Source organism: Triticum aestivum, chromosome 3A (assembly GCF_018294505.1).
Source record: "Triticum aestivum cultivar Chinese Spring chromosome 3A, IWGSC CS RefSeq v2.1, whole genome shotgun sequence".
NCBI classification, from domain to species: Eukaryota; Viridiplantae; Streptophyta; class Magnoliopsida; order Poales; family Poaceae; genus Triticum; species Triticum aestivum.
In genome coordinates this window covers 327,973,680-328,117,858 of record NC_057800.1, presented here as the reverse complement: position 1 = coordinate 328,117,858, position 144,179 = coordinate 327,973,680, and the positions used below count along the sequence as shown (strand labels likewise).

The following is a 144,179-nucleotide window of genomic DNA, read 5'->3' as shown; positions in this document are numbered from 1 at the left end:
TTTCTTGTGGGTTTGACTTGACAAGGCAAAATCAATAAAGAGTAAGGAAAAGAGTAAGGAAGGTGATGATGGTGGTCCTCTGCAGCAACGTAAACGGAGCATCTGTACCGATTCTCCTTGTACTGATAATGCATTACAAGGTCCAAGTCTCCGCTCCCCTACTCCACCATCCAAGGTGCTTGCTCTAACTTGGCAGTGTGATATCTGGTTGCATGTTGCATATGGTGTCTAGCTTGTATTGCTCCTAATTAGTGTAAACTGCATCTGCTTAACTTTCACATGATACGTGTGAATATGACACGCTTTCCTGTTTTTGGTACATACTATATCTGTCTATCACACCATGTTCTTACATGAAACTACTCTTCTTGTGTATCCTGCATCAGTCACTTATGATGGGACACCTTTAAGTTGGCAGTGTGATATTGGTTTGCGTCTTGAATATGATTTCTAGCATGTATTGCTTCTAGTTTGATGAACGCCACCTATGACGAGATAGTTTTAACTTGGCAGAGTGATATTGATTGCACCTTTCATATGGTGTCTAGTTTGCAGTGCTTCTAATTTGTTGATGTGCCTTCTGCTTAGTTACCACATCATAGGTGTGAATATGTCAAGCCGTCCATTTTTTCGTACATATTCCATCCTTGTATCATGACTTTGTCTTTCATCAGAGTAGTGTTCCTCAGTATCATGCATGAATGAGTTCTGCAGAGCAAATTATATTCCTTTTTCTTGTCGTTTGACCTCACAATGAAAAATCAATAAAGCTGAAGGAAATTGGCAAGGCATTGGATGATGGTGGTCCTTCCGAGCAATTGAACTGGAGGTTCTCTACAGATTCTACTCCGCCATCCTCCCAACAAGATTTGCAAGACAACGCAAGGCTAGACAGTCAACGTAGTTGTGTAGATGATGAGCACATCTCCCCTACTCCACCATCACAGGTGCTTGCTCTAACTTGGCACTATTATATGTGGTTGCATGTTGCGTATGATGTCTAGCTTGTATTGCTTCTAACTTTGTTGAATTGCATCTGCTTACTTTACACATAATGCCTGTGAATATGACATATGTTCCTGTTTCTAGAACATACTATATCTAATCACACGTTGTTCTTACATCAGACTACTGTTCTTGCATATCCCGCATCAGTCACTTATGATAAGGCACCTTTAAGTCGCCACTGTGATATTGGTTGTGTCTTGCATATGATTTCTAGCATGTACTACTTCTAATTTGTTGAAACGCCATACAGTTTGAACTTGGTAGAGTGATATTGGTTGCATCTTTCATATGGTGTCTAGCTTGCAGTGCTTGTTGAAATGCCTTCTGCTTAGTTACCACATCATAGGTGTGAATATGTCACGCATCCTGTTTTTCATACATATTCCATCCTCGCATCATGTGTTTGCCTTTCATCCGAGTAGTGTTCGCCAGTATCATGCATGAATGAGTTCTGAAGAGCGAATTTTATTCCTTTTTCTTATTGGTTTGACTTCACAATGCAAAATCATTACAGCTGAAGGAAATTAGTCCGACAGTGGCTGATGGTGGTCCTTCGGAGCAACTCAAACAGGGGGTCTCTACAGATTCTTCTCCGCCATCCTCCCAACAAGATTCGCAATACAACACAAGGCTGGACAGTCAACATAGCTATGTAGATGATGAGCACATCTCCCCTACTTCACCATCACAGGTGCTTGCTCTAACTTGGCACTATTATATGTGGTTGCATGTTGCGTATGATGTCTAGCTTGTATTGCTTCTAACTTTGTTGAATTGCATCTGCTTACTTTACACATAATGCATGTGAATATGACACGTGCTCTTGTTTCTAGAACGTATGTGTACATGATGAGCACATCTCCCCTACTCCACCATCACAGGTGCTTGCTCTAACTTGGAACTGTTATATGTGGTTGCGTTTTCCGTATGATGTCTAGTTTGTATTGCTTCTGATTATGTTGAATTGCATCTGCGTAGCTTACAACTTATACCTGCAATGATCACTTACCCATAAGACACATTTAACTTGGGACTGTGATGTAGGTTGCATCTTGCATTGTCTTCTAGCTTGTACTACTTCTAATTTCTTGAAATGGCACTTACGACAAGACACTTTTTACATGATAGAGTGATATTGGTTGCATGTTCATATGGTGCCTAGCTTTCATTTCTTCTAATTTTGTTGAAATGCCTTCCACTTACTGTTTTTTCATACATATTCCATCCTCCTATCATACGTGTGAATATGAAACGCTGTCTTTTTTTGTATATATTCCATCCTCCTATCCTGTGCTTGCCTTACATCAAAGTAATGTTCGTCTATATCATGCATCAACCAGTTATGCAGAGCTAATTTTATTCATCTTCTTGTGGTTTTGACTTCATAAGGCAATATCAGAAAATAGGAAGGAAAAGAGTAAGTTAGGGGATGTTGGTGGTCCTCCGCACCGACGCAAATAGAGACTCTCTAGATTAGCCACCGCTACTGCTAATGAAGTTGAAGTTCCAAGTCTACATGATGAGTTCATTGTTGGGGAACGTAGTAATTTCAAAATTTTCCTACGCACATGCAAGATCATGGTGATGCATAACAACGAGAGGGGAGAGTGTTGTCTATGTACCCTCGTAGACCGGCAACGGAAGCATTGACACAACATAGAGGAAGTAGTCGTACGTCTTCCCGATCCGACCGATCCAAGTACCGAACGTACGGCACCTCCGAGTTCTGCACACGTTCAACTCGGTGACGTCCCTCGAGCTCTGATCCAGCAAAGTGTTGAGGGAGAGTTTCGTCAGCACGACGGCTTGATGACGGTGATGATGTTCTACCTACGCAGGGCTTCGCCTAAGCACCGCTACGATATGACCGAGGTGGAATATGGTGGAAGGGGGCACCGCACACGGCTAAGGAACGATCACGAAGATCAACTTGTGTGTTATGGGGTGCCCCCTTGCCCCCGTATATAAAGGAGGGAGAGGGGGAGGTGCGGCCGGCCCAAGGGGTGCGCCTGGAGGAGTCCTACTCCCACCGGGAGTAGGACTCCCCCCTCTTGCCTTGTTGGAGAAGGAAGGGGGAAGGGAGAAAGAGGAAAGGGCCCCCCCTTCCTTGTCCTATTTGGACTAGGGGGAGGGGGGCGCGGCCTGCCCTGGCCGGCCCTCCTCTTCTCCCTTAGGGCCCATATAGGCCCAATAACCCCCGGGGGGTTCCGGTAACCCCCCGGTACTCCGGTAAACTCCCGATTTCACCCGGAACATTTCCGATATCCAAATATAGGCTTCCAATATATCAATCTTTATGTCTCGACCATTTTGAGACTCCTCGTCATGTCCGTGATCACATCCGGGACACCGAACAACCTTCGGTACATCAAAACGCAAAAACCCTAATTACGATCGTCACCGAACTTTAAGCATGCGGACCCTACGGGTTCGAGAACTATGTAGGCATGACCGAGACATGTCTCCGGTCAATAACCAATAGCGGAACCTGGATGCTCATATTGGCTCCTACAAATTCTACGAAGATCTTATCGGTCAGACCGCATAACAATATACGTTGTTCCCTTTGTCATTGGTATGTTACTTGCCCGAGATTCGATCGTCGGTATCTCAATACCTAGTTCAATCTCGTTACCGGCAAGTCTCTTTACTCGTTCCGTAATACATCATCCCGCAACTAACTTATTAGTTGCAATGCTTGCAAGGCTTGAGTGATGTGCATTACCGAGAGGGCCCAGAGATACCTCTCCGACAATCGGAGTGACAAATCCTAATCTTGAAATACGCCAACCCAACAAATACCTTCGGAGACACCTGTAGAGCACCTTTATAATCACCCATTTACGTTGTGATGTTTGGTAGCACACAAAGTGTTCCTCCGGTAAACGGGAGTTGCATAATCTCATAGTCAAAGGAACATGTATAAGTTATGAAGAAAGCAATAGCAACAAACTAAACGATCAAGTGCTAAGCTAACGGAATGGTTCAAGTCAATCACATCATTCTCCTAATGATGTGATCCTGTTAATCAAATGACAACTCATGTCTATGGTTAGAAAACATAACCATCTTCGATCAACGAGCTAGTCAAGTAGAGGCATACTAGTGACACGCTGTTTGTCTATGTATTCACACATGTATTATGTTTCCGGTTAATACAGTTCTAGCATGAATAATAAACATTTATCATGATATAAGGAAATAAATAATAACTTTATTATTGCCTCTAGGGCATATTTCCTTCAGTCTCCCACTTGCACTAGAGTCAATAATCTAGATTACACAGTAATGATTCTAACACCCATGGAGCCTTGGTGCTGATCATATTTTGCTTGTGGAAGAGGCTTAGTCAGCGGTGTCTGCAACATTCAGATCCGTATGTATCTTGCAAATTTCCATGTCTCCCACTTGGACTAAATCTCGAATGGAATTGAAGCATCTCTTGATGTGCTTGGTTCTCTTGTGAAATTTGGATTCCTTTGCCAAGGCAATTGCACCAGTATTGTCACAAAAGATTTTCATTGGACCCGATGCACTAGGTATGACACCTAGATCAGATATGAACTCCTTCATCCAGACTCCTTCATTTGCTGCTCCCGAAGCAGCTATGTACTCCGCTTCACATGTAGATCCCGCCACGACGCTTTGTTTAGAACTGCACCAACTGACAGCTCCACCGTTTAATGTAAACACGTATCCAGTTTGCGATTTAGAATCGTCCGGATCAGTGTCAAAGCTTGCATCAACGTAACCATTTACGATGAGCTCTTTGTTACCTCCATATACGAGAAACATATCCTTAGTTCTTTTCAGGTACTTCATGATGTTCTTGACCGCTGTCCAGTGATCCACTCCGGGATTACTTTGGGACCTCCCTGCTAGACTTATAGCAAGGCACACATCAGGTCTGGTACACAGGATTGCATACATGATAGAGCCTATGGCTGAAGCATAGGGAACATCTTTCATTTTCTCTCTATCTTCTGTGGTGGTCGGACATTGAGTCTTACTCGACTTCACACCTTGTAACACAGGCAAGAACGCTTTATTTGCTTGATCCATTTTGAACTTCTTCAAAACTTTGTCAAGGTATGTGCTTTGTGAAAGTCCAATTAAGTGTCTTGATCTATCTCTATAGATCTTAATGCCCAATATGTAAGCAGCTTCACCGAGGTCTTTCATTGAAAAACTCTTATTCAAGTATCCCTTTATGCTATCCAGAAATTCTATATCATTTCCAATCAATAATATGTCTTCCACATATAATATCAGAAATACTACAGAGCTCCCACTCACTTTCTTGTAAATACAGGCTTCTCCAAAAGTTTGTATAAAACCAAATGCTTTGATCACACTATCAAAGCATTTATTCCAACTCCGAGAGGCTTGCACCAGTCCATAAATGGATCGCTGGAGCTTGCATACTTTGTTAGCTCCCTTTGGATCGACAAAACCTTCTGGTTGCATCATATACAACTCTTCTTCTAGAAATCCATTCAGGAATGCAGTTTTGACATCCATTTGCCAAATTTCATAATCATAAAATGCGGCAATTGCTAACCTGATTCGGACAGACTTAAGCATCGCTATGGGTGAGAAGGTCTCATCGTAGTCAATCCCTTGAACTTGTCGAAAACCTTTCGCAACAAGTCGAGCTTTGTAGACAGTAACATTACCGTCAGCGTCAGTCTTCTTCTTGAAGATCCATTTATTCTCAATTGCCTGCCAATCAACGGGCAAGTCAACCAAGTCCACACTTTGTTCTCATACATGGATCCCATCTCAGATTTCATGGCTTCTAGCCATTTTGCGGAATCTGGGCTCACCATCGCTTCTTCATAGTTCGTAGGTTCATCATGATCTAGTAGCATGACTTCCAGAACAGGATTACCATACCACTCTGGTGCGGATCTTACTCTGGTTGATCTACGAGGTTCGGTAGTAACTTGATCTGAAGTTTCATGATCATTATCATTATCTTCCTCACTAATTGGTGTAGGTGTCACAGAAACTGGTTTCTCTGATGTACTACTTTCCATAAGGGAGCAGGTACAGTTACCTCATCAAGTTCTACTTTCTTCCCACTCACTTCTTTCGAGAGAAACTCCTTCTCTAGAAAAACTCTGAATTTAGCAACAAAAGTCTTGCCTTCAGATCTGTGATAGAAGGTGTACCCAACAGTCTCCTTTGGGTATCCTATGAAGACACATTTCTCTGATTTGGGTTCGAGCTTATCAGGTTGAAGCTTTTTCACATAAGCATCGCAGCCCCAAACTTTCAAAAACGACAACTTTGGTTTCTTGCCAAACCACAGTTCATAAGGCGTCGTCTCAACGGATTCCGATGGTGCCCTATATAACGTGAATGCAGCCGTCTCTAAAGCATAACCCCAAAACGATAGCGGTAAATCAGTAAGAGACATCGTAGATCGCACCATATCTAATAAAGTACGATTACGAGGTTCGGACACACCATTACGTTGTGGTGTTCCGGGTGGCGTGAGTTGCGAAACTATTCCGCATTGTTTCAAATGTAGACCAAACTCGTAACTCAAATATTCTCCTCCATGATCAGATCGTAGAAACTTTATTTTCTTGTTACGATGATTTTCAACTTCACTTTGAAATTCTTTGAACTTTTCAAATGTTTCAGACTTATGTTTCATTAAGGAGATATACCCATATCTGCTTAAATCATCTGTGAAGGTGAGAAAATAACGATATCCGCCACGAGCCTCAACATTCATTGGACCACATACATCTGTATGTATGATTTCCAATAAATCCGTTGCTCTCTCCATAGTATCGGAGAACGGCGTTTTAGTCATCTTACCCATGAGGCACGGTTTGCAAATACCAAGTGATTCATAATCAAGTGATTCCAAAAGTCCATCAGTATGGAGTTTCTTCATGTGCTTTACACTGATATGACCTAAACGGCAGTGCCACAAATAAGTTGCACTATCATTATCAACTCTGCATCTTTTGATTTCAACATTATGAATATGTGTATCACTACTATCGAGATTCATCAAAAATAGACCACTCTTCAAGGGTGCATGACCATAAAAGATATTACTCATATAAATAGAACAACCATTATTCTCTGATTTAAATGAATAACCGTCTCGCATCAAACAAGATCCAGATATAATGTTCATGCTCAACGCTGGCACCAAATAACAATTATTTAGGTCTAATATTAATCCCGAAGGTAGATGTAGAGGTAGCATGCCGACCGCGATCACATCGACTTTGGAACCATTTCCCACGCGCATCGTCACCTCGTCCTTAGCCAATCTTTGGCTAATCCGTAGCCCCTATTTCGAGTTGCAAATGTTAGCAACAGAACCAGTATCAAATCCCCAGGTGCTACTGCGAGCATTAGTAAGGTACACATCAATAACATGTATATCACATATACCTTTGTTCACTTTGCCATCCTTCTTATCCGCCAAATACTTGGGGCAGTTCCGTTTCCAGTGACCAGTCTGCTTGAAGTAGAAGCACTCAGTCTCAGGCTTAGGTCCAGACTTGGGTTTCTTCTCCTGAGCGGCAACTTGTTTGCTGTTCTTCTTGAAGTTCCCCTTCTTTTTCCCTTTGCCCTTTTTCTTGAAACCGGTGGTCTTATTGACCATCAACACTTGATGCTCCTTCTTGATTTCTACCTCCGCGGCTTTTAGCATCGCGAAGAGCTCAGGAATAGTCTTATTCATCCCTTGCATATGATAGTTCATCACAAAGCTTTTGTAGCTTGGTGGCAGTGATTGAAGAACTCTGTCAATGACAGTATCAACAGGAAGATTAACCCCCAGTTGAGTCAAGTGATTATGATACCCAGACATTTTGAGTATATGTTCACTGACAGAACTATTCTCCTCCATCTTGCAGCTATAGAACTTATTGGAGACTTCATATCTCTCAATATGGGCATTTGCTTGAAATATTAGCTTCAACTCCTGGAACATCTCATATGCTCCATGACGTTCTAAACATCGTTGAAGACCCGGTTCTAAGCCATAAAGCATGGCACACTGAACTATCGAGTAGTCATCAGCTTTGCTCTGCCAGACGTTCATAACATCTGGTGTTGCTCCTGCAGCAGGCTTGGCACTTAGCGGTGCTTCCAGGACATAATTCTTCTGTGCAGCAATGAGGATAATCCTCAAGTTACGGACCCAGTCCGTGTAATTGCTACCATCATCTTTCAACTTTGCTTTCTCAAGGAACGCATTAAAATTCAACGGAACAACAGCACGAGCCATCTATCTACAATCAAACATAGACAAGCAAGATACTATCAGGTACTAAGTTCATGATAAATTTAAGTTCAATTAATCATATTACTTAAGAACTCCCACTTAGAAAGATATCCCTCTAATCCTCTAAGTGATCACGTGATCCAAATCAACTAAACCATGTCCGATCATCACGTGAGATGGAGTAGTGTCAATGGTGAACATCACTATGTTGATCATATCTACTATATGATTCACGCTCGACCTTTCGATCTCCATGTTCCGAGGCCATATCTGTTATATGCTAGGCTCGTCAAGTTTAACCTGAGTATTCTGCATGTGCAACTGTTTTGCACCCGTTATATTTGAACATAGAGCCTATCACACCCGATCATCATGTGGTGTCTCAGCATGCAGAACTTTCGCAACGGTGCATATTGCTACATCTTGAGCTTGCGTTGGTTTTCCCCGAAGAGGAAGGGATGATGCAGCAGAGTAGCGTAAGTATTTCCCTCAGTTTTTTAGAACCAAGGTATCAATCCAGTAGGAGGCCACGCTCAAGTCCCTCGTACCTGCACAAAATGATAGCTACTCGCAACCAACGCGATTAGGGGTTGTCAATCCCTTCAGGGTCACTTACGAGAGTGAGATCTGATAGATATAATATTTTTGGTATTTTTGATATAAAGATGCAAAGTAAAAAGTAAAGGCAAAGTAAAAAAGCAAAACAATATTAAAGTGATGGAGATTGATATGATGAGAATAGAGCGGGGGCCATAGGTTTCACTAGTGGCTTCTCTCAAGAGCATAAGTATTCTATGGTGGGTGAACAAATTATTGTTGAGCAATTGACAGAATTGAGCATAATTATGAGAATATCTAGGCATGATCATGTATATAGGCATCACGTCCATGATAAGTAGACCGAAACGATTCTGCATCTGCTACTATTACTCCACTCATCGACCGCTATCCAGCATGCATCTAGAGTATTAAGTTAAAAATAGAGTAACGCCTTAAGCAAGATGACATGATGTAGGGAGATAAATTCATGCAATATGAAATAAACCCCATCTTGTTATCCTCGATGGCAACGATGCAATACGTGCCTTGCTGCCCCTTCTGTCACTAGGAAAGGACACCGCAAGATCGAACCCAAAGCTAAGCACTTCTCCCATGGCAAGAACTACCAATCTAGTTGGCCAAACCAAACGGATAATTCGAAGAGACTTGCAAAGATAACCAATCATGCATAAAAAAATCTAGAGAAGATTCAAATATTATTCATAGATAGACTTGATCATAAACCCACAATTCATCGATCTCAACAAACACACCGCAAAAAGAAGATTACATCGAATAGATCTCCACAAGAGAGGGGGAGAACTTTGTATTGAGATTCAAAGAGAGAGAAGAAGCCATCTAGCTACTAACTATGGACCCAAAGGTCTGAGGTAAACTACTTACACTTCATCGGAGGGGCTAGGATGATGTAGAAGCCCTCCGTGATGACGGCCCTCTTCCGGCGGAGCTTCGGAACAGGCCCCAAGTTGGGATCTCATGGATACAGAAAGTTGCGGCGGTGGAATTAGGTTTTTGGCTCTTGTTCTGATCGTTTGGGGGTACATAGGTATATATTGGAGGAAGGAGTACGTCTGTCGAGCACCGAGGGGCCCACGAGGCAGGGGGCGCCCTAGGGGGCGCCCCCACCCTCGTGACCTCCTCTTTGATCCCTTGCAATAGGGTCCAAGTCTCCTGGATCACGTTCGGTGAGAAAATCACGTTCCCAAAGATTTTATTCCGTTTGATATTCTGTTTCTCCGAAACACTGAAATAGGCAAAAAACAGCAATTCTGGGCTGGGCCTCCGGTTAATAGGTTAGTCCCAAAAACAATATAAAAGTAGAAAATAAAGCCCAATATAGTCCAAAACAATAGATAATATAGCATGGAGCAATCAAAAATTATAGATACGTTGGAGACGTATCAGGCATCCCCAAGCTTAATTCCTGCTCGTCCTCGAGTAGGTAAATGATAAAAAAGAGAATTTTTGATGCGGGGTGCTACTTGGCATAATTTCAATGCAAATCTTCTTAATTGGGGTATGAATATTCAGATTAGAAAGATTCAAGACCAAAGTTTATATTGACATAAAAATAATAATACTTCAAGCATACTAACAAAGCAATTATGTCTTCTCAAAATAACATGGCCAAAGAAAGTTATCCCTACAAAATCATATAGTCTGGCTATGCTCCTTCTTCCCCACACAAAGTATTTAAATCATGCACAACACCGATGACAAGCCAAGTAATTGTTTCATACTCTAACTTTTTCAATCTTCACGCAATACATGAGCGTGAGCCATGGATATAGCACTATGGGATGAATAGAATGGTGGTTGTGGAGAAGACAAAAAGGAGAAGATAGTCTCACATCAACTAGGCATATCAACGGGCTATGGAGATGCCCATCAATAGATATCAATGTGAGTGAGTAGGGATTGCCATGCAACGGATGCACTAGAGCTATAAATGTATGAAAGCTCAACAAAAGAAACTAGTGGGTGTGCATCCAACTTGCCTGCTCACGAAGACCTAGGGAAATTTGAGGAAGCCCATCATTGGAATATACAAGCCAAGTTCTATAATGTATAATTCCCACTAGTATATGAAAGTGATAACATATGAGACTCTCTATATGAAGAACATGGTGCTACTTTGAAGCAAAATATATGAGACTCGCTATATCATGGTGCTACTTTGAAGCAAAAGTGTGGAAAAAGGATACTAGCATTGCCCCTTTTTTGGGACTTTTTTTCTTTGGCCTTTCTCTCTTTTTTTTGGGGGGGGGGGGACAATGCTCTATTGAATGATGATCATCACACTTCTATTTATTTACAACTCAATGATTACAATTCGATACTAAAACAAAGTATGACTCTATATGGATGCCTCCGGCGGTGTACTAGGATATGCAATGAATCAAGAGTGACAAGTATGAAAAATTATGAACGGTGGCAATATGACAATAATGAATGTGTCATGATGAACTAGATGATGGAAAGTTGCATGGCAATATATCTCGGAATGGCTATGGAAATGCCATAATAGGTAGGTATGGTGGCTGTTTTGAGGAAGGTGTATGGTAGGTGTATGATACCGGCGAAAGTTGCACGGTATTAGAGAGGCTAGCAAGGGTGGAAGGGTGAGAGTGCGTATGATCCATGGACTCAACATTAGTCATAAAGAACTCATATACTTATTGCAAAAATCTAGAAGTTATCAAAGCAAAGTACTACGCGCATGCTCCTAGGGGGATAGATTGGTAGGAAAAGACCATCGCTCGTCCCCGACCGCCACTCATAAGGAAGACAATCAATAAATAAATCATGCTCCGACTTCATCACATAACAGTTCACTATACATGCATGCTACGAGAATCACAAACTTCAACACAAGTATTCTTTAAATTCACAACTACTCAACTAGCATGACTTTAATATTATCACCTCCATATTTCAAAACAATTATCATGCTTCAATCTTTTCTTAGTATTCAAAACACTCAAAACAATTATCATGCTTCAATCTTTTCTTAGTATTCAAAACACTCACAAATCTTGAATACCAAGCATATTATTATTAAGCAAATTACCATGCTATTAAGAGACTCTCAAAATAATTTAAGTGAAGCATGAGAGATCAATAGTTTCTTTAAAACAAATCCACCACCGTGCTCTAAAATATTTAAGTGAAGCACATAGATTAAAATTATAACGCTCAAAAGATATAAGTGAAGCACATAGAGCAAAACTACTTAGCTCAAAAGATATAAGTGAAGCACATAGAGTATTCTATCAAATTTTAATTCATTTATGGCTCTCTCAAAAGGTGTGTACAGCAAGGATGATTGTGGCATACTAACAAACAAAGACACAAATAATACAAGACCCTCCAAGCAAAACACATATCATGTTGGTGAACAAAAATATAGCTCCAAGTAAATTACCGATGGAAGTGGACGAAAGAGGGGATGCCTTCCGGGGCATCCCCAAGCTTTGACTTTTGGTGTCCTTAGATTATCTTGGGGATTCCATGGGCATACCCAAGCTTAGGCTCTTGCCACTCCTTGTTCCATAATCCATCACAAGAATTCACCCAAAACTTGAAAACTTCACAACACAAAACTTAAAGAAGAAAACTCGTGAGCTCCGTTAGCGAAAGAAAACAAAAGACCACTTCAAGGTACTGTAATGAACTCATTCTTTATTTATATTGGTGTTAAACCTACTGTATTCCAACTTCTCTGTGGATTATAAACAATTTTACTAACCATAGATTCATCAAAATAAGCAAACAACACACGAAAAACAGAATCTGTCAAAAACAGAACAGTCTGTAGTAATCTGTAGCTAGCGCAAGATCTGGAACCCCAAAAATTATAAAATAAATTTCTGGACGTGAGGAATTTATCTATTAATCATCTGAAAAAATAATTAACTAAATATCACTCTTCACATAAAAATGACAGCAGTTCTCATGAGCGCTAAAGTTTCTGTTTTTTACAGCAAGTTCAACAAGACTTTCCCGAAGTCTTCCCAACGGTTCTACTTGGCACAAACACTAATTAAACACAAAAAACACAACCAAAACAGAGGATAGATAATTTATTTATTACTAAACAGGAGCAAAAAGCAAGGAATAAAAATAAAATTGGTTTGCCTCCCAACAAGCGCTATCGTTTAACGCCCCTAGCTAGGCATAACAAGCAAGGATAGATCTAGGTATCGCCATCTTTGGTAGGCAATCCATAAGTGGCTCTCATGATAGTTTCATATGGTAATTTTATTTTCTTTCTTGGAAAGTGTTCCATTCCCTTTTTTAATGGAAATTGAAATCTAATATTCCCTTCCTTCATATCAATACTCGCACCAACCGTTCTAAGGAAAGGTCTACCAAGAATAATAGGGCAAGAAGGATTGCAATCTATATCAAGAACAATGAAATCTATGGGCACATAATTCCTATTTGCAACAATAAGAACATCATTAATCCTTACCATATGTTTCTTCATAGTGGAATCCGCAAGATGCAAGTTTAGAGAGCAATCATCAAAATTACGGAAATCTAGTAAATCACACAAAGTCTTGGGAATAGTAGAGACACTAGCACCCAAATCACACAAAGCATAAAACTCATGATCTTTAATTTTAATTTTAATAGTTGGTTCCCACTCATCATAGAGTTTTCTAGGGATAGAAACTTTCAACTCAAGTTTTTCTTCATAAGATTGCATCAAGGCATCAACAATATGTTCGGTAAAGGCTTTATTTCGATTATAAGCATGTGGAGAATTTAGCACGGATTGCAACAAGGAAATAAAATCAATCAAAGAGAAACTTTCATAATTAAATTCCTTGAAATCCAATATAGTGGGTTTAGCAACATCTAGGTTTTTATTTCTTTCAATCCCACTTTCATCAATTTCATCATTAAGATCTAAATACTCCGAATTTTTAGAACGCCTTCTAGGTAAAGGAAGATCATATTCAGTTTCATCAAGATTCATATTGAAAAACAAAGATTTAATAGGAGACACATCAATAACTTTTAGATCTTCATCTTGATTATCATAGGAATTGGAAGAACATGCTTTAATAAAGGCATCTTTGGAAGCACGCATCCTAGCGGTTCTTTCTTTACACTCATCAATTGAAATTCTCATGGCTTTAAGAGACTCATTAGTATCATGCTTAGGTGGAATAGATCTAAGTTTCAAAGCATCAACATCAAGAGCAATTCTATCAACGTTCCTAGCCAAATCATCAATCTTAAGCAATTTTTCTTCAATCGTAGCATTAAAATTCTTTTGCGAAGAAATAAATTCTTTAATATTAGATTCAAAATCAGAGGGCATCTTATTATAATTTCCATAAGAGTTGTTGTAGGAATTCCCATAATTATTAGAAGGATTACTAGGATATGGCCTAGGATTAAAATTCCCTCTATAAGCGTTGTTACCAAAATTATTCCTGCCAACAAAATTCACATCCATAGATTCATTGTTATTCTCAATCAAAGTGGACAAAGGCATATCATTAGGATCAGAAGAAGCACTCTTAGTAGCAGATAATTTCATAAGTTCATCCATCTTTCCACTCAACACATTAATTTCTTCTATCGCATGCACTTTTTTATTAGATGATCTTTCAGTGTGCCATTGAGAATAATTAACCATAATATTATCTAGGAATTTAGTAGCATCTCCTAAAGTGATTTCCATAAAAGTGCCTCCCGCGGCCGAATCTAAAAGATTTCTAGAAGCAAAATTCAATCCGGCATAAAAATTCTGTATAATCATCCATAAATTCAAACCATGAGTAGGGCAATTACGTATCATTAATTTCATTCTCTCCCAAGCTTGTGCAACATGTTCATGATCAAGTTGTTTAAAGTTCATAATATCGTTTCTAAGAGAGATGATCTTAGCGGGAGGAAAATACTTAGAGATAAAAGCATCTTTGCACTTGTTCCATGAATCAATACTATTTTTAGGCAAAGATGAAAACCAAGCTTTAGCACGATCTCTAAGCGAAAAAGGAAATAGCTTCAATTTAACGACATCATTATCGGCATCTTTTTTCTTTTGCATATCACATAAATCAACGAAGCTATTCAGATGAGTAGCGGCATCTTCACTAGGAAGGCCGGCGAATTGATCTTTCATAACAAGATTCAACAAAGAAGTATTAATTTCACAAGATTCAGCATCGGTAAGAGGAGCAATCGGAGTGCTAAGGAAATCATTATTATTGGTATTGGTGAAGTCACACAATTTAGTATTATCTTGAGCCATCGCGACAAACAAGCAATCTAACACACGAGCAAACAAGAGCAAACGGGAAAAAGAGGCAAAAGTAGAGGGAGGATAGAGAGAGGGAGGGCGAATAAAACGACAAGGGTGAAGTGGGGGAGAGGAAAACGAGAGGCAAATGGCAAATAATGTAATGCGAGAGATAGAGATTGTGATGGGTACTTGGTATGTTGACTTTTGCGTAGACTCCCCGACAACGGTGCCAGAAATCCTTCTTGCTACGTCTTGAGCTTGTGTTGGTTTTCCCTGAAGAGGAAGGGATGATGCAGCAGAGTAGCGTAAGTATTTCCCTCAGTTTTTGAGAACCAAGGTATCAATCCAGTAGGAGGCCACGCTCAAGTCCCTCGTACCTGCACAAAATGATAGCTACTCGCAACCAACGCGATTAGGGGTTGTCAATCCCTTCACGGTCACTTACGAGAATGAGATCTGATAGATATAATATTTTTGGTATTTTTGATATAAAGATGCAAAGTAAAAAGTAAAGGCAAAGTAAAAAGCAAAACAATATTAAAGTGATGGATATTGATATGATGAGAATAGACCCGGGGGCCATAGTTTCACTAGTGGCTTTTCTCAAGAGCATAAATATTCTACGGTGGGTGAACAAATTACTATTGAGCAATTGACAGAATTGAGCATAATTATGAGAATATCTAGGCATGATCATGTATATAGGCATCACGTCCGTGACAAGTAGACCGAAACGATTCTGCATCTGCTACTATTAGTCCACTCATCGACCGCTATCCAACATGCATCTAGAGTATTAAGTTAAAAACAGAGTAACGCCTTAAGCAAGATGACATGATGTAGAGAGATAAATTCATGCAATATGAAATAAACCCCATCTTGTTATCCTCGATGGCAACGATGCAATACGTGCCTTGCTGCCCCTTCTGTCACTAGGAAAGGACACCGCAAGATCAAACCCAAAGCTAAGCACTTCTCCCATGGCAAGAACTACCAATCTAGTTGGCCAAACCAAACGGATAATTCGAAGAGACTTGCAAAGATAACCAATCATGCATAAAAGATTTCAGAGAAGATTCAAATATTATTCATAGATAGACTTGATCATAAACCCACAATTCATCGATCTCAACAAACACACCGCAAAAAGAAGATTACATCAAATAGATCTCCACAAGAGAGGGGGAGAACTTTGTATTGAGATTCAAAGAGAGAGAAGAAGCCATCTAGCTACTAACTATGGACCCGAAGGTCTGAGGTAAACTACTCACACTTCATTGGAGGGGCTAGGATGATGTAGAAGCCCTCCGTGATGACGGCCCTCTTCCGGCGGAGCTTCGGAACAGGCCCCAAGATGGGATCTCGTGGATACAGAAAGTTGCGGCGGTGGAATTAGGTTTTTGGCTCCTGTTCTGATCGTTTGGGGGTACGTAGGTATATATAGGAGGAAGGAGTACGTCGGTGGAGCACCGAGGGGCCCACGAGGCAGGGGGCACGCCCTAGGGGGGCGCCTCCACCCTCGTGACCTCCTCTTTGATCCCTTGCAGTAGGGTCCAAGTCTCCTGGATCACGTTCGGTGAGAAAATCACGTTCCCGAAGATTTTATTCCGTTTGGACTCTGTTTGATATTCTGTTTCTCCAAAACACTGAAATAGGCAAAAAACAGCAATTCTGGGTTGGGCCTCCGGTTAATAGGTTAGTCCCAAAAATAATATAAAAGTAGAAAATAAAGCCCAATATAGTCCAAAATAATAGATAATATAACATGGAGCAATCAAAAATTATAGATACGTTGGAGACGTATCACATACTCAGGGAGAACACTTGTAGTTTGATAATTTAGTGAGGGATCATCTTATAATGCTACCGTCAACCAAAGCAAGATAAGATGCATAAAAGATAAACATCACATGTAATCAATATAAGTGATATGATATGGCCATCATCATATTGTACTTGTGATCTCCATCTCTGAAGTATCGTCATGATCACCATCGTCACCGGCACGACACCTTGATCTCCATCGTAGCATTGTTGTCGTCCCGCCAATCTTATCTTTCACGACTATCGCTACCGCTTAGTGATAAAGTAAAGCATTACAGCGCGATTGCATTGCATACAATAAAGCGACAACCATATGGCTCCTGCCAGTTGCCGATAACTCGGTTACAAAACATGATCATCTCATACAATAAAATTTAGCATCATGTCTTGACCATATCACATCACAACATGCCCTGCAAAAACAAGTTAGACGTCCTCTACTTTGTTGTTGCAAGTTTTATGTGGCTGCTACGGGCTTAGCAAGAACCGTTCTTACCTACGCATCAAAACCACAACGATAGTTTGTCAAGTTGGTGCTGTTTTAACCTTCGCAAGGATCGGGCGTAGCCACACTCGATTCAACTAAAGTTGGAGAAACTGACACCCGCCAGCCACCTGTGTGCAAAGCACATCGGTAGAACCAGTCTCGCGTAAGCGTACGCGTAATGTCGGTCCGGGCCGCTTCATCCAACAATACCGCCGAACCAAAGTATGACATGCTGGTAAGCAGTATGACTTATATCGCCCACAACTCACTTGCGTTCTACTCATGCATAACATCAACGCATAAAACCTAGGCTCGGATGCCACTGTTGGGGAACGTAGTAATTTCAAAATTTTCCTACGCACATGCAAGATCATGGTGATGCATAGCAACAAGAGGGGCGAGTGTTGTCTACGTACCCTCATAGACCGGCAACGGAAGCGTTGACACAACGTAGAGGAAGTAGTCGTACGTCTTCCCGATCCGACCGATCCAAGTACCGAACATACGACACCTTCGAGTTCTGCACACGTTCAACTCGGTGATGTCCCTCGAGCTCCGATCCAGCAAAGTGTTGAGGGAGAGTTTCGTCAGCATGACGGCGTGATGATGGTGATGATGTTCTACCAACGCAGGGCTTCGCCTAAGCACCGCTACGATATGACCGAGGTGGAATATGGTGGAAGGGGGCACCGCACACGGCTAAGGAACGATCACGAAGATCAACTTGTGTGTTATGGGGTGCCCCCTTGCCCCCGTATATAAAGGAGGGAGAGGGGGAGGTGCGGCCGGCCCAAGGGGTGCGCCTGGAGGAGTCCTACTCCCACTGGGAGTAGGACTCCCCCCTCTTGCCTTGTTGGAGAAGGAAGGGGGAAGGGAGAAAGAGGAAAGGGGGACGCCCCCCCCCCTTCCTTGTCCTATTCGGACTAGGGGGAGGGGGCATGCGGCCTACCCTGGCCAGTCCTCCTCTTCTCCCTTAGGGCCCATGTAGGCCCAATAACCCCCGGGGGGGTTCCGGTAACCCCCCCGGTACTCCGGTAAAATCCTGATTTCACCCGGAACATTTTCGATATCCAAATATAGGCTTCCAATATATCAATCTTTATGTCTCGAACATTTCGAGACTCCCCGTCATGTCCGTGATCACATCCGGGACACCAAACAACCTTCGGTAGATCAAAACACAAAAACCCTAATTACGATCGTCATCGATCTTTAAGCGTGCGGACCCTACGGGTTCGAGAACTATGTAGACATGACCGAGACACGTCTCCGGTCAATAACCAATAGCGGAACCTGGATGCTCATATTGGCTCCTACATATTCTACGAAGATCTTTATCGGTCAGACCGCATAACAATATACGTTGTTCCCTTTGTCATCGGTATGTTACTTGCCCGAGATTCGATCGTCGGTATCTCAATACCTAGTTCAATCTCGTTACCGTTAAGTCTCTTTACTCATTCCGTAATACATCATCCCACAACTAACTTATTAGTTACAATGCTTGCAAGGCTTGAGTGATGTGCATTACCGAGAGGGCCCAGAGATACCTCTCCGACAATCGGAGTGACAAATCCTAATCTCGAAATACGCCAACCCAACAAATACGTTCGGAGACACCTGTAGAGCACCTTTATAATCACCCAGTTACGTTGTGACATTTGGTAGCACACAAAGTGTTCCTCCGATAAATGGGAGTTGCATAATCTGATAGTCAAAGGAACATGTATGAATTATGAAGAAAGCAATAGCAACAAACTAAACGATCAAGTGCTAAGCTAACGGAATGGGTCAAGTCAATCACATCATTCTCCTAATGATGTGATCCCGTTAATCAAATGACAACTCATGTCTATGGTTAGGAAACATAACCATCTTCGATCAACGAGCTAGTCAAGTAGAGGCATACTAGTGACACTTTGTTTGTCTATGTATTCACACATGTATTATGTTTCCGGTTAATACAATTCTAGCATGAATAATAAACATTTATCATGATATAAGGAAATAAAAAATAACTTTATTATTGCCTCTAGGGCATATTTCCTTCATTCATCTCCTGTACTCCACCATCGCAGGTGCTTGCTCTAAGTTGATAGTGTGATAATTGGTTTCATGTTGCATATGTTGTCTAGCCTGTATTTCTTCTTTTGATTAAATTGCACATGCTGAGTTTATACGTTATACATGTTCATATGACATGGCGTTCTGTGTCTAGAATAAACTGTATCTATCTATCATACCATGTTCTTACATCAAAGTACTATTGTTGTGTGCCCGCATCAGTCACTCGTGATTGGATGCTTTTAACATGGCAGTTTGATAGTGGTTGCATCTTGCATTGATTTCTATGTTGTACTGCTTCTATTTTTTTTGAATTGACACTTATGACAAGACACTTTTAACTTGGCAGAGTAATATTGGTTGCATCTTTCACATGGTGTCTAGTTTGCGTTACTTCTATTTTCTTGAAAATCCTTCTGCTTAGTTTACACATCATAGATGTGAATATGTCATGTCGTCCTGTTTTTCTTACATATTCCATCCTCATACGGTTGTCTTACATCAAATTATTGCTTGTCTGTATCATGCATCAATGAGTTCTGAAGAGTGATTTTATTCTTTTGTGTTGTGGGTACGACTTGACATGGCAAAGTCAAAGAAGGGCAAGGAAAATAATATAGTAGGGAGTGGTGTTACTCATCGGGTGAAACGGAAAAGGATTTGCCGTCCAGATTCTGCTGGTACTTATAGTGCAGTAGAAGGTCCAAGTCCACCGGCTAAATCTACAAACACAGTATCACCTGCTCCACCAGCTGTAGCATCCGCTTCAACTGTACCAGCATCTCAACGAGTTACTCGTTCGTTTGCTCTGAAACTGGCCAGTTCCCAAGCTGCCTTCACACCTAACACTACTTCCGAAGCACTGCTGACACAACGGGACTTGGCAAGATCAGATGAACCTCATGAGCATCAACACCAAGATGGTACCTAACCGAGTCTAGTTGTAGTTGCATGCTCCTTTGTATGTACTCTGACAGTTTGATGTACACTAACACTTTCCATATTCTTTGTTGAACTAGCACCACGGCGCAAGCGGAAACAGACATCAGGGATAATGCTTGTCAGATTAACAAAATCTAAAGGAGGAAGAATGGAGATCCATTTTGAGGCAGGTTTAAAAAGGCCACTTGATGCTACAGAGTCAGCCAAGTTAGTATTAGAGGCAGCCGTTGCCGTTAGGTGTCATGCACGTATCCTCCCAACGTGGATCCAGTATGGGAATGAAAAAGACAATACCCAGTTTAACACCTTCCTTGACCATTTATCCGTAAGTAATGTTATTCATCGCAATTAGAAATATTGTCTTGCTCTGTCCCATAATTTCTAGCTTCCTCCTAATAAGACTCACATTCTTTTTTCAACATATGAGGTTCAAGTTGGATCCGAAAGATGATGCAACTAAATAAGCATGCACTCATGTTTTTCAGTCTGCTCTGTGACAGTATCGGTGCCACCTTAGAAAATCTCACTTTAAGGCAAGGCTAACAATGAAATCGCCCAAACATCTCCAGTGGAATATATAACAGATGAAGACAGGACAACCCTCGTTAAACACTGGTCTGATCCAAAGTATCAGGTAGCCTATATGTAGTTGATCAGACCACATATTGAACTTGTATTTATGTATGTGCCTTACAAGTGTATCTTATTCTAGGCTAATTGTTTGAATAACAAGACCAACCGTTCTAAAGTGAAATTCTAACAGACAACAGGATCTCGTAGCTATATTGCACACTGCGAGGCTCTTGTAAATAGCTGCTACTTCCTTCTTTTTTCTGTGCCATATTATCGTATCTATATTGACTTGTTCCAAATACATAGGAAAGCCTGTGCGGACCAAAAAGAGCCTGAACCGAATGCAGCGCAAATCTTCAAGGATTGCCACACTAGCAAGATGAAGGGCATGAGCACACCAGTTCAAGCCGCTGTTGTAAGTCCTAACTCCTCCTGCCTTTGAACTGATTGGTACTGTGATGTGTTCATTTAACTACTTGGTTTGCAACCAATGTGAGTTACTCTGTTCACTTATATACACAGTTGTCTTAACGTATCATTTCACCTTACATGGTTTAAAAGAGATGAAGGATATTGTTTTGGTCTTGATCTGTAATCTAGTTGTTATATTCACGTGCGCACACAATGATAAAATAGTCTGTTTGTTTTATATCTGTTTGCCCATGATATGAATGATGTCATACTATGTTCATCATACTTTAAACCATGTATCTTTATCCTTAGATGTCAACGGATGTGAGGAAATAGACAATACAATAGGCATGCTACATGGACATATGTCCCGAAAGTGATTTTATTATGTAGTTGGCACTACAATACATGCTAATGTATTACAGTAGTTCACCAAAATAAGTTATGTATAAATGTGCAACCTACTTTGTTTGTTTTTGTCTCATTATTAACTTATCCAGTACACTAATCTACAAGTTCAAACTTTCAGGAAGCTATGGAACAAATGATTGAACAGCCACAACCACCTGAAGGTGACGAGGCTACCACAGGCACAATGTCACCTCTTGTTGTAGTGCGTCAGTATCTCTCCACTAACAGTGCAAAAAGCACCTTCCTGCGTAATTCTGGGTTGGTTGTCAAGGTAACCTCGTCCAAATCGCCTACTGAACAAAATCTTCCTACTAGACAAAGTGATATATCTGTGCTCCAGACACAAGTCCAATCCCTAATGGACGTTGTTTTGGAAACAAGAATAGTGGTTGATAAATGTCGTCAAGATATGAATGGTTTTGAAACCAGACTATCAGACATTCGCTTCATTGTTCAAGAGCAATGGCGGAAAAAGGTGAAGATCGGGCTGCTCCATCAGATTCTACAGCCTGAAACATTAGCACTGAGGTTAAATGATCTGTGCTTCTATACATCTGATGGTGCTTTTATCTGTAAGGACTATAAACTTTATGCCAACAGGCCTTTTGTTGTATGGTTGGAATTTATTTTGTTGTGATACAACATTTATGATGCTGCCAAAGGCTGCAGTAATTACGACATTATTTTTGTATAGTGTAGGTTTATCTTAGTAATGTATTCGGCCGAAAGCTTCATAGGAGCCCAACATGCCAACATTCGTTGGGCCCATTCCAATTGGGCTAAAAACGATTATGGGCCGAAATTTACATGTAGCCCGCTGAAATATTTGGGCCTAAATCAGCATAAGCTTTCATATTTTTCTGGTAGGCATGTGCCCATAGTGGGCCTTTAACAGGCCTAAACATAATTTGGGCCCTCGGTAACAATAGGTCGTTTACATGTGTAAATATCTCGAGCCCATAAAAAACATGGGCCTTTAATAGACCGAAAGTGAGATTGGGCCTGATTGTGCCAAATAACCCACTGGTCTTAGCAGGCCGAAATGGTGGCCCATTTATGATGCGGATCTTTCACAGGCTGAAATTCGGACAGGCCGTAAATGCACCGACCTAATACATGAGCCTTTAACAGGCCGGAAGTTCGGTCGGGCTAGATTATCATCATTTTTATATGGGCTGTTAATGGGCCCGATGTGACGTTGGACCACATATGGCCCATGGATTTCGTCCGACGTTAACAGGCCGAAAATCGCAACAGGCCGAAAGTGGCCCAAATCTATAGTGGGCCTCTAACAGGCCGAATGTCAGACATGGCCGAATATGACCCAAATCCTTCACGGTCGTTTATGGGCCGAAAGTTTCAATGACCTATAAATGGGCCCAAATGAAGCAGGACCTTTAATAGGCGGGAAATACACCAGGCCATAATTCGGCCCATATACTTAGCAGACTGTTAATGGGCCAGAAGTGACCATGGGCTGCGATGATGACAAGTTTAGGACAGACCGTTAACGGGCCGATTTGACACTAGCCATACAGGCCTTAACTGAGAATGTTGGGCCTTTAGCTGGGCCGGCCCATTATGGTATGCAAAATCTTATGGGCCTTTAGCTGGGCTGGCCCATTATGGTCCGCTAAATCTTGTGGGCCTTTAGCTGGGCCGGCCCATTATGGTCTGCAAAATCTTATGGGCCTTTAGCTGGGCCGGCCTATTATGGTCCGCTAAATCTTGTGGGCCTTTAGTTGGGCCGGCCCATTTAAACTTTATGGGCCACTTTTGGGCCCGTCCATGTGTCAACATATCATGGGCCCATCTCAACCGTTGGATGAGTAACACATGTGCCAATGCGGAGCTGACGCGTGGTTTCGTCGGCCAACGAGAATGTTACATGTGGAAAATCGGCATTGGTGGTGGCTGTTAGCGGGTTATCGGATCCAAAACCGGACCCGATAGCTTAACGGCGTCCCGTTATGGAGGATGCCACGTGTCGGTCACCCTTGACGAAAGCACTTCTATGACGCGTGATTTATCGTCATGGAAGTGGACACTTCCGTGATGATAGTTTTGGTAATGACATGGAACACTTCTACGACAGCACAAGTATGACTATCTTCATTCTGTCATAAATTTGTCATGGATGTACATGCATGACAGAAAACGTGACCTACTGTGACAAACACGTATCATCACAGAAGTGTATTTTTTTTGTAGTGATACAAGAAACCAAAGGATTCAGAAGAACCAACATGCAGCTCAGAGAGACCAAGGCCAAGCCAAAGAAGCAAGATATCGCCAAGAGAAGGGCCTCCTTTGCCGGACAGGCGAGCCCGGCAAGGGACAAGGCCACCCCCAGAAGCAGACGACCAAGGCACCTCGGCAGGGCCCTGCTGAGGCTCGTGGAGGCAAAGCCGCCTCACCAACCACTCCAGCACGACCCACGTCATCCATCAGTGCGGTGTCAAGCCGCAAGATGATTAAGTGGCAGCCATTAGCCACATGGCAGCCATTTCCTACAGAAGAAACCCTCAGGTGACACCCGTCCTGCGACATGTCAAGAGAACAGGTGTGGAGCTGGCAAGACAGCCCGACAAGCCTTGCCGGGTAACCAGCGATGTGACACTTAGCGATGCATTTAACGCGCCTTGTCAGCCCGCAGAGTTAGGTATGATAGCACTGTTTGCTATCATATCAATGCATAATGACTACTTTGCCATTGTGGTGACCCCTTAATCTATAAAAGGAGGCCCGTGGCAACCGTAGAAAGGGTTGGAAAGTTGATGAACCCACACCCCCATACGCGCGTAGTCGCTGCTGCCCTTAGGTGACCCCTGCCGGGCAAGTGTACTATGCACCACCATCTCCATTCCACCATCAATCCACCAAAGCAGGAGTAGGGTTTTACACCTCACGGCGGCCCGAACCTGGGTAAGTTGCTTGTGCGTTCTCTGTCATGCTGTCGTGCGCTGGTCTGCTCGTTGTGCAATGCAACGTCCCCCTGCCGAACCAGCAAGGGCCTCCTAGTCCCATAGGTGGTCGTGGATATCCCGTGACAGTTGTCATTTGATGAACGAGATCACATCATTAAAGAATGATGTGATGGACAAGACCCATATGTTAGCTTAGCATAATGATTGTTAAGTTTTATTGCTATTGCTTTCTTCATGACTTATACATATTCCTCTGACTATGAGATTACGGAACTCCCGACTACCGGAGGAACACCTTGTGTGCTATCAAACGTGACAACGTAACTGGGTGATTATAAAGATGCTCTATAGGTGTCTCCAAAGGTGTTTGTTGGGTTGGCATAGATCAAGATTAGGATTTGTCACTCCGAGTATTAGAGAGGTATCTCTGGGCCCTCTCGGTAATGCACATCACTATAAGCCTTGCAAGCAAAGTGATTAATGAGTTAGTTTCGAGATGATACATTACAGAACGAGTAAAGAGACTTGCCGGTAACGAGATTGAACTAGGTATGATGATACCGACGATCGAACCTCGGGCAAGTAACATACCGATGACAAAGGGAATAACGTATGTTGTTATTGCGGTTTGACCGATAAAGATCTTCATAGAATATGTAGGAACCAATATGAGCATCCAGGTTCCGCCATTGGTCATTGACTAGAGATGTGTCTCAGTCATGTTTACATAGTTCTCGAACCCGTAGGGTCCGCACGCTTAACGTTTGATGACGATTTGTATTATGAGTTATGTGTTTTAGTGACCGAAGTTTGTTAGGAGTCCCGGATGATATCATGGACATGACGAGGAGTCTCAAAATGGTCGAGAGGTAAAGATTCATATATTGGAAGGTAGTATTCGGACATCGGAATGGTTTCGAGTGGTTCGGCTATTTTACCGGAGTACGAAGGGGTTACCAGAACCCCCCGGGGAAGTATTGGGCCTACATGGGCCTTAGGGGAGAGAGAGGGAAGCCCGTGAGGGGTGACGCACGCCCCCCTCCAAGGGAGTCCGAATAGGACAAGGAGGAGGGGGCGCGGCCCCCCTTTCCCTCTCCCTCTCCTTCCTTTTCCCCTCTGGTAAGAAAGGAAGATGAGGGGGGGGGGGGGATCCTACTAGGAGTGGAGTCCTAGTAGGACTCCCCCCATGGCGTGCCCCTCCTGGCCGATCGCCTCCTCCTCCCCTCCTTTATATACGGGGGCAGGGGCACCCCATAGCACACAAATTGTTCTCTTAGCCGTGCGCGGTGCCCCCTCCATAGTTTACTCCTCGGGTCATAGCGTCGTAGTGCTTAGGCGAAGCCCTGCGCGGATCACGTCCCATCACCGTCACCACGCCGTCGTGCCGATGAAACTCTCCCTCAACCCTCTATTGGATAAAGAATTCGAGGGACGTCATCGAGCTGAACGTGTGCTGAACTCGGAGGTGTTGTACGTTTGGTACTTGATCGGTTGGATCGCGAGGACGTTCGACTACATCAAGCGCGTTAACCTACCGCTTCTGCTTTCGGTCTACGAGGGTACGTGGACACACTCTCCTCCTCTCGTTGCTATGTATATCCTAGATAGATCTTGCGTGATCGTAGGAATTTTTTTGAAATTGTATGTTATGTTCCCCAACAGTTTATCCAAGACGGTAGTTCGGAACATGAAACATGATCCCTATCAATTGATCTGGGTGAATAACACAAACTTCTGATTATTAGTGCATACTCAAATTTAAAAGTATAATAGGAAGAAATAACATTATTCATTGTCACTAATGATTTCACATCCTAAATAGATTTTATGCCATGCAACTTGACATCATCGGTCAAACATAGTACATGCTAAATACATCATTTATTACTTTTTAGGCATCTGGATAGTGGAGATTGCTCGAATATGTCAAACTATTGTTTTTATATTAGTGGACATTCTAAAAAATTTACAAGCTTACTAATAGGCATGACAAGAGTAATGCAAACTTTTTTGCAAAGAAATGCAGCAACATAATCTTTTCGTATTTCAAAGAAAGCTAGATTTCATCAGCTTGAAAGTGGACGGCGTTTCTAGATCGAAGCTGAACATGAAAGCTTTCATCGATATCGCTCTGCTCCAAGTCTTTTGTTCTACTCCGAGTTGTAGAAGGACGACTCGCTCTACTCCAAGTCCTAGACGAATCAGTTTTTCACATGAAAAATATTAAAATCAGAGGTGTTTTTGTAAGAACTAAAGGACCAAGGATCGGTGGTCAAGCAGGCTCATAGTTGTGCATAGGGGCGCGGCTGCACCGCCACTGCTGCAAGCTCTATATTTCCTTTTCTTCAAGACCAAATCTTTCCTTTCTTTGAATTCAATTCCATTTGCTTCCTAGTTACCTATCTACTGTTTGATTCTTTTCTTTTGCTTTCAGCAGCCGGATTCAATCTATTTCCTTCTTCAAGACCTGAAATCCCTCTTTCCTTTCTTGGATTCAATTTCATTTGCTTCCTTATTTGCCTATCCACTCTTTCCTTTTTTCTCTCTGTCACACAGACTTGAAATCCCTCTTTCCATCCTTATTTCCCCCTCTTTTCCTTACTTATCGGGACAACTTATTTCCTTCCTTATTGGTTCCCGAAACTGCTCCTTGATACCTAGGAAACTCGAAGACCTTCTTAAATTACGAAGTTTGGGTTGAAAGAAGCAATGTGGGACCATTTGAAACCTGAATGAACCTTCTCTTATACCATAGAGAGAGGTAACCTAGTTGGTAGCATCAAAAGTTGTAAGACATGAGGTTGTGCTTTATTTATTAGGTAAAGTTTTGATACGAAAACTGTTGGTACCTGGCAAAATACATCCAATATGTGTGATTGTAATATAATGGTTGGGATCTCGAGACAATTGAATGGGTGAGATACCAGTATGCATAGTCGTCGTGTGCTCCTAGGAGTATTTTAGAGCATATGCAGTTAAGCCACCTTGTCGTCTCAATAAATTACTCGCTCTGTTCCGAATTACTTGTCTTAGATTTGTCTAGGTAGGAGGTATTTAGCACTAAAATGAGTCTAGATACATCCGTATCTAGACAAATTCAAGACAAGTAATTCGGAACGGAGAGAGTACAAATTAATGACATGAATGCATGTGTCCTTTATACCAATTTTTCCTCTCTCCCATTTGCTTCGTGCTAGTAGGTAACTGAGTGCAAATATTATGTGATCGGTGATATGCTATATTCCCCACAAAAAATAATAATATGCTAATATTTATTAATTTAAAAATAGAATCAAATCTCCCTCCGTCTCGAATTGCCTGTCTAGACAGTCTATGAAGCAGTAGTTTCTAGTTTCCCATAGGAGCTGCGGCCGAAAAGTGCTGGCCAGCCTGCATCCCAGTCATCCGTTTTCTCGCCAGTCGATCCCCTTCGTCCATCCACTGGCGCTTCTTCCAATTCCCCTCTTCCTTCCAATCCCACCCGCCTCGAGTCGCCCGCTCGAGATCCGCCCCGCCGTACTGCGACATGCTGATGCTGGGCCGCCGCTCGTCTTCCGACTCTCCTCGTCCTGGCCGCGATTGAGTCAGGCAGACCAGCGCCGACAAACGAGCGGATCCGAGGGAGTCCGACGAGGATGGAGGCGGTGGGCGGCGCCGCGGAGGAGCGGTGGGCGTCGCTTTGCAACTGCGTGGTCAACTTCCTGCTGGAGGAGAAGTACCACCTCACGGCGCTCGAGCTGCTACAGGAGCTGCAGGAGGACGGCCGCCACGCGCAGGCGCTCCGCCTCCGCTCATTCTTCTCCGACCCCGCCTTCTTTCCCCCCGACCTGGTCGCTCGCGCCTCCTCCTCACCGCCGGGTACCACCATTTGCCCGTTCCTGTTCTGTCCGAGCTCCCGGTTCTTTTCCCCACCCGACGGAAGATCACGCAGTGTGTCTCTGACTCGCGTGCCTCCGCTGCTCGCTGGCTGGATCTCGCGGGTGTTTTGTAGTAATTGCGACCTTGCCTTCTCTGACAGGCCCCCCTTCTCTATGATCGGGTTTGAGATGAACTTACTTCCTTGTTCTTGCGCGGTGTTAAATTTATCCTGTAGCTCTGTTATGCAATGTACCTCCGCAATCAATTGGCATTCTTTGCAAGGAATATTATCTGCAGTGGCGTATTATATAGTAGTACCAATAAACTTTTTAGTGAAAAAGAAACTATAGAACAAAACATTCAGTACATTGGTAATTTTTTGAGATGGTGGAAGTAAAGTGCCCGCTTTCTCTCTCACCTGCATGCCTTGATACTGACATGTCACTTGTGTTGAACAACAACACATGTATTGGGTTAGATCTCGTTACACCCAGACGTTACTTCTGTATGTGTCACAATAAGGTCTGAGGAATGCGATGGATGAGTAAAGTGAAGTAGTTACTTGTCTAGACTCTTAGTGTATTATAATATTTCCTCTGATACCAAATGTTTGTCCCTTTAGAATCTGTGCCAGGAAAAACATTTTCACGTTTGACTACCAATATAGAACAATCACCAACACCGGCAGCATCATATTGGGATCCATCATAAAAATATACTTTTATCATATGTAGACAGTGTACTCACCTTTATGTGAAACAATGTATTTGTAGAAATTGATGGTCAAAATATCACCTTTGAGATTGTCTCAGTGTCTGAAAGGATTTACATTGGATTCAGAGGGAATCCAGTTTAATCCATTGGCTCATTTTTTGTGATACTTATCCAGGCACATATAATTGCAAGATACCAGCTGTATTAGCAGGTCTGTGTGATGAATCATGTCTGTTCTTTTTTACAGGTGCTGATCCACAGAGTTTGCTAGAAGAGAAAATTGCAGCAGAAGAAAAGTTGGCACTCACTGAGTATGATCTCCGACTAGCCAAGGAAGACCTTACTTGCTTGAAGCTTGAGTTGCAAAAGCAACAAGAATCATCTCCTGATAATACAATTGGTTCGTCTCTTTGGAAATGATAGATTTGCTTGCTATTGCTTTTGATGTTGTAGCATTTGTCGGTCTCCATGATGCCACATTGCATGTGTCGTCAGCTGGAGATATCTATGAATTTATATAAGAACGTGATAATGCTATAAAGAGATGAAAAAAATATCCTAGTGATGGCAGGTTATTCAAGATTCCAAGAAAGCACAAACATCTTTAATTCCTTGTTGGATGAAAACTATAGTTTAGATAAAACGAGAACAATTACATACAATGAAAATAAAAGGCAGATCTTAATATATGAAACTCATGCTTTTGAGTATTCAAGAAAAAAAAGGCAGATCCGCAAAACTTAATAAGCATTCCGCCTGGGCTGTACTGGAGGCGTCCGTAGGAGCTTTGATAATACAGATTTTGCTAAACTGTAATAATTGATTATGTGTTGTCTTTTTTCAATGTCCACACAACCTCGCTTGAGACCTGTTAATTTGATTAAACGAAAAATGCAACACTTTCTTCTTGAAGAGCAGGTAGGTGATCTGCTGGTGCCAGTGACTCTCGTTAGATTGTATTGGCATCATCTATTGCATTTTGGCTATTCCAAAGTGAGCCATTGTATTCGCTAGGAACTGTTGTAACATACATATAGAATAACAAAGGGAAAGTCCTAGTGATAGCGTGCATCAAACCCATATCTATTATGAGATATAAGACTAAAACATAGAACCAATTCTCACCTCTTGATGTGACATGGGCATTGGACCAGGACATATACCTGCTTTAAAGTGCAAGTTTGACTTTTGCTAGTAACCATGTGCTGGTAAATGTACACAGGCTTGCCCACTGGTTCTCCTGTCAAAATCCTTGCATGGTGTTCCACCAATTAGATAGCTTATATTCACTCATTTCATTTTCGTTTATTATTTGAACTCCACGAGAAGGTAGATTATTTCCGTGACATATAAGCTTTGGTGCTTTCACGTTTCACTTTGATGCTGTAGAGCAAACAATTTAACTTCTTTTGGACTATGTAAATAGTACTGCTGACAGGGCCTCTTTCAGATGCTTCTGCACATGAAGGATTCAACCAACAGGACCAACGAGATGTCAAAATTTCAGCATTAGGCCCTCTGAAAGATAATGAACGGAAAGATCTGAACTGTGCTGTAAAGGAATACCTGCTTTTGGCTGGGTATCGACTTGCAGCCATGACTTTCATTGAGGAGGTCTGCATTATCTGTGTCTCAGCGTTTATCTTCATGCTGTAACTTCCTCAGTTTTTAATTTGTGTTTTCAGTTATTTTTAAAATTCATGGAGAATGGTATTTAATGTTACACAACTACTTATGATCTATTTGTCATGGCAAGGTTGATGATGCTAAACTGTCATAATGCTTATTAGCTTGCTGTGAGAGAATGAGAGATTCTTCATTGCTATCCAAACAGGGAAAACAGAAAATTTTAAAGTATATATGAATGATGTCACTTATTGTTAGAAATCAACTAAAAGTGGAAACTGATGCAAATCCACTGGAGTTGCATTTGCATGCTGCCATTACATGTAGTCAATGCACTTTAGACGTGCATATTTCATTGGATTTCTTATAATATATTAATCTTAGAAGTTATCCATGCAAAGTAATTATTTACTTTCTCGTAGATGATCATATCCTTTTCCTATCTTCTTTACTTTGGAATGTAAAGTCTGTTTATGATTTGCTCAGTCATCATTTGCAGGTTCTTGATCAGGATCTTGATGTTTGGACTAACAGTTCAGCTTGTGTGCCTGATGCCCTTCGTCGTTATTACTACCAGTATCTTTCATCTACCACTGAGGCGGCTGAGGTAATCATGTATATCAAGTTGCTAAGTAACCCTATAAAATGTTGCTAATCTTGTACTATTAGCTGTGCAAGTGTGCATGTGTAATGCACGCGGCAACACCTGTCTATTTTCTCTGAAGGAAGTCATCATCAAGAAAGTTTGTTCCGAGATACAAATTTTCACATTAGTAATCTAAGGCAACACCTGTCAATTAGACCATCTCCACTCGTCCCCCAACAGGCCCCCCAAGCCCCTTTTCTATCGCCGGTGTGAAAAAATCAGCCCAGTTGCGCCCCCAGAAGCCCATTTTTGCCAGTTAGGGCCGAATTTGGCGCCGGCGGACCTAGGCCGAACCCGGCGCGCTGGCGGGCACCCGGGGGAAATGGTTTTGGCGCGAAATCATGTGGACCCGCCGAGTCAGCGACAGGGCGCCTTCATCGTCCTCATTGCTTCCGTTTCCCGCGGGAATCAATGCGAAGGCTGCCGCCGGTCAGCCTTCCATTGATTCCTCATGGACGGCATGGTGAAGGCGCATCGACGCGTGTCCCGCCCCCTCCCGCCACGCGTACACACGGTTGCCGCCCGCCCGCCGCTCGCCCGCCGCTATAAAAGCCGTCCCTTCCTTGCCGGAGCACGCGCGGCAGGAGCTGAGGTACGCCCCCGACAGCCACATGCTGTGGACGGCGTACTTTGACCGCCGCCACGCCGACCAGCTGTCTGCCACGAACGGCGACGAACCGCGCGGGCGCCTCAACTCCAAGGGGCGGCGCCAATGATGAGGCGTCCCCGGGCGGACCCTCGAAGCCGTCCTCGAGTACATCGAGGGTGGCAACTCGCTGCGGCTGGAGTACCCGACGCCTCTCTCCTCTCGCCGCCACGGCAGCTCCTGGACGCCGAGGCGAATGGAGACGTCGTCGTCGTCCTCGTCGGCCTCCCGCTCCTTCGGGTCACCGGCGCTCCTCCCCGTCAAGTCGGAGCCGCGGGAGACGCCGCTCAGGCGGCGCACCCGAGGTGGCGCCCTCATCATCAACGAGGGCGGCCGTGGCCCTTCTCCCTCCTCCCGCCTCGTCAAGCCGAAGGCCGAGCCGGCGCTCCTTCCCGTGAAGGAGTACGAGGCCATGGCCGCCGACGAGGAGACCGGCCTCCCATGGGCGCGGGACGACTATGTCCGGCAGGAGATGGAGCGCCAGCGCCGCACCCTCGAGGATATCGTCGCGCCCTCAAGGAGATCATCGCCTGGCGCTGCGGCCGCGAGGAGGGCGTCGTCGTCATCCACAACGACAGCGACGACGAGACGCCCGAGCCGTCCAACCCCATCCGCCACGACGACCCAGGGCAGAGGTGCAACAAGGACGGCGGCGATGACGACGGCGGTGACTACACCAACTTCTACAGGCTCCTTGGCATGTAGAAGGCTCGGGCGGCGGCGGGCGGCATAGTTTTTTTATGTTTTATTATGTCTTCTTTAAGTATGTACAAATATGAATGAAAACCATCGAATATTAGCCGAATTCGTGTCTTCTTCGTCTAATTTTAGCTGAATTTTAGTTCAAATAACGGCGTCTAGGGGCCGACCTGGGGCCGTGATTGGGAACCCGCCCCACGCCGATTTTATCGCCGGTTGGCCCCCAGGCGGCGCTATTTCAAGCCCCTAGGGGGCCGAACGGCTGGAGATGCTCTTAGCCCTATACCGCTCACTTTACGGCAATAATGTATGAAACTAGAGAAAATAAAGACTAATTAAAGTTGTATACCAAATCCAACTATACTTTTTAGGAATTTTAGATTTGTAGTTGTATAACTAGTACAATACAACTCTAATGTTATACCATTTTGCATCTAGCTGTGCATTTATGTGGGATTTTTGGCGAGTTATGTTCTAAATACAAATTATAAACTTTCATAAGCAGCTTAATTAAGTAGAAAAACCATAAAAGAATAAAATGATACTCTTTTAAGTACAGATAAATAAATAGAATCGTGTATTCACAAGTGATGGCGACACTGATGATTATCCAAAAGGGCATCCTGGTGCATGTAGCTCCCACTTGCGCAGGGTCGAGGGAAGGGTCCGACCACTTTGGGTCTTTTGTACGTAGCCTTTCCCTGCATTTCTGCAAGAGGCTGTTTCCAGGACTCGAACCCATGACCTCATGGTCACAAGGCAACAGCTTTAGCGTTGCGCCAAGGGTCAACTTTGAATCTTTATCTTTTTATTTTCATGATGGATGAGGTCACAAGGGATATACGGGATATACAAGGAGATATTCCATGGTGTATGCTCTTTGCAGATGATGAAGTGCTTGTTGGCGATAGTCAGACGAGGGTTAATAGAAAGTTAGAGCCGTGGAGACAGACTTTGGAATCGAAAGGTTTTAAGCTCAGTAAAACTAAGGCCTCCTTTGGTTTGTAGGATTTTTGTAGGAATTCTATAGGATAGGATTTGCAAAGGAAAAATTCCTTTAAAGCCCTTTGGTTTGTAGGAATGGATTCCTATTCCTATGTAGGATAGGAATCAATCCTTCACGTTTTGGAGGAAAAAAACATTAGCCTAGACTCAATGGAAAAAATCCTATCCTATGCACCAAATGACATCTCTTTCTCTATAGGAATTGACATGCATGTCATCTCACTTCCTATGATTTTCCTATTCCTATAAAATTCCTATCCTATGAACCAAAGAAGGCCTAAGACTGGGTACATGAGGTGTGTTTTCAGTACTACTAGGCACGAGGAGGAGGTTAGAGCATTTCTAGCAGATCCCGCAACCCGTTGTCCCATATAAATTGTTTATGATATCCCTAGGACGCCGGGCGCGCAGTCAGAACAGATCCGCCATATTGATACTGCAAATTTAAACATACTAGTTCGCGCTAAAACATCTCGCCGGAGTTCATCACACGCATATCATAGCATAGGGGAGTTCATCACACGCATAGCATAGGGGAGTTTTTAATAATACAAACCGAAATGAAAACACTATCATAGATCTACTCATTGTCGGAGTCGCTGTCGTCGCCGTAGTCGTTGTCACCGCCGTCGCGGGGCGGGGGCTCGTTGCTGTGGAGGGTGTTGTAGATGAACATGCTGGAGAGGGTCGCCGCGAGCTGGTACTCCTCCAGGAGCGCCGGCAGGTGCGAGCCGCAGCTGCATCTTCAGTTGCGACAGCCTGCTTCGCCTCAAACCACGCGGTCTCTGCCACCCTACGGCGCTGGAGGGCTGGATCGAAGAGGTTGCCGAAGCACCGGAAGCTCGCCCACGCCTGCGAGCAGGCGCTTCGGGACTTCGCACTGCGGGTGCGCGCCGGCTCCCTCTGCCTGCCCGACACGGGAGGGTGGAGGGAGGGTGGAGGCCGGAGCCGCCGGCCTCGTCGTCGTTGCGGCGCTTGCGGCTTCGGCCGCCATGGCCCCCGAACCCCCCGCGGCACCCGAAGCCGCCGCGGTCGCCAAACCCGCTGCCGCCGCCATGCCCCGCACCGACGGACGCCATCGCCACCAAGATCTTGTGGAAAACTAGCCGCAAAACGCTGCCGGAACGGGCTTGATTTCTCGCCGGAGTAGATGATATGCGGCGGAGGGGTAGAGGAAATGGTGGATGGATACCCTAAATCGCCCGGACGCCGACTTATATACCGGATTGGAGGGCGGTTTACGGGCCTCCCGTATAGTTTTTACTGGCCGGGCCTTTTTTGGGGGATCTGCTCGGGCCGATTTTTTGGGCCATCTCGTATAACGGCCCGAAAAGCGTAGTTCGCCGCGCTTTTATGGGATCTGCTAGAGATGCTCTTAGCCTTGATGGGCAGAAGGTACCTCAGAAGGACAACTTTTGATATTTGGGGTCAATGTTGTAGAAGGATGGTGAAAGTCGTGAGAGGAGTCGGGGTAGAGCGACAATCACCTTGTGCTGATGTCGCGAGGGGAGTCGTTGAGAGTGACCAGCGCAGCCTGCGGAAGACGCTGGGAGGGGATGGCGTCACAGGCGGACGAGCACCAAGCACCGAAAGACGACGCATGTGTGAGACAGGATCAGTGTAGGGAACACCGTCAAGAGTTAGCGTGCAGCAAGAAAGATGCATACCCGATGAAAGCATTGTTTTTTTAATTGATCTTGGTCACGTCGTCAACCGCCGGGCATGTTGGCGGAAGGCACGAGCGTGTTGGAGAAGGTAGGAGGGTCTGGCGGAAGGCAGCAACACCCGGGTGGAAGATAGAGCCGAGCAGCTGAGTGTATGAGGGAGACCTATAGGCGGGCGTGCTCCAGTGGGCAACTAGCTTGGTGTAACACCCACGATGTGGCTATATCTCCCACGTGTCGAGGCACGACTTAGAGGCATAACCGCATGGTGGTTTATTCGCAAGAGGGGTAATCTTCACACAATCCCATGTACTGAGGCTAACAATCGCCACTTCACACAAATAACAAGTTAAATATACAAACCCTGCAATCAAATAGATTGTCCCAAGGGCGCCATATTCTAGGAGCCCAAGTTATGCTATTGAAAATTCATTCCTCTAGCAGTTCCGGTTTGAGCATTCCGTTCCCTTTTTCAAACTCCACTTCTTTTCATATAGCAATCCCTGATCAAAGAGAGAACAATATCCATTTCAAAACATTTCTAACAGATTCCTTAGTTCGGACCGACCATCCAGAGTACAATCAAGGTCCAACTACGGAACCAAAATAAAGGAAGACAACCCCAAATGTAGATCCCCGATCGTCCCAACTGGCTCCACTACTGATCATCCGGAAAAGACACAAAAACCACGACTAAAATCTTCATCGAGCTCCCACTTGAGCTGGGTTGCGTCACCTGCACTGGTATCATCGGCACCTGCAACTGTTTGGAAATATCCGTGAGTCACGAGGACTCAGCAACCCACGAGATCAAGACTATTTAAGCTTATGGGTAGGAAAATGTAGTAAGGTGGAGTTGCAGCAAGCGCTAAGCATATATGGTGGCTAACATACGCAAATAAGAGCGAGAAGAGAAGCAACGTAACGGTCGAGAAGTTAGAAGTGATCAAGAAGTGATCCTGATACTACTTACGCACAACCATAACACAAGAACCATGTTCACTTCTCGGACTCCGCCAAAAAGAGACCATCACGGCTACACACGCGGTTGATGCATTTTAATTAAGTCAGATCACAAGCTCTCACGGTCAACGAAGGATATTCCTTCTCCCGGGAAGACCCGTCGGAATCCCGGTTACAAGACATTTCGACAATGCTAAAACAAGACCAGCAAGACCGCCCAATGTGCTGACAATCCCGATAGGAGCTGCACATATCTCGTTCTCAGGGCAACACCGGATGAGCACTCCGTACAACTAAAACCAGCCCTCAAGTTTCCCCGAGGTGGCGCTGCGAAGGACTCTAGTTCGGACAAACACTTAGAGAAGCACTGGCCCGGGGGGTTAAAATAAAGATGACCCTCGGGAGCGCGACTCCCAAGGGAAAAGTATAGGTGATGGTGAGGCAAATGGTAAAACCAAGGTTGGGCCTTGTTGGCGGAGTTTTATTCAAAGTGAACTTCAAGGGGTTCTCATAACACCCAACCGCGTAAGGAATGCAAAATCAAGGAATATAAGTATGACGGAAACTAAGGCGGCAAGAGTGGAACAAAACACCAGTCATAAGGCCGAGCCTTCCACCCTTTACCAAGTATATATATGCATTAATTAAACGATATTTGTAATTTCCCAACGTTCTCACCTTGTCGATAGATCCGAACGAGTTCGATCGGCTCCAGCGCTCCATCTTCCGCCCGCTTTTCATTTTTCGCAAAAAATTGAGCAGCGGTGGGATTCGATCCTTGCACCTGCTGCGCGCATTCTGCTACCAATAACCAGCCCAGCTAACTCTTTCATGTGGTTAAAAATATGTTACACTCGCTTTTATCGTATTACTACTCCTTTGCATCTACAACCAAAAAACTAGAAAATAAATTTGATGTGTGTGGGGGGTGCCTTTGGACGCAGACCTCTGAGTCTCTCGTAACTAAGCTCCGGCCCATTAACCTGCTCACTTAATTTTTTTTTGTTGTCTTACCCTCTAATTTTATGCTTTTAAATAGCCTGTTGGTTACAGTAGGCAGTTGTATATATAGTATTAAAAGTGCTATTGTCTCTCTTCATTGTGGTAGTATGTCTCGTTGTCTTGCTCCCATTTCTACCTTGTCCGAGAAATATAAATAATGGGCTGGAAAATTAAGAGGATTAAAATGGGAGCACACAATCCTTGCTTCCATTATGGTAGCATGTTTCTCTCCATTTAAAGACCAGAGCACACAACCAATACATGTCATCGGGCTCCTGAACTTGATAACTTAGGTACAGAAACCACGATAACTTTGCCCTCATGGATAAAAGTTGTTGAAAACCTATCACCGATAACTTCTTTGTAAATAGCATGATAATATACACTCCCGGACTTGATAACTTAGGAATAAACACCACGATAACTTTCACCCGTGAAAATAACTTGTTGAAAACATACTCCGATAACATCTGTGTAAATACATGGTAATATAGGCTCCCGAACCTGATAACTTAGGTACAAACACCATGATAATTTTGACCCAGGAAAAAAGTTGTTGAAAAAACACTCTGATAACTTTTTTGTGTGTAAATAGCATGATAATATCGGCTACCGGTCCTGATAATTTGGGTACAAACACCACGATAACTTTGATCCCATGAAAAAAATTGTTGAAAACATACAACCGATAACTTCTTTGTGAATAGCATGATAATATACACTCTCGGAATTGATAATTAAGGTATAAACACTATGATAACTTTGACCCGTAGAAAAAAAGTTATTGAAAACATACTTCGGTAACATCTGTGTAAGTAACATGGTAATATAGAAGTGATTTCGAGGGTATGGTCATCTTGCCTGCAAAGTTCTCAGAGTTGTCGAAAGCTTGATCCTCGATAGCGTACTCAACAGGTTCCTCATTTCACGAACTCATCTCCCGGCTCTACCCAAGGCAAGAACATAAGCAATGGAACAAACAATCAATCACGGTGCAATGCACAAACAACATGATGCAAGACATGGCATGATATGCAGGATATGACGTGCAATGCATATGCGAACTCAGGAAGGGAATGAATAATCAAGGCATCAACTTGGCAAACCAAGTAGGCCGCTGGAAAGATGAGGTGATTTCGATCGAAATCGATATGAGGATCACCAGAAACGGATGCACGGTTTGCAAATGGCAAGCAAAACAAGAATAACGCAAATCTGCGATTAACAACACGATGACACTTAGAATGCAACAAGAAACTAAGCTACTGCACTCCAACATAGTAACAAAGCATATGGTAGTGATGTACAAAAGATGCTTGACAAAACATGAACACTGAGCTACGGCTAAAACACACTAAAACAGGTTCAAACAAGCATGGCAAAAGTGCAAAAGATATCAGCTTCACAGACTTAGTGAAATACTAACATGTCAAAAACAACATCAGGAAGCACTGTTTAGAGCTAGCAAACAACATGCTATAGGAATATATCATAGCAAACAAAGGCATGGCATGATTATACTAAAAGCATAGAACAAAAGTCCCTTACTGAACATGAGCCAAAAAGGCACAGAAGATATGATGACACCCATGTAAACATAGCAAGTTTTATTAACAGTTTCAGACTTAGAAGAAAAACAAGCATGACATAAACAGATTTATGATAGCTACTTTGCAAGCTCATGCCACTCACCACAAAGCATTACATGACAACATAAGCATACCAATAACAAGAAGACATGTTCATGAAGCTAAACATGGCAAGAGCAAGTTCCTAGGGTACATGCATCACTAGCAACAACCATGGCAAAATTGATTAACATGTTAACAATCTGTCAGGAACATTTTATAGCAAAAGTAGAGCAAAAAAAGACATGCTAGGGCACTCCATAATTGCAAACAGGGGCATGAATGGATAGAGCATAACCACATGTTCAAAACATCCTTAGTGAAGTATCCCAAAATAAGCATGGATCTCAATGTAGCATCAAGTTTACATGACATCAAAATAACAGCAGGAAAAAGACAACAAAATCCTAAGTCCCTGAAAACAGCAACATCATGGAGCCCAGTTTGCATGCTTGTGCTAGTCACCGCATAGCTCACAAAAATACATGACTTGCACCCATGTAAAGATGGCATGATGTAGTTCAAAACACATGTAGACCTTATGCTCATGTGATGCACACATCAAAAGCAACAAAAATGACAAATCACCATGTTCTGATAAGCACCAGCAGTTAACATTTTATAGCACTCTTGCAACAATGAAAAATGCATCATAATGGACAGTAACATGCATGGAAATGCTGCTAACATGAAGAGCTCAACGAGACGAACATTTTGACATATCATATGCATGATTCGGAGCATCGAGCAACAAGATGTGGCATGATGAAGTAGGCATGAAAATGTCACAGATTCGGGACTTCGAGAAAATTTGGACCTCCGAAAGTCAACGGGACGAGGTGGATTCGGGACGGAGCGAATCGGGACGGGGCGCCGTGTTTGGTTTGTCGACGTGGTGGATCTGGTCCATCTTCCATGGATCCGGCCGGCGAGGGTTCCGACGACTCCAGCGAGGGCGCGGAAGCCGAGGTGGTCTCGGGGACGGGCGAGGTCGACGGCGACGGAGGAGAAGACGCAGCGGCCGGCGGGGTCAGGCACGGGACGGCGGGGCTCTCGACGACGACGAGGCTCCATGGCGGCGACGAGGCGGAGATGGTCTGCGGCGGGGTCGCCGGAGCATGCGGGTGGAGGAACGGCGCGGTCGGATGCGGTGTAGGGGACGGCGGCGGAGGCGAAGCCGGTGGCGGGGCGGCGCGCGGTGACGAACGGGCGGCGGAGGATGCGCGTGGGCGGCGGCGCAGCGGATTCCTGTAACGCCCATGATGCGGTTATATCTCCCACGTGTCGGAGCACGACTTAGAGGCATAACTGCATTGTAGGCATGTCGCAAGAGGGGTAATCTGTACACATCCCATATACTGAATAAGTAAGAGGTACAGAGTTGGCTTACAATCACCACTTCACGCAATACATGAATATAACATTACATCATCCAGATACAATCAAGGTCCGACTACAGAACCAAAATAAAAGAAGACTACCCCTGATGCTATAGATCCTCGACCGTCCCAACTGGGCTCCACTACTGATCAACTGGAAAACGAAACAACACAAAGAACGAGGTCTTCATCGAGCTCCTCCTTGAGCTCGGTTGCGTCACCTGCACGATATCATCGGCACTTGCAAACTGGTTTTGGAAGTATCTGTGAGTCACGGGGACTCAGCAATCTCACACCCTCGCGATCAAGACTATTTAAGTTTATGGGTAGGGAAAAGATATGAGGTGGAGTTGCAGCAAGCACTAGCATATATGGTGGCTAACTTACGAAAAGAGAGCGAGAAGAGAAGGCAAGGCACGCTCGTGAACTAGAAGTGATCAAGAAGTGATCCTGAAACTACTTACGTTCAAACATAACTCCAAAACACCGTGTTCACTTCCCGGACTTCGCCGGAAAGAGACTATCACGGCTACACACGCGGTTGATGCATTTTAATTAAGATAAGTTTCAGGTTTTCTACAACCGGACATTAACAAATTCCCATCTGCCCATAACCGCGGGCACGGCTTTCAAAAGTTCAAATCCCTGCAGGGGTGTCCCACTTAGACCATCACAAGCTCTCACGGTCAACGAAGGATATTCCTTCTCCCAGGAAGACCCGATCAGACTCGGAATCCCGGTTACAAGACATTTCGACAATGGTAAAACAAGACCAGCAAAGCCACCCAGATGTGCCGACAAATCCCGATAGGAGCTGCACATATCTCGTTCTCAGGGCACACCGGATGAGCCAGACGTCGGGTTGGCATAGACCCTGGTTGCCCAGGGGGCGCCGGACATCGCTCAGGTTGGACCAACACTTAGAGAAGCACTGGCCGGGGGGGGGGTTAAAATAAAGATGACCCTGAGTCTGCAGAACCCAAGGGAAAAAAGGCTAGGTGGCAAATGGTAAAACCAAGTTGGGCCTTGCTGGAGGAGTTTTATTCAAGGCGAACTGTCAAGGGGTTCCCATTATAACCCAACCGCGTAAGGAACGCAAAATCAAGGAACATAACACCGGTATGACGGAAACTAGGGCGGTAAGAGTGGAACAAAACACCAGGCATAAGGCCGAGCCTTCCACCCTTTACCAAGTATATAGATGCATTAATTAAATAAGAGATATTGTGATATCCCAACAAATACATGTTCCAACATGGAACAAACTCCAATCTTCACCTGCAACTAACAACGCTATAAGAGGGGCTGAGCAAAGCGGTAACATAGCCAAACAACGGTTTGCTAGGACAAGGTGGGTTAGAGGCTTGACATGGCAATATGGGAGGCATGATAAAGCATGTGGTAGGTATCGCGGCAAAGGCAAAGCAAAAGAGCGAGCAACTACCAAGCAAAGATAGAAGTGATTTCGAGGGTATGGTCATCTTGCCTGAGATCCCGCAAGGAAGAAGAACGAGTCCATGAAGAAGACAAACGGTCGTAGTCGAACGGATCCTCACAAACGCAACGTTATCGGAACCAACCCGAAGAAGCAACACCGGAAAGAAGCAAACAACAAAGTAAACAACCAACACATAAACATGGCATGATGCACAACCAAGTATGATGCATGTCCGGTTTAAATATGCAAGGCATGGCAAAGGGCACAAACAAAACTACAAGTTAAGTGGAGCTCAATATGCAACGAGTTGCATATTGACGGAACACCACATTCAAGTTATTTAGTTCGATCTCGTTTATGTACCCAACAATATTAAATGTTGTTAAACATGGCAAGAGGTGAAACATGAGTAGAAAACATCGTTAGGCATTTTAAATGAGGCCGGAAACAACAACAATAACAATTCCGGAAAATCCTTATATGCATTTAGCAAATTAAAGCAAACAACAATCTAACCATTTTAAATGTTGTTATCATGATGCGGATGACGTTGCAAGTTTTATGCAATTTTTTATTAAAAGTTGACAAGAGCATTAAGAAGCATTTGTCACCGTGGTGGAAAGAAAAAGGGGCCACGGCAACGAATCCGAAATGATGCCATGGCAACATAACGGTTCCGGTAGCTCATGGAAATACCGGTGCAAAAGGAAAAGTGACGGGAGCATGCAAAAGATGGTGGGTTGATCCCGGATTCCGGGTTCCCACGGATGGACGGCATGGCAACGAGGAGGACCGAGCAAGTGACAACTCGGACACGGTGCAAACATAGGGTGCAACTCATACATCGCAAGCATTCATCCACGGGCGTCGTCTCGATGGTTATACCTTCGAGGCGTGCGTTATCGGAGGGGTTCAAGTTCGATGCGGTGTAGGGGAAGTAGACGTTCTCGGGACGTTCGGTAGTGGAAGTAGGGGTACATGATGACGGTAGAGGTACTCGTGATCTTGGCGGTGGTAGTCGTTCACGTTCTTAGTTGCACAATTTTCCGTAGATGTTCGGGATCACGGCGAGGGACTTGACGTCCACGGAGGCTTCGAGGGTCGACGGTAGTTGTTTCGAAGATGTTCGAGCCATCGGTAGCGGGACACGTTTTGAAGGGGAAGTAGAGGTTCATGTTTCGTAGTCGTTTGGGGTAGCCGATAGTTGTACACAGTCGTTGTTGGACTTGACGGATCCGATGCCTCCGGACGTAGTGGTACATGTTCGTTTTTCGGAGAGGTACATGGCGTTCTTCGGTCATAGGTACTTGACGTTTTGCTACCCGGGTCTTCGGCGACGGTCGTTGTACACATGACGTTGGGGTACTTGTCGGTCCGGTCTTGACGGAGTAGATGTACACGTTGTCGGGGCTTGTCGCATCACCGGGTGTAGTCGTACACGTTCGGAGCGGAACTTGGCGTGTTTGTGTACTTGGCAGTCTTTGACTTCACGAAGATGCAACAGAACGACGACGGTAAATGCAGTGAGACCCCGGGTCTACCGAGGCTTGGGATGAACCAAATGAAGCAGCGCCACGTCTAGGTCTTGGCGGTCAACGGAGAGGGCCGGTCATGCCTCGGTCTTGCGGGCAGCGAGGGAAGGAGCAGGGGCTCGCTGGGACTTGGCGCAGGCTGCATCCCGCAATGAAGCAGAGAGGAGACGAACGGCGCTGCGGGGTCGAAGCAAAGGACGTAGTCAACGCAGCCGGGACGAGCAGTGAGGTAGAAGAAGCAGAACTCCGGCGACGAGGTGCAGCAGCGGAGCTTTGAGCTCGGCCAGAGGAGGCTAGGCGGAGGCGCGGCGGCGGCTTGAAGGTCGAGGTCGCCGGCGGGGGCCTGGTGGAGCTCGGCGGCGACGTCGCAGGCCGGCGCGGCAGAGGCATGAGAGGGCGGCGTCGGGCGTGCAGGTGGCTGTGGCCGGACGGCATCGCCATGGGAACGGAGGAGGCGCGAGCGAGGAGACAAGGACGGCGCTCCTGCTCGGGGTCCTGGGCGCGCGAGGCTGCAGCAGAGGATGGAGGAAGAGCGATGGCTGCGCGGGGGAGAAAGAAGGGCTCGAAGGAAGGGGAGGGGATCGAGAGGGAGAAAAAGGTCACGGACGAGAGGAGGGGTCGAGCACGGTGCCTCCTCTCCTGGCGGCGCGAGGGAGGGATCGAGAGGGAGAGGAGATGGGCTCTCTCCCTGCGCTAGGGTTAGCTGTAGGTGGGCTGAGGCTGCTGACAGGTTAGGTGGGCCTTAGGGCAATTGGGCCGCTTGGCTGGGATGGGCTCTCTCTCTCTCCCTCTAACTCTTCTCATTAACAGAAGAAAGAAAAGAAAGAGAGGAAAGAAAAAAAGGAGAGAAGAAAATGGAAGAACAAAGAATCTGGGCACAGGGATTATTTTCACGGACTCGTAAAAGTGTGCACGGTCCACGAAAAATAGGAGAGGCAAGATTGGAAGATGTCATTCAAACTCATTTGAATTTAGTTCAAATGGGTTTGAACTAGGGCTTGGTTATAGAAGTGTCCAAAAATGTAGAGAAATTAGGTGGAGCTCCAGAAAATGACGAAAGGACATGTGGCAAAGTTAGAGGCCAATAGTTGAAATAACAAAAGGCATTGGGATTTTTGCAAGTGTGTTATGGTGAATTTCAAATTAAAGAAAATATTGAATATAGCTCCCTACTATCGGGAGGATATGTTTTAAAGAGAAACCACCATGTGAATTCCCTCGATTTAAATAGATCGAAAGATCTATGCAATTTATTTAGTTGAGTAGAGATGCAAAGATTGATGACATGATGGCATGATGACATGATGCAATGATGAATGCAACAAACCAACAACTCACAAGACGAAACCTGGAAAACATGGAAGGCGTCTGAAGCTCCGGTAATAGAGGCAAAGGTGTCCCGTCTTTCGATGAGATGGTGGATTTCGCTTTGGTGGAAGTCGACTTTGACGATCCGACTACGAACGTGCGAGGACGTCGCGCCTTAGCAATCGCTAAACCAACTCCGAGAGGTTATTGTCCACGCCGGAGCACGATCAACCTGACCACGAGGGTCTGTTTCCTGCGAGCAAACGAAGAACAAGCAAGAAACTAAGATTGCAATCTGGATATTGCGAATATAAGATGAAAGCTTTATTGATCAAGGTGGGGTTCTGTGACGCCTTTGTCTGGTCGTTGAACACAAACGAAGTACGCGAAGTTGCAGCTATGGCGAACTTTTAATCTAAACAAAACCCAAAGTCTAAACGATGCCCTAAGGGCTGTATATATGGAGGAAGAGGGGGGAATTTCGTGGCCCTTGGTGGAGGGGTCCGAAATCAACCCTATCCCTTGTTTCCCCACACATACGGACTCTAAAAATAGCCTATACTTATGTATTTCGAAATTACATGGGCCTGGCCCAATAATAAGGTGACGCAGCACCTAAAATAGCCTCGGGACGAAATTTATGAAGTGGCATCTTGTATATTTCGTCCAAGGCTTCATGCACCCATTATGGTGGCTTCAAAGTCCTGAAATCATCACTTGTAACTCCGTTCTTGTTCCCCTTGCGCATGCCATCATCTCCATGCTTGTTCTTGCTGATAAGGACATGACTACCTTGGATATGACCAAAAATATTGCATATATGCATATTTGTAAGGTGATTTCTAGTGCAAACTATTCAATAATCTATTTATGTTATCCAGAACAAAAATACTTCACACACTTTTGTGTTTTGTCTAATTGCAGGTGTATGGGACATTTGTACAATCCACATATGAAGATAAGGAAGAAAGAGATGTTTATTTGCTGTCCAAAAAGTTCTCTCACGTCACTTTTGGCCCAAGAGAAGATAGAGTCCAAGTCTCTCACGTTCTGGATTCAGATTCGGACTGCACAGACACACCTGACTCAAAACGCACACAAGTTTTTCATACGGACTCCGAATTGGGTGATTCTTTTTTTGTTGGAAACTAGATTTCGTGCACTTTCCAACCCAATTGGAATCACCTTCAAATTCGTCCGGAGCGTTGAGTTGTGGACGAAACAATCTGATGCTGTAGCAGAATCCGAGTCAAACTACAAGTCCAAAGGTGTTACATCACCTCCACTTGGGCCCATTGGCCTTGTACGACCTAGATTTAGTTTTAGGCTGCCTTGGGACGTCCTCCCACCTCCTTGGCCGCCACCCCTTGCTCCTATATAAGTAGATCCATCTAGTAGCTTTTCCTTGGAATTTGTTATACATTCTGATCATGAATCTTTGAAACATATTAAAAGTCAAGCTAAACTGAATCGTAGACATGCTAAATGGGTTGAATTCATTGAGACTTTCCCTTATGTCATTAAACACAAGAAGGGAAAAGAAAATGTTATTGCTGATGCATTGTCTCGTCGCTATACTATGCTTTCACAACTTGACTTCAAAATATTTGGTTTAGAGACCATCAAAGATCAATATGTGCATGATGCTGATTTTAAAGATGTAATGCATAATTGTAAAGAAGGAAGAATGTGGAACAAGTTTGTTGTTAACGATGGATTTGTGTTTCGTGCTAACAAGCTATGCATTCCAGCTAGCTCCGTTCGTCTTTTGTTGTTGCAGGAGGCGCATGGAGGAGGATTAATGGGACACTTTGGCGTGAAGAAGATGGAGGACGTACTTGCTACACATTTCTTTTGGCCAAAGATGAGACGGGATGTTGAGCGTTTTATTGCTCGCTGCACTACATGTCAAAAAGCTAAGTCACGACTCAATCCTCATGGTTTATATATGCCTTTGCCTGTACCTAGTGTTCCTTGGGAGGTTATATCTATGGACTTTGTTTTAGGTTTACCTCGAACAAAGAAGGGGAGGGATAGCATATTTGTTGTCGTGGATAGATTCTCGAAAATGGCACACTTTATACCATGTCATAAAAGCGATGATGCTGTTAATGTTGCTGATTTGTTCTTTTGTGAAATTATTCGTTTGCATGGTGTGCCAAATACTATTGTTTCAGATCGTGATACTAAATTTCTTAGCCACTTTTGGAGATGTTTATGGGCTAAGTTGGGGACTAAACTGCTTTTTAGTACTACTTGTCACCCCCAAACTGATGGACAAACTGAAGTAGTCAATAGAACGTTGTCTACTATGCTTAGGGCTGTTTTGAAGAATAATAAGAAAATGTGGGAGGAATGCTTGCCTCATATTGAATTTGCTTATAATCGTTCATTGCATTCTACTACTAAGATGTGCCCTTTTGAAGTTGTGTATGGTTTCCTACCTCGTGCACCTATTGATTTGTTGCCTCTTCCATCTTCGGAGAAGGTTAATTTTGATGCTAAACAACGTGCTGAATTGATTTTAAAATTGCATGAGTTAACTAAGGAAAACATTGAGCGTATGAATGCTAAATATAAACTTGCTGGAGATAAGGGTAGAAAACATGTTGTGTTTGCACCTGGAGATCTTGTTTGGTTACATTTGCGTAAGGATAGATTTCCTGATTTGCGCAAATCAAAGCTAATGCCACGTGCTGATGGTCCCTTTAAGGTGTTAGAGAAAATAAATGATAATGCATATAAACTTGAGCTGCCTGCAGATTTTGGGGTTAGTCCCACTTTTAACATTGCAGATTTGAAGCCTTATTTGGGTGAGGAAGATGAACTTCCGTCGAGGACGACTTCATTTCAAGAAGGGGAGGATGATGAGGACATCAATACAATTGTTACACCCACAGCCCCTGCTGCTATACATACTGGACCAATTACTAGAGCCCGTGCACGCCAGCTAAATTACCAGGTACTTTCGTTTCTTGGTAATGATTCTAATGTTCATGAGAATATGATGCTGCCTAAATTGGATACATTTGTTTTGCTTACAAATGAAGGGCCTAGCTTGGAGAAGGATGAACATTGGAGCAAGAACAAGCATGGAGATGATGGCATGCGCAAGGGGAACAAGAACGGAGTTACAAGTGATGATTTCAGGACTTTGAAGCCACCATAATGGGTGCATGAAGCCTTGGACGAAATATACAAGATGCCACTTCATAAATTTCGTCCCGAGGCTATTTTAGGTGCTGCGTCACCTTATTATTGGGCCAGGCCCATGTAATTTCGAAATACATAAGTATAGGCTATTTTTAGAGTCCGTATGTGTGGGGAAACAAGAGATAGGGTTGATTTCGGACCCCTCCACCAAGGGCCACGAAATTCCCCCCCTCTTCCTCCATATATACAACCCTTAGGGCATCGTTTAGACTTTGGGTTTTGTTTAGATTAAAAGTTCGCCATAGCTGCAACTTCGCGTACTTCGTTTGTGTTCAACGACCAGACAAAGGCGTCACAGAACCCCATCTTGATCAATAAAGCTTTCATCTTATATTCGCACTATCCAGATTGCAATCTTAGTTTCTTGCTTGTTCTTCGTTTGCTCGCAGGAAACAGACCCTCGTGGTCAGGTTGATCGTGCTCCGGCGTGGTCAATAACCTCTCGGAGTTGGTTTAGCGATTGCTAAGGCGCGACGTCCTCGCACGTTCGTAGTCGGATCGTCAAAGTCGACTTCCACCAAAGCGAAATCCACCATCTCATCGAAAGACGGGACACCTTTGCCTCTATCAGTGTAACAATGCTATTGATGTCCTCATCATCCTCCCCTTCTTGAAATGAAGTCGTCCTCGACGGAAACTCATCTTCCTCACCCAAATAAGGCTTCAAATCTGCAATGTTAAAAGTGGGACTAACCCCAAAATCTGCAGGCAACTCAAGTTTATATGCATTATCATTTATTTTCTCTAACACCTTAAAGGGACCATCAGCACGTGGCATTAGCTTTGATTTGCGCAAATCAGGAAATCTATCCTTATGCAAACGTAACCAAACAAGATCTCCAGGTGCAAACACAACATGTTTTCTACCCTTATCTCCAGCAAGTTTATATTTAGCATTCATATGCTCAATGTTTTCCTTAGTTAACTCATGCATTTTTAAAATCAATTCAGCACGTTGTTTAGCATCAAAATTAACCTTCTCCGAAGTGGAAGAGGCAACAAATCAATAGGTGCATGAGGTAGGAAACCATACACAACTTCAAAAGGGCACATCTTAGTAGTAGAATGCAATGAACGATTATAAGCAAATTCAATATGAGGCAAGCATTCCTCCCACATTTTCTTATTATTCTTCAAAACAGCCCTAAGCATAGTAGACAATGTTCTATTGACTACTTCAGTTTGTCCATCAGTTTGGGGGTGACAAGTAGTACTAAAAAGCAGTTTAGTCCCCAACTTAGCCCATAAACATCTCCAAAAGTGGCTAAGAAATTTAGTATCACGATCTAAAACAATAGTATTTGGCACACCATGCAAGCGAATAATTTCACGAAAGAACAAATCAGCAACATTAACAGCATCATCGCTTTTATGACATGGTATAAAGTGTGCCATTTTCGAGAATCTATCCACGACAACAAATATGCTATCCCTCCCCTTCTTTGTTCGAGGTAAACCTAAAACAAAGTCCATAGATATATCCTCCCAAGGAACACTAGGTACAGGCAAAGGCATATATAAACCATGAGGATTGAGTCGTGAGTTAGCTTTTTGACATGTAGTGCAGCGAGCAATAAAACGCTCAACATCCCGTCTCATCTTTGGCCAAAAGAAATGTGTAGCAAGTACGTCCTCCGTCTTCTTCACGCCAAAGTGTCCCATTAATCCTCCTCCATGCGCCTCCTGCAACAACAAAAGACGAACGGAGCTAGCTGGAATGCATAGCTTGTTAGCACGAAACACAAATCCATCGTTAACGACAAACTTGTTCCACAGTCTTCCTTCTTTACAATTCTGCATTACATCTTTAAAATAAGCATCATGCACATATTGATCTTTGATGGTCTCTAAACCAAATATTTTGAAGTCAAGTTGTGAAAGCATAGTATAGCGACGAGACAATGCATCAGCAATAACATTTTCTTTTCCCTTCTTGTGTTTAATGACATAAGGGAAAGTCTCAATGAATTCAACCCATTTAGCATGTCTACGATTCAGTTTAGCTTGACTTTTAATATGTTTCAAAGATTCATGATCAGAATGTATAACAAATTCTTTGGGCCATAAATAATGTTGCCATGTTTCTAAAGTCCGAACAAGAGCATATAATTCTTTATCATAAGTAGAATAATTCAGACTAGGCCCACTCAATTTTTCAGAAAAGTATGCAACAGGTTTGCCATCTTGTAATAACACACCTCCTAATCCAATTCCACTAGCATCACATTCAAGCTCAAAAGTCTTATTAAAATCAGGAAGTTGGAGTAAAGGAGCATGTGTCAACTTATCTTTCAATACCGTGAAGGCTTCTTCCTGTGCGGTACCCCAAACAAAAGGCGCGAGCCTAGAACACTAGTGAAGTCACGTCGTAGCACAACCAGCATCAATGAAGGATACAAAGTAGCTCTGGACAGCAAGATATAAGTGAAGATCACAACGGCAGTAAAGATAATGATGTGAAACAATAGCCAAGCTGTTTTACTGAACAGTGCACAAAACAGATTCCAATCCGAATTCAGGTACGAGATGATTCTAGATAGATCCAATTTTTTTTCTTCTCTTTTTTTTTCTCACGCTTTTTTTTTCTTTTTCTTCTCCCTCTTTTTCTTTTTTTTTCTTTCCTTTTTTCTCTCTTTTTTTCTTTATCTTCTTTTTCTCCCTCTTTCCAAGACAAACTAGATAAGATGCAGATTCGATCAGGCGAAGATGTGAGTGACCTCAACTATGATTATGACAATAAACAGTGCGTAGCACGTGGTAGAAATTGGTGGATGGGATGGTGGACAACGGCTGGGATAATGATGCAGCGGCTGCGTGACTAATGTGAACAGAACTCGAAACTCTAAAGGAACTAGACACTAAGACCAGCAACTCGACACGACGATGCAACCGATAATTCAATAATGCAAACAATGAAAAGAAAATTGCAAAGGCTCAGACTGGCTTGGACCAAGGATGAATAGATCTAACTCTTTTTTGTGGCTTTTTCTTGGACAATAGGTAAGAAAATAAATCTAATCTAGGAAAACTAGAAATTCTCACCGAGCAACCTGAAAACTGATACCACTTAATAGAGGCAAAGGTGTCCCGTCTTTCGATGAGATGGTGGATTTCGCTTTGGTGGAAGTCGACTTTGACGATCCGACTACGAACGTGCGAGGACGTCGCGCCTTAGCAATCGCTAAACCAACTCCGAGAGGTTATTGTCCACGCCGGAGCACGATCAACCTGACCACGAGGGTCTGTTTCCTGCGAGCAAACGAAGAACAAGCAAGAAACTAAGATTGCAATCTGGATATTGCGAATATAAGATGAAAGCTTTATTGATCAAGGTGGGGTTCTGTGACGCCTTTGTCTGGTCGTTGAACACAAACGAAGTACGCGAAGTTGCAGCTATGGCGAACTTTTAATCTAAACAAAACCCAAAGTCTAAACGATGCCCTAAGGGCTGTATATATGGAGGAAGAGGGGGGAATTTCTTGGCCCTTGGTGGAGGGGTCCGAAATCAACCCTATCTCTTGTTTCCCCACACATACGGACTCTAAAAATAGCCTATACTTATGTATTTCGAAATTACATGGGCCTGGCCCAATAATAAGGTGACGCAGCACCTAAAATAGCCTCGGGACGAAATTTATGAAGTGGCATCTTGTATATTTCGTCCAAGGCTTCATGCACCCATTATGGTGGCTTCAAAGTCCTGAAATCATCACTTGTAACTCCGTTCTTGTTCCCCTTGCGCATGCCATCATCTCCATGCTTGTTCTTGCTCCAATGTTCATCCTTCTCCAAGCTAGGCCCTTCATTTGTAAGCAAAACAAATGTATCCAATTTAGGCAGCATCATATTCTCATGAACATTAAAATCATTACCAAGAAACGAAAGTACCTGGTAATTTAGTTGGCGTGCACGAGCTCTAGTAATTGGTCCAGTATGTATAGCAGCAGGGGCTGTGGTTGTAACAATTGTATTGATGTCCTCATCATCCTCCCCTTCTTGAAATGAAGTCGTCTTCGACGGAAGTTCATCTTCCTCACCAAAATAAGGCTTCAAATCTGCAATGTTAAAAGTGGGACTAACCCCAAAATCTGCAGGCAACTCAAGTTTATATGTATTATCATTTATTTTCTCTAACACCTTAAAGGGACCATCAGCACGTGGCATTAACTTTGATTTGCGCAAATCAGGAAATCTATCCTTACGCAAATGTAACCAAACAAGATCTCCAGGTGCAAACACAACATGTTTTCTACCCTTATCTCCAGCAAGTTTATATTTAGCATTCATGCGCTCAATGTTTTCCTTAGTTAACTCATGCACTTTGAAAATCAATTCAGCACGTTGTTTAGCATCAAAATTAACCTTCTCCGAAGATGGAAGAGGCAACAAATCAATAGGTGCATGAGGTAGGAAACCATACACAACTTCAAAAGGGCACATCTTAGTAGTAGAATGCAATGAATGATTATAAGCAAATTCAATATGAGGCAAGCATTCCTCCCACATTTTCTTATTATTCTTCAAAACAGCCCTAAGCATAGTAGACAACGTTCTATTGACTACTTCAGTTTGTCCATCAGTTTGGGGGTGACAAGTAGTACTAAAAAGCAGTTTAGTCCCCAACTTAGCCCATAAACATCTCCAAAAGTGGCTAAGAAATTTAGTATCACGATCTGAAACAATAGTATTTGGCACACCATGCAAGCGAATAATTTCACGAAAGAACAAATCAGCAACATTAACAGCATCATCGCTTTTATGATATGGTATAAAGTGTGCCATTTTCGAGAATCTATCCACGACAACAAATATGCTATCCCTCCCCTTCTTTGTTCGAGGTAAACCTAAAACAAAGTCCATAGATATATCCTCCCAAGGAACACTAGGTACAGGCAAAGGCATATATAAACCATGAGGATTGAGTCGTGACTTAGCTTTTTGACATGTAGTGCATCGAGCAATAAAACGCTCAACATCCCGTCTCATCTTTGGCCAAAAGAAATGTGTAGCAAGTACGTCCTCCGTCTTCTTCACGCCAAAGTGTCCCATTAATCCTCCTCCATGCGCCTCCTGCAACAACAAAAGACGAACGGAGCTAGCTGGAATGCATAGCTTGTTAGCACGAAACACAAATCCATCGTTAACGACAAACTTGTTCCACAGTCTTCCTTCTTTACAATTCTGCATTACATCTTTAAAATAAGCATCATGCACATATTGATCTTTGATGGTCTCTAAACCAAATATTTTGAAGTCAAGTTGTGAAAGCATAGTATAGCGACGAGACAATGCATCAGCAATAACATTTTCTTTTCCCTTCTTGTGTTTAATGACATAAGGGAAAGTCTCAATGAATTCAACCCATTTAGCATGTCTACGATTCAGTTTAGCTTGACTTTTAATATGTTTCAAAGATTCATGATCAGAATGTATAACAAATTCTTTGGGCCATAAATAATGTTGCCATGTTTCTAAAGTCCGAACAAGAGCATATAATTCTTTATCATAAGTAGAATAATTCAGACTAGGCCCACTCAATTTTTCAGAAAAGTATGCAACAGGTTTGCCATCTTGTAATAACACACCTCCTAATCCAATTCCACTAGCATCACATTCAAGCTCAAAAGTCTTATTAAAATCAGGAAGTTGGAGTAAAGGAGCATGTGTCAACTTATCTTTCAATACCGTGAAGGCTTCTTCCTGTGCGGTACCCCAAAGAAAAGGCACATCTTTCTTTGTAAGCTCATTGAGAGGTGCAGCAATGGTGCTGAAATCTCTCACAAAACGCCTATAGAATCCAGCGAGGCCAAGAAAACTCCTCACTTGTGTGACCGTTTTGGGCTGCGGCCAACTTTCAATAGCTTCAATCTTGGCTTTATCAACTTCAATTCCCTGTGGAGTAACAACATAGCCAAGAAAAGATACTCGGTCGGTGCAAAAGGTGCACTTCCCAAGGTTACCAAACAAACGTGCATCACGTAGAGCAATAAAAACAGCACGTAAATGTTCCAAATGTTCCTCCAAAGATCTGCTATAAATCAATATGTCATCAAAGTAAACTACCACAAATCGTCCAATGAAAGCACGTAAAACTTCGTTCATTAATCTCATGAAAGTACTAGGTGCATTAGTTAACCCAAAAGGCATGACTAACCACTCACATAATCCAAACTTAGTTTTAAATGTTGTTTTCCATTCACCTCCCAATTTCATACGAATTTGATGGTAGCCACTACGCAAATCAACTTTGGAGAATATTGTAGAGCCACTCAATTCATCAAGCATATCATCTAGCCTAGGAATAGGATGACGATAACGAATAGTAATATTATTAATGCCTCTACAATCAACACACATACGTGATGTACCATCCTTTTTCGGCACTAGAATAATAGGAACAGCACAAGGACTAAGGGATTCGCGTATATAACCTTTGTCGAGAAGCTCTTGTACTTGACGCATAATCTCCTTCGTCTCCTCTGGATTGGTACGGTATTGATAGAGGCAAAGGTGTCCCGTCTTTCGATGAGATGATGGATATCGCTTTGGTGGAAGTCGACTTTCACGATCCGACTACGAACGTGCGAGGACGTCGCGCCTTAGCAATCGCTAAACCAACTCCGAGAGGTTATTGACCACGCCGGAGCACGATCAACCTGACCACGAGGGTCTGTTTCCTGCGAGCAAACGAAGAACAAGCAAGAAACTAAGATTGCAATCTGGATATTGCGAATATAAGATGAAAGCTTTATTGATCAAGGTGGGGTTCTGTGACGCCTTTGTCTGGTCGTTGAACACAAACGAAGTACGCGAAGTTGCAGCTATGGCGAACTTTTAATCTAAACAAAACCCAAAGTCTAAACGATGCCCTAAGGGCTGTATATATGGAGGAAGAGGGGGGGAATTTCGTGGCCCTTGGTGGAGGGGTCCGAAATCAACCCTATCTCTTGTTTCCCCACACATACTGACTCTAAAAATAGCCTATACTTATGTATTTCGAAATTACATGGGCCTGGCCCAATAATAAGGTGACGCAGCACCTAAAATAGCCTCGGGACGAAATTTATGAAGTGGCATCTTGTATATTTCGTCCAAGGCTTCATGCACCCATTATGGTGGCTTCAAAGTCCTGAAATCATCACTTGTAACTCCGTTCTTGTTCCCCTTGCGCATGCCATCATCTCCATGCTTGTTCTTGCTCCAATGTTCATCCTTCTCCAAGCTAGGCCCTTCATTTGTAAGCAAAACAAATGTATCCAATTTAGGCAGCATCATATTCTCATGAACATTAGAATCATTACCAAGAAACGAAAGTACCTGGTAATTTAGCTGGCGTGCACGGGCTCTAGTAATTGGTCCAGTATGTATAGCAGCAGGGGCTGTGGGTGTAACAATTGTATTGATGTCCTCATCATCCGGTCTTGGGGCGTCACAATCCCGGCGAGGTCCGGCAAGGTAGCGCGGGCGGCGGCCGGCGGGAGAGGGCGCGCGCGGGCTGCGCGGCGGCGGTGCAGGCCCGGTTCGGCCCACGAGTGGGCTCGCGATGGGCTCCGGCGGGTCTGGTGGGGTGGGAGGAGAGAGAGAGAGTGAGGTGGCGGCTCCTGGTTGGCTAGAAGCGGCAGCGGGGATGACGTGTCATGCTCGGATTGGCCGAAGGGGCGTGGCGACTGGACATGTCCGGTGGTGGGAGGTTTTGTCCGGCGGCGCGAGGAGCGGGGCTAGGGTTTCGTCTGCGTGAAATTCGGAGGGGATCACATATTTATAGGTAGATGGAGGTAGGAGTGTCCAAATGAGGTGCGGTTTTCGCCCACACGATCGTGATCCAACGACGGAGAACATGGAGGTGGTTTAGATGGGTTATTGGGCTGTTTTGGAGGGGTGTTGGGCTGCAACACAAAGAGGCTTTTGCGGTTACCTGGCTAATCGTTGGGGCATCAAACGGCCTCCAAATAGAACGAAATTTGACAGGCGGTTTACCAATGGTGTACCAAGGCCACTTGACAAATCTCGGCCCATTCCGAGAACGTTTTTCTCCCACTCATGAAAAGAGACAAGAGGGGTGCGCCGGGTGCATGTGGGAGTGTCGGATTGCGAAACGGACAACGGGGAAAATGCTCGGATGCATGAGACGAACACGAATGCAAATGCGATGCACATGATGACATGATATGAAATGCATAACATGAACAAAATGCAAAACGAAGACAAAAACCCAACCACGAAGGGCATCTCATAACATAAAGTCGAAAATGGCAAGAGTCGGAGTTACAAATATGAAAAGTTGTATCCGGGGCGTTACACTTGGTGAGTTGACCTATGGGCGTGGAGGGGAGCGGCGGCAGCCAGAGGAGAGGTGCTGCAGGCAGTTGCGAGTTCCTGGGCGAAGTGGCCGGTGTCCTAGGGGAAGCTGGACAAGAGAAGCTCGAGGCAGTGGCTGCCTGTTGGGGAGTCAGGGGAGACGACTTTCACATGGAGTAAACGATCCGATCGACGAAGAGATCAAATTGAAGGAGAGATAAAAAAAAGTCTGATCGAGGACGACAGATTGAGATTGAGCGTGGAGTTGCGGCATGTGGGAGGAGAGCTAAACCCATGCCGTTTCTAAAGATTTGGGGCCCCGGGGCGAAATCTAATTTGGGACCCTAAAATTTGTATAGTTCATATGACATATCGGTTTCATAGCTTGAGATTAAAATGGAAAGGATCGCTCACATGCATGTGTGGTTGCTACTTGCCAGAGTCGATCTAATTAATTAGGTTATATTTGTATCCATCCTCATTATTTCTAATTATCTGATATGAACTGGTTAGTGTTGGTAGTCTTTTCCAGTAGAAACGGGATTAGCTAGCCTAGTTGAAAAAATCGATTAATAAAGAACAGTTCATTATTATAGCAACAAGAATAATGTGATGATTGAACAAAATCCCAATCCACGTTTTTTTTCCTGATCTACAACTCGAAGATAAGTAAAGTTCGTGCAACAAATCAAATCAGATCAGATCGACTTACCCTTTCTTGTTCTTGTCCTCACTATCGCTGCTGCATATGGCCGTCTCCTCCTTGCTCTCGTCTTCGCCCTAGCCCACCTCCTTCATGCACTTCCCGGCTTCCTTCTCCTTTCCGCCTCCCAACACCGGACTCGCTCGGCGTTGATGACATAGACAGGCTGTGCGGGATCAGCAACGCCATCCTGCCCGGCTCGCCGCCAAGCACTTCCATGATGACGGCACCGGCACGATCAGTTACGACTTACGATAAAAAACTCAAAAAGGCAGACGGTGATCAGCAGAACAGGTAGGCAACGTGCGATTGAGCGAAGGCATTTTCTTTTGAGCAATAGAGAAGGCATCTGAATTCGATCGGTTCTCAATAGATTATTTTGGGCCTTCTCTTTCCTCCCTCTCCCTCGTTAAAAAGGAAACCTTCTCTTTCCCTGATTAAAAATGGAAACTGCACATATATTACAGGCTGCCTAATACCTATTGATGTGGGCCCCCCAAATTTTGGGGGCTCTGTGCCCCCACCTCAGCCCTCCTCCTCATCAACGGGGCTGCCTAAGCCTAGGCTCTAAGACCATGTTATGGATGTAACTTGATTGTATTGCGGCTAGGAGACTCCATTCTACTACCGGGTGTAGCTACACCCATTTCTCATAGACTATCATGTGGTAGTATATACTCTACTTTATTATTTTTAGTATGTTCATATATTATGTGTTTTTTGAGTATGTACTCAAGCATTTCATGCCGGGGTATATAGTAGTAGAGAAATAATTGGGTATGATAAGTTCTATGGATATATGTCCATGCAAATATGTGGGCACGAAACCTATTGTTTTTTTGGTATATAGTCGCAAATACATTATCTAAAATTCCACAAGGAAAGGTATGAGTCATAGAAATCAATAAAAGGAAGCGTATTGATTTAGATAATTTAAAATGTGTCTTGCTATTTCATACATGGAAAGTCTGGAACGCAAAAAAAGAAACAAATCAGAAGATGTACTAACGGGTTGGACCCGATCAAGGTGCCCAGGCACCTAGGTGCCCCAGTTAATTTACCCCAGGCTCCTTGCCTTTTCACCACTAGATTGCATTTAGATGTGTGCTATTGTAACGGGTATGTTTGTTAACGGGTTATTCCATTGTAAATTGCTGATCAAAATAATTATGACATAATTGCTAATTTAATGCCATGAATATGGCCCTACGCATTATGAATGGCAAGATTGCTTTCGTGGGCAATAGGAAAGTACCATGCATGACAACATTCAATGTAGATAGACGTAATAAGAGAGAGAATTAATTCGTCGTGATTAATTGCCTATTAATTCTTGTCATGTTTTATAGAAACTCGTTAGGAATACTGAAAAACTATCTGTAAATAGGAGGGTATGCATGTTCCACATTTTGATTGAATTACCAACACGTACACATGGGTATTCTTGAGTATGTGTATATTTTTATTAGGTATAATACCTAGAGTTGTGTATATTCTAACTACGTATAACACTCACACATAAATATTTTTTGTTAGTATAAAACCCAACAACTACATGCCTGAAATATTTATGGATATGTGGAATTGAAATTACTTAATATATTTTTTAGGTATGTGCATACTCACAGTATTTCATACATTATCTAAAATTCCACAAGGAAAGGTATGAGACATAGAAATCAATAAAAGGAAGCGTATTGATTTAGAAATACCTTTCCTTTTATTTTTTAGGACTCCTAGAACTTATCATACCCAATTATTTGTGAACTTATCATACCCAATTATTTGCCATTCATAATGCGTAGGGCCATATTCATGGCATTAAATTAGCAATTATGTCATAATTATTTTGATCAGCAATTTACAATGGAATAACCCGTTAACAAACATACCCGTTACAACAACACACATCTAAATGCAATCTAGTGGTGAAAAGGCAAGGAGCCTAGGCACCTAGGTGTCCCAAACAGCCGTCCTATATATATATATATATATATTCCTAACAAGTTGCATATTCCTAACAACCTAGAACTGCAGCTGCCAGTAGCTCTTCGACTTGATCTGTCACTGGCCGTTCCCACTACCTTTATCCCCTCCTTAATGCCAATGAACCCTAACCCTGGCACTTGGTGCAGCTTCATGAAAAAGATGCCTCATGCATATAGGTTGGTTGCCTGCTCTCTCTACCAGGAAGCAATACTTGGGCCTTGGCATCGCATCCACCCTGCTCCAAACACTGAAAACCCGGTGCCAGATCGCGCACGTGTAGACACAGCCGAGAAGCATATGGCCTAGTGTTTCACTGTGTTGGTCACAGAAAGGGCACGCCTGGTGATGGGGGAGGCAATGCTGTGCCAACCTGTCTGAAGTCCAGCACCGGTTCTGGGCAGCGAAAGCGCGCAAGCTCCATATTGCCTTGGCCGTCAGCACATCTGCCAAACCGGCAAAGAAGGCTCTATATGCCGATCTAGTTGAGAAAATTCCTTTTTTCTTCCATGACCAACAAGGCATGTCTCTGATCCCAGCAGTTGGCTCGAAGAAGAGCAGTCTGGTCCACACCGAAATGAACTCCTGTAATGCCTCTGGGCTAAGGTCAGACCCAACGTCTTCAATCCAGAGGCCTCTGACGTTCGTCTCCGCCACCGTGTGGTTCGTCTTGAGGCGTGGCTGAACAGATGCACAAAAGGTTAGGAGACTCGTACTGCAGCCTATCGCCATCCAGCCAACGGTCCAACCAAAAAAGCGTTGCCTCGCCATTGCCTACAACAGATCTACCCTCAAACAGTACCCTGGACTCCTGTGTCACTTGCAGATTAAATTCCTTCCAGGGATTCGAAGCACCGGGATGCTTCAGCCAAAGCCAGCGCGAGCGCAGGGCCATGTCCAGCCATTTCAGATCAGGCAAACCTAAACCACCAGCCCTCTTCGGCGCGCAGACTGCACGCCGGGTCACCACAGTGCCTGCCCCTGGCGTCGGCATGATCTTTCCAGAGGAATTTTGTTTATCCCTTCCACCACCTTAGCTGCTAGGTCAAGCGACATCTTGGTGTAGATTGGGGATGCGCACAGAACTCTCTTCACAAGGACTAGCCTCCCCCCTTTGGCCATGGTAGAGGCCCTCCATGAAGTCAGTCTGTTTGTCATCTTGTCTAATTCCCCTGGAGCTGTGCCGCCGACTGCTTTCGGATGCTTAGTAATGGGCCCAGGTAAGTGCAAGGAAATGCTTCTTCCGGACAACAGAGATGGTTGGAGATCAGCTGAAGATGCTCCAGCTGGTGCCTGATCGGTAGGGCAGCACATTTATTCAGATTGACATGCAGCCCCGATGCAATTCCAAAATCCTCCAGCATGACCAAGTACGCACTGATGTCAAGCTCCAAGTGTCTCAAGAAGATCATAGCATCGTCCACAAAGCAGGAGGGCCATTGCCACATACCTGTGCGTGCTAGCGGAGAGCCCGAGACAAAGCTCCGAGATCTGCTGCCTGGAAAAACAGGTGATGAAGAACGTCCATAAAAAAATAAAGATCATGGGCAACAACGGCTCGCCCTGCCCCAAGTCTAATCTGTTCCATAAGGTATCTCCTGGCGATCTATTGAGAAGAATCCGACTCGAGGCCGTCGAGAGCAGGCTACAAACCCCCGTATCCAGTGGGAACCAAAACCTATCTTCCACACAGCACCTCCAAAATGAATGGCCAATCGATGGTGTCGAGTGATTTGGGTATATCCAGCTTTAGCAGCATGCCAGGTTGTTTCAAAGAGTGCAGCCATTGCTCCGTGCACTGGACGGGCATTATTGTGGAGGCAGCGTCCATGCACAAAGGCACTGTGATCTTCGCCAGATCAGCCGTGTGTCTGTTAGCTATGGTTTAATTGAAAATCTTAACCACCCCGTGGATAAGACTCACTGATGGCAATCCCACATGAGTAGATGACTCATTTGGTTTTGGTGCACTGCATGCATTTTCAAATAGAACAGTTGAACAATCAATCAGTAGCCAAATTTACCATTCAGCAATACCTTTGCCTTGAACAATGTTCGTATCGCTGTTGAGTTTTAGATTTTTTTCCCCCTGAGTTACTTCACATGTCGGATTATCCTTTTTTCCCCTTGTAAGCCCAGAAGTTCGAAGTAGTATTAACTTGATCATTGATATTGCGTATTGAAGGAAAAAATATCCATTCTTCGCGAAAACGAAGCACTAAAGAAGGACAGTGAAAGGCTTTATGCTGAAAAGGACTCCTGGATGAAGACCAGTGAATTGGCTAATAATCAGGTTGCAGCTTTAAGGAAATCTTTGGATGCTGCTCACATGGACATAAAAGAGAAGGAGAAAATGGTAATTCTCTTAAGAATCATCCGTATGATTGATATGTTAACTTGTCTGAACTTCTAACATAGTTGTTTTGTGAAAGGTTCGAGACTTGAAGCAATCATTGGATGTCCATAGGAAGGAGCTGAATGACTGCAGAGCTGAAATTACAGCCCTTAAGATGCACATTGAAGGGACTCAATCAAGTAAACAAATGCCTGTTGGAGATACTGATGTTTTTTCTACCCAGTTAAATGCTAATTCTATGGGAGAAGCAGCAGCATTGATCAATGAACATGAAAACCTCAAAGGAACTGAATCTATAACTATTAAGCTAGTATCAGCAGCGGCTCTGACTGAGGACACAAGGAAAGATCATAAAAATACCGAAAGTACTATTGAAGGTTCCCCAGATTCAGAAGCACCAGTTCCTTGCTCAACTGCTGGGGGCGGTGGTTATGGTACTTCAGGATATGAATCTGGCACAGATACTTCTCCGGAAGGTATATCTGTTAATGGCACTCAGCATGGAGCTGGTAACAGCCAGGGGAATTCAGGCAGCATATCAGTTTATGTATCGGAAGATAAAGTTAACACTGAGATAGTAGAGAGTCCAAGTATACATAAATCGTCATATAAGATGGTTAGTGGCTTGATTTGTTCTGTTTTCATATGGTATTTAGTGGCTTGATTTGTTCTGTTTTCATATGATTGTTGAGTGGCTTGACTTGAGCTGTTCTTGTTCAATCCTGTAGGCCTTGGAAACTATCAAGATAGTTTCAGATGCTCTTCCAAAGATAGTTCCATATGTGCTCATAAACCATCGCGAGGTTCATCTGTAACCTTTGTAATTTGTGTCAATATTTATTTTAATATAACTAGTGTTACATGCTGCTACATGGTTACAGGAGCTTCTTCCATTGATCATATGTGCTATAGAAAGACATCCAGATAGCGACGTACGGGATTCGTTGACTCACACATTGTTTAATCTGATAAAACGGCCTGATGGACAACAGAGGCGCATCATAATGGATGTATGTTTTTGACTATTGCTTGATACGGATCAATCTGGGTTTCTCATGATGTGGCTTGCAACTTATTCTACAAGTGCACACTTAATATTATTCTTATCATGTAAATTACCATTTTGTATTTATTCGCTCGCTACCATGCAGGCTTGCGTGGAATTAGCCACGAGTGTTGGGGAGATGAGAACAGAGACTGAATTACTACCACAGTGTTGGGAACAGGTATTTCAAATTTTCTGATAAGTCTTTTGGCCATCTTCATTTTGAGATCTTATTTTAGTTAAATTGCCCGGTGTTTAGATAAATCACCAGTATGAGGAGCGTAGGTTGCTTGTTGCTCAGTCCTGTGGAGAACTGGCAATATATGTTCGTCCCGAGATACGCGATTCCCTTATCCTATCTATTGTGCAACAACTTGTCGAAGATTCTGCAACTGTTGTAAGGGAGGCTGCAACACATAATCTGGCCTTGCTGCTTCCTTTGTTTCCGAACATGGATAAATATTATAAGGTCAGTTTAAGTCTCACTAATTCTCAGAATCAGTAAAGGAGTGGAAATTTTATTTCAGTGTATTAGCTAAATCCCTGCTTTGTTGTTGGCTAATATTTGGTTACGAGAGCTTAAAATCACTGAAAGATAATACTCATCTGGAAGTTGCTTAAATTTCTGTTTGTCTGGTAGGTTGAGGAGCTATTGTTTCAGTTGGTCCGTGACCCTTCTGGGGTAGTGGTGGATGTTGCTCTCAGAGAACTTGTTCCTGCAGTAGTAGGATGGGGAGGTAAACTGGATCAGATATTGAGAGTGTTACTGTCACATATCCTGGCATCTGCTCAGGTATGCATGGTTTTGAATTTGGGGACCTTATACTTTATGAATTGTAATACGTGTTCTGATAGAACTGTTATATTTCAGCGTTGTCCATCCGTTTCAGGGGTGGAAGGTACAATAGACTCTCATCTCCGTGTTTTAGGAGAACAAGAACGATGGACCATTGAAGTGCTCCTTCGGATGCTGACTGAGTTGTTACCATTTATTCATCAGAAAGCTATAGAGACTTGTCCATCAGTAGACCCCTCAGAAAACTACATTTCAGAATCCAGCCTAAAGCTGTATGCAACGTAAGCTGTTTGCATATGTGATGTTGTCTTTTAACTAACCAATTACGATAAACAAAAAGAAATACTTCTCTTTTATTGATCAATTGCATCTTGGGGCACTACAGAGGTGAGACAGAATGGTCAGCATTTGAGTGGATGCACACTGAGTGCCTGCCGGATTTGATCAAGCTTGCCTGCTTGTTGCCTGCAAAAGAGGATAGCTTAAGAACAGTGATCACAAAGGTAAAACATACAAACAACAACATCTCCTATACCGATCCTACCATCTTTAAGTATAATTTATGATAAATTATTTCCTGGAAAAATTCAGTACCTGTTGGCCGTATCTGGACGCTATGGAAAAGATTATCTCGAGCACATTATGTTACCTGTATTTCTTATAGCAGCTGGTGATATTGATAGCGGTGATTTTATCTATTTTCCTCTGTCAATCCAGTCCAAAGTTCGTGGTAAGAATCCATGTGTTTAAATGGCGGGTCTGCTTTGCTATAGTTTTTTTGTTCAGACATATTGATTGTGCTGCAGGTTTCCGTCCGAAAACTTCTGTTGCTGAAAAAATCGCTATCATTTGTGTTCTTCCATTGCTATTGTCTGGTATTTTGGGTTCTCCTTCAAGTCGTCAACAGTTAGAAGAATATTTAAGGAAATTACTTATCCAAAACACGAAGGATGGTTCATTTTCTATGCATCACACTGCCGAGATCATTGACGCGATCCGGTTTCTTTGGTTTGTACTTTGTCTAAACATGCAGCAAATATCATGATGTTGTTGAATATGCACTATTTTCATGTATTTAACTTATCATGTGTAGCATATTTGAGGAGCACCATGGAGTCATCTTTCATATTCTGTGGGAGATGGTTGTGAGCTCTGATACCAATTTAAAAACCAGTGCTGCAGCTTTACTGAAAGCACTTGTAAGTTTACTGTTACATGAATGAATCAGGCGTATGGTATGTTTTGTTCCTTGCAGTACTATTTATTGCTTTTACACACAGGTACCCTATGTTGGCGTGAAAGTTGCATCGACTCATGTTTTGCCAGCACTCATTACTCTTGGTTCTGATCAAAACTCGGCTGTAAAATATGCTAGTATAGATGCATTAGGAGCTGTTGCTCAGCATTTCAAAAGTGACATGGTATTGAAGCATCATTTTCTAATATTCCTTTATACATTACAATAGTTTTTGCAATGCCCTTACTCCATGACTGCACTGCCAGGTTGTTGACAAGATACATATTCAAATGGATGCCTTTCTTGAAGATGGATCACATGAAGCTACTATTTCGGTCATTCGTGCACTTGCAGTAGCTGTGCCGCATTCAACAGATAGACTACGTGAATATATCCTACTCACTACATTTAATATATACATTTTGACCAAAATTTGCATGTTTGATTCGCTCACTCGTGTGTTCACACATCTTCATATCAATCTGTTCCTCTGTTTCCTTTGACCTTGCATACATCTTTTAACCAAGATATTTAGACTTACAAGTGCCCCACCTACTGAAAATAATGTTGAACGGCGTCGTGAAAGAGCAAATGTATTCTGTGAAGCGCTGCGTGCTTTGGATGCTACAGGTTGACCTTTATCCGAAATTGTCAGTGTTTCACATATTTAATAGCAGAAGCAAACTTTGTATTGAGTGTGCCTCTTATCTTTATCTGTAGTGCTGCCTGTGCCTTTTGTTTATAATCTCAGTATAATTTTTGTACTTATTTGCTACATTATTCACAACCTGAACAATGCCTAGGCAATAGAAACTGCATTTGGATTCATATATGGACTGTAGTATCTAGCTAGTAATAGGTTACTGGCACATCCCATTTGTCCTACATATCAAAATTGTACCCGACAATAGAACAAGCCTTTATGTATGCTTATGCGTTTCTATTTCCCTTTTTCCTTTGCAGATCTTCCTGCTTCAAGTGTACGTGATCTACTTTTGCCCTCTATACAGAACTTGTTAAAAGATGTGGATGCTCTAGACCCTGCACACAAGGAGGCACTAGAAGTTATAGGCCGGGAAAGGTCTGGAGGTACGCTGGAGAGCATCGGCAAGGCAATGGGGGCACACCTTGGGATCGCGACCTCTGTCAGCAGTTTCTTCGGCGAGAGCAGTCTGCTTGGGAAGAAAGAGGGTGGAGAGCAGCACGACCCTGCTGCTGCTTCTGTTCCTCCCCAGGTGGGCTTACAAACTCAGCAGGAGAACACGAGGTTTGGTCGCATAATGAGGGGTGGATTTGGAGACATGTTGCGAGGCAAAGCAAAGGGTGGTGATGAACCCAGCTGATATTATCAACGTTGTCAATCAATACAATATTTTCCAAGCTTGATTTCGGTCGTCACAGCATGAATAAGTTAATGTAGAACAACATGTTTGTTCATTGTTTGTACTTTGTAGTGAGATGGTATCCAGGAGGATGCTGCGCTTTCCCTAGCTAAGCGATCCAAAACTAACGAGGTGTAATCTCAGACCAAACATATTATATACGTACATGAAGGTAGCAAGTGGACAGTTTCTGGGTCGACAACTATTCACACCCGCCCTCGCAAAAAACCTTGCTGGTCACGAGTGAGGTAGTTGCATTTTAAGCCTTTTTTTTAACACAGTACAGACACAAACGCTCATATACACGCGCATACACTTAACCCTATGAACGCACACACGCACACCCGAGCATCTCTGAAAGACTGAGCTAGCATATCATCTTGAAATTTACGAAGTCACTGTAGGCACCTCGTCGTCGACGGGAACCTCCTCCCGTTGAATGTGCTTCGTTGGAAATTCTGAAATAAATTCAAAAATAAATACGAGCATCAGAACTTGAACCCTGATGGGCTGAGAATGATTCGCTTGCATTTCAAGCCTTGCTACGTGTTAGAGTGGCGCTTCTCTTCAGGAATGTTTACCTTTGTGAAACGAGCAGCAGCGATCGCCCGCGAATGGACACCAGCAGCTGTCCCAACAATAAAATTGACTGATTACTAATGTCGATGACAGGTAAATATTTGTTTTTTTCTTTGTGAAGTAATTCTTGTATTACTCAACACTCAAGCGTTACAATCACGACCGACAATGACAAGGACTTCCTCCGGTCCAGACTCCAGACCTAAGCCATACTACAGTTCATACTTGAGACCTATCAAAGTTGGCCATACAATGGCTAGCTTAAATTTTGACTACGTATATGAGTAATACAAGAACATACAAGAACTACGTTCCTTCAAATTATCTTTGATCTCCTTAACCAAAAAGGCATATTTAGACCTATTAATTTCTCCACTCTGCACTGCTTCAAGACAATCAGATTCAACATCTATTGAAAGATTGCTTCATTGTGAGGTCAGCATAGGACCTTCCTTTATGGAAACACATCATCGCAGGAGAAGTGTCGAAATGAGCCGAAGATGATGCCCCCATCATAATCTCTGAGAATCATACGTGCTCCGACTATTTCATTAGTGTTGACACCAGATTTTGGCACGGTCAAGAATTTAATTAATATGACCTCAAATAGAGAAGTGATCTACATAAAAAAGTTTCGTATTGTCGATATGAACATCCTTGAAGTTTGGGCCATCGCCATCCGATCTCATCTCGCAGGCCGAAATTATGATCGAAATACTGAGATTTTGTATTCAGAACACTATTCGGCTCATTACGCCCTCAAGACCGCCTCGTATGGAAAAAAGATCTACACGGATTGTCTTCGTCTCGTTGAAACGATCGATTTTGATATAACAATCATCCAAATCCGAGTTCGTATGCAAAAGTTAGAGCAATCGGAGTGCAGCCCTGTCATGAGGTGAGATGTGGCGCGCCCTACCAGACGCATGTCTGATGAGTAGTGCGAGGGAACAGGTGTTTTGCGTGATAATATGTTTTGTGTGCGAGCGATTTGACCTTCAAGATGACCTCTGATCAAAAAATGTTCAACACAAAAAGTTGTCCATCTCGTCGAAACAGTCAAGATTGCTTTTGGACCCGTTTTCATCCGAGGTCGTTTACTGCCTCAAACATGACCCGCAAGGTGCAGCCAGGTTGTAAACCGAACCGTTTTGGAAGGTTTGATTCCGATTGGACCCAAACTAGGGTTTTGAACGTGAATTGTAACCTTTCCTTGCACAGGAAGTCCATCCGCCTCATATATATCTAAGGAGTGACGGCCGATTGAATACAACACACAATCGATCAAATCTTTCTACCACTTTTACCTTTACTTTTATCTTCTCCCTTTGTTCTTCTTCTTCCTCGTTCTTCGTCTGTTCTTCTTGTTGTAGGGCGGCGAACCTCGAGGCCCTAGGGGCGGTCAGGCCGACCTAGGGCAGCCCATAGCCGCCGCACGTCCAGACGGGGTCCCTCCCGGGCGCGTGGGGTTTCGGGTCCTCAAAAGCACTCGCCAGATTGCCTGCGTACCGCGCTTCTGGCCAGGTCTCCTTCGACGTGAGCTGCGGTGCATCACCCCCGGCGTCGAGGGTACACAGTGACGTGTTCGTGTGCGAACATATTTTTTGGCGACTCCGCTAGGGAAAAGATCAATCATCATCATCATCCATCATGTCTGGCAACGACAAGATTGCCAAGCCCTTGGAAATCGACGCCGATAACATAATCAAGCCCAATTTTGAGGAGTTATCAGAGGAACATCGCCAAGCTTATGAGGAGTACAAGAAGGCGCGTGAAGAGAAGGAGATGCAGGAGTTCCTTGCTAAGTTCAAAAAGGATCATCAAGGCAATATCATTCCGGTTGGAGAAATCAAGTTTCCTCCTCTTCATGATGAACAGGTTAAACCCGCTGTAAGATACTTTCTCTCCCGAGGTATGGGCTGAAATTGATAGTTGCATTACTGATAGCAACAATCTTTTATACCAAATTTTCTTGGAAAATAGTAATGCTAAAAATATTATGCCTCAATCATCTAGTGGTAATGTTGGTGTGCCTGTTACCGCAGAAATCCCTAGTCCAACTTTACCTATTTCATCAGCGCCCCCTGTGCCGATGAATTTTTATCCTAGCTCCACAAATCAAATTGTTGTTGCACCTATTAATCCTATCATGAGTATGCCAAGTTCGGTGGTGACGCCGAACCAAACCCTACATATAAGAGCAAACACTGTTAGATCACTCCGAATTACAATTCGGCATACATGCCACAAATCACACCTGCAACTACTAACCCTACTCCTCCTATGCTACTGCCACAAGCTTAATCGTCCACCGTGGATGATGGTCTAGCTAATCTTAGAGGGGAGATGGCTAAGATGCTCCGAGAGAATTTTGGAGTTGAGTGCTACCTCTTAAGCATGCGTTGGTTTTCCTTGAAGAGGAAAGGGTGATGCAACAAAGCAGCATAAGTATTTCTCTCAGTTTTTGAGAACCAAGGTATCAATACAGTAGGAGACTACGCGCGAGTCACCTCGTACCTACACAAACAAATAAGAACCTCGCAACCAACGTGATAAAGGGGTTGCCAATCCCTTCACGACCACTTGCAAGAGTGAGATTTGATAGAGATGATAATAATAAGATAAATATTTTTGGTATTTTTATGATATAAATTGAAAGTAAAGATTGCAAAATAAAGTAGATTGGAAACTTATATGATGGAGAATAGACCCGGGGACCATAGGTTTCACTAGTGGCATCTCTCAAGATAGCATAAGTATTACGGTGGGTGAACAAATTACTGTCGAGCAATTGATAGAATTGAGCATAGTTATGAGAATATCTAGGTATGATCATGTATATAGGCATCACGTCCGTGACAAGTAGACCGACTCCTGCCTGCATCTACTACTATTACTCCACATATCGACCGCTATCCAGCATGCATCTAGAGTATTAAGTTCATAAGAACGGAGTAACACTTTAAGCAAGATGACATGATGTAGAGGGATAAACTCATGCAATATGATATAAACCCATCTTTTTATCCTCGATGGCAACAATACAATACGTGTTGTTTCCCCTACTGTCACTGGGATCGAGCACCGCAAGATTGAACCCAAAGCTTAGCACTTCTCCCATTGCAAGAAAGATCAATCTAGTAGGCCAAACCAAACTAAAAATTCGAAGAGACTTGCAAAGATAACCAATCATACATAAAAGAATTCAGAGAAGATTCAAATATTGTTCATAGATAATCTTGATCATAAACCCACAATTCATCGGATCTCGACAAACACACCGCAAAATAAGATTACATCGAATAGATCTCCAATAGAATCGAGGAGAACTTTGTATTGAGATCCAAAGAGAGAGAGAAGAAGCCATCTAGCTAATAACTATGGACCCGAAGGTCTGAGGTAAACTACTCACACATCATCGGAGGGGCCATGGAGTTGATGTAGAGGCCCTCCGTGATCAATGCCCCCTCCGGCGGAGCTTCGGAAAAGGCCCCAAGATGGGATCTCTTGGGTACAGAAGATTGCGGCGGTGGAATTAGGTTTTCGTGGTGCTCTCCGACGTTTTCAGGGTACGTAGGTATATATAGGAGGAAGAAGTAGGTCGGTGGAGCCACGAGGGGCCCACGAGGGTGGAGGGCGCACCTAGGGGGGTAGGCGCGCCCCCTGCCTCGTGGCCTCCTCGTTGATTTCTTGACGTCCACTCCAAGTCCTCTGGATCATGTTTGTTTCAAAAATCACGCTCTCGAAGGTTTCATTCCGTTTGGACTCCGTTTGATATTCTTTTTCTGCGAAACACTGAAATAGGCAAAAAAAACAATTTGGGCTGGGCCTCCGGTTAATAGGTTAGTCCCAAAAATAATATAAAAGTGTATAAATAAGCCCATTAAACATCCAAAATAGAATATTTAATAGCATGGAGCAATCAAAAATTATAGATACGTTGGAGATGTATCAAGCATCCCCAAGCTTAATTCCTGCTCGTCCTCGAGTAGGTAAATGATAAAAACAAAATTTTTGATGTGGAATGCTTCCTAACATATTTCTCAATGTAATTTTTCTTTATTGTGGCATGAATGTTCAGATCCGAAAGATTCAAGATAAAAGTTTAATATTGAAATAAAATAAATAATGCTTCAAGCATACTAACTAAGCAATCATGTCTTCTCAAAATAACATGGCCAAAGAAAGTTCATCCCTACAAAATAATATAGTTTGGTCATGCTCCATTTTCGTCACACAAGAATGCTCTCATCATGCACAACCCCGATGACAAGCCAAGCAATTGTTTCATACTTTAGTAATCTTAAACTTTTTCAACTTTCACGCAATACATGAGCGTGAGCCATGGATATAGCACTATGGGTGGAATAGAATATAATGAAGGGGGTTATGTGGAGAAGACAAAAAGGGAGAAAGTCTCACATTGACGCGGCTAATCAATGGGCTAGGGAGATGCCCATCAATTGATGTCAATGCAAGGAGTAGGGATTGCCATGCATCGGATGCACTAGAGCTATAAATGTATGAAAGCTCAACAAAAGAAACTAAGTGGGCGTGCATCCAACTTGCTTGCTCATGAAGACCTAGGGCACTTGAGGAGGCCCATTGTTGGAATATACAAGCCAAGTTCTATAATGAAAAAATCCCACTAGTATATGAAAATGACAAAACAAGAGACTCTCTATCATAAAGATCGTGGTGCTACTTTGAAGCACAAGTGTGGAAAAAAGGATAGTAGCATTGCCTTTTTTGGGCCTTTTTTATTTGGCCTTTTTTGTGGACAATGCTCTATTAATGATGATCATCACACTTCTATTAATTTACAACTCAATGATTACAACTCAATACTAGAACAAGATATGACTCTATATGAATGCCTCCGGCAGTGTCCCGGGATGTGCAATGACTCATGAGTGACATGTATGAAAGAATTATGAATGATGGCTTTGCCACAAATATGACGTCAACTACATGATCATGCAAGGAAATATGACAATGATGATGCGTGTCATAATAAACGAAACGGTGGAAAGTTGCATGGCAATATATCTCGGAATGGCTATGGAAATGCCATAATAGGTAGGTATGGTGGCTGTTTTGAGGAAGATATAAGGAGGTTTATGTATGATAGAGCATATCATATCACGGCGTTTGGATGCACCGGCGAAGTTTGCACCAACTCTCAAGGTGAGAAAGGGCAATGCACGGTACCGAAGAGGCTAGCAATGATGGAAGGGTGAGAGTGCGTATAATCCATGGACTCAACATTAGTCATAAAGAACTCACATACTTATTGCAAAAATCTACAAGTCATCAAAAACTAAGTATTACGCGCATGCTCCTAGAGGGATAGATTGGTAGGAAAATACCATCGCCCGTCCCCGACCGCTCATAAGGAAGAGAATCAAATAACACCTCATGTTTCAAATTTGTTACACAACGTTTACCATACATGCATGCTACGGGACTTGCAAACTTCAACACAAGTATTTCTCAAATTCACAACTACTCAACTAGCATAACTTTAATATCACTATCTCCATATCTCAAAACAATCATCAAGTATCAAACTTCTCTTAGTACTCAATGCACTTATATGAAAGTTTTTTCTATATAATATCAAAGGCAAATTACCATGATGTTCTAAAGGACTCTCAAAATAATATAAGTGAAGCATGAAAGATCAATTATTTCTATAAAATGAAACCACCACCGTGCTCTAAAAGATATAAGTGAAGCACTAGAGCAAAAATTATAAAGCTCAAAAGATATAAGTGAAGCACTAGAGCAAAAATTATATAGCTCAAAAGATATAAGTGAAGCACATAGAGTATTCTAATAAATTCTGATTCATGTGTGTCTCTCTCAAAAGGTGTGTACAGCAAAGATGATTGTGGTAAACTAAAAAGCAAAGACTCAAATCATACAAGACGCTCCAAGCAAAACACATATCATGTGGTGAATAAAAATACAGCTCCAAGTAAAGTTACCGATAGACGAAGACAAAAGAGGGGATGCCTTCCGGGGCATCCCCAAGCTTGACTTTTTGGTGTCCTTGGATTTTACCTTGGGTGCCTTGGGCATCCCCATGCTTAGGCTCTTGCCACTCCTTGTTCCATAATCCATCAAATCCTTACCCAAAACTTGAAAACTTCACAACACAAAACTTAACAGAAAATCTCGTGAGCTCCGTTAGCGAAAGAAAACAAAACACCAGTTCAAGGTACTGTAATGGGCTCATTATTTATTTACATTGGTGATAAAACTACTGTATTACAACTTCTCTATGGTTTATAAACTCCATTACTAGCCATAGATTCATCAAAATAAGCAAACAACACATGAAAAACAGAACATTGTAGTAATCTGTAACTAACACAAACTTCTAGAACCCCCAAAATTCTAAAATAATTTGTTGGACGTGAGGAATTTATCTATTAATCATCTGAAAAATAATTAACTAAATAGAACTCTCCAATAAAAAATGGCAGCAATTCTCGTGAGCGCTAAAGTTTCTGTTTTTTACAGCAAGATCAAAAAGATTTTCCCCAAGTCTTCCCAACGGTTCTACTTGGCACAAACACTAATTAAACACAAAAAACACAACCAAAACACAGGCTAGATAAATTATTTATTACTAAACAGGAACAAAAAGCAAGGAACAGAAATAAAATTGGGTTGCCTCCCAACAAGCGCTATCGTTTAACGCCCCTAGCTAGGCATAAAAGCGAAGATAGATCTAGGTTTTGCCATCTTTGGTAGGCAATTCTTCAATAAGACACCTATAACTCCTAGGAGTTTCTTTATTTTTATTAATTATAAAACTCCTAGGCACGAAATCGAGAAAATCATTTGTAGCAAAAGGTTCCTTAAGGATAGTGAGAAAGTTGAGGTGAACACTTATGGATTTGAGGTCCGCATCACCCTTACTAGAAGTTTCACCCTTATTTTTAGTGTAACATCCACAATGCGGCTATATCTCCCACGTGTCGGGGCACGACTTAGAGGCATAGCCGCATGGTAGGCTTGTCGCAAGAGGGGTAATCTTCACACATCCCATGTACTGAATAAGAAAGGGATAAAGAGTTGGCTTACAATCGCCACTTCACACAAAAACAAGTTAAACATACATCATCCAGAATACAATCAAGGTCCGACTACATAACCAAAATAAAAGAAGACAACCCCAATTGCTAGATCCCCAGTTGTCCCAACTGGGCTCCACTACTGATCAACTGGAAACGAAACAACACAACGAACACGAGCTTCATCAAGCTCCCACTTGAGCTCGGTTGCGTCACCTGCACTGGTATCATCGGCACCTGCAACTGTTTGGAAGTATCTGTGAGTCACGAGGACTTAGCAATCTCACACCCGCGAGATCAAGACTATTTAAGCTTATGGGTAGGATACGGTAGTGAGGTGGAGCTGCAGCAAGCACTAGCATATATGGTGGCTAACTTACGCAAAAGAGAGCGAGAAGAGAAGCAATGTAACGTTCGTGAACTAGAAGTGATCAAGAAGTGATCCTGAAATTACTTACGTTTAAGCATAACACAAGAACCGTGTGCACTTACCGGACTCCGCCGAGAAGAGACCATCACGGCTACACACGCAGTTGATGCATTTTAATTAAGTTAAGTTTCAAGTTCTCTACAACCGTACATTAACAAATTCCCATCTGCCCATAACCGCGGGCACGACTTTTGAAAGTTCAAACCCTGCAGGGGTGTCCCAACTTAGCCCATCACAAGTTCTCACGGTCAATGAAGGATATTCCTTCTCCCAGGAAGACCCGATCAGACTCGGAATCCCGGTTACAAGACATTTCGACAATGGTAAAACAAGACTAGCAAGACCGCCCGATGCGCCGATATCCCGATAGGAGCTGCACATATCTCGTTCTCAGGGCAACACCGGATGAGACATCCTACGAGTAAAACCAAACCTCAAGTTTCCCCGAGGTGGCCCCGCAGTCTACTCGGTTCGGACCAACACTTAAACAAGCACTGGCCCCCCCGGGGGGGGGGGGGTTAAAATAAAGATGACCATCGGGTTGGCCGACCCGAGGGAAGGGTAGGTGGTGGCGAGGCAAATGGTAAAACCAAGGTTGGGCCTTGCTGGAGGAGTTTTATTCAAAGCGAACTGTCAAGGGGTTCCCATAACACCCAGCCATGTAAGGAACACAAAATCAAGGAACATAACACTGCTATGACGGAAACTAGGGCGGCAAGAGTGGAACAAAACACCAGGCATAAGGCCGAGCCTTCCATCCTTTACCAAGTATATAGATGCATTAAATAAATAAGATATATTGTGATATCCCAACAATAACCATGTTCCAACATGGAACAAACTTCAGCTTCACCTGCAAATAACAATGCTATAAGAGGGGCTGAACAAAAGCGGTAACATAGCCAAACAACGGTTTGCTAGGAAAGCTGGGTTAGAGGCTGACATGGCAAAATGGGAGGCATGATATATCAAGTGGTAGGTATCGCGGCATAGCAGTAGAGCGAGCAACTAGTAAGCAAAGATAGAAGTGATTTTGAGGGTATGGTCATCTTGCCTGAGATCCCGCAAGGAAGAAGAACGGGTCCATGAAGAAGACAAACGAACGTAGTCGAACGGATCCTCACAAACACGACGTTATCGGAACTAACCCGAAGAAGCAACACCGGAAAGAAGCAAACAACATAGTAAACAACCATGAAATCACCATGGCATGATGCACAACCAAGTATGATGCATGTCCGGTTTAATGAAGCATGGCCTGGAAAAGTACACAAGCAATCCTACAAATTAAGTGGAGCTCAATATGCAACGAGTTGCATATTGACGAAACACCACGTGACTTATTTAGTTCTCTCCCGTTTATGTACTCAACAATATTAAATGTTGGTTAGCATGGCAAGAGGTGAAGCATATGAAAACTACCTATCTAGGCAAGTTTAAATGAGGCCGGAACAACAAACAACAAGTCCGGAAACTCCTCATGTGCATATTTTAGGTTTGGTACTGTTCTGCCCTAAATCATATTTTATAGTTGTTAAACATGCAAAGTAAAGTCACCATGTTAATCTATGCATTTTTCTACCCCATTTACATATAAAGTTTGATTAAAATGGAGCTACGGTTAAAGCATTTTAACATGTCATTAGGCAAAATAAACACAAACAACATTTTAAACATGTCAAACATGCATGAAAGTGGCATATTATTAATCTACACATAATTCTAAGCATTTTTCATATATAAAGCATTTTAAACCGATGCACGGTTAATGTGTTATTTTATGCATGAAGTTTAGGGACTATTCTGCAAAACTGCAAATCCCTGGAAATTAGCTAAAACGTTTTGCGAAAAAAAACATGTCTCGGGCCGAAACTGAAACAGGGGCCGAACAGAGCAGGCGCTGGGGCAGCTCACCCATGGGCTTCGGCCCGGTTGGAGGGGAAGCAGGCTAGGGGCGGCGCGGGTCTTGGGCTGGCGGGCAGATGAGGCAGCGCTGGGCTGACTGCGCAGTGGGCTGACAAGGTCACGGCCCACACGCGGTCAACGCGCACGAGTGGGCGCTGAACTGGACGTAGCCGATGGCGCGGGACGGCGGCAGGAATCGACGGGGACGGGCAAAGCAGCTCCGGCGGCAGCGTTCTGGCGACGCGGGGAACGGCGGGGAGGCCGGGAACAGGTGTGGGGCGGCGGACCTGGCCTCGAGGCACCAGATCTGGTCGGCGGCGAGGCCAAACAACAGGGAGGCATGGATCTTCACCGGCGAAGGCACCCTACGCGGGAGAGAGAGAGAGGGTGAGGGAGAGAAGAAGAAGAAGAAGAGGAAGGCGCAGGGCGGGGCGCTGCTCACCGACAGCGGGGATCCAGCGAGGCAGGGTTCTGGCAAGGCGGCGGTGATGCTCGGCGCGGGAGGCGCTGCTCGGGAGCTGGGCGACGTGAGCAAGGAGGCGATGGGACGGGCGGCGGTGCAGGACGCGGGCGCCTCGGGCCTAGATCGGCCTGGGGCGGGCCTCAGATGGGCCTGGCAGGGCCACGGCGAAGTGGGGCGCGGGGAGGACGTGTGGCGCCTTCCCGTTGGCTGCGGGCGTCTGCGTGGTGGTGGCTGGCCGCTAGGACGGCGCCAAGTGGTGGCCAGAGGCTCGAGCGGCGCGGAAATGGAGGTGGGGGCGGCGGCTGGAAGGTGGAGGTGGCGGCTGCAGGTTGGGGGCGTGGAAAACAAGGAGGGGAGGAAGGAAAAGTCCATAATTGGAAGGGGGGTCTCCTTTCATAGGCAGGGTTAGGGTTTGGGGGGATTTGTGGGGGGGGGGGGGTTTTGGACCCTCGGATCACGATCCGACGGCTCCGAACACGAGGAGGGGTAGGTTGGGGATGCGGGTGGGATGTGCAGAAGGGAAATGGCTGAGAAGAGAGGAGAGAGAGGCCCGATAGCAGTTTCGGAGACCGAAAACGTTTGACGTTTGACTGACTATATTGTCGCTGTAGTTATCCGTTGGGGCATCATACGATCTCCGAAAGCGATGAAATTTGACATGCATTCTATCTACACTATAAAAACACCGCATGTCAACTTTCAACCCATTCCGAGAACATTTTCCGGCCACTTATAAAATAATATTTCGGACGTGCCGCGGGCGCGTGCAAGTGTGTCTGGGCTCAGAACGGACAACAGACGGAACTGGAAGACCCGGACGGATGCAAGTTTCGAAAACATGCAGATGCAATGCACATGATGACATGATAAGATGCAACACGCAAGCAAATGACATGGCAACGACGGCGAATAACTGGGAGACACCTGGCGCATCGGTCTCGGGGCGTCACAACACTCCACCACTACGAGACAATCTCGTCCCGAGATCTAGGATGGCACCGAAGGGAAACAGAAGAGAAAGAGAAGAGGTAAAACTAAGTTGCTTCTTTGGCAAATGAGTGAAACCAATGAACCTTAGAGGTTGAACAACTTGAAAGAAAGAATGCAACGAAGGGAGCAAAGTTGAAAACACTCAGATAGAAAGAGGAACAAGGAACCTTACTAGAGCCTTGTAGGTTGAAAGACATAAGAAAAGGGTTGCAATGGACAAGAAATAATGCAAGCACTCTGGTAGAAATGAGATGTACAAGGAACGATAAAGATCAATTACGACAACACTTCGGTTGGAAATGGATGGTAAAGAATATGAACTTGACAAGATGAGAGGATACTTGATGAAATCCACAACACACTACCTCCGGAACAATTGAAAGAATGGCACAAGGGGTAAGAAAGATCTCAGACAGCACTCCGGTTGAGAAGGGAGACAAAACTTGATAAGATGAGAGAACTTGAATGAAGGACACCACACTCCGGTTGAATGGATAAGCACGAAAAGAACATGATCCTCGCAATTCGATATGATGAGTGAAAAGAGCAACATCACAATGCCTCCAGAAGAAAGAATAGAAGAAAGATCATCGGAACAAAAGAATGGAGAAGAAAATGACAACTTCTACCACAAATGAGCTTGGAAAGCACCCTTCCAAGAAAGGTTATAACGGAGTTGTTGGAAAACCAACAACGAAAAGAGTAAGCTTGTTGTCGGCTTAAGGAAAACTTCTCAAAATTGAGGCGAAATTTTGTCACTACGGAAACAAAAGATTGGATTGATATCAACAAGGAGACGAGAAGATTATTTCGCCGGGATAAATGAAGAACTTGGATCATTTATAAGAACCATAAATAGCAACAATCCTTAGGAAAGCTTCAGTTGAAATATAACCCAAGATAACTCCAATGAAACGATTGATGGATTTAAAAAGATGTTTTGAGCGGAGAGAAAATGATGGATTTATATATGTCACTCTTGAAACTTGTGAATCATGAATCACGAAAGGGAAATTATCAACAATGACATAACACCACCTCAAAAGATGAGATATAAAAGAATTGCACTTCGGAATGCAAGATGAAGAATGCTTGAACTCCTCAAAACAAGACATGTGTTGAACACCATGTTTAATTGAGAGTACAGCTTGGCGGATCATAACTTCAAGAGAAATCTTAAAGAATGAATGAAGAATGAAAGAAATCCTTGATGAGCCACCATGTTGAGCCTCCATGAAGAATTCCGGCAAAAAGGATGATAAAAGAAAGAGAAGTTGAGAAGAACTCGGGATAAGGCTTGCAATGATTAGATGGATCTTCGTGATGATGAGAGCTTGGAACTCCGGGAAAAAAGAAGATGAAACAATTGAAAACGAGAATTTACTCATCATGAACAAACTCCGGAAGAATGAATCCATCATTAGTATGAAACAAGAATAAGAATTATGTTATGCGTATCCTTCACCAATTTAAATTGATGACAAGCAACGGATTTGGCATGCTACTTATTCACGTAGAAAGGATTAAGATAGATATTGCGCGAACTTGAAGAGGCCTTCGATGATCCATCGGTAGGATTGAAACAACAAACAAATTGATATGATAACCAAGGAAGGGAACTCTTGCATGAACCACCGTAAGAATTGAAAATGAACATAGCAAAGGCACAATTCACCGGGAAGAATTGGGAAAAACGAATGAAGATACTTTATGGAATATAGATACAAGAGAACAAAGATATCACGATTTGATTAGAGAATATTTGAATGATGCACCGGTAAGATTTGGAGAACGAGAGCTGAAAGCTGGAATGGATAATTCTGAAATGATGGCCTTTGGATGGATCAAACTGAAAAGAATCTTGAATTGCTCCGGATAGGTGAAAAGAATTCTCACAATCAAAAACAATTATGAGATGATGGTATAAAGCTAGAATCACGAATCTTGAAGAGAATGGAGCAAGATTTAAGAGAAACTCTTCTTCGGTCTTCACAAACCCGAGAATGACGTCGAGAAACACCACCATGAATTGGTGAGATACTCCGGGATGAAAATTAGAAAGGTTGAACCAACGATGAAAATAACTTGATAGATCTTGGAGAAAGACATTTGACTGATGACAAATCATTCTTACGTCAAACTTTAGAAGATTTGAGAATAGCTCCAAGAAAAATAGAAGAGTCAGGTAAGATCCTGGGAAAAGACCTATGGGTTAGGGCTCACTCAAAAGAAACACCATTGAATGATTGTTTGAAAAGAGAGGTTGCATCAGTTGAATTAAATGGCTTGAATGAGATAACAACCTCGAAATAATCTTGAACGATTGAGAATGGAAACGCGAATCTTCCGAGATATCTTCAGCACTTCGGATATGAATAGAGAGAGATGAACGATTAAGAGGTGCAACGACATGAGAAAGCATTTGAAATGAGGAAAAGGATATGATTGACAAACCTTGAATTGAAACCACCGGAGAAGAAAAATAATGAAGAATGATGAACTTGAAGCTCCGTTAGAATATTCCTTAGAATCACCGGATAAGAACATTGAAGGAAAAGAATGAAGAAAGTTCACATGAATAAAATGGATACTTGATTAAGATATATGAGTCCTTGAAGAAAAGGGTGGGCGGGTGGGAAAAACAAAGACAACTTGGGACGGATGGAACAAATAACATTGAGAAAACTTTGAGTTGATCTTTGCGGATGTCTAGAAATGTTCGGATCCACTTGAAGAGGAGCACACCGGTTGAGAAGAAATTGAGATGACAAACTCGATGATCAAGAAGGATTGATATTCACATATATGTGTGAGAACACCACTTAGGGGAGGTATGGAATCAACACTTGACATTGAAGCAACTCGAATACCACAACTCAAAACAAAACAAAGGATTGGCTTGCAAAATAAGATGGAACAAACATATGATAGATCCCATATCATATCATGTTTCTGTTGGAAAGAATTCCTATGTGATACTTGAACACCAACTTATAAACTCCCAAAACTTTCTGGTTATGCAATCAGGTGTTGGGGATACAGGGGAAGCATAATATCTCACCCAAACTAACAATACCTACATCTAGCTGTATCCATCCTTCAACACATAACCAAGAAACCTTAGGAAATAATTTACCTCAACCTTCGAAAAGCATCCGCTATACGAGGTATGTCAATACTCCCGAACTCCCGCCCCAGTACTGGGTGGCGTCGAGGTTATCTCACCAACAACTGCATAAAAGAAATTTTCGATGTCGGCGATCTCAGGTATTCCAGAACTGCAATGATAAAATTGTGACGACAACGCCTCGGAGCTCAACTCCCTGGGACACCGCCACACCCGTAAATGTCAGGAGGGACCAAGAACAATGTTCTCGTCACAAAACCATCGAAACGATTCCAAGATACCCGCGTGATCCTAATTTTTTCGTGAAATTTGAGGAGAGAAGAGTCAAACCTCTACGTCAGGAGGCCTCACCAGAGTGACGAAGGGACTGAGAAGTAAAAGGAATCCTACTCTCCGATATATATAATCCTAAGACTCAAAACATTTTGTTCTAGACACCACAACGTCAGCGATTCGATCAAGCAGGGGCTCCTAAGTCGGGGATGGCTCTGATTACGAACTTGTAACACCCACAATGCGGCTATATCTCCCACGTGTCGGGGCACGACTTAGAGGCATAGCCGCATGGTAGGCTTGTCGCAAGAGGGGTAATCTTCACACATCCCATGTACTGAATAAGAAAGGGATAAAGAGTTGGCTTACAATCGCCACTTCACACAAAAACAAGTTAAACATACATCATCCAGAATACAATCAAGGTCCGACTACATAACCAAAATAAAAGAAGACAACCCCAATTGCTAGATCCCCAGTTGTCCCAACTGGGCTCCACTACTGATCAACTGGAAACGAAACAACACAACGAACACGAGCTTCATCAAGCTCCCACTTGAGCTCGGTTGCGTCACCTGCACTGGTATCATCGGCACCTGCAACTGTTTGGAAGTATCTGTGAGTCACGAGGACTTAGCAATCTCACACCCGCGAGATCAAGACTATTTAAGCTTATGGGTAGGATACGGTAGTGAGGTGGAGCTGCAGCAAGCACTAGCATATATGGTGGCTAACTTACGCAAAGGAGAGCGAGAAGAGAAGCAATGTAACGTTCGTGAACTAGAAGTGATCAAGAAGTGATCCTGAAATTACTTACGTTTAAGCATAACACAAGAACCGTGTGCACTTACCGGACTCCGCCGAGAAGAGACCATCACGGCTACACACGCAGTTGATGCATTTTAATTAAGTTAAGTTTCAAGTTCTCTACAACCATACATTAACAAATTCCCATCTGCCCATAACCGCAAGCACGGCTTTCAAAAGTTCAAACCCTGCAGGGGTGTCCCAACTTAGCCCATCACAAGCTCTCACGGTCAACGAAGGATATTCCTTCTCCCAGGAAGACCCGATCAGACTCGGAATCCCGGTTACAAGACATTTCAACAATGGTAAAACAAGACCAGCAAGACCGCCTGATGCGCCGACATCCCGATAGGAATTGCACATATCTCGTTCTTAGGGCAACACCGGATGAGACATCCTATGAGTAAAACCAAACCTCAAGTTTCCCCGAGGTGGCCCCGCAGTCTAATCGGTTCGGACCAACACTTAAACAAGCACTGGCCCGGGGGGGGGGGGGGGTCTAAAATAAAGATGACCCTCGGGTTGGCCGACCCGAGGGAAGGGTAGGTGGTGGTGAGGCAAATGGTAAAACCAAGGTTGGGCCTTGCTGGAGGAGTTTTATTCAAAGTGAACTGTCAAGGGGTTCCCATAACACCCAACCGTGTAAGGAACTGTCAAGCATTTTAACATGGCATTAGGCAAAATAAACACAAACAACATTTTAAACATGTCAAACATGCATGAAAGTGGCATATTATTAATCTACACATAATTCTAAGCATTTTTCATATATAAAGCATTTTAAACCGATGCACGGTTAATGAGTTATTATATGCATGAAGTTTAAGGACTATTCTGCAAAACTTCAAATCCCTCGAAATTAGCTAAAATGTTCTGCGAAAAAAACACGTCTCGGGCCGAAACTGAAATAGCGGCCGAACAGAGCAGGCGCTGGGGCAGCTCACCCATGGGCTTCGCTAGGTTGGAGGGGAGCAGGCTAGGGGCGGCGCGGATCTTGGGCTGACGGGCAGATGCGGCAGCGCTGGGCCGACTGCGCAGTGTGCTGATGAGGTCACGGCCCACATGCGGTCAACGGGCATGAGCGCGTGCTGAACTGGACACAGCCGACGGCGTGGGATGGTGGAAGGAATCGACAGGGACGGGCAAAGCAGCTCCGGCGGCGGTGTTTCGGCGACGCGGGGAACAACGGGGAGGCCGGGAACAGGTGTGGGGCGGCAGACCCGACCTCGAGGCACCAGATCTGGTCGGCGGCGAGGCCAAACAGCAGGGAGGCGTGGATCTTCACCGGCGAAGGCGCCCTACACGGGAGAGAGCGAGGGTGATGGAGAGAAGGAGAAGAAGAAGAGGAAGGCGCAGGGCGGCGCGCTGCTCACCGGCGGCGGGGATCCAGCGAGGCGGGGTTCCGGCGAGGTGGCGGCGATGCTCGGCACGGGAGGCGCTGCTCGGGAGCTGTGCGGCGCGAGCAAGGAGGCGATGCGACGGGCGGAGGTGCAAGACGCGGGCACCTTGGGCCTAGATCGGCCCGGGGCGGGCCTCAGATGGGCCTGGCAGGGCCACGGTGAAGTGGGGCATGGGGAGGACGTGTGGCGCCTTCCCGTTGGCTGCGGGCGTCTGCATGGTGGCGGCTGGCCACTAGGATGGCGCCAAGTGGCGGCCAGAGGCTGGAGCGGCGCGGAAATGGAGGTGGGGGCGGCGGCTGTGGGTTGGGGGCGCGGAAAACAAGGAGGGGAGGAAGGAAAAGTCCATAATTGGAAGGGGGGGGGGGTCTCCTTTTATAGGCAGGGTTAGGGTTTGGGGGCATTTGTGGGGTTTTTGGACCCTCAGATCGCGATCTGACGGCTCTGGACGCGAGGAGGGTTAGGTTGGGGATGCAGGTGGGCTGTGCAGAAGGGAAATGGCTGAGAAGAGAGGAGAGAGAGAGAGGCCCGATAGCAGTTTCGGAGACCGAAAACGTCCGATGTTTGACCGACTATATTGTCGCTATAGTTATCCGTTGGGGCATCAAACGATCTCCGAAAGCGATGAAATTTGACAGGCATTCTATCTACACTATAACTACACCGCATGTCAACTTTCAACCCATTCCAAGAACCTTTTCCGGCCACTTATAAAATAATATTTTGGACGTGTCGCGGGCGCGTGCAAGTGTGTCTGGGCTCAGAACGGACAACGGACGAAACTGGAAGACCCGGACGGATGCAAGTTTCAAAAACATGCAGATGCAATGCACATGATGACATGATAAGATGCAACACGCAAGCAAATGACATGGAAACGACGACGAATAACTAGGAGACACCTGGCGCATCGGTCTCGGGGCGTCACATTTAGGAACATACATCAATTAGGCAATCTTAGCATTAGAAGGAGTGTTTTTCACGAAAGAAAAGGAAGACCATAGGTTGGTAATAATATCCTCAATTTTATCAATTCTAGTGGAATCTTGATCTATTTTTTCATTAACCATAGGTTCCTTTTCTTTAAATTTTTTAAGAGCAACTCCTACCTTAGATCCATATTGGGTAATTTGGTTATGGATCTTTCTATCCAAATTTTCAATCAACTCTATGGTGGCAACTTTATTTTCAATAATTTCAAGCCGTTGCATCACAAGCTCCAAAGTTAAAATAGTTTCATTAACTAAAAGAGGTGGTGGTCCAAACAAATCTACCATAGCATTATAAGAATCAAAAGTATGGCTACCCAAGAAATTTCCTCCAGTAATGGTATCAAGAATATATCTATTCCAAGGAGTGATGCCTACATAAAAATTTGCGAAGAAGAACGGAAGTAGATTTCTTCCTAGTAGATCTATTTTGTGCATTGCAAATTCCGTACCAAGCATCTTTTAGATTGTCTCCCTTCCTTTGTTTAAAATTAAGGACTTCATTCTTGGGACACAAAGGAGTAGATAAAGGACTAGCCATAACGACGAAGCAAGTGATCCAACACATAAGCAAAGAAGCGAAGAAAAAGCGAACGGAAAGAGAGGGCGAAGGGAAAAGAGGGCGAATAAAACGGCAAGGGTGAAATGGGGGAGAGGAAAATGAGTGGCAAATGGCAAATAATGTAATGCGAAGGATAATAGTTGTGATGGGTACTTGGTATGCCTTGACTTTGCGTAGATCTCCCCGGCAACGGCGCCAGAAATCCTTCTTGCTACCTCTTGAGCATGTGTTGGTTTTCCTTGAAGAGGAAAGGGTGATGCAGCAAAGCAGCGTAAGTATTTCCCTCAGTTTTTGAGAACCAAGGTATCAATCCAGTAGGAGACCATGCGTGAGTCAGCTCGTACCTACATAAACAAATAAGGACCTCACAACCAACGCGATAAAGGGGTTGTCAATCCCTTCACGACCACCTGCAAGAGTGAGATCTGATAGAGATGATAATAATAAGATAAATATTTTTGGTATTTTTATGATATAAATTGAAAGTAAAGATTGCAAAATAAAGTAGATTGGAATCTTATATGATGGAGAATAGACCCGGGGGCCATAGGTTTCACTAGTGGCTTCTCTCAAGATAGCTTAAGTATTACGGTGGATGAACAAATTACTGTCGAGCAATTGATAGAATTGAGCATAGTTATGAGAATATCTAGGTATGATCATGTATATAGGCATCACGTCCGTGACAAGTAGACCGACTCCTGCCTGCATCTACTACTATTACTCCACACATCTACCGCTATCCAGCATGCATCTAGAGTATGAAGTTCATAAGAATGGAGTAACGCTTTAAGCAAGATGACATCATGTAGAGGGATAAACTCATGCAATATGATATAAAACCCGTCTTTTTATCCTCGATGGCAACAATACAATACGTGTTGTTTCCCCTACTGTCACTGGGATCGAGCACCGCAAGATTGAACCCAAAGCTAAGCACTTCTCCCATTGTAAGAAAGATCAATCTAGTAGGCCAAACCAAACTGAAAATTCGAAGAGACTTGCAAAGATAACCAATCATACATAAAAGGATTCAGAGAAGATTCAAATATTTTTCATAGATAATCTTGATCATAAACCCACAATTCATTGGATCTCGACAAACTCACCACAAAAGAAGATTACATCGAATAGATCTCCAAGAGAATCGAGGAGAACTTTGTATTGAGATCCAAAGAGAGAGAAGAAGCCATCTAGCTAATAACTATGGACCCAAAGGTCTGAGGTAAACTACTCACACATCATCAGAGGGGCCATGGAGTTGATGTAGAGGCCCTCCGTGATCAATGCCCCCTCCGGTGGAGCTCCGGAAAAGGCCCCAAGATGGGATCTCTTGGGTACAGAAGGTTGCGGTGGTGGAATTAGGTTTTCGTGGTGCTCTCCGATGTTTTCAAGGTACGTAGGTATATATAGGAGGAAGAAGTAGGTCGGTGGAGCCACGAGGGGCCCACGAGGGTGGAGGGCGCGTCTAGGGGGTAGGCACGCCCCCCTGCCTCGTGGCCTCCTCGTTGATTGCTTGACGTCCACTCCAAGTCCTCTAGATCACGTTTGTTCCAAAAATCATGCTTCCGAAAGTTTCATTCCGTTCAGACTCCATTTGATATTCTTTTTCCGCGAACGACTGAAATAGGCAAAAAAACAGCAACTTGGGTTGGGCCTCCGGTTAATAGGTTAGTCCCAAAAATAATATAAAAGTGTATAAATAAGTCCATTAAACATCCAAAACAGAATATTGTAACACCCACAATGCGGCTATATCTCCCACGTGCCGGGGCACGACTTAGAGGCATAGCCGCATGGTAGGTTTGTCGGAAGAGGGGTAATCTTCACACAATCCCATGTACTGAATAAGAAAGGGATAAAGAGTTGACTTACAATCGCCACTTCACACAAATACAACTTAAACATACATCATCCAGAGTACTATCAAGGCCCGACTACGGAACCAAAATAAAAGAAGACAACCCCAAATGCTAGATCCCCGATCGTCCCAACTGGGCTCCACTATAGATCAACTGGAAACGAAACAACACAACGAACACAATCTTCATCAAGCTCCCTCTTGAGCTCGGTTGCGTCACCTACACTTGTATCATCGGCACTTGCAACTGTTGGAAGTATCTATGAGTCACGAGGACTCAACAATCTCACACCCGCGAGATCAAGACTATTTAAGCTTATGGGTAGGAAAGGGTAGTGAGGTGGAGCTGCAGCAAGCACTAAGCATATATGGTGGCTAACATACGCAAATAAGAGCGAGAAGAGATGCAACGCAACGGTCGAGAAGCTAAAAGTGATCAAGAAGTGATCCTGAAACTACTTACGCACAAACATAACCCCAAAACCGTGTTCACTTCCCGGACTCCGCCGAGAATAGACCATCACGGCAACACACGCGGTTGATACATTTTAATTAAGTCAAGTATTGAGTTCTCTACAACCGGATATTAACAAATTCCCATCTGTCACACAACCACGAGCATGGCTTTTGAAAGTTCAAAACCCTGCAGGGGTGTCCCAACTTAGCCCATCACAAGCTCTCACGGTCAATGAAGGATATTCCTTCTCCCAGGAAGACCCGATCAGAGTCGGAATCCCGGTTACAAGACATTTCGACAATGGTAAAACAAGACCAGCAAAGCCACCCGATGTGACGACAAATCCCGATAGGAGTCACACGTATCTCGTTCTTAGGGCACACCGGATGGGCAAGACGCCGGGTTGGCATAGACCCTGGTTGCCCTGGGGGCGCCGAACATCGCCCAAGTTGGACCAACACTCGGAGGAGCACTGGCCCGGGGGTTTAAAATAAAGATGACCCTTGAGTCTGCAGAACCCAAGGGAAAAAGGCTTAGGTGGCAAATGTTAAAACCAAGGTTGGGCCTTGCTGGAGGAGTTTTATTCAAAGCGAACTGTCAAGGGGTTCCCATAACACCCAACCGCGTAAGGAACACAAAATCAAGGAACGTAACACCGGTATGACGAAAACTAGGGCGGCAAGAGTGGAACAAAACACCAGGCATAAGGCCAAGCCTTCCACCCTTTACCAAGTATATAGATGCATTAATTAAATAAGAGATATTGTGATATCCCAACATATCCATGTTCCAACATGGAACAAACTTCATCTACACCTGCAACTAGCAACGCTATAAGAGGGGCTGAGCAAAGCGGTAACATAGCCAAACAACGGTTTGCTAGGAAAGGCGGGTTAGAGGCTTGACATGGCAATATGGGAAGCATGATATAGCAAGTGGTAGGTATCGCGGCATAGCAATAGATCGAACAACTAGCAAGCAAAGATCGAAGTGATTTCGAGGGTATGGTCATCTTGCCTGAAATCCCGCAAGGAAGAAGAATGAGTCCATGAAGAAGACAAACGGGCGGAGTCGAATGGATCCTCACAACTCCGGAACGAAACCGAAGCTAACAAGAGAAGCAACCCGGAAAGAAGCAAGCAACATGGTAAAGAACCATCACATAAACATGGCATGATGCAAAACCGAGTATGATGCATGTCCGGTTTAATGAAGCATGGCATGGCAAAGTGCACAAACAAAACTAAAAGTTAAGTGGAGCTCAATATGCAATGAGTTGCATATTGACGAATCACCACATCAATTATTTAGTTCACTCCCAATTAGGTACTCAACAATATTAAATGTTGGTAACATGGCAAGAGGAGAAACATGAGTAAAATACACAGTTAGGCATTTTAAATGAGGCCAGAAACATCAAACAACAATTCCAGTAATTCCCCATATGCATTTAGCAATTTAATGCAAACAACAATTTTAAACATCTTAATGTTGTTATCATGATGCGGATGACATGTGCAAGTTATGCAATTTTATGAAAATGTTCATAAGAGCATGTTAAGAAGCATTTGTCATCATGGCGGAAACGAAAGGGGTGCCACGGCAGCGAATCCTAAAATGATGCCACGACAACATATCGGTTTCGGTAGCTCATGGAGATACCGGTGCAAAAGGAAAAGTGACAGGAGCGTGTCATGCAAGGATGGTGGGGTGATCCCGGATACCGGGTTCCCACAGGTGGACGGCATGGCAACGAGGAGGACCATGCAAGCGGCGATTTCAGACACGATGCAAACGCGGGGTTCATCTCATACAACACATGCGTTCGTTCACGGGCGTCATCTCGATGTTATACCTTCGAAGCGTGTCTCTTCGGGGTGGATTGAGTTTAAAGCGGTGATGACGGAAGTAGACGTTCTCGCAACGGTTGTGGTATATGTCATCGGTAGTGGAACTTGGCGATCCGGAGAGGGTACTTGTCGGATCCACAACACTGTAACCGGTCGTGGCAGAGAACTTGATGTTCATGGGTCTTCCAAAGACGGCGTGGTACTCGGCCAAGTGCATGTCGACGGTAGGCGAACTTGACGTTTGCGTTACACGGGTCTTCGGCGGCAGTAGTCGTACATGGTTCAGAGTGGTTCTGGGCATTCTGGTCTGTAGTCGCTCAGGCGTAGTGGTACACATTCCGAAGATGAACTTGGCGGGACATGGGTGTCATGGTACTTGCATCCATGTAGTCGATCTTGCCAGTGTGGTACTTGTGTACCGGAGGAGAAGGTCTTGGCGATCTTGACGAATCCGAGTGGCTCTAGGCACACGTCCATAGTGGTCTTCCATCTTCTTGTTTCCTGTACAACGCTTGACCGATCCAGGGTTCGAGGGTGGCCACGGTCACGTGACCCAGAGGATGCAGAGGAGGCGAGCGGTCACTGCAAAGGGCGCAGCGGCGGCCCGGTTGGGTCGTAGGGGAGGCAGGGGCTCGACGACTCGTGCGGGTGCAAGGAGGCTCGCAGCGGAGGTCCGGGGGCCCGACGCGACGGCGAAGTACGACGGCTGCAGGTCTTGGCCGGCGATGGGGAGGTCCGTGGCGTCGAGATCTGGAGTTCTGACGACGGCAGGGTCAGGCGCTGGTGGTTGGGGAGGTCAGGCGACGCGTGGAAAGAGCAGATGCAGCAGGGCACGGAGGACGACGACTACCAGCGCAGGTGCTCGAGGAGAGGGAGCTACTCGGCGGTGCTTGATTTCGGTGGGATCGAGGGAGGAGCGGGCGGCGCTGTGTGGGAACGAGGGAGAGGATGAGGGGATCGGGGAGATGGGGGTTGCAAGGGAGATGGGGATCGGGCGTGCGTTCCCTGGTGACGGCGCTAGGAGGAGGCAGGGGAAGTTGGGGATTGAACAGATGGGCTCTCCCCCTGGCGCTAGGGTTACGGGGGGAGTGGGCCTTGGGCCAAATCGGGCTGCGAGCTCCCTTCTCTCTTTCTCTCTTCTCTTCTTATTTTCTTAGCAGAAAACAATTAAGGAGAAGAAAAGGAAAGAGGGAGGTTAGGGAAAGAATTTGAGTACGCGGATAAATTTCCCGGACTCGCAAAAATACGAGGAATTTGACAAAAATGGCCTGAGGATTTTTGGAGGAAGTAAAATCCACACGCGTTGGATTTAACTCGGCAAGTTTGAATTTTGAAACCCATTCGAATGAACTCCAAATAGGTTGAAATTATAGGAGGTGACCCTACACAATAGATGTGATTTATGGGCAGATTTAGGACATTAATGGAGAAAGTAAAATTGTAACCCAATTTGCAATTTAACTTAAAAGGTCGAAAAGGAAGGATATGAGGTTGAGTCGGGTAAGGGAAGAGTTGAAGAGTAGTGCAATTGTGTTATGGGTGATTCCAAGTTAATGGAATATTTTATAATAGCTCCCTAAATATTAGGAGGATATGTTATGAAGAGAACTCACCATGTGAATTCCCTCGATTTAAATGGATCAAAGATCCATGCCATTTATTTAGTTGAGTTAAAAAAAGACATGATTGCGTGATGACATGATGCAATGCACATGATGCAATGGTGAATGCAACAAGCAAAAAAAACAAATCACACAACGAATCTCGGAAACCCTGGAAGGCATCTGAAGCTCCGGTCTTGGGGCGTCACAACACTCCACCACTACGAGAGGATCTCATCCCGAGATCTAGGATGGCACCGGAGGGAAACGAAAGAGGAAGATAAGAGGTAAAACAAAGTTGCTTCTTTGACAAACGAGTGAAACCAAAGAACCTTGAAAGGTTAAACCATTTCGAGAAAATAATACAACGGAGATGAACGAAGTTTAAAACACTCCGTTAGAAAAGAGGAACAAGGAAGAACAAATTCGGACAACACTCCGGTTGAAAAGCGATGTAAGACTTGATAATGCAAAAAGAACTTGAGCAGAGGACACGACACTCCGGTTAAATTGATAAGCACAAGAAAAGAACACGATCCTCACAATTCGAGATGATGAGTGAAGAGAGCAACATCATGATGACTCTGGAAGAAAGAATAGAAGTAGGATCGTTGGAAAGGAAAGAATTGAGAATGAAAAGACAACTTCTGCCACAAATGAGCTTGGAGAGCACCCTTCCAAGAAGGTTATCACGGAATTGTTGGAAAACCGACAATGAAACGAAAAAGCTTATAGTGGGCTTATGAAAAGCATCTCAAAATTGAGGCGAAATTCTGCCACTAACGAAAACAATAGATTGGATTGATATGAACAAGGAGACGAGAAACTTGTTTCACCGGGAGGAAAAATGAAGAACCTGGGTCATTTATAAGCACCATAAATAGCAAAATCCTTAGGGAAAGCTTTAGGTGAAATATAACCCAAGATAAATCCAATGAAGAGATTGATAGGTTGAAAAGATGTCTTAAGCAATGAGAAAATGATGGGTTTAAATATCTCATTCCTGAACTTGTGAATCATGAAACACAAAGGGAAATTATCAACAATGACATAACACCACCTCAAAAGATGAGATATGAAAAAATTGCACTTCGAAATGCTAGACGAAGAATGCTTAAACTCCTCAAAACAAAGCATGTGTTGAGCACCATGTTTATTTGAGAGTATAGCTTGGAGGATCATAACTTTGAGAGAAATCTTGAAGAACAATTGAAGAATGAAAGGAATCCTTGACGGACCACCATGTAGAGCCTCCATGAAGAACTTTGTAACAAAAGAATGATCAAACGAAAGGAGGAGAAGTTGAAAACACAAGGTGAATCCTTGCAATGATTTAGATGAATCTACGCGGTGATATAGTTGAGAGATCTTGGAACTCCAGGAAAAGTATGAAGCACTTGAACCGAGAATTTACTCATCGTGAACAAACTCCGGAAGAATGAATCCATCATTTGGATGAAGGAAGAATAAGAATTATGTTATGCGTATCCTACACCAATTTAAATTGATGACCAGCAACGGATTTGGCATACTCCTTATTTTCATAGAAAGGATTAAGATAGATATAGCGCCAACTTGGGAAGGTCTTCGACGAACCACCGGTAGGATTGGAAAGAACGAATGAATTGATATGATAAACAAGGAAGGGAACTCTTGAATGAACCACCATAAGAATTGAAAATGAAAGAAGAAAAGATAAATAAACACCAGGAAGAATTAGTAAATGAACGAAGATGCTTGAGAGAATTTAGATACAAGTGAACGAAGAGATCCCGAGCTGATAAGTGAATACTTGAACGATGCACCGGTAAGATTTGGAGCATGAGAGCTGAAAGCTGAGAATGAATAATTCTGGGATGATGGGCTCCAGAGAATCAAACTGAAAAGACTCCTGAATTGGTCCGGATGGGTGAAAAGAATTCTCACAATGGAAAAACAATCTTGAGAGGATGGTATAAAGCTAGAACCATGAATCTTCGAGAGAAGGGATAAGATTGAAGAGAAACTCTTCTTTGGTCTTCAAATGTCGAGAATGACGATAAGAAAAACCACCATGAATTTTTGAGGCACTCCGAAATGAAAAATTAGAAAGGTTGAACCAAAAATGAAAAGAATTTGAAGGGTCTTGGAGAAATACATTTGACTGATGACAACTCATTCTTACGTCATACTTAGAAAGATTTGAGAATAGCTCTGGTAAAATTAGAAGAGTCAGGTAAGATCCTGGGAAAAGACCCGTGGGTTACGGCCCACTCAAAAGAAACACCGTTGAACTGATTTAAAAAATAGATTGCGCCGGTTGAATTAAATGGCTTGAATGAGATAACATCCTCGAAATAGCTTGAACGCATTAGGAGTAAAAACACGAATCTTCTGAGATATCTTCGGCACTCCGGAACAAATGAATAGTGAGAGATGAATGATAAAGAGGTCCACCGGCATGAGAGAGCATTTGAAACAAGGAAAGGATAAGATCAACACCGAAAGCTTGATTTGAATCCACCGGAGAAGATAAAAGAAATGAAGAATGATGAACTTGAAGCTCCGTTAGTATCTTCCTGAGAATCACCAGATAAGAATATTGACGGAAAAGAATGGAGAGACTTCACATCAATAAGATGGATACTTGATTAAGAAATCTTAGTCCTTGAAGAAAAAGGGTGGGAGGGCGGGAAAACAAAGGCAGCTTGGGACGGATGAAACAAACAACGTTGGGAAAACTGAGAGGTGATCTTGCGAATGTTGAAATGATCGGATCCACTTGAAGGGAAAACATGCCGGTTGAAAAAGGATTGACATGACAATCTTGATTATCACGAAGGATTAGTATTCACATGGAAATATGAGAACACTTCTTAGGAAAGGTATGGAATCCACATTTGACTTCAAAGCAACTTGAATACCACAACAAAAACAAAACAAGGATTGGCTTGCAGAGTAAGCCGGAAACAAACATATGATAGACCCCATATCGTATCATGTGTTTGTTGGAAAGATATCCTAAGATATACTTGAATTCCCACTTATAAACTCCCAAAACTTTCTGGTTATGCAATCAGGTGTTGGGGATACAGGGGAAGCATAATATCTCACCCAAAACTAGCAATCCCTACATCCAGCTATATCCATCCTTCAACACATAACCAAGAAAACTTCGGAAATCATTTACCTCAACCTTCGAAAAGATTCCGTTATACGAGTTATGGCAATACTCCCGAACTCCCGCCCTAGTACTGGGTGGCGTCGAGGTTATCTCACCAACAACTGCATAAAAGAGATTTTCGATGTCGGCGAACTCAGGTATTCAAGAACTGTAACGATAAAATTGTGATGACAACACCTCGGAGCTCTACTCCCCGGGACACTGCCACGACCCCTAAATGTCAGGAGGCACCAGGAACAATGTTCTCGTCACAAAACCATCGAAACGATTCCAAGATACCGCGTGATCCTAATTTTTTTTTCATGAAATTTAAGGAGAGAAGAGTCAAAACTCTATGTCAGGATGCCTCACCTGAGCGACGAAGGGACTGGGGAGTAAAAAGAATCCTAGTCTCCGATATATATAATCCTAAGACTCAAAACATTTTGTTCTAGACTCAACAACGTCAGCGATTTGATGAAGCAGGGGGCTCCTAAGTCGGGGATGGCTCTGATACCAACTTGTAACACCCACAATGCGGCTATATCTCCCACATGTCGGGGCACGACTTAGAGGCATAGCCACATGGTAGGTTTGTCGCAAGAGGGGTAATCTTCACACAATCCCATGTACTGAATAAGAAACGGATGAAGAGTTGGCTTACAATCGCCGCTTCACACAAATACAAGTTAAACATACATCATCCAGAGTACAATCAAGGTCCGACTATGGAACCAAAATAAAAGAAGACAACCCCAAATGCTAGATCCCCGATCATCCCAACTGGGCTCCACTACTGATCAACTAGAAACGAAACAACACAATGAATACAATCTTCATCGAGCTCCCACTTGAGATCGGTTGCGTCACCTGCACTGGTATCATCGGCACCTGCAACCGTTTGGAAGTATCTGTGAGTCACGAGGATTCAGCAATCTCACACCCGTGAGATCAAGACTATTTAAGCTTATGGGTAGGAAAGGGTAGTGAGGTGGAGCTGCAGCAAGCACTAAGCATATATGGTGGCTAACATACACAAATAAGAGCGAGAAGAGAAGCAACGCAACGGTCGAGAAGCTAAAAGTGATCAAGAAGTGATCCTGAAACTACTTACGCACAAACATAACCCCAAAACTGTGTTCACTTCCCGGACTCCACCGAGAAGAGACCATCACGGCAACACACGCGGTTGATACATTTTAATTAAGTCAAGTATCGAGTTCTCTACAACCGGATATTAACAAATTCCCATCTGCCACATAACCACGAGCATGGCTTTTGAAAGTTCAAAACCCTGCAGGGGTGTCCCAACTTAGCCCATCACAAGCTCTCACGGTCAATGAAGGATATTCCTTCTCCCAGGAAGACCCGATCAGAGTCGGAATCCCGGTTAGAAGACATTTCGACAATGGTAAAACAAGACCAGCAAAGCCACCCGATGTGACGACAAATCCCGATAGGAGTCACACGTATCTCGTTCTCAGGGCACACCGGATGGGCAAGATGCCGGGTTGGCATAGACCCTGGTTGCCCTGGGGGCGCCGAACATCGCCCTAGTTGGACCAACACCCGGAGGAGCACTGGCCCGGGGGTTTAAAATAAAGATGACCCTTGAGTCTGCAGAACCCAAGAGAAAAAGGCTTAGGTGGCAAATGTTAAAACCAAGGTTGGGCCTTGATGGAGGAGTTTTATTCAAAGCAAACTGTCAAGGGGTTCCCATAAAACCCAACCGCGTAAGGAACACAAAATCAAGGAACATAACACCGGTACGACGGAAACTAGGGCGGCAAGAGTGGAACAAAACACCAGGCATAAGGCCGAGCCTTCCACCCTTTACCAAGTATATAGATGCATTAATTAAATAAGAGATATTGTAATATCCCGACATATCCATGTTCCAACATGGAACAAACTTCATCTACACCTGCAACTAGAAACACAATAAGAGGGGCTGAGCAAAGCGGTAACATAGCCAAACAACGGTTTGCTAGGAAAGGTGGGTTAGAGGCTTGACATGGCAATATGGGAGGCATGATATAGCAAGTGGTAGGTACCACGGCATAGCAATAGAGCGAACAACTAGCAAGCAAAGATAGAAGTGATTTCGAGGGTATGGTCATCTTGCCTGAAATCCCGCAAGGAAGAAGAACGAGTCCATGAAGAAGACAAATGAACGGAGTCGAACGGATCCTCACAACTCTAGAACGAAACCGAAGCTAACGGGAGAAGCAACCAGGAAAGAAGCAAGCAACATGGTAAACAACCATCACATAAACATGGCATGATGCACAACCAAGTATGATGCATGTCCGGTTTAATGAAGCATGGCATGGCAAAGTGCACAAACAAAACTACGTGTTAAGTGGAGCTCAATATGCAACGAGTTGCATATTGACGAATCACCACATCAATTATTTAGTTCACTCCCGGTTAGGTACTCAACAATATTAAATGTTGGTAACATGGCAAGAGGTGAAACATGAGTAAAATACACAGTTAGGCATTTTAAATGAGGCCGGAAACATCAAACAACAATTCCGGTAATTCCCCATATGCATTTAGCAATTTAATGCAAACAACAATTTTAAACATCTTAATGTTGTTATCATGATGCGGATGACATGTGCAAGTTATGCAATTTTATGAAAATGTTCATAAGAGCATGTTAAGAAGCATTTGTCATCATGGCGGAAACGAAAGGGGTGCCACGACAACGAATCCGAAAATTAAGCCACGACAACATATCGGTTCCGGTAGCTCATGGAGATACCGGTGCAAAAGGAAAAGTGACGGGAGCATGTCATGCAAGGATGGTGGGGTGATCCCGGATACCGGGTTCCCACAGGTGGACGACATGGCAACGAGGAGGACCATGCAAGCGACGATTTCAGACATGGTGCAAACGCGGGGTTCATCTCATACAACACATGTGTTCGTTCACGGGCGTCGTCTCGATGTTATACCTTTGAAGCATGTCTCTTCGGGGTGGATCGAGTTCAAAGCGGTGAAGATGGAAGTAGACGTTCTCGCGATGGTTGTGGTATATGTCATCGGTAGTCGAACCTGGCGATCCGGAGAGGGTACTTGTCAGATCCACAACACTGTAACCAGTCATGGCTGAGAACTTGATGTTCACGGGTCTTCCAAAGACGGCATGGTACTCGGCGAAGTGCACGTCGATAGTAGTCGAACTTGACTTTTGCATTACATGGGTCTTCGACGACAGTAGTCGTACATGGTTGGGAGTGGTTCTTGGCGTTCCGGTCTGTAGCCGCTCGGGCGTAGTGGTACACATTCCGAAGATGAACTTGGCGGGACATGGGTGTCATGGTACTTGCATCCATGTAGTCGATCTTGCCGGTGTGGTACTTGTGTACCTGAGGAGAAGGTCTTGGCGATCTTGATGAATCCGAGTGGCTCTAGGCACACGTCCATAGTTGTAACGCCCCGAGACCGTTGCGCCAGGTGTCTTCCAGTTATTCGCTGTTGTTGCTTTGTCATTTGCTTGCGTTTCGATTCTTGTCATGTCATCATGTACATTGCATCATCATGTTTTCGAAACTTGCATTCGCCTGGGTTCTCCCAGTTCCTTCCGTTGTCCGTTCTGAGCCTAGACACACTTGCACGCGCCCGCGGCATGTCCGAAATAGTATTTTATAAGTGGTCGGAAAATGTTCTCGGAATGGGATGAAAGTTGGCATGTGGTGTTGTTTTGTTGTCAGTAGACCGCCTGCCAAGTTTCATCGTGTTCAGAGTCCGTTTGACGTCTCAACGGATAACTATAGTGGCAGTATAGCCGGTCTAACGTTGGACATTTTCGGTCTCTGAAAACAGTCGTCGGGCCTTACTCTCTTCTATTCTCTCAGCTCGAGACCGTCTAGACATCCACTAACTACCGCCAGGTCCAACCTAACCTCTCTCGTCAGCCTGCGGTCCTCCTCGCGCGTGCGCCCGAAAAGTTGTCCCGGACCCGACCCGAGCAGTTGTCACCATTGTGTCCAGATCATCCCCAAACGTCTACAAAACGTCTCCGTTTCTTATTTGATCTCCCTAGCCTGTTTATCCGAGACCGTCCGGTTAAGATCGGAGGGTCCAGATGCCCCTAAACTTAGCCTTTTGCTATATATAGATCAACTCTAGCCTAACCCTAAAAATCCTCCCCCTTGTCCCATCGTGTCACCGCCACCCACTCACCATTCCCCTCGGGATCTTCCCAGATCCACCTCGTAGCCAGCCCGAGCTCCACCTAGTTTTCCCCACCGGACCAATCCATTGATCCACCTCCCTCCATCGACCTCCGAGGCGCCTGCAGCCGCTCGCGTCTGATCCAGGGAGAGCATCACCCTCCCGAGCTCCTCCATGCCGTGCTCCTTCCACCGAGCCCCGTGCCTCTCCTTCAGTTCGCCTGCCATCGTCCCCGGCGAGCAGTTCTGCCGGCGGCCACTAGCAGGCCAGGCCGCCTCCCCTGATTTCTCCCTTCTCCATTTTTCTCGCTTTTTCTGATATCTCTCTGACCAGAAACCGTGAAGGAGCCCCGATCCAACTCCTCCGCCCCGCCGGACCAGAAGCCATGGATGGCCTTGTCACCGCGCCGCTCCAGTGACCTAGCCCGCCGGCGACCTCGACCTCTAGTTCCAGCCTCCCCTGCTTCTGCTGCACGACGAGAACGATGCGTAAAATGAGCGCCCACTCGTCCCAGCCGCGTTGATCGCCTCTCTCGGAACTCGCCGGCGTCGCCACGGAGTTTCCCCGTCACTCCTTCACTCTGACCCACGTCTTCGGCGGCCTTGCTGTCGTCGTCACCTAGGTGAGCAGCCGCCCGCGTTCCATGCCCGATGTCTCCTCCTTGTCGTCCTCCATCGACTGGAGCTGCCGGAATCGCGTCGAGTCCCGCTGCGACACCCTTGTTCGTCTGCTGCTTCCAAGTCCCGCGCCCCTTGCCGCTCGCTGCTGACTTTGCCGGAGCCGCGCCTCCCCTTGCCTGAGAGCGCCGGCCATCTCCCTCGCTGGAGTCGCGTCCTGCTTCTGGTCGAGCAGTGCCTTGTCACGCGCCTCCTCTGCTTCTGTTCAAGAGGAGATGCTGCAGACGCGCCTCGGCCGCTCGCGTTGACCGACTCCAGATCGACCGCACGCACCTGGGCCACCTCCCCTTCGCCGTTGTCTTCGGTCCAGCTCCCACCTCCACCGATCTGGGCTAAGCCCAGCTAGGTGAGCAGCCCAGCCGCCCAGTGCACTATTCATATTCGGCCCGTATAGGTTTTTTTGGTTCTACGATTTGAGCTTTTTCCCAGAGAGTGCCAGTTTTACAGAAAAGTCCTTCATCATCATGCATTCAATAACTTCACAACCATGCATCGGATTAAAACAATTTATATATGAAATATGCTTAGTTTTTCATCTAGTTTCATAATATTCAACTTTCATGCATGTTTAAAATGTTTAAAATGCTGTTTGTTTAAATTTGCTTAAATAAGTTGCTAAAATGATTTATGTCATAACTAAATACCCGTAGCTCGGTTTTTAATAAACTTTATATGTAAATGGGGTGGAAAAATGCCTAGTTTAACATGGTGGCTTTACTTTGCATGTTTAACAACTCTAAAATATTGTTTAGGGCAGAACAGTACCAAATCTATAATATGCTCATGAGGATTTTTCCGAACTTGTTGTTTTGTTGTTCCGGCCTCATTTAAACTTGCCTAGATAGATAGTTTCATCATGATTCACCTCTTGCCATGCTAACAACATTGAATATTGTTGGGTACATAAACAAGGTCGAACTAAATAAGGCACGTGGTGTTTCGTTGATATGCAACGGAGTTGCATGTTGAGCTCCACTTAATTTGTAGGATTGTTTGTGCATTTTTCCATGCCATGCTTCATTAAACCGGACATGCATCAAACTTGATTGTGCATCATGCCATGTTTATGTGGTGGTTGTTTACTATGTTGTTTGCTTTCTTTCCGGTGCACTTCGTCTCGGTAATCCGGTAATGTCGTGTTGTGAGGATTCGTTGGCTATGTCCGCTTTGTCTTCCTCATGGACTCGTTCTTCTTCCTTGCGGGATTTCAGGCAAGATGACCATACCCTCGAAATCACTTCTATCTTTGCTTGCTAGTTGCTCGCTCTTTTGCTATGCCTATGCTGCGATACCTACCACTTGCTTATCATGCCTCCGATATTGTTGAACCAAGCCTCTAACCCACCTTGTCCTAGCAAACCGTTGTTTGGCTATGTTACCGCTTTGCTCAGCCCCTCTTATAACGTTGTTAGTTGCAGGTGAAGATTGAAGTTTGTTCCTTGTTGGAACATGGAGATGTTGTTCCTTGTTGGAACATGTTTACTTGTTGGGATATCACAATACCTCTTATTTAATTAATGCATCTATATACTTGGTAAAGGGTGGAAGGCTCGGCCTTATGCCTGGTGTTTTGTTCCACTCTTGTCGCCCTAGTTTCCGTCATATCGGTGTTATGTTCCCGGATTTTGCGTTCCTTACGCGGTTGGGTTATTATGGGAACCCCTTGACAGTTCGCCTTGAATAAAACTCTTCCAGCAAGGCCCAACATTGGTTTTACCATTCGCCACCTAGCCTTTTTCTTTCCCTTGGGTAGGCCTGCCCAAGGGTCATCTTTATTAAACCCCCAGGCCAGTGCTCCTCTGAGTGTTGGTCCAAACTGAGCGATGTCTGGAGCTACCAGGGGAAACTCTGGGCTGGCCCACCCGACGTCTGGCTCATCCGGTGTGCCCTGAGAACGAGATATGTGCAGCTCCTATCGGGATTTGTCGGCACATCTGGGTGGCTTTGCTGGTCTTGTTTTACCATTGTCGAAATGTCTTGTAACCGGGATTCCGAGTCTGATCGGGTCTTCCCGCTAGAAGGAATATCCTTCGTTGACCATGAGAGCTTGTGATGGGCTAAGTTGGGACACCCCTGCAGGGTTTTGAACTTTCGAAAGCCGTGCCCGCGGTTATGGGCAGATGGGAATTTGTTAATGTCCGGTTGTAGAAAACCTGAAGTTGACCTTAATTAAAATACATCAACCGCGTGTGTAACCGTGATGGTCTCTTTCCGGCGGAGTCCGGGAAGTGAACACGGTGTTGGAGTTATGCTTGACGTAGGTTGTTCTAGGATCACCTCTTGATCATAGTTTCTCGACCGTGCTTTGCCTTCTCTTCTCGCTCTCATTTGCGTATGTTTAGCCACCATATATGCTAGTCGCTTGCTGCAGCTCCACCTCATACCTTTTAGCCTTCCTATAAGCTTAAATAGTCTTGATCGCGAGGGTGTGAGATTGCTGAGTCCCCGTGACTCACAGATACTTCCAAAACCAGTTTGCAGGTGCTGATGTTACCGAGCAGGTGACGCAACCAAGCTCAAGGAGGAGCTCGATGAAGATCTTGTCCTTTGTGTTGTTTCGTTCTAGTTGATCAGTAGTGGAGCCCAGTTGGGGTCGATCGGGGATCTGTGTAGCATTTGGGGTAGTCTTCTTTATTTTGGTTCCGTAGTCGGACCTTGATTGTATCTGGATGATGTAATGCTTTATTCATGTAATTGTGTGAAGTGGCGATTGTAAGCCAACTATGTATCTCTTTCCCTTATGTATTACATGGGTTGTGTGAAGATTACCTCACTTGCGACATTGCTTTCAATGCGGTTATGCCTCTAAGTCGTGCTTCGACACGTGGGAGATATAGCCGCATCGAGGGCGTTACAAGTTGGTAATCAGAGCCTTCCCCGACCTTAGGAGCCCCCTGCTTGATCGAATCGCTGGCGTTATTGAGTCTAGAAATGTTTTGAGTCATTTAGGAATTATATATCGGAGAGTTAGGAATTCTTTTTACTCCTCAGTCCCTTCGTCGCTCTGGTGAGGCATCTTGACGTAGAGTTTTGACTCTTCTCTTCTGAAATTTCACTAAAAATTTTAGGATCACGCGGGTATCTTGGAATCGTTCCGATGGTTTTGTGACGAGAACATTGTTCTTGGTGCCTCCTGTCATTTAGGGGTTGTGGCAGTGTCCCGGGGAGTTGAGCTCCGAGGTGTTGTTGTCACAATTTTATCGTTGCAGTTCTGGAATACCTGAGATTAGTTTCGCCGACATCGAAAATCTCTTTTATGCAGTTGTTGGTGAGATAACCTCGACGCCACCCAGTACCGGGGAGGGAGTTCGGGAGTATTGCCATAACTTGTATAACGGATGCTTTTCGAAGGTTGAGGTAGATGATTTCCGAAGGTTTCTTGGTTATGTGTTGAAGGATGGATACAGCTGGATGTAGGATTTGCTAGTTTGGGTGAGATATTATGCTTCCCCTGTATCCCCAACACCTGATTGCATAACTGGAAAATTTCGGGAGTTTATAAGTGGGAATTCAAGTAGCTCTTAGGAAATCTTTCCGACAGATGTATGATATGAAATTGGGGTTCGACGTCTAGTGGTCCGCCTATCCACGGTTGGTTTTTACAGTGGTCTCGTTGTGTCTTAAAGAGTCCTTGGCTATGCCGACTCGGGGACGCTTTGTATGTCATGTGCACTACCTTGTACATGATGGTGCTGTACGATCGAGCCCGTGTAGGCCCCACCACGAAAACTTCGGATGAAATCTCTATCATATGTTTGTTCCGGCTTATTTTGCAAGCCAATCCTTTGTTTTGTTTTTGAGTTGTGGTATTCGAGTTGCTTCGTAGTCAAATGTTGATTCCATACCTTTTTCTAAGTGGTGTTCTGATATTCCTATGTGAATACTAATCCTTCTCGATCATCGAGTCTGTCATGTCAATCCTTTTCAACCGGTGTGTCTCTCTTCAAGTGGATCCGATCACTTCAACATTCGCAAGATCAATTATCAGTTCTTCTCAACGGTGTTTGTTTCATCCGTCTCCAAGTTGCCTTTGTTTTTCCCGCCCACCCACCCTTTTTCTTCAAGGACTAAGATTTCTTAATGAACTATCCATCTTATTCATGTGAAGCCTCTTCTTTCTTTTCAATCAATGTTCTTACCCAGTGATGCTCATGGAGATTTTGACGGAGTTTCTAGTTCACCATTATTCATTCTTTTTTCTTCTCCGGTGGAACCAATTCAAGCCTTGTTGATCATATCATTTCCTCGTTTCAAATACCTTCTCTTGCCGGTGCACCTCATATTCATTCACTTCTCGCTATTTAATTGTTCCGGAGTTCTCAAGATATCTCAAAGATTCGTGTTTTCCACTCTGCATTCGTTCAAGATCTTACGAGGTTGTTATCTCATTCAAGCCATTTAATTCTACCGGTGCAATCTCTCCTTCAAATCGTTCAATGGTGTTTCTTTTGAGTGGTCCCTAACCCACAAGTCTTTTCCCAGGATCTTACCTGACTCTTTTTATTTTCTGGAGCTATCCTAAATTCTTTTCGAAGTTTGACGTAAGAATGAATTTTCATCTGTCAGATGTGTTTCTCCAAGATCTCTCAATTTCTTTTCATCGTTGGCTCAACCTTTTCCATTTTTCATTCCGGAGTGCATTAACAATTCATGGTGGTGTTTCTCGTCGTAATTCTCAGATTTTGAAGACCGAAGAAGAATTTTCTCTCAATCTTGCTCCATTCTCTTCAAGATTCGTGGTTCTCGTTAGAGGCCATCCTCTCATAATTGTTTTTCGATTGTCAAAATTCTTTTCACCCATCTGGAGTAATTCAGGAGTCTTTTCAGTTTGATTCTCCGAAGGCCATCATTTTGGGATTATTCATTCTCAGCTTTCAGCTATGATTCTCCAATTTTACCGGTGCTTCGTTCAAGTGATCTCTAATCGGCTCGTGATCTCTTCGTTCTCATGTATCTAAATCCCCTCAAGTATCATCATTCGTTCTATAATTCTTCCCGGTGTTTCTTTATCTTTTCTTTAATCGTTCTCAATTCTTACGGTGGGTCGTTCAAGATTTCTATTCCTTCTTTATCATATCAATGTATTCGTTGTTTTCAATCCTACTGGTGTTTCATTGAAGACCTTTCCAAGTTTACGCTATATCTATCTTAATCCTTTCTAAGAGAGTAAGTAGTATGCCAAATACATTGTTTGTCATCAATTTAATTGGTGAAGGATACGCATAACATAATTCTTACTCTTGTTTCACCCAAGTGTTTAACTCCGTATTCCGGAGGCTCATCAAATTCTCAGTTTCATTTGTTTCATCTTTTCTTTTTTGGAGTTCCGAGGTTTTCCGTTTTATCTCGTCGCGAAGACCCATCTAATCATTACAAGGATTCACCTTGTGTTTTCAACTTCTCTTTCCTTTTGTTTGATCATTCTTTTATTACCAGAGTTCTTCATGGAGGTTCTACATGATGGTTCATCAAGGATTTAATTCCTTTTCGAAGTTTTTCATTGAGATTCTTTTAAGGAGCTCAAGCATTCTTCATCTTGCAATCCAGAGTGCAATTTCTTTCAACCGTATCATTCGAGGTGGTATTATGTCATTCTTCATAACTTGAGTTCATGTTCCATGATTCACATTTTGTCAAGAATGAGGTATCTTAAATCCATCAATCTCTTCATTGGAGTTATCTTGGGGTTACATATCTTCTAAAGCTTTCCCGAAGGATTGTTGCTACCTATGGCGCTTATAATGACCAAAGTCTTCATTTATCCTCCCGGTGAAATAAGTTTCTCGTCTCCTTGTTCTTATCAATCCAATTCTTTTTCCCGTGAGTGGCAGGTTGTCACCTCATAATTTGAGACGTATTCCATAAGACCATATCAAGCTTATTCTTTTCGTTGTTGGTTTTCCAACAACTCCGTTCTAGCTTTTGTTGTAAGCGTGCTCCCTCAAGATCTTGTTTCCCTTCGTTCATTCCATTCCATTCTTACTTTTGTTCCAGAGGCCATGTGATGTTGCTTTCTTCAACCATCATCTCGTTTCATTTAAGATCATGTTCTTTCCTGTGCCTATCCATTTAACCGAAGTGTTGTGCCCTTTTGCTCAAGTTCTTTTCGCCTTATCAAGCCTTGCACCTCTTTTCTACCGGAGTGCTGTATGAGATCTTTGTTACCCCTTGTTCCTTTCATTCAATAGTTCCAGAGGCAGTGTGTTGTGATTTCATCAAGTATCTTCTCATCTTATCAAGTTCTTACTCAATTCCTTTTCTTTTCAATCGGAGTGCTGCCCAAAGTTGTTCTTCCTTGTTCATCTTTACTAACGGAGTGTTTTCAACTTTGTTCATCTCCTTTGTATTCTTTTCTCGAAATGTCTTAACCTTTTCAAGGTTCTTTGGTTTCACTCATTCATCAAAGAAGCAACTTAGTTTTACCGCTTATCTTCCTCCTCCGTTTTCCCCTTCGGTGCCATTCTAGATCTCGGGACGAGATCCTCTCGTGGTGGTGGAGTGTTGTAACGCCCCGAGACCATTGCGCCAGGTGTCTTCCAGTTATTCGTTGTTGTTGCTTTGTCATTTGCGTGCGTGTCGCTTCTTGTCATGTCATCATGTGCATTGCATCATCATGTTTTCAAAACTTGCATTCACCCGGGTTCTCCCAGTTCCTTCCGTTGTCCGTTCTGAGCCTAGACACACTTGCACGCGCCCGCGGCATGTCTGAAATAGTATTTTATAAGTGGCCGGAAAATGTTCTCAGAATGGGTTGAAAGTTTGCATGCGGTGTTGTTTTGTTGTTAGTAGGCCGCCTGCCAAGTTTCATCGCATTCGGAGTTCGTTTGACATCCCAACGGATAACTATAGCGGCAGTATAGCCGATCTAAAGTCGGACGTTTTCGGTCTCCGGAAATAGTTGCCGGGCTGCACTCCTCTCCTCTCGTCTCAGCCCAACCCGCTCTCCACAGTCCACCTAGGCCCATGCCTACCCCTCTTTGCGCAGTGCATCAGACCTCCTCGCGCACGCGTCCGAAAGCTGTCCCGGACCCGACCTGGACAGTTGTCACCGTTGTGTCCGGATCATCCCCAAACATCTACAAAACGTCTCCGTTTTCTTATTTGATCTCCCTAGCCTGTTTATCCGAGACCGTCCGATTAAGATCGGAGGGTCCAGATGCCCCTAAACTTAGCCTTTTGCTATATATAGATCAACTCTAGCCTAACCCTAAAAATCCTCCCCCTTGTCCCATCGCGCCGCCGCCACCCACTCACCATTCCCCTCGGGATCTTCCCAGATCCACCTCGTAGCCAGCCCGAGCTCCACCTAGTTTTCCCCACCGGACCAATCCATTGATCCACCTCCCTCCATCAACCTCCGAGCACCCTGCAGCCGCTCGCGTCTGATCCAGGGAGAGCATCACCCTCCCGAGCTCCTCCACACCGTGCTCCTTCCACCGAGCCCCACGCCTCTCCTTCAGTTCGCCTGCCGTCCTCCCCGGCGAGCAGTTCTGCCGGCGGACACTAGCAGGCCAGGCCGCCTGCCCTGATTTCTCCCTTCTCCATTTTTCTCGCTTTTTCTGATATCTCTCTGACCAGGAACCATGAAGGAGCCCCGATCCAACTCCTCCGCCCCGCCGGACCAGAAGCCATGGATGGCCTCGTCACCGTGCCGCTCCGGTGACCTAGCCCGTCGACGACCTCGACCTCCAGTTCCAGCCTCCCCTATTTCTGCAGCGCGACGAGAACGACGCGTACAAAAAGCGCCCACTCGTCCCAGCCGCGTTGACCGCCTCTCTCGGAACTCGCCGGCGTCGCCACGGAGTTTCCCCGTCACTCCTTCACTCCGACCAACGTCTTCGGCGGCTTTGCTGTCGTCGTCACCTAGGCGAGCAGCCGCCTGCGTTCCACGCCCGATGCCTCCTCCTCGTCGTCCTCCATCGACTGGAGCTGCCGGAATCGCGTCGAGTCCCGCCGCCGCACCCTTGTTCGTCTGCTGCTTCCAAGTCCCGTGCCCCTTGCCGCTCGCTGCTGACTTCGCCGGAGCCGCGCCTCCCCTTGCCTGAGAGCGCCGGCCATCTCCCTCGCCGGAGTCGCGTCCTGCTTCTGGTCTAGCAGCGCCTTGTCATGCGCCTCCTCTGCTTCTGTTCGAGAGGAGATGCTGCAGACGCGCCTCGGCCGCTCGCGTTGACCGACTCCAGATCGACCGCACGCACCTGGGCCACCTCCCCTTCGCCGTTGACTTCGGCCCAGCTCCCACCTCCACCGATCTGGGCTAAGCCCAGCTAGGTGAGCAGCCCAGCCGCCCAGTGCACTATTCATATTCGGCCCGTATAGGTTTTTTTGGTTCTACGATTTTAGCTTTTTCCCAGAGAGTGCCAGTTTTACAGAAAAGTCCTTCATCATCATGCATTTAATAACTTCACAACCATGCGTCGGATTAAAACAATTTATATATGAATTATGCTTAGTTTTTCATCTAGTTTCATAATAGTCAACTTTCATGCATGTTTAAAATGTTTAAAATGCTGTTTGTTTAAATTTGCTTAAATAAGTTGCTAAAATGATTTATGTCATAACTAAATAACCGTAGCTCGGTTTTTAATAAACTTTATATGTACATGGGGTGGAAAAATGTCTAGTTTAACATGGTGGCTTTACTTTGCATGTTTAACAACTCTAAAATATTGTTTAGGGCAGAACAGTACCAAATCTATAATATGCTCATGAGGATTTTTCCGGACTTGTTGTTTTGTTGTTCCGGCCTCATTTAAACTTGCCTAGATAGATAGTTTCATCATGATTCACCTCTTGCCATGCTAACAACATTGAATATTGTTGGGTACATAAACAAGGTCGAACTAAATAAGTCACGTGGTGTTTCGTTGATATGCAACGGAGTTGCATGTTGAGCTCCACTTAATTTGTAGGATTGTTTGTGCATTTTGCCATGCCATGCTTCATTAAATCGGACATGCATCATACTTGATTGTGCATCATGCCATGTTGTTTGCTTTCTTTCCGGTGCACTTCGTCTCGGTAATCCAGTAACATCGTGTTGTGAGGATTCGTTGGCTACGTCCTCTTTGTCTTCCTCATGGACTCGTTCTTCTTCCTTGCGGGATTTCAGGCAAGATGACCATACCCTCGAAATCACTTCTATCTTTGCTTGCTAGTTGCTCGCTCTTTTGCTATGCCTATGCTGCGATACCTACCACTTGCTTATCATGCCTCCTATATTGTTAAACCAAGCCTCTAACCCACCTTGTCCTAGCAAACCGTTGTTTGGCTATATTACCGCTTTGCTCAGCCCCTCTCATAGCATTGTTAGTTGCACGTGAAGATTGAAGTTTGTTCCTTGTTGGAACATGGAGATGTTGTTCCTTGTTGGAACATGTTTACTTGTTGGGATATCACAATATACCTTATTTAATTAATGCATCTATATACTTGGTAAAGGGTGGAAGGCTCGGCCTTATGCCTGGTGTTTTGTTCCACTCTTGCCGCCCTAGTTTCCATCATATCGGTGTTATGTTCCCGGATTTGCGTTCCTTACGCGGTTGGGTTATAATGGGAACCCCTTGACAGTTCGCCTTGAATAGAACTCTTCCAGCAAGGCCCAACATTGGTTTTATCATTCGCCACCTAGCCTTTTTCTTTCCCTTGGGTAGGCCTGCCCAAGGGTCATCTTTATTAAACCCCCCGGGCCAGTGCTCCTCTGAGTGTTGGTCCAACTGAGCGATGTCCAGAGCTACCAGGGGCAACTCTGGGCTGGCCCACCCGACGTCTGGCTCATCTGGTGTGCCCTGAGAACGAGATATGTGCAGCTCCTATCGGGATTTGTTGGCACATCTGGGTGGCTTTGCTGGTCTTGGGGCGTCAAACTTCTTGATCATAGGTTGACGTAGGTTGACGTAGGTTGTCCTAGGATCACTTCTTGATCATAGTTTCTCGATCGTGCTTTGCCTTCTCTTCTCGCTCTCTTTTGCGAATAGGTTAGCCACCATATATGCTAGTCGCTTGCTGAAGCTCCACCTCACACCTGTTACCCTTCCGATAAGCTTAAGTAGTCTTGATCGCGAGGGTGTGAGATTGCTGAGTCCTCGTGACTCACAGATACTTCCAAAACCAGTTTGTAGGTGCCGATGTTACCGAGCAGGTGACGCAACCGAGCTCAAGGAGGAGCTTGATGAAGATCTTGTCCTTCGTGTTGTTTCGTTCTCCAGTTGATCAGTAGTGGAGCCCAGTCAGAACGATCGGGGATCTGTGTAGCATTTGGGGTAGTCTTCTTTTATTTTGGCTCCGTAGTCGGGCCTTGATTATAGCTGGTTGATGTAATGCTTTATTCATGTAACTGTGTGAAGTGGCGATTGTAAGCCAACTATGTATCTCTTTTCCTTATGTATTACATGGGTTGTGTGAAGATTATCTCACTTGCGACATTGCTTTCAATGCGGTTATGCCTCTAAGTCGTGCTTCGACACGTGGGAGATATAGCCGCATCGAGGGCGTTACAATAGTGGTCTTGCATCTTCTTGTTTCCTGTACAACGCTTGACCGATCCAGGGTTCGAGGGTGGCCACGGTCACGTGACGCAGAGGATGCAGAGGAGGCGAGCGGTCACTGCAGAGGACGCAACAGCGGTCCGATTGGGTCGTAGGGGAGGCAGGGGCTCGGCGACTCGCACGACGCAGCGGCGATGAGGCTCACAACGGAGGTCCGGGGGCTCGGCGCGACGGCGAAGTATGATGGCTGCAGGTCTTGGCCGGCGACGGGGAGGTCCGTGGCGTCGAGCTCCGGAGTTCTGACGGTGGCAGGGTTAGGCGCTGGTGGTTGGGGAGGTCCGACGACGTGTGGAAAGAGCAGCTGCAGCAAGGCACAGAGGACGACGGCTACCAGCGCAGGTGCTCGAGGAGAGGGAGCTGCTCGGCGGTGCTTGATTTCAACGGGGTCGAGGGAGGAGCGGGCGGCGCTGTGTGGGAACGAGGGAGAGGATGAGGGGATCAAGGAGATGGGGGTTGCAAGGGAGATGGGGATCGGGCGTGCGGTTCACTGGTGACGGCGCTAGGAGGAGGCAGGGGAAGTTGGGGATCGATCAGATGGGCTCTCCCCCTGGTGCTAGGGTTACGGGGGGAGTGGGCCTTGGGCCAAATTGGGCTGCGAGCTCCCTTCTCTCTTTCTCTCTTCTCTTCTTATTTTCTTAGCAGAAAACAATTAAGGAGAAGAAAAGGAAAGAGGGAGGTTAGGGAAAGAATTTGAGTACGCGGATAAATTTCCCGGACTCGCAAAAATACGAGGAATTTGACAAAAATGGCCTGAGGATTTTAGAGGAAGTAAAATCCACACGCGTTGGATTTAACTCGGCAAGTTTGAATTTGGAAACCCATCGAATGAACTCCAAATGGGTTGAAATTATAGGAGGTGACCCTACACAATAGATGTGATTTATGGGCAGATTTGGGACATTAATGGAGTAAGTAAAATTGCAACCCAATTTGCAATTTAACTTAAAAGGTCGAAAAGGAAGGATAGGAGGTTGAGTCGGGTAAGGGAAGAGTTGAAGAGTAGTGCAATTGTGTTATGGGTGATTCCAAGTTAATGGAATATTTTATAATAGCTCCCTAAATATTATGAGGATATGTTATGAAGAGAACTCACCGTGTGAATTCCCTCGATTTAAATGGATCAAAGATCCATGCCATTTATTTAGTTGAGTTAAAAAAAGACATGATGGCATGATGACATGATGCAATGCACATGATGCAATGATGAGTGCAACAAGCAGAAAAAAACAAATCACACAACGAATCTCGGAAACCCTGGAAGGCATCTAAAGCTCCGGTCTTGGGGCGTCACAAATATATAATAGCATGGAGCAGTCAAAAATTATAGATACGTTGGAGACGTATCATTGAGTTACGAAGGAACCGTATTTACCAAAAGCCATATCCAGAATGCTTTGGAGCAATATCACTAAGCACTTTGAGTAAGTAGACCATTAAGCAACACCTCATCCCCTTTTAATAGTATTGGCTTTCCTATGGACTTAATGTGATCTTGGATCACTAAAATATAAATGAAGAGTCTTGAGCTTTTGCCACTGTGTGTCCTTAGTATTTTGAGGGATCCACATCTCTAGTCCATGCCATGCCATTCATTGAACTTTCTGAAATGTTAGACTTGAATGGATATTAGTTCAATTATCTATATGTTGTTATGAATTACCAAAACCATCCGGGGATTAGTTTCACTTTCATGACTCTACATCCTAAACGAGAAGGGGTCATGGGCCAATTGCCCTTTGCAATCCTGCACATTGCAAGGATGGCTAGGACCAGTCCTGGCTACCTCTTTATACAGGTGCTTAGGCGGACCACCGAGCGCGTGTCGCTCAATTGTGGCGTCTGAAGAGCTTTCTAAAGAAACCTACGATGCAGAGTGCCCATACTTATTACCGCATGGTGGGCAGTGCAAAAAGGTGAGAGGCCTACTCAGATCACATATCCAAACTGTTAGTGTCTTGGGAGCGCACGGAGACGATCAATGATCCATGATCTGTGGTCCCGTCACCTTGTCTCACAGACTTACGGCAAGGGCTAAGAATGTTCGGCCGTGCCACGTAATTATCTCACGGGTACCCTCATGGTCAACCTGACTCCACATCACTTGCAGGTACCCTCACGGTCAACCCGATTTCACATTTCTTGCGGGTAACCTTCAGGGCTGACCTGACTTCGATAAGGTTCTGAGGGTAAAGTCAAAGTAACCATGTGTCCAAAACATCAAGGGGAAATCCAAGGAATCACCCTGTGGATTTCTACTTGATGTAACCGTCAAAGTGAACTTGGAGGAGTCACCCTCAAAGGGTTCACACTTGAGGTGTGGCACGACAAAGTCATTATCGGGAGTGGTGAAGGAGGAATCACCCTACATAGACCACGACCAATTAGTTACACTTCAGAGATCTCATCAGAAGTGCTATACGAGGTATCACCCTCGACACTCGATAGTGGCTCTGCAGGGTCGTATAACTAACGGGGTGCGAGGTGATCTGTCGGTCTCTGCACCTCAATCACGTTGATCGAGTTATCTGATAATACAGCGGGGACAACATGGACAAGGTGAGGGGTCACTGATGGATCACTAACCAACCTATACTAAGGATATAGGATAATAGGTAAAGTATCAATAGCAGTTTACAAAAGTAGGCTATGCATCAGAATAGGAGCTATTGAACAACATTAGCAAAATCTAATGCAAGCATGTGAGAGAAAGAGTGGGCGATATAGGAATGATCAAGGGTATTTTGTTTGCCTGGAAGCTCTGCTGCAAGTGGCTGGACGTCAGAGGTGCGGTCGTACTCGGGAGCAGTGATACGCCCATTTCGCATCACATTTTCCTACTGTTATTTATAGTGTTTTTATGTATTATAACACTTTGTGGAGTAATTCTAATGCCTTTTCTCCCATAATATGCAAGGTTTACACAAAGAGGAAGAATACCGGTAGTTGGAATTCTGGACTTGAAAAAGCTATGTCAGAGATAGCTATTCTGCACATCTCTGAATGAGCTGAAATTTTACGGAGAATTATTTTGGAATATATAATAAATATTGGAGAAAAGAACTACCAGAGGGGGCCACCTAGGTGCCCACAAGGCACCAGGGCGCGCCTGCCCCCCTAACGCGCAATGGTGGGTAGTGGGCTCCTCGACCAACCTTCGGTGCCCATCTTCTGGTACATAAGGTCTTTTGACCTAGAAAAAATAAGGATAGGACTTTTGGGCGGAGCGCCACCATATCGGGGCAGAAGTTGGGTAGGACCACTTTTGCCCTTCGGCGGAGCGATTCCGCCGGGGGAACTTCCCTCCGGGAGGGGGAAATCGTAGCCATCGTCATCACCAACAACCCTATCATCTTTGGGAGGCCAATCTTCATCAACATCTTCCACAACACCACCTCATCTCAAACCCTAGTTCATCTCTTGTGTTCAATCTTTGTATCAAAACCTCAGATTGGTACCTGTGGGTTACTAGTAGTGTTGATTACATCTTGTAGTTGATGCAAGCCGGTTTATTTGGTGGAAGATCATATGTTCAGATCCATTATGCTATTTATTATCCCTCTGATCTTGAGCATGAATATTATTTGTGAGTAGGTGCCTTTGTTCTTAAGGCCATGTGAGAAGTCATGTTGCAAGTAATCATGTGAATTTGGTATTCGTTTGATATTTTTATGATATGTATGTTATGATTTCCTTAGTGGTGTTATGTGAATGTCGACTACATGAGACATCAGCACCTTTGGGCCTAAGGGAATGCATTGTGGAGTAGTTATTAGATGATGGGTTGCTAGAGTGACAGAAGCTTAAACCCTAGTTTATGCGCTACTTCGTAAGGGGCCGATTTGGATCCAAATGTTTAATGACATGGTTAGATTTTATTTTAATACCTTTCTCATAGTTGCAGATGCTTGCGAGGGGGTTAATCATAAGTGGAAGGATTTTTCAAGTAAGAACAACACCCAAGCACCGGTCCACCCACATATCAAATTATCAAAGTAGCGAACGTGAATCAAACCAACATGATGAAAGTGGCTAGATGAAATTCCCGATGTGCCCTGAAGAACATTTTACTTATTATCTGAGACCATTCCGGCCTGTTCTTTGCTACAAAAAGGATTGGCTACCTTGTTGCGCTTATTGTTACTATTGTTACTTGTTACAAATTGTCTTGCTATCAAACTACCTATTATCGACAATTTCAGTGGTTACAGAAATTACCTTGCTGAAAACCACTTGTCATTTCCTTCTGCTCCTCATTGGGTTTGACACTCTTATTATTGAAAGGACTACAATTGAGTCCCCATACTTGTGGGTCATCAAGACTCTTTTTTGGCGCCGTTGCCGGGGAGTGAGCGCTCTTGGTAATGAAAAATGTCGGCATTCTGCGAACGGGGGTCCCCAGACTTGCGTGCCTGCGGCCCATGGCATGGCTGTGCTGGCAGGTCTGTACGGCCCATCATCATCAACAAGACATTCAAGACCCTCGCGATGGGCCAAGCCTCGCGAGGCGAACGACACAAGACCTACTCAGGAGCGGCCTCACCAGGCTGCCTCACGAGGAGCGGAGATATCAAGGCGGGGCGAACCTCGCGAGGCTCACATGACATGAGCCATGACGATCGACACCAGGCGGGCGCCAGGCGGGCGCCAGCGTGTGCAGTGTCCTTGTTTACTCTTTGGTGCCAAGGGGGCAAGCGCAGGCGCGGAGTATCGAGGCATTAGGCAAATGTTTCCATATCGGTGCAACGAGACCAAGGCCAGAAGGATGGCAGGACGGGGGTCACCATGGAGCCCAGGACGACGTCACCACCAGAACCTTTGGCAGGCGAAGACCACCTTTTGTCAGGATAGCTTGTACTAGCTGTCCCCTTTCAAATTGGCCGCCATTGTTGGCTCCCTTCGCGCTCGATATTTGGGGAGAGGACTGGGGCCTATATAAGTAGAACTAGCCACCACCGTAGGGGGAGAAGGAGAGACATCTCACCCTGACCCTTAGCCACAGCAAGCACAAGAACACCTCAACCTCAGGAGGTTGTTCTTCCCCTTGTACTGTTCTTCATCAGCCCAAGAGGCAATCCACCACCACCACACTGGAGTAGGGTATTACACTGCAACGGTGGCCCTAACCAGTATAACCCTTGTGTCTTTGTGCGTCGAGTTCGTCCGCGAGACCTTAGCGAGCTAGGGCGTAGATCGGTAGGAGGGAAAGAACTTTGCGCGCACCCCAGAGTTCAAACCTCAAGGGTCTGCCGGAACCCGTGATCCGACAAAAAACTTATACTACATGCTGAAATTTACTGTCACTTGTTACTATGGAAAACAATCCTTTGAGGGGTTTGTTCGGGGTATCTTCACCTCGACCGGAAACACATAGGGTTGGCCCTCTACCTACTGCACCTACTGAAAATATTGTTTATGAAATTCCGTCGGGATGATAGAGCAACTGCTAGCTAACCCTTATGCAGGAGATGGAATAATACATCCTGATATGCATTTGATACATGTGGATGAAATTTGTGGATTGTTTAAGCTTGCAGGTTTACCCTGAGATGAAGTTAAGAATAAGGTTTTCCCTTTATCTTTCAAGGGAAAAGCATTGCCATGGTATAGGCTATGCGATGATATTGGAGCTTGGAATTGGAATCGATTGAAATTGGAATTTCACCATTTTTTTATCCTATGCATCTAGTTCATCATGATCGGAATTATATATATAATTTTTGGGCTCATGAAGGAGAAAGTATCGCTCTAGCTTGGAGGAGGCTTAAGTCAATGTTATATTCATGCCCCAATCATGAGCTCTCAAGAGAAATTATTATTCTGAATTTTTATGCTCAACTTTCTCGTGATGATCAGTCCATGCTCGATACTTCTTGTACTGGTCTTTTATGAAGAAGACTATTGAATTCAGGTGGGATATTTTAGAAAGAATTAAACGTAAGTTTGAATATTGGGAACTTGACGAAGATAAAGAGTCAGGTATAAATCTTGAGTTTGATTGTGTTAAATATTTTATGAATACCGATGCTTTTCACAAGTTTAGCACTAAATATGGACTTGGCTCTGAGATAGTAGCCTCCTTTTGTGAATCATTTGCTCCACATGTTGATCTCCCTAAGGAGAAGTGGTTTAAATATCACCCCCTATTAAAAAAGAAATTAAAGAACCAGTTATAGTTAAAGATGAAACTATCATTTACAATGTTGATCTAGTAGTTCCCACTGCTTATAATGAAAAGCCACCGTTCCTTGTTAGGATAAAGGAACATGCTAAGGTGTCAACAGTGGTTCACAAAATTAATATTAAAGCACCTAAACCCTCTGAACAAATTAAAGTTGAACCTAGTGTTGCTATGGTTAAAGATCTCTTGGTCGAAAATATTAATGGGCATGCTATTTACTTCTATGATGAAGCTGCTAGAATTACCAAACCTGACACTAAAGATAAGAACATGCCTGTTGTCTCAGTTAAAACATGAGATCATTACTATCATGATTTACGTGATTTGGGTGCTAGTGTGAGTGCTATTCCTTTTACGTTATACCAAGAAATTATGAATGATATAGCACCCGCTAAAATTCAAGACATATATGTCACTATTAAACTTGCCAATAGAGATACCATCACAACACTTGGGATTGTTAGAGATGTTGAAGTCTTCTTGTGTGGGAAAATAACATACCCCACTGATTTTCCAGTTCTTGGTCCCCCACAAGATGAATTTTGTCCCATAATTTTTTGGTAGACCTTTCTTGAACACTATAAATGGTAATATAGATTTCCATAAAGAAACAGTTAGTTGAACCCTTTCCTCTACATGACCTGTCTTTGCCACAGTAAATAGTTGAAACCCACTAGCATGAGTAGGAGTTGTTTGAGCCATGATGTGCCTATTCATTCATGGTTGCTTGTTATGCCTGCTATGCTTAGAGTTGTGTCAGGTCTGATTCATCCTGGATGGATTGGAATGGTGTTGAACATGTCCTACCGTTGAAAGCTAAAGTGTGTGAACACGATTTGGTAAAGGTAGCGATGAGAGGACATGTAGGAGTACATGGTGGGTTGTCTCATTGAAACCGTCCTCAGGAACTGAGTTCCGTGTTTGTGATCCAAGACAATGACTACCACACATTGGAATTCTTAAGTGCCCTTCTCGACTTATTAATTGCCTCGATCTCTGTCCAGGAGTTGCAACTAGTTTCTGGTGTTTATAGGTTGTGTTAGTAGTCTACCAAGTGGCACCCGATACATGTGGGCTTGTGACAGACTAGGCACCATGGCCCGATGTACCAAGTGGCACCCATTTTGTGGGCTTGGGAACCCTGCACACATCGTTTGAGGCCGTAGTGGAAACCCAGGCCGGACTTCCTTGCGGATGGAACTTGAATAGGCGATAAACCTGGACTAGAGACTTGTGTGGTTAGTCCGGTTTTGGCCGACACCCGTGCTAGGCTTCCGCTTGAAGGTTGCTGAGTACATTTTGAGTAAACGACGGTAAGTGGTGAGAGCGTGTGTGAAGAAGTACACCCGTGCAGGGTAGTATGATCTATTCGAATAGCCGCATTCGCGGATATGGACCACTTGGACCACTTACATTGTTCACAGACAAGTGAAAGTGGATACTCTAAAATGCGAAAGATAAGCATGAGTGCTATGGATGGCCTTCTCGTAGGGAGACGGGAGCGGATCCATAGTGGTGTATTGATATGGTGAATATGTGGACTCATGTGCGCCACCTGAAAAGAGTTACGAGCAGTCGTAGTACAGGATAGCCACCGAGTCAAAGCTAGCTTGCTACAGTCAAACTCCAACACCCCTTTGTTGATACTGATGCATGTGTAGCTAGTTCTGATGTAAGTCTTGCTGGGTACATTTGTACTCACGTTTGCTTAATTTATGTTTTGCAAAGGAGACTTCAGTCCGACTAGTAGTTCCGCATGGACTTCGATGTTTAGCTTGTTACCTCAACTACAATCTTGTACCCTTGGGAGGGTCTTGTAGATAGTCATGCTTCTTAGCCTTTTTCATTTGTAGTTGTCTGTACTCAGATATGTTATGCTTCCATTGTTGCTTGTATGCTCTGTATGTTGGTCATGTGACCCCTATTTGAAATAAATGCTATGTGGCTCTTCTAGGCCTTTATCTATATATATGAGTTGTTGAGTTATGTTGTGATGCCATGTTGTACATCACATACTTGCATGTTATGCGTACGTGTAACATGTATTGCTATGTGTGGGATCAGACACCTAGTTATTTATTCTTGGTAGCCTCTCTTATGGGGAAATGTCTCCTAGTGCTTCCATTAAGCCATGGTAGCTTGCTACTGCTCCGAAACACATGGGATGATCAACATGTGTCCTTCTTTGCTCCTGTGTTTGTCCCTATGGGGAAATGTCACATGGTGCATACCGGAGTCCTGCTGGCTTGCTACAGCCCGGTTTCACACGCTACTGACCGACACATGCATTGCTGGGTCATGTATGCCTGTCCCTATAAGTTTGTGCCACCTTGGGTTTACTACTAGTCATGTCGGCCCGGGTTCTCTATCATATGGATGCTAGCGATACTATCATATACATGCGCCAAAAGGCGCAAACGGTCCCGGGCCAGGTAAGGTGGCACCCGTGGGGATACCGTGCGTGAGGCCGCAAAGTGATATGACATGTTACATGCTAGATCGGTGTGACTTAGGATTGCGTCCTAACAAATATAGTCCTAATATGTCTATAATTTTGTGTCTTGGTCGCCGTGCCAAAAATAATACACCTTATATAACGGAACGAATGGAGTATCATCAACCAACTTAAACTTCAACAAAGGGTGTTGCTTAGTGGTTGACTTCTTCAAAGGGGACATGTCAGCCGGGTCAACATTATCTTTATAAAATTTGAGCTCCTTTGTGGCACAAGCCGACTCAACATATGCAACATCTCCTTGCTCACATTCCAATGCAATTCTTCGATCGCCATGGACTGTAATCGTGCCCTTATGCCCTTGCATTTTAAGCTGTAAATAAACATAACAGGGCCGCGCCATAAACTTGGCATAAGCCGTCCGCCCAAACAAAGCATGATAAGGGCACTTGATTTTAACCACTTCAAACCACAACATCTTAGCTCTAAAATCATAGTCATCGCCAAAGGCTACTTCCAAAGCAATCTTGCCAACTGGGTATGCCGACTTACCACGCACCACACCATGAAAAACTGTAGATGATGGTTTGAGCTCCTTATCAGTTAAATTCATCCAGTGGAAAGTATCATAATAAAGGATATTGACACTACTGCAACCGTCCGTGAGAACTTTAGTGAATTTATAACCCCCGACTAGAGGGGCTACAACCAACTCTAGTTGACCCAGATTGTCAACCCGGGGTGATGGTGTCCTGGACTAGGGGGTACTCATCACGTTGTCTCCCGATCAGTTGGATTGGGCCGAGGAGCCCCATGGCCGCATACTCATGGGCCAGTTCGGACAACTGCCGCATACAAGGAAGATTCCACAGGACTTGGCGATCAAGACAAGGACTCCTCCCCACCGGCGTATTCGGCTAGGACTCTTGTTATCCTAGGCCTCTAGTGCATTATATGAACCGAGGCCAGGCTAGTCGATAGAGATATACATACAATCATACCATAGGCTAGCTTTTAGGGTTTAGCCTCTTCGATCTCGTGGTAGATCAACTCTTGTACTACCCATATCATCAATATTAATCAAGCAGTACATAGGGTTTTACCTCCATCAAGAGGGCCCGAACCTGGGTAAAACATTGTGTCCCCTGCCTCCTGTTACCATCCGCCTTAGATGCACAGTTCGGGACCCCCTACCCGAGATCCGCCGGTTTTGACACTGACACGGGGCATGTGATCCTCTCTACTCCATGTGATTGGATGCTCTGACCACCGCAAATATTGAGGTACCGCCGGCTCAATCGCACTGACCGCGCGTTTATGAACCTTCCGATCTCACTTGCATAGACTTGCGGTGAAAACATGATACTGACCACTATTAGGTTGCTTTGGATTACTCTGGTATCCTGACTGATGCTGCTGGTTACCTTGACCAGATTGTTGGTTATAACCACCCTAGTTGCCTTATCCTTGATACCCAGAATTTGAGCCGCCACCACCAAAACTGCCCCCCTGTGAGCCGGATCCTGACCCGCCAGGTGGGCCATTATTGTTGCATGATTATGATTGAAGTTAGAATTCCTATATTCTTTCTTAATAAAATAGCCCTTCCAATCGTGAGTTGATGGCTGAGCGGGCAAACTATGTTTTGGGTAAGGGTCATTAAGCATTGCCTCAAAGTTAAATTTCGGTCCTCCGAATTACGGCTTACCCTTACAATGCTGAATTTTATGCTAAGCATCGTGTTAGCCACAAAATCTGAACCTGTCACGTTCTGCTGCAGACCCTTACCATTACCACTCTTCTTCCCCTTGCTAGATTTTTCATCATCAGATCCGGGGTCCTTAGTGTTGTCTGAGTCAGCATACTTGATGAGAGCCGCCATGAGCTCTCCCATGTCATAGCAGTGACGCTTAAGCCGCCCAAGCTTCTACTTGAGAGGTGTGAAGTGACAATTCTTCTCCCAAATTAGAACAACAGAGCCTGCCACAATGCTATCCGATGAGTGGATAATAGCTGAGACCCGGCGAACCCAATGGTGGGCCGACTCATCCTCTCACTACACGTAGTTGGCCAAATGAATGATTGACAGAGGCTGCTTACATGTTCCTTTAAAATTCTGAATGAAGCGCGCCTTCAATTCAGCCCATGAATTGATGGAATTGGCAGGTAATCCTTTCAACTAGGTTCGAGCTGGTCCATCCAACATCACGGTGAAGTACTTGGTACATACATCATCATTAACATCTAACATCTCCATAGCCAGCTCATAGCTCTCAATCCAAGCCTCAGGTGGAAGATTAGTTGTGTAATTAGGAAGGACGTAGGGTTTTACCCATATCATCAATATTAATCAAGCAGGACGTAGGGTTTTACCTCCATCAAGAGGGCCCGAACCTGGGTAAAACATTGTGTCCCCTGCCTCCTGTTACCATCCGCCTTAGACGCACAGTTCGGGACCCCCTACCCGAGATCCGCCGGTTTTGACACCGACATTGGTGCTTTCTTTGAGAGTTTCGCTGTGTGATCGGCAAAAAGGTCGATGGCTTGCCTGCAGATCAACTAAGACTTCGGCATCTTTGTCACCAGCTCGACTGGTCACCTCAGTTCGACCAAGCATTATACTTTTTTGGAAAAAAGTTGCTTGTAAAAAATTTCCTTGTCCAAACTTTGTTTGTGACACACATATTCAAATGCCCCGTTTATTTGGGGGCTTCCTTTATGAAGCTTTTCCTCTTGCATATGATTATACTTTTACGGCTTCGTTCCTTGTTCGTGTATTACGCCACAATATGCACCATATTGACTTAAGCGATTTGCAAGCTGGGTTGCCTGGCTCCTGTGCTTACCCCTACGTTCCCGATTGTTCGGCTAGGGAGTAAAGGGAGCACCTCTGCGATTGTCACGACCTGGTCCTCCGAGCTCTGACCTCAGACTGGGTGAAGCCGAAAGCTAGCGCTCTTATTGTTTTCAATCATGGTCGGCACACAACGGAACTCATGAGTACAAAAAATCTATTGCACAAGTCTCATAGCAATAATGAGCACCGAAGAAAGGTATCGGTGTGGGTACTATTTTCTTCGAAGATGCTTCTTACACTTCGTCTGTAATATAGCATAAGTTCCCTGAGCACGCTTTGTCTGTTACAGCCTTATGGCCCAGTTGCCTGGTTATCAGAAACACTGTCGATATTCTCGATAGGTGGAGTACATAACACTTTTTGGCCCTTGACCGAAGAGGGAGAAGCCGACGGTCAGTTAAGACACGTTTAAAGTTCGGGTGAACAAAGATATGATATAAGTACTTTGGTACATACAATCATTATACATAAAATTCTTACCCAAGTCACTTGGGGGCTCTTCAAATTCATATATGAGCTGTAAATGTGTTTTCTTCTTGGTCGTTGTCAAAACACGACAGAAGCACAATTTTCTCTTTCTCTTCCAATTTTCGGATTGGCACCAAACACTTGATCTTGTTCGGACGTCATGTTTTTACTGAAGTTTTTTGGTTTTCCAAGCTTTTTGGCACTTTTAAACTGTTTGTGTGTTTTCAGCACAAGTCTCGCAGTGCAATGCCGGACACCTTTAGAGATTCGGCAAAAACATTCTCGGATATTGCTATATATGGGTTTCGAATTGTGTCTTCGGTCAATAGTTGGGTTGCCCGGCTCCTGCACTTGCTTCCTACGTTCCGCTTTGTTCGGCTAGGCGTGCAAAGGGAGAACCACTACGATTGTGCTTCCAGCTCACATGGTTAAGCACCTCGGTGGAGAAAGCTGAAAACTGACTGTCACAATAGGCGTAAACTTGTCAGCGATCCGAAGACTGTGTTAAATGATGGGCCATTCATAACAATGGCCGAAGTGTTTACGGCTTGACCTCGACTGTCGCCGAACACTACCGGGGGCTATTAACTGGCCTCCCAAACTAAATCCTCGATACTTTGCTCTTACATTAGAGCCGAGGTTTCATGATCATGCTTAGCATGACAACCCAAAGAAAGGAACCGATAGCGGGACTATTTTCTTTGGAAGACATTTCTTATGTTAAACAGTAATATAAGATATCTCTCTGCGTACCTTTGTTTATAAAACCGTATGGCCAGATTGCCTTGTTTGTCATAAATCTTTGCCCTCATAAAGGCTTTATAAAGTAGGACAAACACTCCTCGGCTACGGGCCGAGGAGGTGGAAGCCGATGGTCGGTCAACAAAGTTTTGTACAATGCGGATCCGAGCATTCATGATGTAAAGTACTTGGATACATAGAGTCATTACACATAATTTGTGATTTTACTACGGATATTGATCCTTAACTCGGCCACCCGTGCCCGCATTAAGGCTCGGGGGCTACTGGGCTTCGAGCTTATTATTTACAAATATTAAAGGGGCACATCGATCCCCTGATCTGGTGTTACCACCCGACTAGTGTCTCGGGGGCTACTGCATTACCTGTTCAATGCAGAAAATTTTAAGTGCAATACAGTTGCCGAGGAGATTTTGATCCTCAGGTTGGTCGGCCGCACCCAACCTGAGTCTCGAGGACTGAGCACGCCGCTTTTTGTGTCCTGAAGTATTCTGTCGAGCTAGGACTTGATCCTCAGGACGATTTTGCAAATCAACCTGAGTCTCAGCGGCTACTGGGATCAGTGGTCTTAAGTCATCCTTCAGGTGCATCTCGGGTTTTAGACCGATACAAACCTTGAGGGATACTAGCTATATATCTCGGCGGAGAATAAATTGCACCAATAAAAAATATTGACAAAAAATCGGCCCACAGTCGGGGTGGTGCACCACCTCGGAAGCAATCCGGCATAAAGCTCGGGCGCTAGTGGCTGGCTCCATAGAGGGCATTTCCAGCATTAAGGTCGGCTAAACTCCTTCAACTTTTTTGGACCAAGATGATCTATGACATCTTGGATATAATCCAGCGTTGGAGCTTGGACACAGTCCGGCGTTGGAGCTTGGATAAATTTCGGCGTTAGAGCTCGGAAGCAGTCCGACATTGGTGCTCGGCTGCCAAAGATACCTCGAATGCAGTCCGGCGTTAGAGCTTGGACGCAAGAGGACACTGCCTCCCGGGAACAACTTCAAACCCGAGGTGTGGCATAAAATAACAAGGCATTGATAAAGGCCCGAAACTTAAAGGGGCTCCTCGGATACCCGACGTGTAACCTCGTTGAATGCATTTCAGCGATCCTCAAGATCAAAGATGAGAAGATTTGTTGAACCACTTTTCAAGACCGACGACCAAAGATGAAGAACAGTTCGGAAGAATTGAGGAGCGTTCCTAACTTAAAGACCGGTTCAGGGGGCTACTGTCGGTGTCCTGGACTAGGGGGTACTCATCACGTCGTCTCCCGATCAGTTGGATTGGGCCGAGGAGCCCCATGGCCGCGTACTCATGGGCCAGTTCGAACAGCTGCCACATACAAGGAAGATTCCACAGGACTTGGCGATCAAGACAAGGACTCCTCCCCACCGGCATATTCGGCTAGGACTCTTGTTATCCTAGGCCTCTGGTGCATTATATAAACCGAGGCCAGGCTAGTCGATAGAGATATACATACAATCATACCATAGGCTAGCTTTTAGGGTTTAGCCTCTACGATCTCATGGTAGATCAACTCTTGTACTACCCATATCATCAATATTAATCAAGCATGACGTAGGGTTTTACCTCCATCAAGAGGGCCCGAACCTGGGTAAAACATTGTGTCCCCTGCCTCCTGTTACCATCCGCCTTAGATGCACAGTTCGGGACCCCCTACCCGAGATCCGCCGGTTTTCACACCGACACGGGGCGTGTGATCCTCTCTACTCCATGTGATTGGATGCTCTGACCACCGCAAATATTGAGGTATCGCCGGCTCAATCGCACTGACCGCGCGTTTATGAACCTTCCGATCTCGCTTGCATAGACTTGTGGTGAAAACATGATACTGACCACTAGTAGGTTGCTTTGGATTACTCTGGTATCCTGACTGATGCTGCTGGTTACCTTGACCATATTGTTGGCTATAACCACCCTAGTTGCCTTATCCTTGATACCCAGAATTTGAGCCGCCACCACCAAAACTGGCCCCCTGTGAGCCGGATCCTGACCCGCCAGGTGGGCCATTATTGTTGCATGATTATGATTGAAGTTAACATTCCTATATTCTTTCTTAATAGAATAGTCCTTCCAATCGTGAGTTGATGGCTGACCGGGCAAACTATGTTTTGGGAAGGGTCATTAAGCATTGCCTCAAAGTTAAATTTCGGTCCTCCGAATTACGGCTTACCCTTACGATGCTGAATTTTATGCTAAGCATTTGTGTTAGCCACAAAATCTGAACCTGTCACGTTCTGCTGCAGACCCCTACCATTACCACTCTTCTTCCCCTTGCTAGATTTTTCATCATCAGATCCAGGGTCCTTAGTGTTGTCTGAGTCAGCATACTTGATGAGAGCCTCCATGAGCTCTCCCATGTCATAGCAGTGACGCTTAAGCCGCCCAAGCTTCTACTTGAGAGGTGTGAAGTGACAATTCTTCTCCCAAATTAGAACAACAGAGCCTGCCACAATGCTATCTGATGAGTGGATAATAGCTGAGACCCGGCGAACCCAATGGTGGGCCGACTCATCCTCTCACTACACGTAGTTGTCCAAATGAATGATTGACAGTGGCTGCTTACATGTTCCTTTAAAATTCTGAATGAAGCGCGCCTTCAATTCAGCCCATGAATTGATGGAATTGGCAGGTAATCCTTTCAACTAGGTTCGAGCTGGTCCATCCAACATCACGGTGAAGTACTTGGCACATACATCATCATTAACATCTAACATCTCCATAGCCAGCTCATAGCTCTCAATCCAAGCCTCAGGTGGAAGATCAGTTGTGTAATTAGGCACCTTAAGAGGGCCCTTAAAATCCTTAGGTAGACGCTCATTGCATAGAGCCAGTACTAGACATGGCACACCAACCGTCCTGGAAATCGTCCCAGCTTCAATAGACGTCGAAGGGTTTAATAGAAATTGCTGATGAGACTGCAACCGAGCCGCCAATTCAGCCTCACCACGGGCTCTATCCTGATCTACAAGGGCATGAGCATTGTTTGGCATATGGTCATCACGGGGCGGATTAAGTCCGCTGGGCGGGCCATTATGATGAGGTGGGTCACGATGCCGCTCACTGCTGGAAACTGTCGGCGATTCAATGCGCTGGCTATAACTTCAACTTGGGTGGGGAGTTGAGTGAACACGCTCACGATTGTATGAATAAGCCGCCTACTATGCCATAGCCATTTGAAGAAGCTCCACAGCGTTCCGGGTCTCTATCGCAGCTGGGGACTCGCCTTCGATCGGGATAACCGCTAGCCGTGTAGCCCCTACTATCATGTTATTCACCAGGTTAGAATAATGGCTCGAGGGTGTTGGAACCTGCTGGGGAGGGGTCTGATCCCTACAGGGTGGGTCTGGCATATGAGGCCGAGCCATCGCTCCGGCTCCTGGCGCCTCAACAACCTGGGTTATGCCGAGCGGGTTACTCGTTCCTGCCCCAGGCGTGTTAAAAAGATTTCGTCCCTCAAACTGTGAAGGTAGCCGGCTTTGATACCTCATTCGAAGAACAACATTAGATGCATTCTGATCCAGACCCAGACAAAAAGCTTCTGCCCTTATCCATTGTGACTCGGCTTCCAACGAACCCGCTCTATTACCATCCTGGCGTTCTCTGCATTAAGATCCTCTTGGACCTTGGCCACCTCATCTCGCACCTTCGCAACCTATGAATTATGTTGTGCTTGATTCACGGGAGTTACCTCTACAACTAACATAGTTGCCAAAGCATCCAAGAGCTTAGATAAGACTTGAGCCGTCGGCCGTACTGAGCCGCTCGCCTGAGCTGTCATAATAGCAGTTGAGCCAGACGTCATAGCCGTGGCCGTTGATGAATTCAGCATTGGTTGTGTACCAGCCATAAAAATAGTAGCCCTACTCGGTGGCTCATAGGGGTCCGGAATGCTGCCACCATTGGAATAGCCCCGAAGTCCGCCTTCTTGAAGCTGATAGATTGACTCGGTCTCTCTAGTTGAGGGCTCATCACCTGAGTATATGGCCGTCTCTCCACCAGATACAGAGCCTTCCTCAAGATCCGCCCCATGAACAAAGCCAACTAAGATGTGCTTCTGGCCGGGTTGAACCCTGGCGGGTTGCGTGTGCCGAGCCGTCTCAATGATGTCGGTGCAGGCGTCTGGCTCAGGCTCCAACTCGCTGATTTGGCTAATGAAGATGTGAATTCCACCAAAGGGGACCCGGTACCCGTACTTGATTGAGTGGGCCTCGGGGCCCCAGCTAGCATCGTCGATGTAGATCTTGCCACGAAAACTCTTGGTCATCCGACCCATGGTGTATCCTTCGATCCTTGAGAAATTTCCCTTCAAGAACTTGAAACCACCGTGCTTTGGCCCCATGATGGGTGCCAATTGTCATGGTTTCTTCACGACAGATGCCCTAGTGAAAGGACTTAGGTGTGGAGCCATCACAATGTAGGTTAGCTCGAAGGGGTTGAACGGGACAAATGACACAAATGATTTATCCAGGTCCGACCCCTCACAACAAGGTAAAAGCCTACGTCCCGCTTATAGTTGTATTACTTGAGTTTCAATTACAAGGGAGCGATTATGCTTGACCTAGCTATCGATCGGTTGTTTCTTGAGTTAACCTGCCGCCGGGTCTCGCCTTTATATACATAGGTCGAGGCCCGAGGCATACAAGAGTCCGAGCCGGATCACATAACGTGACCGGCTTGGTCTTTAAGTTGTCTTGCCTTAACAGGCAAGCCACCATATGGCGGTTTACACGTCCGGGCTTGGGCCATCCCCAGGCCCACCTCTGTGAGCCGCCGTCTTCTCACTTCGTCTTCTTGGGCCTCTTGGGCTTTCTTCATGTTATGTCGCCAATGATGTAACCCGACCCCTCCTGGGCGGGTCACACCTCGGAGTTATATCCCCAACAGATCTGAAAATAGAAGTGGCAAATAATAGATCGAAAAGAAAATATGATAAATAATAGACCCCGAGGCCATAGATTTCACTAATGGCTTCTCTCAAGAAATAGCACATGGTGGGTAAACAAATTACTGTTGGGCAATTGATAGAAGATCTAATAATTATGACGATATCTAAGGCAATGATCAATGTATAGGTATCACGTCTAAGATTAGTAGACCGACTCCTGCCTGCATCTACTACTATTACTCCACACATCGACCGCTATCCAGCATGCATCTAGTGTATTAAGTTCATGGAGAAACAGAGTAATGCAATAAGAAGGATGACATGATGTAGACGAGATCTATTCATGTAGTAATAGCCCCCATGTTGTAATCCTTAATAGCAACGATACATGCGTGTCTTGCTGCCCCTTTTGTCATTGGGAAAGAACACCGCATGATCGAACCCATCACAAAGCACCTCTTCCCATGGCAAGAAAAATCGATCTAGTTGTCCTAACTAAACCAAAGATTCGAAGAAGAAATATGAGGCTATAAATAATCATGCATATACGAGATCAGAAGAAGACTCAAATAATGTTCATGGGTATAGATCTGATCATGAACTCAAAGTTCATTGGATCCCAACAAACACACCGCATAAAGGTTACATCAAATAGATCTCCAAGAGACCATTTTATTGAGAACCAAAAGAGAGAGAGAGAGATGAAGCCATCTATCTACTGCCTACGGACCCGTAGGTCTATGATGAACTACTCATGCATCATGAGAGAGGCACCAATGAGGATGATGAACCCCTCCGTGATTAGGGATGGCACCCGCAGGGTTTGGGTATAGGTGGAGCCTCCCCATATCCTTACATGTCATCCCAAACCTTACCCATCACCCATACCCATACCTGTTGATGGGTACAATTTTTCCTCATACTCGTCACCCATCAGGGTAAATGGGTATCCGCGGGTAAAATTATCCAGATTTGCAACACATCAATTTGAGCATTACATAGTCATGAACAACAACTTATAATAATAATTTATAAACAACAACACATGATGACAGCAACGCATACTCGTTCGTGGGCTAGCTATTGTGGTGCAGCAGCCTAACATGAATGCATGATGAGGTCTTTTTAGGGCTATGGGATTGATGTACATATAACATGTTTAATATCTGAATAAATAATATATAAGACCTATTTGTCAGAATATATGCGGGTACATGGGTACATTGGTATGGGTTATACTAAACCATACCTGTACCCACTATACCCGATGGGTATGAAAATTTCCTATTTATGTATCCATGGGTATTTTTTGACCCATACCTTTGCCCTAATAGGGTTTTTACCCACATGGTACGCTGGTAATGGTACCCATTGCCATCCCTATCCGTGATGGTGTTTAGATTGGATCTCATGGTTTTGGACTTGCGGTGGCTGGAATTTTGTTTCGTTGACTCCCCTAGGGTTTCTGGAATATTTGGGGATTTATAGGGCGAAGAGGCGGTGCAGGAGGCCACTGAGGTGGGTACAACCCACCTGGGCACACCCTAGTGGGTTGTGCTCCCCTTAGAGCCCCCCTCCGGTACTTCTTTGGCCCATTCTGGCCCAGAAAAATTCTCCAAAAAGTTTCACCGTGTTTGGACTCCGTTTGGTATTGATTTTCTACAAAGTAAAAAAACAAGCAAAAAACAACAACTGGCACTGGGCACAATGTCAATAGGCCAGTCCCAAAAAATGATATAAAGTTGCTATAAAATGATTATAAACATCCAAGAATGATTATATAACTACATGGAACAAGCAAAAATTATAGATACATTGGAAACGTATTAACATCCCCAAGCTTAATTCCTACTCATCCTTGAGTAGGTAAATGGTAAAAACAGAATTTTTGACATGGACTGCTGCCTAACATGTTCATCACATATTCTTTTCTTGTGTAGCATGGACGTTTGGAATTTTATATGGTTCAAAGCAATAGTCTAGTTTTGACATGAAGATTTCAATACTCAAGCATATCAATAAGCAACCATGTCTTTGAAAATATCAACACTAAAGAAAGTTATCCCTAGCCCATCATGCTCAATCTTTGATCCATTCATGAAACTCACTCGCATGTTAGCTACATCTAATGCTTAAGTACGATCATAGTGCCCCTTAGTTGGTGCTTTATAAGAGAAGATGGAGCTCAAATAAAAATTAAAATTGCATAAAGTAAATAGATAGGCCCTTCATAGAGGGGAGTATGGATTTGTAGAGGTGCCAGAGCTCAAAGCTTAAATTAGGAGATAAATGTTTTTGAGAGGCATACTTTTCCCGTCAAAGAAAATGACCGAGTAATTCCCAACACTTTCCATGCTAGATATATCATAGGCGGTTCCCAAACAGAATATAAAGTTTATTCCTTTTTCCACCATTCTTTCAGAATCCATGGCTAGCCATATCCACGGGTGCCTTCCATACCAACACTTTCCAAGGAATTTATTATTTGACACCATAAAGTAAATTTCTTGTTCATTTTGGGATTGGGATCCCTATTACCGCTGTACTCTTGTGCAATGACAAGTGAAAAGACACTCATCTTGAGACTAACACATCTAGCATGGAAAATATTGGCCACCCCCTGCTGCTGCATGAGAGGTACGAGCACACAAAAAGGAAAATTTATTTTGAAAATTAGAGATGGCACATACAAATTTTCTTAGAACGGCATGGGAGTACCACATATATGTTGCTATGGTGGACTCATGTGGCAAAACTGGGTTTAAGGATTTTGGATGCACAAGTAGTATTTCTACTTAGTACAAGCGGAGGCTAGCAAATAGATTGAGAAGCAACCAACCAAGAAACGAAAAATCACATAAGCGAGCATTAAGCATAACTAACACCGAATAATGCACCACAAGTAGTATGTAATTCCAGTGCATAACTATTGACTTTCATGCTTGCATAGGGAATCACAAACCTTAAGGCCAATATTCTTACTAAAGCATAATTGCTCACCAACATGACTCACATATCACTATCATCATATCGCAAAACTATTACAAAGAATCAAGTTTATTTTTTCCAATCATCTTCATGAAAGTTTTTATTATATCCCTCTTGAATATCTATCACTTTGGGACTAGTTTCATATGTTGCTTATGATTAGCTCAAAAAAATTTAAGTGAAGAACACGAACGTAAAATTTTTAATCTCTCAAAATAATATAAGTGATGCATGAGAGAATTTCTTCAAAAATTTACTAAATCTCAAATAAATCTAAGTGAAGCATGAGAGCATTTCTTCAAAAATATTAAAGCATGCAGTGCTCAAAAAGACATAAGTGAAGCGCTAGAGCAATTCCATAGCTCAAAAAATTTAAGTGAAGCATAAAGAGCAATTCTAACAAATACAACAACAACAACAACAAAGCCTTTAGTCCCAAACAAGTTGGGGTAGGCTAGAGGTAAAACCCATAAGATCTCGCAACCAACTCATGGCTCTGGCACATGGATAGCAAGCTTCCACGCACCCCTGTCCATAGCTAGCTCTTTGGTGATACTCCAATCCTTCAGGTTTCTCTTAACGGACTCCTCCCATGTCAAATTTGGTCTACCCCGCCCTCTCTTGACATTCTCCGCACGCTTTAGCCGTCCACTATGCACCGGAGCTTCTGGAGGCCTGCGCTGAATATGCCCAAACCATCTCAGACGATGTTGGACAAGCTTCTCTTCAATTGGTGCTACCCCAACTCTATCTCGTATATCATCATTCTGGACTCGATCCTTCCTCGTGTGGACACACATCCATCTCAACATACGCATCTCCGCCACACCTAACTGTTGAACATGTCGCCTTTTAGTCGGCCAACACTCAGCGCCATACAACATTGCGGGTCGAACTGCCATCCTGTAGAACTTGCCTTTTAGCTTTTGTGGCACTCTCTTGTCACAGAGAATGCCAGAAGCTTGGCGCCACTTCATCCATCCGGCTTTGATTCGATGGTTCACATCTTCATCAATACCCCCATCCTCCTACAGCATTGACCCCAAATACCGAAAGGTGTCCTTCTGAGGTACCACCTGGCCATCAAGGCTAACCTCCTCCTCACACCTAGTAGTACTGAAACCGCACATCATGTACTCGGTTTTAGTTCTACTAAGTCTAAACCCTTTCGATTCCAAGGTTTGTCTCCATAACTCTAACTTCCTATTTACCCCCGTCCGACTATCGTCAACTAGCACCACATCATCCGCAAAGAGCATACACCATGGGATATCTCCTTGTATATCCCTTGTGACCTCATCCATCACCAATGCAAAAAGATAAGGGCTCAAAGCTGACCCCTGATGCAGTCCTATCTTAATCGGGAAGTCATCAGTGTCAACATCACTTGTTCGAACACTTGTCACAACATTATCGTACATGTCCTTGATGAGGGTAATGTACTTTGCTGGGACTTTGTGTTTCTCCAAGGCCCACCACATGACATTCTGCGGTATCTTATCATAGGCCTTCTCCAAGTCAATGAACACCATATGCAAGTCCTTCTTTTGCTCCCTATATCTCTCCATAAGTTGTCGTACCAAGAAAATGGCTTCCATGGTCGACCTCCCAGGCATAAAACCAAACTGATTTTTGGTCACGCTTGTCATTCTTCTTAAGCGGTGCTCAATGACTCTCTCCCATAGCTTCATTGTATGGCTCATCAGCTTAATTCCACGGTAATTAGTACAACTCTGAACATCCCCCTTGTTCTTGAAGATTGGTACTAATATACTCCGTCTCCATTCTTCTGGCATCTTGTTTGCCTGAAAAATGAGGTTGAAAAGCTTGGTTAGCCATACTATCGCTATGTCCCCGAGACCTTTCCATACCTCAATGGGGATACAACCAGGGCCCATCGCCTTGCCTCCTTTCATCCTTTTTAAAGCCTCATTGACCTCAGACTCCTAGATTCGCCGCACAAAACGCATGCTGGTCTCATCAAAGGAGTCGTCCAGTTCAATGGTAGAACTCTCATTCTCCCCATTGAACAGCTTGTCGAAGTACTCCCGCCATCTATGCTTAATCTCCTCATCCTTTACCAAGAGTTGGCCTGCTCCGTCCTTGATGCATTTGGCTTGGCCAATATCCCTCGTCTTCCTCTCTCGGATCTTGGCCATCTTATAGATGTCCCTTTCACCTTCCTTCGTGCCTAACCGTTGGTAGAGGTCCTCATATGCCCGACCCCTTGCTTCACCAACAGCTCGCTTTGCGGCCTTCTTCGCCATCTTGTACTTCTCTATGTTGTCTGCACTCCTATCCAGGTATAGGCGTTTGAAGCAATCTTTCTTCTCTTTAATCGCCTTCTGGACATCATCATTCCACCACCAGGTATCCTTATCTTCGCTTCTCCTTCCCCTGGACACTCCAAGCTCTTCCGAGGCCACCTTACAAATGCAAGTCGCCATCTTCATCCACACATTGTTCGCATCTCCTCCTTCCTCCCAAGGGCCCTCCTTAATGACCCTCTCCTTGAACGCTAGAGCTACCTCCCCCTTGAGCTTCCACCACTTCGTTCTAGCGACTTTGGCACGCTTATCCCGTTGGACACGAATCCGAAAGCAGAAGTCAGCAACCACCAGCTTATGCTGGGGTACAACACTCTCTCCAGGTATCACCTTACAGTCTAGGCACGCACGCCTATCTTCTCTTCTTGAGAGGATGAAATCAATCTGGCTAGAGTGTTGGCCACTACTAAAAGTCACCAGATGTGATTCTCTATTTCTAAAGAGGGTATTAGCTACAATCATGTTGTAGGCTAGAGCAAAGCTTAAGAAATCTTCTCCTTCTTGATTCCTGATGCCATAGCCAAAGCCCCCGTGCGCCCCTTCAAAACCTGTGTTAGATGTACCCACATGGCCATTAAGGTCTCCTCCTATGAAGAGCTTCTCACCAATCGGTACACTCCTAACCATGTCTTCCAGGCCTTCCCAGAACTCCCTCTTGGTGTTCTCATTGTGGCCTACTTGCAGGGCATACACGCTGATAACATTGAGAACCAAGTCCTCAACTACCAGCTTGACCAGGATAATCCGGTCCCCACGTCTCTTGACGTCTACCACTCCATACTTGAGGCTCTTGTTGATCAAGATGCCTCCGCCATTTCTGTTTGCAGCCATCCCTGTGTACCACAGCTTGAAGCTGGTATCCTCCACCCCCTTCGCCTTCTGCCCTCTCCATTTGGTTTCTTGGACGCAAATGATATCAACACCTCTCCTCACCGCTGCATCAACTAGCTCCCGAAGCTTCCCTGTCAGAGACCCTACGTTCCAGCTACCTAAGCGAATCCTCCTAGGCTCGGCTAGCTTCCTTACCCTTCGCACTCATCGAGTCAAATGCGAAGACCCTTGCCCATTTTCCACTACATCCAGGCGCGATGTAGCACGCCACTAAGGATGTGATGACCCGATCCTCGCTCACTTGCCACCGTATCCAGATCAAGATACAGCGCGCCACCTTGGGGTGACGGCCCGGCCCTTGCCCATTTCCAATCACACCCAGGTTCCGATGTAGCGCGTCGCTGAGAGGGTTACGCCCCAACGAAAATCTTTTGGATTTCATCTCCATTAGAGTGGCTGAGTTTTTACGTTGGCTCGCCAAGCCTATCACAACCCTCCTCCTTTACCCGGGCCTGGGACGGGCTATGCTGAGACAACATAGGCGGAGTTAGCAATTCTAACAAATCAAAGCATAAATTTTCGCTCTCTCAAATAGGTGTGTCCGGCAAGGATAGATGACATAAACTAAATAGCAAAACAAGCAAAGACTCATATAATACAATACGCTCCAAGCAAAACTCATGATATGTGACGAATAAAAATATATCTCCAAGTAAAATACCGATGGTCGTTAGGAGAAAGAGGGGATGCCTTCCAGGGCATCCCCAAGCTTAGTTGCTTGTTTCTCTTTGTATAATAACTTGGGGTGCCATGGGGCATCCCCAAGCTTAGGCTCTTCTCACTCCTTATTCCTTCATCCATCGTGATCCAAAACTTGAAAACTTCAATCACACAAAACTCAAAAGAACCTTCGTGAGATCCGTTAGTATAAGAAAGCAAATCACTACTCTAAGTACTGTTGCAAACCCATTCATATTTTATTCTTGCATTATATCTACTGTATTCCAACTTTACCATGGCATATAGCCCCCCATACACTCCATAGGTTCATCAAAATAAGCACACAATGCAAAGAAAACAGAATATGTGAAAAACAGAACAGTCTGTAGTAATCTGAAAACTTCATATACTTCTGTGATTCCAAAAGTTCTAAAACATTAAGACAATGTAGGGAATTTGTATATCTATCTTCTGTAAAAAAATCAGAATTTTTTGCCGCTTATGTGTTTTTTTTAAATTCTTCTACTGGATGCAAAAGTTTCTGTTTTCCAATAAGATCAAATCAACTATCACCCAACATGATCCCAAAGGCTTTACTTGGAACAAAAGCCAATTAAAACATAAAAAAACAATCATAACAGAGTCATAATTGTGCAAACACTCAAGAACAAAAAGAAAAAGGCAAAATAAAATTTATTCATTGGGTTGCCTCCCAACAAGCGCCATCGTTTTATGCCGCTAGCTAGGCACAATAATTTTTATGATGCTCACATGAAAGACAAAAATTGAAGCACAAAGAGAGCATCATAAAACATGGGACAAACAGATTTAAGTCTAACATGCTTCCTATGCATAGGCATTTTATAAGCAAACAAATTATCAAGGCAAGAAAAAACTAGCATATGCAAAGGGAAGGAATAAAACATTGACAATCTTAACATAACAAGAGGAAATTTAAAATCATGAAAATTTCTACAACCATATTTTCCTCTCATAATAATTGCATGTGGGATCATATTCAAATTCAACAACATAACTATCACATAAATATTCTCTTCATGATCCAAATGCATGCAAAGTTGACACTCTTCCAAAATAGTGGGATTATCATCAAATAAAGTCATGACCTCTCCAAGCCCACTTTTATCAAAAAATTCATAAGATTGATCATTCTCCAAAGTAGTGGGATCATTAGTGCCTATAGTTGACACTCTTCCAAACCCACTTTCAATATTATTGCAAACACTATTATCAATATCATATTCATCATGAGGCTTAAATAATTTTTCAAGATTATAAGAAGAATCACCCCAATCATGATCATTGCAATAAGTAGTGGACATAGCAAAATTAGCATCCCCAAGCTTGGGGTTTTGCATATTATTAACACAATTGACAATAATAGAATTTGGAATAACTCCATTGCAATCATGCTTTTCATCCAAAGAGCTATCATGAATCACTTTATAAATTTCTTATTTTAATACTTCATCACAATTTTCAGATTCACAAATCTCAAGCAAAACTTCATAAAGATAATCCAGTGAACTCAATTCACTAGCAATTGGTTCAACATAATTGGATCTTTTCATAATATTAGCAAGTGGATGATGATCCAGATCAATTGATTTTTAGCAAGTGAAGATGCAAGCAAATAGAAGACACATGGCAACACAAGCAAAGATAGCAAAGAAGAGATCAAACGAGAAAAAGGTGAATGAAAAAGAATGCAAATTTTTGTGAAGTGGGGGAGATGAAAATGAGAGGAAAAAGGCAAATAATTTAAATAGTAAGGATATGAGATTTGTGATTAGGAACCTGATAAATGTTGATGATGTCTCCCTGGCAATGGCGCCAGAAATTCCTTTTGATGTCGCTTGAACTAAATCGGTATTTCCCCAAAGAGGAAGGGATGATGCAACACAACTATGGTAGGTATTTCCCTCAGTTATGAAACCAAGGTGTCAATCTGGTAGGAGAACCAAGCAACACTATGTAAATGGTACCTACACACAAAGAACAAATACTTGCAACCCGACACTTATAAGGTGTTGTCAATCCCTTTTCAGGTAACGACGCCGGAAATTGTCAAGTTGACGGGATAAAAAGTGTGATAGATTGGATAAATAGACCTCGATAAAATGCGAAATAAAAGATGCAAATAAAAAGTGCAGCTAGGTATTTTTGGTTTTTTGGAATAATATATCTGAAAATAAAAGTGGAAAATAATAGATCGAAAAGCAAATATGATAAAGAATAGACCCGGGGCCCGTTGATTTCACTAGTGGCTTCTCTCAAGAAATAACACATGGTGGACAAACAAATTACCTGGGCAATTGATAGAAGATCGAATAATTATAATGATATCCCAGACAATGATCAATATATAGGTATCACGTCCAAGATTAGTAGACCAGCTCCTACCTGCATCTACTACTATTACTCCACACATCGACCGTTATCCAGCATGCATCTAGTGTATTACGTTCACGGAGAAACAATGTAATGCAATAAGAATGATGAGATGATGTAGACGAGATCTATTCATGTAGGAATAGCCCCCATCTTGTTGTCCTTAATAGCAATGATACATGCGTGTCTTGCTGCCCCTTCTGTCACTAGGAAAGAACACCGCATGATGGAACCCGTCACAAAGCACCTCTTCCTATGGCAAGAAAAATCGATCTAGTTGGCCTAACTAAACCAATGATTCGAAGAAGAAATACGAGTCTATAAATAATCATGCATATGAGAGATCAAAATAAGACTCAAATAATATTCTTGGATATAGATCTGATCATAAACTCAAAGTTCATCGGATCCCAACAAACACACCGCAAACAGAGTTACATCAAATAGATCTCCAAGAGGCCATTGCATTGAGAATCAAAAGAGAGAGAGGAAGCCATCTAGCTATTGCCTACGAACCCGTAGGTCAATGATGAACTACTCACGCATCATCAGAGAGGCACCAATGAAGATGATGAACCCCTCCGCGGTGGTGTTTAGATTGGATCTCGTGGTTCTGGAACTTGCAGTGGCTGGAATTGTGTTTAGTTGACTCCCTAGGGTTTCTAGAATATTTGGGGATTTATAGGGTGAAGAGGCGATGCGGGAGGCCATTGAGGTGGGCACAACCCACCTGGGCGCACTTGGGCTCCTGGGCACGCCCTAGTGGGTTGTGCTCCCCTCGGAGCCCCCCTCTGGTACTTCTTTGGCCCATCAGGTGTCTTCTGGCCCAAAATAATTCTCCAAAAGTTTTGCTGCGTTTGGATTCCGTTAGGTATTGATTTTCTGCGAAGTAATAAAACAAGAAAAAAACAACTACCATGGGCACTATGTTAATAGGTTAGTCCGAAAAAATGATATAAAGTGTATAAAATGATTGTAAAACATCCAAGAATGATAATATTACAACCAATGTTCAAGAAATCGTTAACTGGTAGCTGCTCGGTCACTTTAGGAGTAGTGATTAATCGGTGAATTGGGCTATTAACTTGATTAATCGGTCGACCATTAATCAGTAGATTGAATAGGAACTTTCCAACATATATCTGGAATTTTTTATGTATTATATCATACTCTCATGCTCCCAGCTATGTAGTATACCAAAATATGTTTTCATACACATATGAAAAGCATAGAGAGGAGCTAAAATTATTAATCCTAGCTATTAAGGAGCGGGATGGGGCTGGGAGGTGTTACAGGCCAAAAATTTGGGCTTTGTTTGCCCATCTATTAATGGGCCAGCGGGGATTAAACGGCCTGACAACTGATTAATCAATATAACTGGCCAATTAATCGGCCTGGCAAGTTAACGCGATGAATATGTGTTATTCAATTCGGCCATGCTATGAGTAGTGATTAACTGGCCCGTTAACTGATTAATCAGTTGAATTCTTGAACAGTGATTACAACATGGAACAAGCAAAACTTATAGATATGTTGGAGACGTATCACATATCATTTGTCAATGATGCAATTCATGAAAGAATTAATAAGGGAAAATACACTATCTCGGACATCTTTTATGATTGTGAGCCCCCATTAAATATCTTATGCCAATTTGTTGACATTGGACAAGGAAGACAATGTAATGATTTTTGTTTGTTCATATTCACATAGAAGTTATGTTGTCATAGATCCTTCAACACGTGGTGCCTACTCAATATCTTTGCTAGCCAAAAATCAGCACTAAGTAGAGATACTACTTGTGCATCCAAAACCCTTAAACCCAAATCCATGTTGTGAGAGTCCACCATTCCTACCTATGGATTGAGTAAGATCCTTCAAGTAAGTTGTCATCGGTGCAAAAAGGCAATAAAAATTGCTCCTAAAAGTGTTTGATCTTTTAGTGTAAAGGAAAATAAGCGTGGCCCGAACTTGTGATGGCAAAGTAATAAAAGCGACATACTACATAATAAAGGTTGCTATCATAAGGGGCAATATAACGTGACATTCTTTTGCATTAAGGGATTGTGCATACAAAACCAAAAGGCGCATGAAAACCTCTGCTTCCGTATGTGAAAGGCATATTGATAACCCAGAAGTAAAGGGGATCGCAACATTTTTTGACGGTAGAGTATTCAACCCAAATTTATAATTTCGACACAAGGGGAGCCAAAGAATATTTGCAAGTATTAGCAGCTGAGTTGTCAATTCAACCACACCTAGAGATTAAATATTTGCAACAAAGTGATCAGTAGCACAATAATATGATAGTTTTGATAGCAGTGGTAACAGTGATAGCAATAATTTTGTAGCAAATGTAACGGTAACAACAACAGTAGTAACTTAGCAAGAACAATATATGGAAAATTCATAGGTGGATTCGTTGGATGATATTCGTCATATAACAGTCATAACCTAGGGTGATTCAAAACTAGATCCAGTTCATAAATATAATGTAGGCATGTATTCTGTAAATAGTCACACGTGCTTATGGAAAGAACTTGTATGACCTCTTTTGTCCTATCCACTGCTGCTTGATACGTCCATTTTGCATCATCTTTTCCTACTGTTGTTTATGATATTTTTATGCATAATAATGCTTTTTGGAGTAATTATAATGCCTTTTCTCTCATAATATGCAAGGTACACACAAAGAGGGAGAATTCCGGCAGCTGGAAATCTGGACCTAGAAAAGCTACGACAGGCCACCTATTCCGCACAACTCCAAACAAGCTAAAACTTTACAGAGATTTTTTATGGAATATATGAGGAATATTGGAGCCAATAAGTACCAGAGGGGGCCCACTGATGTCGCTTGCAGCTACGTCGGTTTTCCCCAAAGAGAAAGGGATGATGCCGCACAACAGCGGTAGGTATTTCCCTCAGATGTGAAACCAAGGTTATCGAACCAGTAGGAGAACCAAGCAACACAATGTAAACAACACCTGCACACAAATAACAACTTCTCACAATCCGACATGTTAAAGGGGTTGTCAATCCTTCCGGGGTACGACACCTCAAGATAGGCAAACAGACGTGAGGTAAATTTGTAGTACATTGATAGATCAAACGCCAAATAAATAAATGAGAATAAATTGCAGCAAAGTATTTTTGGGTTTTTGGATTAATAGATCTGAAAATAAATGCAAAGGAAAATAGATTGGAAAGGCAAATAATATGGTAAAGAGACCCGGGGCCGTAGGTTTCACTAGTGGCTTCTCTCGAGAAAAATAGCAAACGATGGGTCAACAAATTACTGTTGGGCAATTGATAAAACTTCAAATACTCATGACGATATCTAGGCAATGATCATTACATAGGCATCACGTCCAAGATTAGTAGACCGACTCCTGCCTGCATCTACTACTATTAGTCCACACATCGACCGCTATCCAGAATGCATCTAGTGTATTAAGTTCATGGAGAAACACAGTAATGCAATAAGAATGATGACATGATGTAGACAAGATTTATCTATGTAGAGACATACCCCATCATTTTATCCTTAGTAGCAATGATACATAAGTGTCGGTTCCCCTTCTGTCACTAGGATCAAGCACCATAAGATCGAACCCACTACAGAGCACCTCTTCCCATTGCAAGATAAATAGATCAAGTTGGCCAAACAAAACCCAAATATCGGAGAAGAAATACGAGACTATAAGCAATCATGCATAAAAGAGATCAAAGAAATTCAAGTACTTTCATGGATATAAAAAGATAGATCTGATCATAAACTCAAAGTTCATCGATCCCAACAAACACACCACAAAAGAGTTACATCATATGGATCTCCAAGAGACCATTGTATTGAGAATCAAGAGACAGAGAGAGATAGAGAGAGAGAGAGAGGAAGCCATCTAGCTACTAACTACGGACCCGAAGGTCTACAAAGAACTACTCACGCATCATTGGAGAGGCACCAATGGAGGTGGTGAACCCCATCCGAGATGGTGTCTAGATTGGATCTGGTGGTTCTGGACTCTACAGGGGCTGGATCAATATTTCATGGACTCCCCTAGGATTTTGGGAATATTGGGGTATTTATAGAGCAAAGAGGTGGTCCGAGGGGCACCCGAGGTGGGCACAACCCACCAGGGCACGCCTAGGCCTCCTGGCGCACCTTGGTGGGTTGTGCTCCCCCCGGGGCACCCCCCTAGCACAGCCAGGGCCTGTTGTATTCCTTCTAGCCCATAAAAGTTCTCCGTAAAGTTTCGTGGCATTTGGACTCTGTTTGATATTGATTTTCTGTGATGTAAAAGACGTGGAAAAACAACAACTGGCACTTGGCACTATGTCAATAGGTTAGTACCAAAAAATGATATAAAATGACTATAAAATGATTATAAAACATCCAAGATTGATAATATAACCACATGGAAGAATAAAAAATTATAGATACGTTGAGACATATCAGCATCCCCAAGCTTAACTCCTACTCGTCCTCGAGTAGGGAAGTGATAAAAAATAGAATTTTTGATGTGGAATGCTGCCTAACATGTCATATCATATTTCTTTCTTTATAGCATGGACATTTGGACTTTTATATTGTTCAAAGCAACAATCTAGTTTTGACATGATAGTTTAAATACTCAAGCATATCAACAAGCAACCATGTCTTTTGTAATATCAACGCTAAAATAAGCTATTGCTAGACCATCATGCTCAACCATTGATCCATTCATGAAACACACTCGCATATTAGCTACACCCAATACTCAAGTACGATCATATTGCCTCCTAGTTGATGCTTTTGTAAGAGAAGATGGAGATTCAAATTCAAAAATAAAAATTGCATAAAGTAAAAGAAAGGCCCTTCGTAGAGGGAAGTAGGGATTTGTAGAGGTGCCAGAGCTCAAAGCGAAAAACTTAGAGATAAAAACATTTTGGGAGGTGTATCCATCCCACCAACGAAAATGACTTAGAGTTCCCAATACTTTCCATGCTTAGATATATCATTGGCGGTTCCTACACAGAAAATAAAGTTTATTCCTTTTCCACCATACTTTCACTTCCCATGGCTAGCTGTATCCACGGTTGCCCTCCATACCAAAACTTTCCAAGGAATTTATTATTTGACAAACATAAAGTAAATTCATTTTTTTCATTTCGGGACTAGGCATCCCTAATACCTCTGCCTTACTCTCGTGCAATGACAAGTGAATAAACACTCATCTTGAGAATAACACATCTAGCATGGAAAATATTAGCCACCGCTCACCGCTTCGCGAGTGAACCGAACACAAAAAAGAGAAGTTTATTTTTGAAAATTAGAGAGGGCACATGCAAATTTGCTTAGAACGGCAAAAGAATACCGCATATAGGTAGATATAGTGGACTCATGTGGCAAAACTGGGTTAAATGTTTTTGGATGCACAAGTAGTGATCATATACTTAGTGCAAAATGAAGGCTAACAAAAGATTGAGAAGCGACCAATCCAAGAAATGAATAATCTCATAAGCGAGCATTAAGCATAACTAACACCAAATAATGCACCACAAGTAGGATATAATTTCATTGCATAACCATTGACTTTCGTGCTTGCATAGGGAATCACAAACCTTAACACCCATATTCTTACTAAAGCATGATTACTCATCAACATGACTCACATATCACATCATATCTCAAAACTGTTACTAAGAATCAAGTTTATTTTGTCCAATGATCTTCATGAAAGTTTTTATTATATCCTTCTTGGATATCTATCACTTTGGGACTAATTTTCATGTGTTGCTTTTCATAAGCTCAAACAAATATAAGTGAAGATCATGAGAATAATATTTCTTTCTGTCAAATTAATTTAAGTGAAGCAAGAGAGAATTTCATGAAAATTTTACTAGCTCTCAAATAAATCTAAGTGAAGCAAGAGAGCATTTCTTCAAAAATACTAAGCACCGTGCTAAAAAAGATATAAGTGAAGCACTAGAGCAAGTCCATAGCTCATAAATATTTAAGTGAAGCAAAGAGAGCAATTCTAACAAGTCATGACATAATTTTGGATCTCTCAAATAGGTGTGTCCAGCAAGGGATCAAGACAAAATAAAACAAGCAAATACTCATATCATACAAGACGCTCCAAGCAAAACACATAGTATGTGATGAATAAAAATATAGCTTCGAGTAAAATACCGATGGTCGTTAAAAGAAAGAGGGGATGCCACTCGGGGGCATCCCCAAGCTTAGTTGTTTGCTCATTTTTGGATAATAGCTTGGGAGGCCGGGTCATCCCCAAGCTTAGGATCTTCTACTCCTTATTCCTTCATCCACTGTAAGATAACCCAAAACTTGAAAACTTCAATCACACAAAACTCAACAAAACCTTCGCGAGATCCGTTAGTATAAGAATAATAAATCTATAGTGCTATATCAAACCAATTAATATTTTGTTCTTGAATTATATCTACTGTATTCCAACTTTTCTATGGCAAAAAATCATCCAAGAAAACCATAGATCCATCAAAATATGCACACAACATAAAGAAAACAGAATCTGTCAAAACAGAACAGTCTGTAGCAATCTGAGTATTTCGAATACTTATGTAACTCCAAAAATTCCAAAAAATTAGGACGCCCTGAGAAATTTGTATATTGATATACTGCAAGTGGAATGGGTATTTTATTGCTTCCTGGTAAAAAACGAAAATTATTTTCGTGAGTGCAAAAGTTTCTGTTTTTTCAGCAAGATCAAACAACTATCACCCAAGAAGATCCTAAAGGCTTTACTTGGCACAAACACTAACTAAAACACAAAAAAACACAATCATAATAATATAATAATTGTGCTAACACTCAAAAACAGGAAGCAAAAATCAAAAATAAATTTTATTCATTGGGTTACCTCCCAACAAGTGCTATAGTTTTACACCCTTAGCTAGGCATAAAGCAAGGGTCTAAGTTTTGTCATCTTTGATTCGAGATCCATAAGATGCTCTCATGATTGATTCATATGGTGGCCTAATTATTGTTCTATGGAAGTGTTCCATACCCTTCCTCAAAGGAAATTGGAACTTAATATTGCCTTCTTTCATATCAATCACGGCACCAATAGTGTGTAAAAACGGTCTACCAAGAAAAATTGGACAAGACGGATTGCAATCAATATCAAGAACAATAAAATATATGGGCACATAATTCCTATTTGCAAGAATAATAACATCATTAATTCTTCCCATAGGCTTTTTAATAGTAGAATTCGCCAAGTGCAAATTCAAAGAACACTCTTCAAGATCGGTAAGACCAAGCACATCACATAAAGCTTTTAGAATAGTAGAAACACTAGCACCCAAGTCACACAAAGCAAAACACTCATAATTTTTAATCTTGACTTTGATAGTAGGTTTTGAAACTTCTAATGTAAAATTCACATCTATGGCATTGAAACTTCATCATAGCATCAACAATATGTTTACTCATGCAATATAGAATTCACCCAAGTCACTCATGCAATTTCCTAGGAATTGAAACTTATAATTCCAACTTTTCTTTTAAAGCTTTCATCATAGCATCAACAATATGTTTAGTAAAAGCTTTATTTTGTTCATAAGCATGGGGTGAATTTATCTTGGATTGCAACAAAGAAATGCAATCAATCTAAGAGCAACTATCATAATTAAAGTCTTTGTAATCCAAAAGAGTGGGCACATCACTAGCTAAAGTTTTGACCTCTTCAAACCCACTTTTATCAATTTTCTCAACAAGATATTCACCCTTCGAAATATTGGGACGCCTTCTACCTAAAGTTGACTCTTCTCAAGTCCCTTTTTCATCAATATTAACTTTACTAAACAAGGAATAAATAGAAGAAACACCAATCATTTTAATATCTTCATCACTTGTGCGAAACAAATCACTAGAAAACGCTTTTTCTAAAAATTATCTTTTAGCTCTAAGCATATCAATTCTTTTCTTACTTTCATCCATAGAAACATAAAGAGATTTAATTGATTCATCTACTTTAGGCACAAAAATTTTCATCTTGAGATTTTCCACATCATGAGCAATTCTATCTACACTTCTAGACAAATCATCAATCTTACTCAACTTTTCTTTTATGGAAGTGTTGAAAACTTTTTGCGTATTGAGAAATTCTTTAATATTGCTCTTATAATTATAAGATTGATTTCCATAGGAATTACCATAATTATTAGAGGAATTACTAGGAAAAGGCCTAGGATTAAAGTTACCTCTATAAGCATTGTTGTTGAAATTATTGCAAGAAATAAAATTCACATCTATGGCATCACTATTTTGCTCAATCAAAGTAGACAAATGCACATCATTAAGATCAATAGGAGCACTTATACTAGCAACCAATTTCACAAGAGCATCAAATTTTTCACTCAAAGAAGAAATTTCTTCAACATAATTAACTTTTTTACTAGTAGGAGCCCTTTCTGTGTGCCATTGCGAATAATTTGCCATAATATTATGAAGAAATTTGATGGCTTCAC

The 144,179-nt window shown here is 43.9% G+C and overlaps 1 protein-coding gene across 4 annotated transcripts; it reads left to right on the top strand.

Moving 5' to 3' along the window:
- The first annotated feature begins 28,151 nt into the window (after positions 1–28,151).
- On the top strand, positions 28,152–66,057 carry LOC123061248 (RAB11-binding protein RELCH). Of its 4 annotated transcripts, none has more exons than XM_044484256.1 (20): positions 28,152–28,589; positions 29,551–29,703; positions 30,730–30,917; positions 31,429–31,536; positions 61,225–61,395; positions 61,472–62,011; positions 62,124–62,198; positions 62,277–62,405; positions 62,547–62,621; positions 62,700–62,909; positions 63,081–63,233; positions 63,312–63,517; positions 63,622–63,739; positions 63,828–63,966; positions 64,043–64,244; positions 64,330–64,435; positions 64,517–64,657; positions 64,740–64,863; positions 64,987–65,103; positions 65,484–66,057. In XM_044484256.1, exons 1-20 carry the CDS (start codon positions 28,367–28,369, stop codon positions 65,801–65,803), a joined length of 3,498 nt encoding a protein of 1,165 aa, XP_044340191.1. In that variant the 5' UTR covers positions 28,152–28,366; the 3' UTR covers positions 65,804–66,057. The 4 variants fall into 4 exon arrangements, with proteins under 4 accessions (XP_044340191.1, XP_044340189.1, XP_044340192.1 ...); XM_044484254.1 differs by having other exon boundaries at positions 28,154–28,589; positions 65,437–66,057; XM_044484255.1 differs by having other exon boundaries at positions 28,156–28,589; positions 30,754–30,917; positions 65,437–66,057.
- Positions 66,058–144,179: the final 78,122 nt, after the last annotated feature.

Coding starts and splice junctions, on each gene's coding strand:
- LOC123061248 (XM_044484254.1), top strand. CDS start 28,367: ATGGAGGCGGTGGGCGGCGCCGCGGAGGAGCGGTGGGCGTCGCTTTGC. Junction 62,012..62,123: donor ATAAATCGTCATATAAGATG/GTTAGTGGCTTG, acceptor TCAATCCTGTAG/GCCTTGGAAACTATCAAGAT. Junction 62,622..62,699: donor TACCACAGTGTTGGGAACAG/GTATTTCAAATT, acceptor CCCGGTGTTTAG/ATAAATCACCAGTATGAGGA.